The 144,179-nt window shown below is 40.1% G+C and overlaps 1 pseudogene; it reads right to left on the bottom strand.

Annotated features, from left to right (window-relative positions):
• Window positions 1-80,638: 80,638 nt before the first annotated feature.
• On the bottom strand, window positions 80,639-81,741 carry LOC148020451 (uncharacterized; annotated as a pseudogene).
• Between the last annotated feature and the right edge of the window lie 62,438 nt (window positions 81,742-144,179).

Here is a 144,179-nt window from a genome sequence, read left to right as displayed (position 1 = left end):
TTCGTAAGCCCGAATGACATAACTAGGAACTCAAAGTGTCCATATATTGTGTTGAAGGCCGTCTTTGGGATATCTTATTCCTTGATCCTTATTTGATAGTAACCAGACTTGAGATCAATCTTGGAGAAGACCTTCGCACCCTGAAGACGATCAAGAAGCTCATCTATTCTAGGAATAGGGTACTTGTTCTTGACAGTTGATTGATTTAACCCTCTGTAATCAATACATAGTCGAAGCGTTCCATCTTTATTTTTTTGGAACAGTATTGGAGCTCCCCATGGTAAACTGCTAGGATGAATGTAGCCTTGATCTAGTAGTTGCTTAAGTTATTCCTTCAGCTCAATTGCTTTTCGAGATGGACATTCTATCTTCGCAATTGGCGCAGCTCTTGGCACTAGCTTGATCTCATGATCCACTTCTCTTTGAGATGGGAGTTCTGTTAACTCTTCAGGAAATACGTCCGTGTATTCCTTTAGCCAAGAAGGTCCTTCACTAGACTCCTGTTTCTGATCTAACTTGTTGAGCTTAATCAAGTAGACAGGTAGTCCTTGTCTGACTCCTTTATAATCTGAGATCCGAGATGCTTTGGCCAATTGAATTTTTGGCTTCCCAGCTTCCCCTTGAGTTTAATCAAGTAGACAGGTAGTCCCTGTCTGACTCCTTTATAATCCGAGATGCTTTGGCCAATTGAATTTTTGGCTTCCCAGCTTCCCCTTGAGTTGTGACCAATTCCCCTTCAGATTTTCGAAATAAAATTTGGCCCTTTCCACAATGAATGTGGGCATCATTAGGTTTAATCCAATCCATTCCGAGTAGGCACTCATGGATGCCTAAGTTCATGACTCTAAATTTGACCGAAATCGCCTTTCCTCCTAGAAAGAATTCCACCTTAGCAGTTTGCCTGGTACAAGTGACTTCACGACCATTTGCTAGTTCCACAAGTAAGGTAGGTGCTTCTACTGTGGCTATTCCTAATCTTTTTGCACAAGCTGGTGAGATAAAAGAATGTGTACTGCCACAATCAATCAAGGTCTTGAAACCTTTATCTTGATAGTTCAACGGTGTCTGAGTCACCGAGAACTAGCGATTCGGCCCTTTCTTGTGAAGACCGGCATGGACTGTCGCCCTTTCAAACTTTGCTTCCATGGTCGGATGTTCTTCTTCACACAGTTTCCTGTTGGCAACATAGGCAGTTCTTCCTTTGCCTCAGGTAGCGGCTCCCTGACCATGGCCAGTTCCTTGGAAAGGTGCTTGGCGATGTCCTCCTCCAAGCTTGGGACGTTGCCTCTTGAAATGACCGGGCTCGTTGCAGTGGAAACATTGGAAGTTTTGGCCATTGCTTTGAGTACGAACAAAGTTGTTGATATTATTAGTCCTTGCTTTCTTTCTTTGTCCCTGATTCTGACCTTGAGCTCTCTTCATTTGAGGCCTAAATGCTCCTCTGTTCGGGTCATTATAAGACCAAGTTTTGTTACCTCTTGGTCTAGCCTGCACCTCCTGAATTATAGGGGTAGCTCGAATGAGTGCGTCCTGAAGATCTAATGGGCGCATAGATTCGAGACGGGTATTCACAGGTGGGTTTAAACCAGCGCAAAATTTTGACACCTACTGTGTCATGTCCATCTGTGGCGCATACTTAAGAAGTGAGACAAATTTAGAATAGTATGCGTCAAGAGTGAGTCCTAGTTGTTTTAGCTCGTACAACTCATTCATTTTCTACGTGTGATATGTAGGTGGTAAGTATCTTCCCTGCATGGCTTTCTTCAGCTTCTCCTAGGTAACAGATCCTTCCGCTATCCCTTGATCTCTGCACCATTGTTTCCACCAAAGCTTAGTTTCGCCAGTGAGTTTTAGCTTGGTGAGCATAGCCTTGTTGGCGGGTGCAGTACCGGCTGCTTCAAAGTAATCCTCCATGGATTCAATCCAAATTTCAGCATCTGCTTGGACGGACCTACCTCTCCCGTCAAATTCGGGCGGCTTAATCTACTTAAGAAGAAACTTCTTCTCCTGGATTACAACAGTACTTGATGTAGGAGGCGAACTGGGACTCTGTACCTGGGGTTGTGCTTGGATAATGGTTTTTTAACGTTATTATATGATAAACGTTGTGATTTATATTTCATCTCCAATTCAGCTATCAACCAAGAATCCTAACCACTTAACTTTTTATCAATTCACATCGACAAAACAGACATTAATAAAAAGAAGTCTTATTACATTTATATGGGCATAGCCCTTTTTGGAGTACAACATTTCTTTGGATGATAGGGCAACTCTTTACATTTAGTTTGGAAAGAATAATGTTGTATTACATTTATCTACGGGAACTAGATAATAGTATGGTTTTCGGGTCATGGATCTTCACGAATCGGTAAGTCATTGGAAGATTAGGGTATCCTTTTCTTTGGAACCCATTCTTCTCGTAGCGCCCCAACATTTTGATCCTGTCGGTGGGAATTACGTGGGTCACTTCCTCATATACATATGAGTTCAACTCAACCCTCCAACCTCGAATATGTAAAGTTGAGTTTACATGAGCCTCCACAAAAATGAACAGCTTCACAACTTTCAAGTCTTCCAACCACTTGATCCTCTTTAGGTTGGTTTGAAGGTATGCAAACCCGTGGGCGGCTATATAGTAGATTCCTAAGGCACCCGTCCATCTTCATTCCATGTACAAAGGCGATGGATTATAGATACATTCTAGGATGTTCATCATCTCAAGCCTTTGTCGATAATCCAAGGAATGCATCGTAGTCATAAACATGACCCGGAACACTAAGAACCTGTTCCATGCTTCATAATTCTACAAGACAACATCGAAAGTAAGGAAATCTTCGGAACAGTAACATTTACTTTACTTTATCTTATTAAGATTTCTTAAAACAAATCCTTTGTTGATTCGCTCTAATACCAACTGTAACGTGCCGACTTGTTTTCTTCAGGACACGTCTTAGTAGTCCATTGAAAAGGATGTCTAGAAAGCTCTGCCCGGCACTCCCATGGAATGTTAGGGGGTTTACGATCTAGGACTTTCCACGTCTGCAATGTAGCAGAAGTATTCTGGCTATTCCCACTTAGGACCGACCTAAATCAGGGTTTTTCCTAATGGTCATTTCCTAAACGGCAACTAGCGTCGAACCCGAGCGAACTACCTTATGCAGAAATGCCAGGTCCGAAGCGGATTCAAGCTGCACTTGGTTCAAGGAGAATGGGAAATGAGAGGGATGCAAGGCTCGACCTCTTTGCCATAAGGCATAGTCCCGTTCCGTTCCCCTAAAACAACGTAAATCGGGATTATTATAACTTAGACTCTAGGTCAGCGCCCTTACTGTTCGTGTCCTTTGAAAATGATCTTCTTGCTGTTCATCGTGATTGAGAAAAGTTCCTGGCTAACCAGGACCACCCATCCGTAGGACGGACCCATGGCCTCGTCCACCGCACTTTGCTCAAGTTGTTTTAGTTATCTAATTACCTATCACATTTAGTTGGACATGCATCAAACAGCTTCCTTAATTAGTCCGTTAGGCATCGGTTCCTTCACGTAATCATAACACTTGACATAGAAAAACAATGTCAAACAAGTTCCTTTTCAACAGCTTATCATATTATCTTTGAAATACATTTATAAAGTCCAGCCCGTAGGCTTATCCATAATCCGCCCGAAGGCTATCCAGCAATCCGTAGGAATTACTAATCCAAGATTCCGCGCGTAGACTAGTATGCGGGCCTCGATATCCAATCCCGAGTCACGTTGGCCTCTTGTGCAAGGCCTGAAAGGAAAGGGATTTACGGCGAGAGCACCCTCGGGCACCCAAGCATCCTCCTGCTCCAAGTAGCGCTCAACGGAGCGATCAATTGCGACTTGGCAAGATCCCCAAGGGTTTGTTTGTTAACCCTTATATCCTTGGGTTAGGGCCGTACCCTATTAACCCAACTTAATCAAAACCTTAAGTTCTATTAGCATTAAATATGTTATTCCAATTTACTGATTGGTCTTTTGCTTCCAAGAAAATATCTAATCCCCGTATCTTGGTCACTTTACCCAAGAAAGGTACTATATCAAGACGATTATTTATCCTCTTGGAAAATAAACTTGCATAAGAATCTGTCAATCTCATTCCGAGGAATTGGTCATTCCCTTCTGATCAAATCACAAGGTCATGTGACTCTGCAGCTTGTTGCATGAGTGTCGCATCTAATGCATGGGACTATTTTACCCATCGAATGGCATCTTCTAATCATGAAATCATGATTAGATAGGAAAGAGGGTTAGGGTGTCTTTATAACAATCCATTTCTGATTGCATTAGGCCGATATTGTCGGTCCTAAGGTTCCAAATTCAAATCGAGTTTCATCTTTTTAGCGAGCGATCCTTAGGGTAGAAACCCTAGATCGTCTCTCGCAAGTACGTCCTATTGTCCCTACATTCCATGAATGAGGGCAAGTCTTTAGGGTATAAGTATTTCAACTTGACAATAAGAGCGATTAGGTCATGTCCTCAACGTGTTAAATCCTAGTTAGCTCTTTGGGATATGTTGCATTGAATTAACGAGTCCCTCGTGGTTTTTAGGTGTTTAGGTTTAAACCATTTTACTTGTCTATTCTTGAATATATTTACGAAACCATTTGCGTAACCACATGATTCATTGCCTACGTATTGAGTTGATTTTATAAACCCTAACTTTTTTGACTAAGATCAAAGCGTAAGTTAAGTTATGGCATAATTCCTAGTGATCCTTCTATAACATGCAATCAAGTTTCATGCTACTAAGCTTTAGGGTTTTATGTTTGAACCATGCAGCCTTTTCCAACAATTATGTAGTTGAAACGATATTTATACCAATTGACTAGAGTTATGCAGCTCAAGAACCATTTCATGCCTTGCAAATTTCCTACGGATTATTAGCAACTTTCTATAACGAATCATTGCGAAGAAGATATGTCTAATAATACGACATGCGATTTATACTCCCATGCCTAATCAAAGTGCACGATAATAATTTCGACTTTATAAAGATGATCTTTAATTTTTCTAAATTCGTAACTTGTAATGCATATAACAAATTGCTAAGAATGCATAGATGTCTTATGCCCTTTCATTCGTTCCATTGGAAAAATACAAATGACCAATTCCTTGACCGTAAGCTATTTCCTTTTAAATTATCCAAAGTATTTCAATCGAAAAAGTGCATCCTTATTTCATAAATGATCCCTACACAATCGAAATATTACGACATTAATCAAATTTAGGAAGAAAAACCTAGACTTGTGGTGAAATTTCCACATGGATGTTAGGAGATGATCCTCCTATGTTTGCGCCTTGTACCTTCTTAGGAGCCACCGAGACTTCGATCTTCTCGCCTTGGTCGTGGACTTATGATCTTGGCCCGTCTCCTTCGAACACAAACTCCCTTTTGACCGCTTGCATTGTCTTTCAGAATCGGCTTTAGAAGGCTTTATAGGTTTTCTCTCAATTTTCGAAAATGCAAGGTGAAAGGATGCTTCAGGCCCTCGTTTGTAAAAACTGCTTTGTAAGGGTAAAGGAAAAAGGGTCCACAGAAAGGGGGTTTAATACCCAGCTATGGAATGAAAAGGGGGAAAAAGGGGCTTACTTCTCGGGGGGTTATATAAATAAGCTTGGAAAGGCTTTAATCTCGGGGGGTTTTGGGGTTATAAAAACCTACCTCAAAGGCAATAGGAAAGGGGTTTAAAGGTGGCAAGGACTTATATATCACCGCATGTGAGGGGTTAAATCGCGGGGGGGGGGGGGGGGGTGGAAAAGGGATAAAAAAAAATCTTCAAGAGGAAGGCTTAAAAGAAACCCACAGGAAGGGGGGCTCAGATCCTCCCCTTAGAAGATTGTCAAGAAGCTTTTTTGAAAATCTTCTATGGGCTCAAAAATCCACGTGGAGGGAAGGGAATGACTTAACGGCGACGGATGGCGATTCCCAGGTGGCAGATGGGGATTCCCAGGTGACCGATATTGGCAACTGATGGCAGCACGGCTCTAAATGACTACTTCAATGGTGGCGTCCCAGCTCCCCCAGGTTACTCCCTTAGCGTGACAGTTCTTCTTAGTGTTCCATCCTATCTCCCTCCCTCATCCCCATGGCACAAGGCTTATATAGGTGAGGGGAGGGGAACCTCCCTCCCCCACGCGGCCTTACGCATGGCCATAGCCTTCCCATGAGCTCCAGCAAGGATGCTCGGTCATCCCGCCTCCTCTCCTTCTCCTCCAGCACGACCGTCGGCTGGGGGAGAGAGGGATAGTTAAAAAGAATTTGCCATTATTTCTAAAATTTATCCTTTTGGCCTCCTAAGAGGAGGTTCATATGAGGAATGCAATTTTTAGGAATCGGAATTATTACAACATGGGTTACATTTCAAAGCTTAGGTCAACCCCAAACATCCTTCTTGGAGTTTCAAATCCCATGACGTGTATTTCGAACACATAGCAAGACCAATCTTTTGGCCTTATTCGATTTGAGCAGGCAGAGCAATGTGATACATGTACAAAACATAGATAGGGACACCACAAATCCAAAAGATAAGTATAAAGATGCTCTCTCCAAACTCAAAATTCAACATAAGTAGCTTTCTTAGTTCTAGTCCATCCTTTTAAGATTAACTAGAACATCATCTTCTAAGACATCATAAAATTTAGCAATCAAACTCTAGAAGAAAAAAAACTTAAAGATCCCTCTTATATCAAACTTCGAGGAAAGCCTGATGGATTGCTTTATGGGTTCGCGTATATAGAGAATTTAGTAAAAAAGGTAAGGATCTCACTTTGCATATGGATGAGATTATGATGCCATGTGAATCCAAGTATTTGATGCGAGCTGCTTGGAATTATAGCATCTTCATCAACCTTTTTTTGCATCTTTACTAATTCATAGCCAGTTTCTGAGCACATCTTCCTTCTGCCACCTACCAATGCTGATTTAGGAGCATAATATGTCCACCACCTCACTGTTTTAGTAGCTTTCGTAGGGCAAGCTTCACTAGCAGTTGCTTTTATTTTAAAAATGACTTCTTCATTAATCCAAAGAAAGACTTCAAAAGTACCACCACCGAGATCAAAGATGAGCACGTTCTTCTTCTAGCAGAGTTTTCCTTGTCAAGTCTGTAGGCAATAGGTGCCGCAACCAGCTCATTAATAATTCTCATTACATTCAAGCCAAGCATCCAATTTATCCATCATTTTGTAGAACTCTACATTTTGAGAAGCTCTCTTAGAATCCATTTGGTCCTTTCCTTGAAGCTCAATTCAATGCATACATGATAGTATAGAACTATCCTACGAAGTATTTCCCTAAGTGCTATCCATAATTACCTATAGCCACAAATTCACCTCACAACTTGAGAAGTACTTATCCAAATGAGGTGTTTGTTGACTCCACTCAAATAATATGAAGCCTTCTTCAACTTAGATGCATTCATTTGATGTTAGAATGCAAATATCCAATTCCATAATAGATTTACCAAAACTTTACACAATAAAGCATCACCTTGTTTTGCCTTGTTATGAGCATGTTTAGACATGTAAATCCCACCCCTTACAAATGGGAACTTAGGAAACACTTAGGATAAGTGCAAAAACTACTCAAGCACTTGTAGAACCATAGCCAAAGCTTAGCGGCTAAGTGTAAATGAAAATACTTGAGGTTTGAGGAACATGCCTAGAGCTTAGTGGAGTAAAAGCCCCATGAAATTCTTCAAGAAATTTGTAAATACTCACTATTGTCCATGACTGTGATCATGAGCCAAGGGTTTTGAAAGCTCATAAGCCCTTGAAGGAAGACGAAACCTTTGATAGCACACTAAAATAAAGAAATATCTCATGCCAAGAAATATAAGAAATCATTGCTAAAGCCATAGCCTTAACATGAATATTGCTAAGTAAAAGACACCGTGAATACAAGACAAGAAACCATAGCCAAAGCTTGAGAATTAGTGAATCAGGGGCTATAGCATCAAAACATCCTCATGTTAAGGATGGAAAGGTATCCACCCCTTGGTCATGGTGGGGCATGTAGCTCACCACCCCTTGATCAATGAGAGCTCAAACAGGTTTCATAGGAGTTTCATCAAATATGGGAAGAGGGATATCGGCCCATGATTTGTCAAACTCATGTGATGCTTGGGTAGTGCTTGGTGAATGATTGTTGGCCCATTGGGATTCTTTGTTTTTTTGTTTATATGCTTTCAAGAGTATTTTCCAAAGCCGCCACTTGCTTTTGATCAAGAAATGATAACAATATGAATTGTTTGGGTTCACATGTCATTTGTAGTAGAGTGGATACAACCTTTCCAAACTTTATAGAGTCCCATTTCATTCCCTTGACCCCATGTGCTGGCATGTAGAACAACAACCCCGATGGTAATTGGATCTCTGTAAAAATTATGTATAAGATCAAAGGTTTCTAGATTTCATCCGACAACATATACATGCCAAGGGGAACTAGTGGAGGATTGAAGAGGATTTTACTTTTTTCCTATTAGGAAGTTCACCATATCTTTTGCTCCATTTGGTAGGGACCTTGCATCAGCTCCACGTGTGAGCTTCTTTGATACCCAATCATTGAAAATGCCTAAAATCTTTGTGTAGACTTCATCATTGATATCATAATCATCAATAAGCTCTTTCCAAGTCTTCATCACAATGCTACTTTTTGGAATTGAGGCATTGAAAAGAGTAACTAATTCCTCCTTTAGGACCCTATCTTGCTTAGCCCTTGTTTCCATGTCAATCATATCTTCCTTATCCCATTTGTTTCTAAGAAAAAGGATATGACCTTCATTGATCTCCTCTTGTAGTGTAAGGATGTCTCCATCCTTTAAACCCATAAGGCAATGAAATGCAGTAGGAGAAGGTTGCATTTCCTTTTTTCACACCAATCTTCACAAAAAGAAAAGGTAAGCTTATATGTGATTACTTGCCATGGTACTCTTTGAGAGCTTGTCTTAGAAAGCCCTTTATTGGGGTTTTGGTGGAGAACCAAATGCTAGCCACTGATCTCTTACTTGTTGAAGTTTCTCAACATAAGGGGCATTCTTCTTAATATTATGTGATTCCATATTTGTCATTTGTGAAAGCTCAATGCCCATTTCCACAGGACAATCAACTAATATTCTAGCTTTTCTCGTGATGTATAAATGCATGGTTGCTAGAAAACGTGCAGTATTACTCTGAATATATATCTTTACTACATGAATTGAGTGAAGCCGTGATATAATCCAGTAACTATAAGTATCCAACTTATTAGCATCCACCTCATCTCATTGTTGTCTTGCAAAAAAGGCATAAGATATGTTGTTGTTGCTGGATTCATGGGATTCTTTATGAAATACGTGGTTAGCTTCTCTACATAATCCCAACATAGTGACCTATAAGCATACAAAGGAGGTGCCTCATAGCACCTATCAACAATAATAAGAAATTGTGTTGTTGGACCAAATGGAAAAAAAATTTCATACATGTGAAATCTTGATTCTTCCTTCTTTCGCTTCTTCTTAACTATCAAAGATCGAATGTTCTTTCCACTCCCTTGACCTCAAGATAAATTATTGGCTTTGCAGGCGTAACTTCTAGCATGGAAGGTAAAGTGGCATCATTCTCAGTAGTGTTAGTAGCCATACTAACAACAAGAGCTTGTGAGAAGGAACTTTGTTGAGGTGATTTTGACTTTGAGCTTGTGGGATTCAATGGATTACTTACTTCTTGAGGAGCAGGTGAAGATCTTAAGTCTATTTGTTTATCTTGGAGCTTCATTCTTTTGTTGGGGCGATCACCCTTTCTTGATAGGAAAAGTAGCTTACTATTTTGGACAGCTTGGAATGCTGATATAATGTCTTCTGTGTCCTTCACCTCCTCAAATAAGGTCCATCCCATTGTTTTCAAAGAGTATTCTTCATCCTCTTTAATACATGCAAAGTGAAATGACAAAGGATCAAGTTTGTATACTATATTTTCTCCCTTGAGCTTAACAAGATTACATGGTATTCCCTCTTTCCCAACACATCCATCTGTTATTTTCTCTATGACACCATCTTGTTGAAAAAATACAATATTACTCTTTAAAGTAAATAAGAGAACATTGTCAGTCATTTTTCCTTGACTATCATAAACATCCACATACCATGGATATACAAAATCACCACTAACTCCATCAATGGTTTGGATCTCCTTTTTGAATCTGCTATCCTTCTTTGCCATTGAATAGTTCTACAAAGAGAAAAAGTTGTCAAAGAAAAGTGGATTAAAAAATAGTCAAAATTCACAAAACCCAAGTAAATGTATAAGATTTCTAGGTTGAAAATTGAAAACACAACAAGACAAGATTTTACGAAATACAAGACAAACGTACTCCAAAGGGACTCTTCCATAAAATGACATATTGAAATTTGAGATTGAGTGTGGTATGAGATCTAATCATAAATATATGTCCTTATGTATCAAATCTCATGGATTATTCTGACCATAAGTTAGGATTAATTATGTTTCTCTTGCAAGAACTATATAATAAAAACTTTTCCACAGACTTCGATGAGAAGATCAAAGTCTTTTAATAGTGAGACTTAACCATGGGCTTAGCCAAATGGTCAAGTGATAATAAAATGTTGTTCTGTGAGTGTGGTATGATATATAGTGAAAAATCATTGTGGTTATGTAGAAAATGTCATGGATGATTTGTCCCTAAGTTTACATTGGATTTCTTTTCCATGTAAGTTTCGTATGCAAGGATCATACTCTAGGAGCTTTGCTAAGTTTTTTGGCCATATATGAGATCCACCCATATATCAATGTGGTTATGTAGAAATCTCACGATTCCATAATTTGGCCGAAAGTTAACATTTTAATTAGTGCACCTGTAAGTTTTCCTTGAAAGACCTATATTGTAGAAACATTGTCATTAGTTTTAGCCATGTGGTCAAGCCCTAAATTGTCATAAGACTTATCTATAAGATTAGAAACTTTGCCATGGGTTTTTACCATATAGTTTTTAAAGGCTAGCTAAAGTGATGCCACGAGGCATATTCCACAGTGGATTCCATGAGGTTTTGCGGTGGATTCCGTAAAATTTTATTACCGGGGGCTCATACACAAGGTGGATTCTTTGTGTGAAAAGTCGATGGGGACGCCTATCCTTTTCGGGCTTGTCGAAGGGGTTTCGAAAGCAAAGTCGCAACCACAGAGGACCTTGACTAATTTCAAGATGGAAGATCAATCAAGTAAATGAATACAAATCTGCAACAGCAACTCCATCATAATGTGCGATGTTGATCAGTTGGAAAGATCAATAGTGTTCATGGTCATGTTCAACCTTTTGTATTGAGTAAATCAGCAGTCCTTCATAAACGAGGAAGAAGCGCACACAGCAGAAAAAAGAAGTTGATAGTTATCAATATTTGTATCACCCTCAAGCCATCACTACATCTATTCTCCAAGATGTGTCAGCAGTCATCTTTGAATATCTTCTTATACAGGTTTAACAGATTGTTATTGTTGAAAGGTAGGTAGCCAGTGAAACCTCAATTTAGTAAATAAGTTCAAAGGCATTCAGTAATATTGGTTTCTTCTCTGTCACATTCTATTCATCAGAATCATTGAATACTGCTTATACATCATCAACATGAATGTTTTGGAAATCTGCAACAAGTGTCTCTGGTTAGTAGCTTTTCCTAAGCTATGAATCCTGAAGAATCAGAAGATATTCAGTGCAGCGACTGTTTTGTTTTAGGCTTTAAATGACTTCCTTTCACTTTCCACAGACAAAGATCTATTCTGCCATGGTGAACGGTAAAAATTCGTGTGACAGCTGAAGGTAGAAGAATCTTCCACAGCCAGGAGTTTCACTGTTTAGGAAGGAGCTAAAATTAAAACCATTGGCAGAAGCATCTGTCACACGCTCATAATGGGCACGCTGTCCTGAAAGTCAATAAATTTATTGAAAGTAGAACGGCAACAATATGAAGGTATTGGGAAAACTGAGATTGACATTGTTAAGGTAACAGTGGTTGCGACAGATTGTTACTGTGGTTGAGCCTGGGCTGAGCCTCATCATTTTTTCCCACAATCTGCAAAAACTTTTCTAATGTCTTTGGTTGCGAATAAAGGAGGAACACTCTTTAATATGATCGAAGTTCCTGTGCTGAAAGGGTGTCTTTATCACTGCTCTACACCATCCTCTGCTCTATTAGATTGCAGAGACTGCTCCCGACATCACAGTCAGATGAGCTAGTGGAGAAACCCATCTCCGACGGCTTGATGTCCCACTGCTAGCAATCGATCCACTCTGTGGAAATCCTGGAATATCTTGGCATTGGCATCTGGTATAACATCCGTTTTATCCTTTGTTCTTCCTCGTTGTTGTCTTGTAGAGCTTCGCTAATCCATCTTCCAGCAGCCTCCTCGTTGAAGCACAAAGTCGGCTTCCCACTTCATCTTCCTCATGACAGGGTAGCACTCATGATCCATGGTAGTAAGTAGCATAGAGAAAGAGAAAAAAAAAACGTAGGAGCAGAGAGAGAAGCTGCCATCAATCATCACAAGCGTCTTCGTCGCCTAGCCCTCGATTATTGTCATCATGTCTGTCCTGTCATCGGAAACAGCTTTACTCTTATTGCTGTCTTGACAATTGACTCCCCTAGATCTGTGACCTTTGTCTTCACCAGATGTTGCAGCAACGAAGCAACTAATTGCTTCCTCTTCCCTTCTCAGAATTCCTCCAGTACCCGATTAACCTGTAAACTTCTCTCCTGTTGCACACTCTATTGCAGTCGTTAAAGCAAACATTGTTCCACTCCATCCTCCCTCACGGAAAATGTAGCCATAGGCGACAACAAGAATACAGCTGAGGCATTGGTGATGGTGTCTTAATCCCTCCTCTCATCGCAGCGCAGAAGCAGCACAGCTCCTCCTTGAGGCTTGCATACATGGATGACTGCATCCCTTCTTCTGTCTTCCACTCATCATTCCCCTTCAATTGTCTCCTCATGCCTTCGTTTTTTCTCCGTCGGGCCTCTCCAATGCTTTTTTTGTATGTTCCCCCAAATTAGATTCCCTTTCCCCCCAGTCCGGATTTTTTCCCAATCATTTTGGGTACTTTTCGCCATAATCCATCCTATAAAAAACCACCTTTGTTTTTAGCATACTCTATATAGAGAGTATTAACCGCAGCATACTCTATACAAAGAGTTTTACCAATACTTTGCATGTGGTGTTTCGCACCCAACTGAAAAGGAGTAGGCTTAATGTTGTTCCCACTTGCCAAGCCAAAATCCTAGTAAGTCCACCATAGCAACATAGTGCTTCTCAGTAGAAATAGTGCCATATACCCTCGTCATGGACACAAATAGTTGAATTCCCTTATCAACATAGCCAAGGATCAGGAAACTTCAAAAAATACTCATTACGTTGTGGCATGCAGTCAAACATGTGCTGAACATCAAGCAAGCTCCCACATTTGGCATATTTATCCTTCAATGTACTTCGATTTGCATCTCTTGGAAATAGTTTAGTACTTCCTTTCAAAACCCATAATCGGCATATCTTGAAATAAGTGTAGCCCATGAGATTGCATCTCAAGTTACCAGTCTACCAAAAACTCCCTGTTCTTCTCCGTCTTCAGCATAGAATGAAAGAGCAAACATAACAACTAAGTATGTACAAAGTATCAAATCACACGCACAACTTTTGGGTGGTTTTCACACCTTGAATGTGCAGCAATACGACAGCGTTTTGTTAATTTACTGTGTAAGTGGGTGATTCCATAACGGGTAATTCCGAAAAAACATATTTAAATTAATAAACGTTTATGAGTTTAGAGTGCGCACTCGTAATAAATTACGGTTAGGATTGATTTCTAACCAATTTATTTTTGTAGCTGAAGACTGCTAAGTATTCACTTTTTTTGGTTTAATTGTATTATTTTTCTAACAATTGTGAATGCTTCAGTTGATGTGTAGAGCAACCAGCGATGGCATTGGGAAGCATTGGAGGATAGCGTGTATTCAAATTATCATCAATTTTTGATGGGCGTGTATCTTAGGCGTGGCGTCCATATTTTGTCATGCTTATTTACTAAAGCGCTTGATATTTATTTATTTTTTATGTATGCGCATGGGCGCACGATTTAAATATTTATATTGGACATTGTATTTGGGTGCCGCCTGACTTCTTAGGTGCCCAATAGCTTTAATTCTTTAGTGGCACAAAAGAAAACACAAAAGCTAAAGCGTGCTAATTGTAAATTGGGCTATTTTTTTGAGCTTGAAGGTGAATAATATATAAAATACACGCTTTGTGGAGTGGTCACACAAGGCATGGGGGGAGATTGCACCCAATTAGTCTCTTGCTTCTTGTCATGCAAGCTTCTTCATTGTTTTTGGTGCAAAAAGTAGAGTTCTTTTGTTCTTGGGGACCTTCTGACGCTCACTACGCGCGCATACGGCGTTCGATCCATGGAGCAGTGGTGGTATCAGAGCGAAACTGAGATCGAGAGCTTCCAATCACTTACCATCTCGCGCGAAGGCGGAGATCCTGGAATGATCGAGCTCTACAGTCAGTCTCGTGGCAAATGGTTGATACGAGTGTGTTCTTGGCAGTCAAGAACCCCCTGTTGTACACTCAGATCACGAGGGACCGGCCTCTGCAGGCAGAGGATCACGCGGGAAGATAAGCAATAAGGCTTTCAAAGCTTTAAATATAGCTTTCAAAGCTTTAAAGATAAGCAATAAGGCTTTAAAAGAAGCTTAACTACAAGCTTCATTATTCCAATTCATCCGTCTACGGTGGCAGCACGAACTGGCCATCGCCGAATCGGGCAAGGACATACTCAGGTCCTCAAAATCCAAGCTAAGTCATAAAAGCTTAAAACTCCAAACCCTCTAAGTTACCCAAGTCAATAAGGTCCTACAAGTCATCTTCAACAACTATCATAAAGGCAGTTCGTATTCAACAACTCACGAATCAGTCTACTACCCTCTGAAAGCCCCTATTCACACCTATGAACTGATAGAAGCAGATTACAATAATCAATCATCAATACACAGTCTATACACAAAACTATTTTCTTGGAAGACAATTGTGACATCGAATTTCGCAATCGTAAAGGAGAAATACTACAAGAGACAAACTAAAAAAAAAAATACAAGCCTTGTAAACCCGCCTTTGAGCTACGCTCATCTCGCTAACAAGGTTTCGAGTGTGTGAGGTCTTTTGGAATTTTGCAGGATGACTAATCAAAACATGGACGATCTTATGGCTGAAGGTGATTTACACGAACCAACAATGGAGCAAAAGTTGGATTTGATTATAATGCAGCTGCAAGAGGAACGAAGAGCACGACAAGCTTTGCAAGCTCAATTGGTCAATCTGCAATGATCTACCACCGACCAAGATGGATCACAACCTGAAGATCTTATACGACGTACCATCGATGCAACACTTGAAGCCCAATCTATTCGGAAAGAAACAAAGATAAGTAAAAGAAACTTCAAATTTTGTACTTTCAATGGATCACGCGATGGAAAGACTATCCTTGCTTTTATCAATCAATTTGATGATTATTTCCATGAAGAAACATATGCTGAGAAAGACAAAATTAAATGTGTCACTAACCATTTAGTTGACCGAGCATCCTTATGGTGGACTGTGGTGTGCAAAAGCGTTGATTGTCCCACTACTTGGGAGACTTTCCAAAAGAAATTTTTGCAGAATTTCCTTCCTCCCAATTCCACGAAAAAGCAATCAAGCAATGGGATCTTCTACAACAAAGGGACCGCGAACCTATTTCACAATATACTGAACGTTTCTGGAATGCTCTATTGCAACTACGAATGCTCGAAGATGTACCTGAAGCAACTCATAAACACAAGTTTATGTCTGGCTTACTTAGACATTTTTATGCGGAGGTTAATATGCTCAAGCCAACAACCCTTGAAGATGCAATTTCCTTGGCCCGTGACACTGAAGACGAAATTCGCAGACGAGACAAGCAACCACAACAATTCCCAACTAATGGTAACTTTGGTTCCAAACAATTCAATTCAAATTTTCGAAGATTCAATCAAAGTCGTTTTCTTCCATCTTCATTCCGTAAATCTTGGACACGACCACCTGCATTGCCATCAAACACAAATCCGAACCCTAAGCTATCTCTTCAATCAAATCCCAATATTCCTAAACTTCCTACCATTACCAATAATGTATCCAAAGCAAAACCCATAGTTTGTTACAAATGTCATCAACCTGGACATCTAGCAGCCAATTGTCAATCCAAAAAGCCATCCGTTCATATCAATTATCTGGGAGCAATAGAAGATGAAGAACGTGAGGAAATGTTGGACTTTACAGAAGAAGATGACGACATTGGTACTACTTCTGATACTTTGCCAGGTATGCCAACTCCCCATTCCTTATTAACAATGAAATATTTTATGCATGGTAAAGAAAAGACTATTTTACATGATGATGGGAGCACACATGACTTTATTTCTGCAAAATTAGTCAAAGAATTGAATTTACATACTGTTTCTACACATTATCGCATCAAGGTTGCATTCCTAGGTACGAGATATAATGAAACACAAGAGGTGCATAATTTAGAACGAAGAAATTTCTTAGTTGTACCTTTGCAATCTAGTGAAATTATCTTAGGAATGCCTTGGCGTCATCAATACAATCCTGATATAGATTAGTCTACGCATTCAATTAAAATTTATTTTCAAGGAAAACAAATCACACTGCATGGTATGCACACTTCTAATAATTTTCCATTGCTTACTCATACTCAGGCTAAACGTGCATTACGTAAAAGTAGAAAATCTTATTTAATATGGGTGAATGAAATTCAAGCTAAAGAAAAACAGATGCATCCTAGGCATACACAATTTCTTTCCCAAGTCCAAGATTGTTTTGCTACTGATTTACCACCTGGATTACCACCTTCACGTCCTGAAGATCATAAGATAGATTTAATTCCTGGAACACAATCACCATGTAAAGCACCATATAGACATAACCAAATTGAACAAAAAGAAATTCAAAACCAAATAGAAGAATTGCTTAACAGAGGATTAATTAGACCTAGTAGTTCTCCATTTGGTGCACCTGTTCTATTAGTGAAAAAGAAAAATAATACCTATCGCATGTGCATTGATTGTCGTGCCCTAAATAAAATTACTATTAAGAAAAGATACACGATTCCTAGGGTAGATGATCTTATGGATAAGCTACAAGGATCTGCCATATTCAGTAAGATAGATCTTAAATTTGGATATCATCAAATAAGATTGGACAAATTTGATATATTCAAAATCGCATTTAGAACACAATTTGGACACTATGAATTTCTAGTTATGCCTTTCGGTTTAACTAATGCACCAACCACATTTAGTTGTATGATGAATCACATATTTTTGAAACATCAGCATTGTGTCATTGTTTTCTTTGATGACATATTAGTTTTCAATAAAAATGAAAATGAGCATTATGAACATTTATCTTTAGTTTTTAAGTTATTAAAAGACAATCAATTATATGCTAATCCAGAAAAGAGTGAATTCTTCCAAACAGAAATTGAATATCTAGGACATATTATCTCATCAGAAGGTATTAAAGTCGATCCTAAAAAGATAGAAGCAATTTTAAATTGGCCCATACCCAAAAATGTGCATGAATTACGTTTTTTTCTCGGTCTTGCTAGCTTTTACAAAAAAATTGTGAGGAATTTCTCATTACTTGCATTACCTTTGACAAAACTCTTAAAGAAGGGTATCGTGTATAATTGGTTTGACAATCAACAAAAATCCTTTGATTTGCTGAAACATGCTTTAACTCATGCTCTTGTATTACAATTACGTGACTTCAATAGACCATTCTTCTTAGTAGTTACTGACGTAAGTGGATCTGGCATAGGAGTAGTCCTTATGCAAGATTCTCATCCCATATCTTACTCTAGCTGCAAACTCAAACCATCTGAACTTAAATATTCTACCTATGACAAGGAATTGCTAGCTGTAGTACAAGCTTTACGTCAATGGAAACATTATTTAATGGGATCTGAATTCATGATCAAAACTGACCAACAAAGCATTAGACATCTTCTTAGTCAACCACAAATATCTGACCGACACATTAAATGGGCTGCTTTCATTCAAAGTTTTCATCCCCTTATACAATATCAACCTGGAAAAGAGAATGTTGTTGCTGATGCTTTGAGTAGAAGGCCGACAATTCAAAATATTTCTGTGATATCATTTGATTCTCTTATCCCTATGAAAGATAGTTATCATTAAGATCCTACTTTTCAAGCTGATTGGAATAAACTAGTTGCAAATAATTGGATTCCTATTGATTCATTGTCTTACATTAATGGATTTATGTTTTATGAAAAAAGATTATGTGTGACTATTCCATTTCAATAATTTGTTTTGCATGAAACTCATTGTCCCCCATATCAAGGTCATAGAGGAATTATATCTACTTTATGTACATTGATTGAATATTTTTATTGGCCACATATGGACACTGATGTATCTAAGTTTGTATCTGAATGCTTAATTTGTCAACGAGTAAAAAGACACCATGGTAAAAAATATGGTTTATTAATGCCATTATCCATTCCATCACAACCATGGGAACAGATTTCAATGGATTTTATCACTGGTCTACCTAACACTAAAGCTAACCATGATATAATTTGGACTATTGTAGACAGGTTCAACAAACAAGCATATTTTATTCCATGCAAGAAAACTTTAACTGCATCTCAAGATGCTCAATTGTTTTTGAAAACTCTTTTCACTAACCATGGTTTACCAAAAGTAATTATTTCTGATCGTGATTCTAGATTCTGCAAAAAAAATTGGATTACTTTGTTTGCTAACTTAAGAACAAAGATTGATTTTTCATCTGCATTTCATCCTGAAACAAATGGTCAAACAGAAGCTACTAACAATACTATTTTAGATCTTTTGCGTGCTTACACCATTTCAAAACCACACACATGGGATACATATCTACATTTACTTTAGTTTGCATATAATAACACACCACATACAGCTACAAAGAAAGCATCATTTGAAGTTATTTATGGATATCGATTGCCTACACCTATTACATCATTATCAAACAAAATTTAAACTGCTAATGATATTGCTAACATGCATGCTACTATTTTTGATGAAGTTAAAGATATGATTGCTAAAGCCCAGCAATCATACACAAAACAAGCAAACAAGAAAAGACAGGCTATGAATTTTAAAGTTAATGATTATGTTTGGTTACGAATTGAAAAACACAGATTACAAAGTGTAGATAAACACCCCGTTGTCAAATTAGCACCTAGATTTTATGGCCCATTCAAGATCATACACAAAATCAATGACAATGCATTTAAACTAGAATTACCACAACATTGGAAAATCCACAACACCTTCCATATTAGTTTATTACGACCTTTTAGAGGACAACTACCTGTATACCCTGTCTATGAAAACCCTCCTTTGCTAGATGATGAAATTCAAATCCTTGAGCCTGAAACTATTATAGATATTGATTTTATGACCACTAGAACTGGCCGTAGATATTCTAGATATTTGGTCAAGTTTAAAAATCATCCTGTTTGAAGAGGCCCAATGGATGCATGCTAGAGACCTAAGTACTTTCTCCACACTGTTAGCTCCACATTGAGCTAATAGCAATTGAGGACAATTGCTATCCCACCCCGGGGATATGATGCTAGGAGGCATATTCCACGGTGGATTCCGTGAGGTTTTGCGGTGGATTACGTAAAATTTTATTACCGGGGGCTCATACACAAGGTGGATTCTTTGTGCAAAAAGTCGATGGGGTCACCTATCATTTTCGGGTGTTTTGTTAATTTAATGTGTAAGTGGGTGATTCCATAGCGGATGATTCCGCAAAATACATATTTAAATTAATAAACATTTATGAGTTTAGAGTGCACACTCGTAATAAATTACGGTTAGGATTGATTTCTAACCAATTTATTTTTGTAGCTGAAGATTGCTAGGTATTCACTTTTGTCGGTTTAATTGTATTATTTTTCTAACAATTGTGAATGCTTCAGTTGATGTGTAGAGCAACCAACGGTGGCATTGGGAAGCATTGGAGGATAGCGTGTATTCAAATTATCATCAATTTTTTATGGGCACGTATCTTAGGCATGGCGTCCATATTTTGTCGCGCTTATTTACTAAAGCGCTTGATATTTATTTATTATTTTTGTATACACATGGGCGCACGATTTAAATATTTGTATTGGACATTGTATTTGGGTACCGCTTGACTTCTTGGGCGTCCAATAGCTTTAATTCTTTAGTGGCACAAAAGCAAACACAAAAGCTAAAGCGTGCTAATTGTAAATTGGGCTATTTTTTTGAGCTTGAAGATGAATATTATATAAAATACATGCTTTGTGGAAGTGCTCACACAAGGCATGGGGAGAGATTGCACCCAATTAGTCTCTTGCTTCATGTCGTGCAAGCTTCTTCATTGTTTTTTGTGCAAAAAGTAGAGTTCTTTTGTTCTTGGGGACTTTCTGACGCTCACTACGCGCGCATACGGCGTCTGATCTGTGCACCATAAAGAGAGGATGTAGTTTATTGTGATATGAGATTCACATATAAACAAATATGGCTATGTAGCAAATCCCATAGATATCAATATAAGGTAATGTGAAAAATACTTGAAAGGTGGAGATTTGACCTCATGGTGAAACCTACAAGATATCTATATTTTTATAAACTATTTTTAACCATATGGCCAAATTTGGTTTCATAACCATATGAAGAAAGTGATTCATGTGCTGCAACATGTTGTGAAATTGGATTTGACTATATAGCCAAGTATTGTTTTATAGTGGAATGAAAAAAGTTGTCTCATGGTTTGCAAGATGTATGAGATTAGATTTTATCATATGGCCGAACAAAACAAGAATGGGGGATTCTTGGATGCTAGCATTGATAAAAAATTGAAAGATTTGACCATATGACCAATTTTTTATTTTGTAGTGGAATGAAAAATTTGGCTAATTTTTGGTAAAATGATATGATATTTATATATGAACATATAAATAGGAATTTATAAAAAATTAAAATGAAAGGAATGGTTTAAGGATATTTATAAATAGGCTTCCATAAACCATTTCTTTATAAATAGGTCAATTTAAAAATTAAATGCAACCTTTATTTCTGTAGCAATGAGATTAGGCACTCACTCTTGAGAATTCAATGTCTTCTTCTTCTTCTTGATTGCTTGATTGATCTCATGGAATGCCTATATTTTTTGTTGCCCACTACCTTGCAAATGATAGCTTCTTTGCTATGAATATAAAAAACATGATTTCTTGCACTATTGAAAATACTCTCTTTGCTGTGAATATGAAATATATGATTTGTGTAATGTTAAAAAAACTCTCTTGGATGTGAATATGGAATAAATGATTTATACAATTATAGAAATTAAAGAATTCTAAGTAGAAACTAGTCTTTCCTTTTGAAAGCAAGGGTTGATAATGTAAGAAAGCATTTGGCCAAATGGTGAAACGTCATTCTTGTAGTAAAATGAACCCTAAACCCTAAATCCTAAACCCAAAACCCTAAATGTTGAAACATCAAATCTCAAATTGTATTGAATTAAATAACAAAAAGTACTTCTTATATTGTAAGAAAATTTTTGACCATATGGTCTAATGTATAGATTGATGAAAGATCATGATATGTGTTGTTAGAAGATCAAATTACATCCTATGGAAAAATCACATTGAGTATTGGTAAGTATTGTATAGCCATGTGCTACAAGAATGACGTTTTGCCATTTGATCAAATGCTTTCTTATATTAACAACCCTTACTTCCAAAATGAAAGACTAGTTTCTACTTAGAATTCCTTACTTTCTATAATTGCATAAACCATTTATTCCACATTCACATCCAAGAGAGTTTTTTGAACATTACACAAATCATATATTTCATATTCACATCAAAGAGAGTATTTTCAACAATGCAAGAAATCATGTTTTTCATATTCACAACAAAGAAGCTATCATTTGCAAAGTAGTGGGCAGCAAAAAACACAGGCATTCCAGGAGATCAATCAAGCAATCAAGAAGAAGAAGAAGAAGATGCTGAATTCTCAAGTGTTATTGCCTAATCTCATTGCTACAGAAATAAATATTGCATTTAATTTTTGAATTGGCCTATTCATAAAGAAATGGTTTATGGAAGCCTATTTATAAATATCCTTAAGGTATATAGCATCATAGAATAGAAAGAAAGGTTAGTATTTTGAAAGTACTCATTGATGAAAGCATTGCATAAACCATTTATTCCATATTCACATCGAAGAGAGTTTTTTGAACATTACACAAATCATATATTTCATACTCACAGCAAAGAGAGTATTTTTAATAGTGTAAGAAATCATGTTTTTCATATTCACAGCAAAGAAGCTATCATTTACAAGGTAGTGGTAGGAAAAAACACAAGCATTCCAAGAGATCAATCAAGCAATCGAGAAGAAGAAGAAGACATTGAATTCTCAAGAGTGAGTACCTAATCTCATTGCTACAGAAATAAAGATTGCATTTAATTTTCATACATGATTCTTATTTAGAAAATGCTTATGGTGTTTGATCTTAATATTATTCAATACTAATCATACAAAAAAGTACTAGTGTGACTTGTAGTAATTGTATGGATTGAAATGATCAAAATCAATGTAGTTTAACTCAAAATCAGAAATGAAGTGGAAAGGAGTTGAAAACCTGTTGTGTAGTAGAGGTTAACAATATATGCCAACGTAATAAAAATCACCCGTGAAGTAGAATAGACATGTGGTGGAGTAGCAATCATTCATAACCTTGTTGAATTGTTGAACCCTTGGAACAAGATTTCTTATTTGAAGACGTAGGTAGTTTTGGTTATAATACCCTGATTCGAAGCAGAATTTGCACAGTACAATTTATTTCAGTTTGAGAAAATGAAAGTAGTCAGAGAAGAGCAGGGGGATAGAATCGCCAAAGATTAAGGCTGAAAAACGTGTATTAAGAGAGGGGCGATAGGAGTAGGGATAAAAACGCAAGGGATTAGAGATGCAAAACCTGCAACTGTAAAAACACAACAGAGAAAACACTCAAGTTAGAGACTTATGTGGAAGAGAGAGGGAGGAAAAGGAAAACTCGTTTTGAAAAACATCATGATTAGGTGTAAAGACTGATCTCCTGAAAGGGACCATTTAATGTACCACGCTATTTGAATTACCATAACTTGTTATGGAATATGAGTAGATTTAGATCTTATTTTTGAAACTATTTTTTAATTTTATTAAATATTTCAAGTTGCAATTTTTTCAAAATCACATAATGGCTATACCTCCAACCCTGTCGTTGGGAGCGTTGCCCCCAAACTTCCACCAGGGGCGCTGCCCCGAACCCCCACTAGGGGCATTGCCCCCAGACCCCCACTAGGGGGCGCTGCCCCCTGGACCCCCACTAGGGGATGCTACCCCTCGGACACCCCATTGAGGGCGTTGCCTCCAAATCCCCACCAAGGGCGTTGCCCCCAAACCCCCACCAAGGGGCGCTGCCCCTGGGACCCCATTGGGGGCAACGAAACCCCCACCAGTAGGGATGCTACCCCAAGACCCCACCAGCGGGCACTGCCCCTAGGACCCCTTGTTGGGGGCGTTCCCCCAAACCCCTATCAGGGGCACTACCCCCAAACCCCCACTAGGGGTGTTTCCCCTAGACCCCTATGAGGGGGCGCTACCTCTTGAACGCCCCGTTGGGAGCATTGCCTCGAGGTCCCTACAAGAGACACTATCCCCAAACCCCGACTAGGGGCATTGCTCCCAAACCTCCACTAAGGAGAACCTTGCCCTAAAACTCTCACTTGGGGCATTTCTCCCACACCCGCTCCTTCCCCTTCGCCCCTCCTTAAGAACCTACTATTCCGATATTGCCCCTATTTCCACATCTAGAGATTTTTCCTACATACTCTCTATCCTACCCTATAAGAGATTCTACTCTCAACCTACCACTAAGGTGGCTTCAAATCCTCAATGATATTACACATTACATATTAGATACATTAAATATACACAATCTTACAAAATATGATTTAATATATTTTAAATATATTTATTAATTATTACTAAATTAAATTAATATATATTTTTTAAAATATATTTTGATACTATATTCCATAATATGCACATAGTACAATATACTAATATAACATGATTTAGACTAAAATAGTATAACTTAAAAATAAAATGTAATATGATAGATTTTACTATAATCAAGAAGTAGGTAGTATAAGATTTATAAATATTTAACCATGATAAAAATCATATTTCCTTCTCAAATAACTTCTAATTGGTGCGGAAATTTCCTCAATCTTTATAGCTTCATGTCATAGTGAATGGAATCTCCTATTCTTTAGAGGTCCTTGTGGTTTCAACATTTAAACACGAGGTCAAAGTTTCTCAAAATATCTTTATCCTTGTTGTCATGTGGAATACATGAAATAAAGGTTTTGATCCTTTGATCAAACATTTTCTAATGGAGATCATAGAGATTATTTATCCTTGTTGACATACAATAAAGGCTTTGACCATTTGGCTAAATCTTGTTCTATGGACATCACAAACAATTATTATCCTTGCTATCATCTAGGTTATATACAATACATGTTTTGACCATATGGCTAAATCTTTTCTTTTGGACATTACAAAGAATTTTAATCCTAAGTCTTGTGAAATATAGTTGCAATGGAGGTTTTGACCATCTGGCTAAATCGTTTTCCATAAAGATCATACACAATGAAGTAGATTGATCGACACGGCCACAGACTTGTCGACTGACTGGACGTTGGCGTCCCCACACTTAAGACATCACATACACTTGCAAACTCGAAAGTAGGGTTAGGAACACTTGGCCCATTTTGCGTATGGTCGAATGAACCGTCACTGCTACTACAGAAGGGTTGGAGTCGCCTACAGGAGAGGTACCATGGCTCACTCCAGTGTTTAGCCAGCATGGCAGGGACCATGCAGCAACACCCAGGGAGGTAGCTGGTTGATGAAGTCCATCAGAGGAGGTGTCGTTGACGAAGACAGATTCATGCCTGCCAAAAAACCAACCCACTATTTGTCCAAGGAGCTCTTCATAGCTTCCAGGATGGTGTTAAAAGGGATTGCCACCATTGACTGGAGTACTTACCTTCTTACAAAGATGGACCAACATTTTGTCAAAGTGACCAGAGAGAATGTTACCAATGTAACCTATGGTTCATATTTAAATGCTTTCTTGACATATTTAGGCCCTAAGAAGGGTGTGCTTCCCCCTCCTCCATCTGATCCACTACCTCCCCCTCCACCTTCAGAAGATTCAAAACCCATTGACATAGAGGATCTTGATTCCCCTCCTCCATTGGTCATTCAACAGAAGTGCTTGAAGCGTGTAGCAGAGAAAATTACAGCAGACATTCCTTCAATACCAGTTCCTGCTACCTCTAGAAGTGACATCCTTGTCTACCTCACATGTAATAATTTATTCAAGGCACATCGAGAGGGTTCTTTGGAAATATTAGTTCCTTCATTGAACAGTTTAGTGCCAGGGGATGCCATTTCTTTTCTTTGTAATGACATCCAGATTTCTATTCAACTCTCAATGATAGCTTGTGTTCAATAGTTATATGCTTCTTTCTATGAAGAATTGATGCAATCCAAAGACCAGATGCATAAGGCAACCATAGAGTTAGCCTCTGCTAAAGACACTCTTGCCGATCTATTCAAGCAGATGGAGTAGCAGACACAAATGATTGAGACCCAGAGAGAAAAAATATATTCTTTGAAAATTCAATTAGCAGTAGCTCAGTCAGAGGTCACTAGAGTTTCGGAAGAGAAAGAGAAAATGTCTAAAGAATATCAAGAGTTTAAGACTCTTTTGGGTACAAAACTGTCAACTTTGCAGACTGCTAACAATGCATTGGAATCCTAAGCTTCCCAGATTAAGCAGTTGTTGCAGGACCAATTGGTGCAGTCACGGTCCATTCCTCCAAGCCCCAATGTTCCTATGATTCCTTCTATATCTAAGCAGAACTTGGCAATTCTCCAGAGACAAGCCACATTATGTCTGTTGTTTCAAGATAAAGTGGAAAGATTATAGTCGAGGATGGATTTGTTATGGTCTACATTTGAGCACTTTCAGGAGTATGTTCCTTAGGACCATTCCTTATTTGTCCACTATCATTGCAGAAGTTGGCCTTCTATATTAAGCTCTCAACAATGGATCTCCCTCTTCTAGAGGATGGTTGGAGTGGGGCTTGGTCTTTTGATTTGCTGATAGAAGTTGTCCGTATGGTCTTTGAGGATTCCGTAACGACAAAAACCATGTTGCTGTCTTATATGTATCTACGAGGTGATCTGTTAATTTCACATGACGTAGATCTAGCTTGGTATGTGGGGGGATGTGGTCTTACAAATTGCCTTATTTGTCAACTATTTGGAGTTGAGGATAGATGACATGTTCCAGTGCTATTATTCTAAAGTGCTACTTGCCTTGACACTTCATGGCATTCAATGATTGATTCTGTAGTCCTGAACCAATGTCAGAATATAGCTTCTACTTATGTGCAGAGCACTAACCAACTAAGGGTGGATCTCCTAGCTTATCTTTCCAAGAACCATCCATTTGATTCATCCTTCTTTGATGCCTACCATTGACGATTTGTTTTAGGTCCCTCTCTTCCTAGCTTATTGTACTATCAACAAATGGCCCATCGCTATGATGCTTATTTTTCCATTTATCAATCCAACTCAGCAGCTATCTTACCTCTCCTTTTCCAACCTCAGGGTTTTCCTCAAATTTCAATCTTTACCTATTGTTCTTTCATTGAAGATCGAGTCTTTTCCCCTTCTCCGCCATGTCCTTCTCCATCTATCCATATACCTTCTACTTTTCCTGCTTATCAATTGACACCTTTCCGAACTGATTTGTTTAAATTTTTAGCCACTCCTTCTTTAGCTTATTACTCATTTTATGATTTTTCCTACCCATCTCTTCATCCTCTGTTACTTATTCCACTTCCATCTCCTACCACTTCTATTTCTCAACCCCCTCAGTTGGTTAGTGGGTACGAAGGATTTGATCAGTAGATTCCAAGAAGAAGAGGATGGAGCTCAATTGATTCTCTCACGGGACCACAGATTAATTGGCCCTTAATTCCAGGGGACTGGACAATTGTTAGTCAAGTATACCAAAATTACGTCCATTTTTCTCAACAATATTCACAATCTTGAGATCCTTCAGTGAGATTGACAGCCCATTTTGCTTGGTACTTAGCATATATACATAGGCATTCCCATCACGATCAAAAGGCGTTCCAAAGCTTTGTATGAATATCAATGTGAACATTGATTCCCCACAGTAGGATGTCCTATATTTTCATGCTCTTTGTCTACCTAGTAGATACCTTGTTTTGCTAGAATGGATGTGTTGCCTTCAATTCTCTCAGAATCCTCCAAAATCTTTTGTAGATGAGTCTTTATCCCTGGATCACTTTCGAAATCATCAAGTTTTCAAGAGGGATCATCTTCATTGATACCCCTGAATGTATCTTCTGAGCTTCTTAATGGGACATTTTTTAGAGGTGCCATTCAAATGGTTGTGTTTGTGTGTGTGTGTTGTAATAATTTGTATGTGATGAGTTCATGTTGGTTGAATAATTTGTTCGAGAGCTCTCTTTTCAACTATTGATGGTGATGGTGGATGACAAGTCTACGATGGCAAGCTAAAGAACCTCTTATATCATTTATAAATTTTTTATGACTTTCTATTGTTTATCAGATGTGATACCATATTGGGAAATATGGAAATTTCCCATAAGTTTGGGACACGTGGTCAAATCCTTGGATTTATCATAAGTTGAACATTATAACTCCAAATCACGTGCTTTGTAGCTCAATAGGTTCCATTTTTCAAGCTCTTTCCAATGATAGGTCACATCATATGGTTTTGAGAAACTTATAGGCATGTTATCTGGTTGCCACATTTTTAGCATTCAAAAAATGGGACTTGGGAGATTCCCAAACTCACTAATATTGTATTATGTATGAATGAATAACAAAGTTTTCCTTTAGCAGTATTCTTTTCTAGAGATATAGGTGATAAGTTGGGATCGTGGTTTGGAGTGATTATTGAAGATACTGAAGAAGATCAACTTGAGCTCTTTACTAAACTTATTTTTTTCTTTTCCTTAGGTCACGAGGATGCTTCCTTTCAAAGTGTGGGGATATGTTGAGAGTGGAAAGAGACTGAATTTTTGACTGATTTTTGTTGTTTTTTAGGTCTGAATATTAATTTTTGATGGATTTAGAGTGATGTATGGTTGTTAATGGAAGTGTTTGAGAGTGTTTTGGATGATATTGATTATTTTTTAAAATCTCATGATGATTTTCAGTGGAAATATGAAGCTCTGTGATGTTCTGATAGGTTTTGTTGAGGTTCTGATTGGTTCTAATACCTTCTCTATAGCTTCTACTTTGTTCTAATTTTCTTATGTATGAAGTATGGATTGATGATTGATGAAGGTTGAAATATTTTGAAAGCTTATTGAATAGTTTTTGATAGTTTGGAATGGTTTTAGTATGAGTTATGAGGATTTGATGTTCTCTGATGACCTTCTGTAACCCTCTGTAAACCTTCTGTAGAGCCTCTATCTCTGCTCTCTCTCTGTTCTATATATGCTCCCTTCCTATTCTGTTCTGTTCTATAGATATTCTGTAAGTGTTCTGTAGAATATATGTGTAACTTTGGAATAGTTTTTCTAAGTTCAAAAGAGCTAAAACAAATGGAAGAAGTAGCTGCTGAAGACTCAAGAAAAGACTGAAGTGACAATGACAGTAGTGAGCTATGAAGAGACACTGTAGTGGCGCTGTTGCCTCTTCGCATCTAACATACCTCTTGGGATGTACATCCACGACCTAAGAAGGATTATTGAGAGACATTATTGAGTATTGTAGTGAGAAGATCCAATTCTATCAAAACAGTGTATCTACATATGAGAGATTAAGAGAGAAAACTATGAAGACATTGAAGATGAATACTGTGTGATTGATTTCCATTCAAAAATGGTGTATTCTTTTATGTTTCTTGTTCTATTGAAGGATTCTATGAAGATGTTGAAGATTATGGTTTATTTTATCAAATCCGTGGGAGATATCTACTATGATGTTGCGTGAAGAATTGCTGTTTTCTTTGTTTTGGTCATCAAATGAATGAAATAAAAGCTTGTTGATGTTACAAGATAGATTTTATTGCAGTAGAATCCCCTTTTCCTTGGTGTTCCTCTTGGGGCTCCATGTTTTTATTCTAGCAAGTTGAATCTTGCATTTTCATATTTTTGTCTTTGTTCGTGCATCTCTTTCAGAGAGCAAATATCCTCCGTATGGTTCTTCCGAAAATAGTAGAAACAAAAGGCTCTAGGAATGGTTGGTTTTCAGGTACATTCAGTGGCTAAATTTCCCGCTTGATGACACTTTCCGCACCATGTATTACAGCGCATCACATCTCTCCCCACTCCCGTAGGGGTGGATATATTGGTGGTATTCATGTTCAACGTCTGTAGCTACTCTATAATCACATCCATAAGCTCTTTATTGATACTTGCAAGTGAGTTGGATAAGTAGTCCTTCAGATTTTCACCTCCTAAAGTACTTGTAGTAGAGTTTTGTGAAGCTTCTGTAATTATTGCATACACTACTTAGGTCGATCCAGAGGGTCCTCTGTTCTGGTTCTGATTCAGAACAGTCCTTTCTGAATGCCTTCATCCAAATGATGGTTAGTCCATCTCTTCAGGATGGATTCCATTCGCGAGACATAAGCTTCTACTCTTTCTCCAGAGGACTGACTTAGGCTCATGAACTCCTCTCGCATCTGCTCTTCAAAACCTTTACGCTTGAATTTAGTGAGGAAGGCCAACTTCAGGTCATCCCAAGTGCCAAAAGTTCCTGCTTCTTGTCTCTCATACCACTAAAACGCTGCGCCCTTGAAAGTGGCAAGGAATATTGCTAACCAATTCTCAGGGGTTCTCGCATTGTTAGCCACACATGATACCTTAAATTCTGGTACATGAAGATCAGGGTCTTCATTATACTCTCCCTTAAAAATTTGCAATGGGACTACATTTGCTAGTCTATCATTAGTATATCCAGGATGAATCTGACTAGGAAGGGGACCTTGAGTCGCCATGGGGACTTCTATAAAGAGTGTTTTTAGGGCGTCAAAGGAGGCTTCTGCTGTGCAAGCTCATTCTCAGCCTTGATTCTTGCTTTCTCTCTTCTCACGTACCTTTGGACTCGTTCTAATGCTTGCCTCTTGATTCCCTCATTCATCAGGTGCTTGGCTCCAACTAGTTTTGGTAAGTACTCAACAGACTAAAATCAGAGAGGGGCTTCAGTCTCTGAGGGATTCTCTGGCCAACATATCCTCTACTTCCTTCTTTTCAGCATCTTTGAATTCGGCTTTCAAACCACTACAGAGGGGGAGATATTCCATTCTGAAAGTATCAAAACTCATTCTTCTTAGGATCGTTGTTGTGGCAACATTATAATAATGCAAGTTTGTAATGGTTTTAGCAGTATATGTTGTGAAAAACACTCTGTCCACCAACTTCTAGTGGGTTGCTAATTGGACAAACAGAAGATTGTCAGAACACCAAGCATCCCACGTATCTTATTGTTAAGCATCCACGAACAAATTCCAACTATTTCCCTTCTTGTTTTTGTGAACCTCCACAGACCACGACTCCTGAAGCTTCTTCATGATCTCCCACTTGATGATGTCTGAAAACTTCTCAATGAATACCAAATCTTACATGGATAGTCATTCTCTCTGCTTCTGCTCTTCAGTTTATTCCCAAACAATTTGCCACAAAGATGCATGTTTCTATTGCCTCAACAGGAAGAGGAAACAGTCCACCGCATAGAGCTTGCATCATGATAGTAATATGTTTTCGCCATTGTGGGATGAACTTCTTGTGAAAAGTGGCTTTGGCAATGAGAATATCCAAGTTTTCAGTGGAAGCAGGAACTTTGCAAACATCAATTGAATTCTCCTCTTCTTGGCAATGCCATTTTCCTCAATTTTAGCCTCTTTTGATGCTTGTTGATGGCTAGTTTTCCCCGATTGCGCATCAAAAACATGGAGCCCCAAGAGAAAAACCAAGGAAAAGGGGATTCTACTGCAAGAAAATCTATCTTGTAACATCAAAAAGCTTTTATTTCATTCTTTTGATGACCAAAACAAAGAAAAAAACAATTCTTCATGCAGCATCATAGTAGATATCCCCCACAGATTTGATAAAATCAACTATAATCTTTAACTTCATAGAATCCTTAAATAGAACAAGAAACATAAAAGAATACACAGTTTTTGAATGGAAATCAATCACATAGTATTCATCTTAAATGTCTTCATAGTTTTCTCTCTTAATCTCTCATATATAGATACACTGTTTTGATAGAATTGGCTATCTCTGGCTCTCTCTCTCTCTCTCTCTCTCTCAATAGTACATCATCTCCTCACTACAATACTAAATAATGACTCTCAATAATCCTTCTTAGGTTATAGATACACCTCCCAAGAGGTATGTTAGATGCAAAGAGGCACCAGAGCCACTACAGTGTCTCTTCATCGCTCACAACTATCACCGTCACTTCAGTCTTCTCTTCAGTCTTCAGCAGCTGCTTCTTCCATTTGTTTTAGCACTTTTGAAATTAAGATTCATCCTTTCCAAAAGTTAGAAAAAAATTTCCAAAGTCACACATACATTCTACAGAACACTTAAAGAAGATCACAAAACAAAACAGAACAGGAATAGAGCAGATATAGAACAGAGACAGAGCAGAGGCAGAGGCTCTATAGAAGGTTTACAGAGGGTTACAGAAGGTCATCAGAGAACATCAAATCCTCATAACTCATACTAAAACCATTCCAAACTATCAAAAACTATTCAATAAGCTTTCAAAATATTTCAACCTTCATCAATCATCAATCCATGCTTCATACAGAAGAAAATTAGAACAAAATAGAAGCTATATAGAAGGTATCAGAACCAATCAGAACCTCAACAGAACCTATCAGAACATCACAAAGCTTCATATTTCCACTGAAAATCATCATGAGCTTCCAAAACATAATCAATATCATCCAAAACACTCTCAAACACTTCCATTAACAACCATACATCACTCTAAATCCATAAAAAATTAATCATTTAGACCTAAAAAACAACAAAAATCAGTCAAAAATCAGTCTTTTTCCACTCTCAATACCTAGAGGCTACCTCGGCACAAGAAGAGCAGAAAAAGCTAAGGGGAGAAATGGAAGATCAAGAACAAAGGCTAACACTGCTAGCTTAGAGGCAGGGTAAAAGCCCCGAAGACATGAAAAGGAGAGTAGAAGAATGGGTCAACCAGAATAGAAAAAGAGTTAAAACCTTGGCACACTGTCTCGCTCAAGTAGAGAAAGAAAAAATACTTGTTGCTGAAAGCAAAGCATGGGCCGTCCAAGTGAGCTTCCAAACGTAGCAATGCACCTTCGTGAATACCGTATTAGACGTCACCCAGGCAGAGGAGGGAGATTCCATAGAGGCCATGAAAATGAAACTGGGAATGGCTCGCGTAGAGCCTTGCGAGCGGGACTACAGATGTCGGCACAACTAGGGGAGTTGGCCCAAGCCTGGAAGAGCAATGCCAATACCTCCTATTGGTAGGCCTAACCCCGTAGGAAGTGGATGCACTTGGATTCACTGAGGAAGAGCAACAAGAGAGCCAAGGCAAGAGAGGGAGGTAGATATAAGCTTTGAAATGGGGCTACATGAGGAAGAGCTTGTCCCACCACCTCCTTCCCTATGGCATGAAGAGTAGCAACACATAGATACCTCTGCAAAAAGAAAGGCGACACTGAGGGAAAGAGAAAGACAAATGGTGGAGAAAACAAGAAGGAAATGGAATACCAAGAGAGGGAGGGCACCCCAGGCACCTCTCGCACCATGTGAGGAGGATACCCCAGCAAGCTTCTATGCCGACCTTGTAATCTGGGAGAGGCAAGAAATGGCCAAGAGCCCTTTCGACTTGAACTTGCGATTCCCTACCACCATGCGTAGGTTTTTTCCCATCAAGGTGGTGGAGGAGGTGATTAACATCAAAGGTAGGCTCGAATAGAAATGGCTGGAGGAGAGAGAGCAAAACCCCACATTATGGGCCACTGGAGATGCCAAATTTTGACAAAATAAAGTTTTTGAAGTGCGAAGGTTTGTGTTTGGCTATAAATGCCAACGTACATGGAGAAGAAGGGTCTGCAACACCAACATGGACACTTGGATGGCCTTTTGCAATACTCAACCCTTCGAGCGGAATGACCCAACCTTTATGCCCTACCCTCGGAGGGTGGGAGTGGATTTTGATTCTAATGTCCACGACCATTATGATTTCCCAATAATTTATAATCCTCATTGTACTACATATGAAGATGCCCTTGTCTTCACATCAAAAAATTTGTATAATACCCTAATCCACTTCACCAACAAATTCTCTTCATGCCCTCACCCTACCTTTATTACTATTTGTAATTACCTTAGACTGCTTAGGATACTCGTTAGGCAAGACTCCACTCTGCAGGAGCGTGGCCTCCTAGTCCTCCATTTTGATCCTAATGCTATAGATACTTACACGATGGCTTGACTAATGATGCGAGCCACTCTAGTACCTTCATTTTGCTTAGCTCTTCTAGAGGATATGAATGATAGCCGCTTTACCTGCTGCAACCATCCATTTCTCTCTAACCACCATCCTTCAAGTCTGCCTAAACCTCAAGGGGTATCTCTAAAGCTACCAATTCCTTAACAAATCTATTAAGACCCCTTCTCCACCTCACTCCAATAATAAAGACTAACTTCTATCATGACTATGTAACTTAGCAAAGAAGAAGAACAAGAAGAAGAAGGAGACGAGAGATAAGGAAAAAAGAAACAAAAGACAAGAAGGCACAAAGAGAAAAGGCAATCACAGAGAATGGAAATGGAAAGAGAAATCACACATAGACACATCAACTACACATAGCTCAAAGTCACTGCACCTAGGGGTTCTCAAGTTAGGTGTGTCCGGGGCCTCGGCCGGCCAACTCTGTGTCTAGCCCCCTAGCCTTTTTAATCCCCCATCACACATGCTTAGGGCACATCAAGGGTAGGACATACCTAGGAAGGTAACTCTTGCCTATGGTTAGACCTGTCACCCTAAGCTCCCTGCATCACACCTCCCTTATGCACAAACTGGGTCCTCAAGTGTGGGACACCATCGAGGGTGAGATCCGTCTCCCAGTTTCACAATCACGTGCACCATGCACTCCATGATAAGACAAAGATACCCTATGGTGGTGCATCTTCTCTTCTTTCCAGGTACAAACAAAGCCCTCAACCATCAACTTCGGCGGCCTCATCATCCATGCAATACACCCCCGGCCCCCACCACCTTAACCGAGTGATCCATTTCTTCCCAAGTTCAATTCCTCTGTAGCCCCGTCATCATCGACTCACATGTCTGCCCTTTCTCATCGAACCCTCATCAGTTCAAAACTGCAATGTCTCCAGACTAGCACCTACCTAAGAGAGGGGCCATGTTATGCGATAACGTTTCCATGAAGACAAACTAAGGCAGTGGCATACCGAGGTAGCCCTAGTCAAAAAATGAATGAAGAAGCTCATTTGGAACAATGCAAGAGAAGGTAGCCACGAAGGGCCAAAAGATGGATCCATCTAACACCATCTTAAATTCAAGGTGTATCTGCACATCTGTCTCTCTCCACGCACGGATCCATCCAACTTTATCTTCAATTTCAAAGGACAAATCCCCTCAACACTAGCAACAGAAAAGGACCCACCCCAACTACATCTTGAATTTCAAGGGCCGGTCAATCCAACACCATCCCTCGCAAGGGCTTGTATACAAACTCAAAAAAGCCATCTGGCTACACCCATTACCCCTTTCAAACACTTTGCATCAGTGCCATGGAACTAGCACTATACTAAGAGGGGGTAATGTTAACCCCTCCTCGAGACGGAATAAAAAGAAGTAGAAATGGAGATAATGGAAGGAGTAGGACAGAGAACAAGCGAAGGTTCAAGGATGGCCTCTAAAATCAAGCTAAAGGCAAAAGCACATTTTTAAGTGGAAGGCACCCCACAATTATTGAAAAGGAGCACTAGGCTCTCTCTTGTGCAAATTGTAAAAGGTAGACCAAGTAGAAGGGAATGGGAAAAATGACTTTGCCACGATGGTCAGTCATGTAAAAAAGGGGATAAGGGGATGACCATCCAAAAGGGATTTAGGGTTTTGTATATAAAGTTCAAAAAGTGAATGAGAGATCATTCTTTGGTGTGTGGCAAAGTGGACTCTTCTTCTTCTCTCCTTTTCTTATCTTGCTTAATTGTTTGTGAGTGCTTGGTGGAGGGAGTGTGTGAGGGTGAGAGATCTTGGAGGTATAGCCCTCCACCATCTCCTATCTTCTTATTCTCTTCTATTCTCTTCTCTCATCTCCCGCGTGGCTATGGAGGATGGAGCAAGGAGGAAGTGGTTTGAGGATGCTTGAGCTTGCATCACAAATCATGGATCTATCAAAGTGCTTGAGAGAGGAAGAAACTCAATCTGGCATCAAGGTAAGCTCACTATATTCATAGAGAGTGATAGCGTATTGGCTATGTGAGAGGTAGCCATTAGTGCTTACTTGAAACGCTTGAAGGAATAAGAAGTCCATGGGTCTTGGCGGTTGAGCGTGATCTCCCAACAACTTTGGATGCAACTATTCTTGAGCTAAAAGTTGCAATGTTTGTTAATGATGATGTAAGTGTCAAAGACATAGATATTTAGCATAAACGCATTGGACACATAAATATACAGACTAAAAAATGTGTGGCAAAATGATATTTTTTTGGGATTACTAAAGTTCAAATATGTTGATTTGGGGCAAGTATGTTCAGCTTATCAATTTGGAAAACAAGCCCATCGTTAGACATAACATGGAATAGGAATAGACGTTTAGAACTTGTTCACTTAGATGTATGGGGAATTTCTCATAATGTGTCTCTTGGGTCTAGGTACTATGTGACTTTTATGGATGATTTCAGTAAGGATACTTGGATATACATTCCGAAACATAAAGATGAGGTTCTTGACAACTTTATGGATTTTAAATGTCATGTAGAGAAAGAGTTCAACTATTATATCTCATGACTATGGTTTGATGGTGGTAGTGAATATGTGTCAAAAGAGTTTGCTAGATACTTAACTAAGCATGGGATCAGAAGACAATTCACATGTAGCCACACTCCTCAGCAAAAGGGAGTGGCTGAAAGGAAAAACAGGGTCATTAGTTGAAGCACCCAAGGCAATGCTGAATGAGAAAGATATGGAACTTTCTTATTGGACTAAAGATTTTCTTATTGTTGTTTATATCATGAATCAACACTCACAGTTGACATACATGAGAAGACACTATATGAGTAGCTTTATGGCTATAAGCCTGACATTAGACACTTGAAAGTATTTGAAAATATTGCATGTATGCATGTACCTCATGAGAAATGGAAAATCAAGATTCAAAAGTAGTAAATTCTATGTTTATTACTTGCTCACATGAATGAAAATCTTATGGGATTGGTCTACTCATGAGATTTTGATCAGCTCTATAATGTGGTTTTTGATCAGCTAGCATAATGGTATGGTTCTATGTAGGTAACAGTTCATGAAGATACTTCAAAAGATACATATGCTGAAAATGGGGAGTAGGACACTACTGCTGCTAGTGGACCTACATATGATGTATCTGCTAGTGTGTGTCCTTGGACATGACTATTATGTACTCATGGTTCTCATTTCACTAATATGGATATGTCAATGAGGGAGAGATTGGATAGGGATGAAGGGAACGAGAAGGTATTTGATGATGTAAAAAATCCATTGACATTAGGATATGATTCCCTTGATAGCTTGGTTTAGTGAATTTGGAATACCTACAATCATTACACCTAGCATTAAGCAAAGGTATGTACTAATCATGAGAGAGTAGAATCTCATAGTACACTAGAGATACAAAGATCACAGAGAGACAAAAAACCTATCGATAGATTTACTTATAGTGGATACTTAACTAAATAATATGTATGCATGACAAAAGTGCTAAGCTACAAAGAATCCACATCATTTGGAGAAGCAATCAAAGATAAGAACTGGTGTATAACAATCGATGAAGAGTATGATGCTTTGCTAAAAAATGGAATTTGGAAGTTAGTTAAGCTACCTGAAGGCCAGATGTCTACTGGATGCAAGTGGGTCTATAAATTCAAATGTTAAATAGATGGCTCACTTGAGAGATATAAGACTAGGTTAGTATGAAGGGTTATACTCAATAGTGTGGACTGGACTATGAAGAGACATATAGTCCTATTGCAAAGATGGCAATTGTATGGACAATCAAAGCATTGACTCCATCCAAAGGTTGGAATTTATATCAAATGGGTGTAAAGAATGCATTTTTGAATGATAAATTGATTGAAGAAGTCTACATGGATTAGTTGGAAGGATATGTACAACTTGAATATTGATCTTGTATTTGTAGATTGAAGAAATCACTGTATAGATTGAAACAAGCATGACGGGCACGGAATGCAAAAATCAAGTCCTACTTACAAAGACCTAGCTTTTAAATGGGTAAAGCTTATCATAGCTTGTTTACCAATAAGTCAAAGAAAGGATATGTGATTTTGGTGGTTTATATAGATGACTTGGTCATTACAGATGATGATACATATGGGATTGATGAGATCAAATCAAATCTATGTTGTAGAAAGAGTTTCAAATAAATGATCTAGGAGAGCTGAAATTTTTCCTTAGTATTGAAGTCATACACACACCTCAAGGAATCTAGATGTAACAAAAGCAATATGCATATAATATGCTGAAAAACTATGGTATGTTGGAATGCAAGCCCATGGATACTCCATTATAAAAAAATGTCAAGTTGAAAATTGATATAGAAATGAGATTGAAAATATAACCATGTACAAAAAAATTGTTGGTAGCTTGATTTATCTTGGTACCATCACTAGACCTAATCTCAGTTATTAAATTGGGTTGTTCAGTCTCAGTTCATGAAAATTCCAATGAAACCTCATTTAAATGCAGTGAGAAGGATTAAAAGGTATGTGAAGGCTACACTGCACTATGGACTATTTTATGAGTGTGGCAAACCCCTTCAGTCTCAGGTTACAATGATGCGAATTGGGCTAGATGTGCATATGACAGAAGATTGAAAAGTGGATATACATTTATTCTTGACAGCAACATGATTAGCTGGAGTAGTAAAAAGAAACCTATTGTGGCTCTCTCCAGTATTGAAGTAGAATACTGACAGATGATTTTTGACATCGAGAAGTGCTTAAAAATAGCCAAAAATTTTGAATTTCAGGGAAAAAATAGACTTCATCAAAGGCGATAAGTGCAATCTGTACGATTTTAAGCAGCAATGCCCAAAAGTGCTTTAAAGACCCACCGAGCAGTGGTTGATGAATTTTCATAATTTTTTGACATGTCAGACATGACTTCTAGAGATGACCCACAGTGCGGGACTTCAAGAAAAATGCCCAGAATTTTTCAATGGCCAAATCCAAGGCGGAACACGGGAGATAGGCCGGACGGGAGGCCAAGGACCAAAAGGGCCAAGTGTAAAAGAGCTTTAGGAAATCCCAAAGGGTGTGACCTTTGGGGCCTCCCTTTGGGGGCCCCTAATTTTTTATTTTTGTGGCAGGGGGGCCCGATTTTTTCGAGCGCTGGTCAAAAAATGGCGCCATGGTTGGAGGGCACGACGATTTGGTGGAGGGGGTTGGAGAGCTTCAATGCACCCCCCAATTGATTGCATACCTGATCTCCCTCCTGTCTACGCTTCCTATCGCTGGTCTTTGAGCATGAGATGGCTGCATGAAGATAGAGGAAAAAAATCAGTCTTTCTCTCTCCTTCCTCTCTCTCTTCCAAGAGGCAATTCATGTGGGAAGAATCAAGAAGAGAACCGATTGAAGGATGCTTGTCCGACATGGTATCACTCCCAGATTGATGGAGGGCTAGAGTTGGCTACTTGAAGGTGGGCTAAGCATTGAAGGAGAGATGATTTGTAGTCCCGCATCAGATTTCAAAACCCCGCAAAGAAGGAAAAAATTGGTAACTCTATTTTACAAAGGAAAATTGCTTGTTTTTTATATTTGATTGAGTCAATGTTGTTCTTATGGAGTGAAAATTGGTAGACATGCTGCTTACTATTTGTTCTATGCTTGCGTACTGAAAAAATTAGAAAATATAAAGTCAAAATGTTGAAAATAATTTTTAGAAACCCGTAAAACACGGTTTTTATGAGAAAAATGGAATTTTTGGTGTTTTTGGGTGGGATAAACCAATACACATGGGATAAAATACCAATATAATCTATATTTCTGCTGTTCTAAGAATCAAGAGCCACATCTTTGAAAATATATTAATTTTTTATTGAAAAATAAGAAAAAAATAGAGGAAACTAAGAGAAAAACAAGAGTACGCCTTAGAAAAATACAAAAAAATATAATAAGTGGTTGTGAAGGTGTAGTAATGGCAAAGCATGATGTTTGGCCTCACTTTAAAACCCTATAATTTTGTCACAATGTGTGATTTATTACTTTTTCTACAATAAACCATGATAAAATAACCTCTATGCAACGAAGCAAAACTTAAACGATGAGGGGGAGGAGGATTTTGTGCAACAGTTTGAGGGCTGAAATTATACAAATTCGGATTGCTTTTTCTATGCATAGCATTTAGGAAACGGCCTATTTGGAAATAAGGGATCTAGTAGCACAAGGTTCACCTTGGTGCTAGATTCTTGCAACAAAGCATATACGTATTAGTTGGAATTCATGAAAAGACTGTTTGCATACTAGCACATAGGCTGATTTCGAAACATTATTTATGCACAGTGAGACAACCACTATTGCATTGATCATACATGTGGTATAAACTATTGGAAATGCATAGCAATTGTTTGAATTATAGTTGACCCACGCTTGAGAGGTTGAGATTCCCCTTGCCATAGGTTAGCCATTCATTTCTTGGGGGAAATTCTTGGTGAGGGAACATGGTATCTCTTGGATCTCACTGAAAAAGAAGAGGTCTTGTGCCAATGTGTTTATATGTAAAAGTAGTGCATCAAGGGGCCAATCCCCAAGACGTAGGAGAGCTACAGTGGGGACAGGGCAATCAACCGATGGGGTGCCTCTTGGTCTGTGATATGTGGCACTTATTGCAAATGTGTATGGGAAACCCCCTTCGAGGGGTTTTGGGGAAGGTGTCGTTGGACTCTTATCCAGCTATAAATGCAATATTAGATGTATCTAGTGTGCATCTAGTTATTACAAACACTCCTAGCCTACGAGGCCATGTGATGGTGGAGGTATATGTTGTGTGCATGAGGTCTGGCTAGTGCCATAGCTAGTGCCAGCCCATTTCTGGTACCATAAGTGATGCGTTTTCCGAGAGCCACCTCAAAGTGGTGGTTTCCTTTGAAGAGATCCATCAAGCCAAAATCCAAAAACACGAGAGAGCCAATACGGCTAGACAGAGGGCTGAAATCAATAAGCGTTATTCTCCTAAAAGGAGTAATCCTGAACCTATTCAAGGGCGGGGTCTTAGTAACCTTAGCCTAAATCAAAGTCCGTGAGGAGATGGAAGTTCTAGTACTTCCCGCCTCCCAAATGAATCTGCCCACTTTGAGTGGTGTGATAGTGAATAAGGTTAAGTCACACTGACTTAACCATGGTTAGATCTAGGTCATTTTGATCCTTAGTGTGTATGGTACAAAGTTGACTTTGGAGACTGTGTGTTGATGGAATGGAATGAACTGACAGGGAGCATGTCTGCTACCTTGGTGCCTGCACCTTTGTCTCCATCTCTTTCTCTTTGAACTTCAATATGGTATCAGAGCTGGCTGTTGAGGTTTAGAGCCTGCTCTGCTCCAAGAATTCAATGGATTGCAATAGAGCTCAACAAATGAGATATGTGACCAACATATTCTAAAGAGCAACAAACACATCGAGATATTCCAAGTTCATGGCAAGAGTGTTGAGTCTATTTGGAACTGCCTGATACTTTTGGGTCCAGAGACTAAAATTGATAATCTTTCATGTCATCCAACTGTTAAAAAAATCAGCACGACATTGGAGACAATGAAAAGGCCAACTCCACCTAGCATTCCTAGATCACTGTGTAGGCAAGTGGTCAACCCTTTGAGAAATTTTGGATTCGGTAAGCACAGCGTGTGGGAAGGTGGAGTTTTCTGCAAATCCTTGTGCTCCTTTAGGATTCGCTTGGAAGCCATAGCATGTGTGATAGGAGGAAGAAAGTATCAGCGCGAGACAGACTAGAAACAAGGTTGTGGCTGCGGATTTGTTGCTCTCGAGATAAGGATTTGAATGTGGCGACGCTGCAGCTGGTTGTCAGATGTGGTAGTTTGGAAGGAAGTGGAAAAGGAAGACTATAGGCCACTTGATGCCTGTACATGTGTAAAAGTCCCTCCGAGAGCACTTTCTTTGCATCAAAAGCTTACAGCAGTAAACAACCATCTGTGCACCCTGAAACATTTCATATGGTCCATCTAGTAGATCAATTCAACTAGGTGGTTTAGTGGACAAGTTGCTTCACATTCACCAATTCAACTGAGTGGTGCAAGGAACGAGTGACATCACCCTCGGCAACACAAAAGATCTTAGCGATGGCCTTCTCATACATGATATGCTGAGGCATTGTAAGATAGCTTATGCACTACTTTTCTATCTTTTTGAGGGTGTAGATATCCTTGCAAATAAGAGGGTCTCTAGCAACCATGGTCTGATGTTTGGATAGTTCCCTTGCAGTGTTTTACAGCACTAAGAGGGTCTCTAGCCATGGTCTGATGTTTGGATAGTTCCCTTGCAGTGTTTCATAGCACTAATCAAAAAAGAGATGAATATATCTTTTCTCATACTTCTGAAGTAAAGACTTTGACAAGTATACACAGACCTTCAAAAGCATCATTTGAATGATCATATTGCAATTGAAAGTGTGCAATAGTCTGTTGATCAAGAAGAGCTGCATGATTTACAGCTATTTGAGCATGTATGGTTGTGTACTTTGGATAATAACCATCCGTATTCAATATGGACAGCAATAAAGAAATGTGCCAGTTTTTTTCTGTGGACTATGAAAATGATTCAGCAAGTTATGTTTACCTTGTGCAGCAGGTCACGAGCAGTAAATTCAAGGGTACAATTGGTATCAAAATTTGAAGCTTGTACTTGCGTCATGTTTGTAGCAGCAATCAGTTGAAGGAATACTGAGTATCTAGTTCCTGCATGTATTGGATCGTATGCAGTCATATAAGCTAAAATTTGTGCAATTTTTTGGAATTGAATGTATTTGTGGAGTTCAAGGGTGCTCATCACAGATGTCGGTAGTGTGGCACTAAATGATCAGTGATAGACGTGTGCATACTCAAGAGCATTATATGCTCAAGCTTGACTTCTATGATGCTGATTTGACAGACTATTGATTGTAGTAAAAATTGGTTATACTACACATCACTAAAGTGTACTGCATGCTGGCATTTTGAAAAATTGACTCATTTTGAAAAGCTTAAGGCTTTAAAATGGCAAACACAGGAGAGAAGGACTCAAATAGTTGGTGAAAAGCTAGACTACAACAATTTCATTCTATGGAAATTTAGGATGTGTAATTTCTTAATTGGAAGAGGCTATTGGGACCTAGTTATAGAGATCTTGAAGATGAGCCCAAGCTACCAAAGGATAGACCTTCAACACAGGATCAGTTAAAGGCACACATGACTTGGTTGGAAAAGGCTAGCAAGGTCTTGCATTGGTTGTCATTATGTGTGTCAGACACAAAGGCTATGCAAATTGCAAACTGTACTTCCCCAAAAGCTACTTGGGACTTATTGATGAAGAATTATGGGCATGTCACTCATGCGAGAAAGACAGAACTGAAGCAAAAATTCAGCCACATATCCAAGAATGGAAGGTGTATTGAAGACTATGTCAATGAGATCAGATCCATTGCAAAACAACTAGACTCAATTGGAGTTGAAGTTGACGATGATGATTTGGTGGCTACTACCCTCGACTTGGACATGAATATAAGAAGTTTGATACTTCCATTTCAATGCATAAGGAGCAGCCTAATTTTAATAAACTTGTGGCACTTCTATTCCATGAAGAAGTAAAACTTGTACTTAATACAAGTTCCAGTGGATCTAAAAACAGTAGGGAAAGTGTCTTCTACTCCAATCAAAGGGGTAGAGGTGGAAGAGGAAGATCAAATTTTAGAGGAAGAGGTGTTGGAAATGCATATGCAGCCTGTGGACAGCAAGCTACTAGATGGCAAAATAGGCAGACTCAAGCAAATAGATGTGCCTCAAATGCTCGTGGAAGAGGAGGTTATTCACCTAGAGGAAGAGGCACTTGGCACTAGCCTCAAATGACTCATGGACAACAATCAGATGCAAATAAGGATTGCCATTATTGTGGCAAATACGGCCATGTAGCTAAGGATTGCTACAAGAAGCATAACGATTAGAAAGCAAGAGGGAAGCAACATGGTAATTATGCTTCTTCTAGTGATATGCAGGAGGATGACAAGTTGTTTGCTATGCAACATGTGACGAAAGGGTTTCCTACACAATGCAAAGTAGATTATGTATGGTATATAGACTCAGGGGCATCTAACCACATGACTCCTCATGGAGAGTGGTTTGAAACATTGGTACAAGGTGCTCATGGATATGTTTGCACAGGGGATGATATGCAACATGACATTATGCATACATGTATTGTTCCCTTAATGATGCATGGTGACAGGAAAAAGAGTCTCTATGATGTGCTACATGTATCCTCCATAACCAAAAATTTGCTTTCTATGGGACAAATGGCTGAATAGAATCTACAAGTTAGATTCAATAGAGATGGTTGCTACATAGTAGAGTATGGTCAAGGTTGCAAACTCATTGGTAAGGGCAAAAGAAATGGTAGGATATTTACATTGGATACAAAAATTCCAGCATTGAAATTTGCTATGTACTCACATGACAATGTTGCAATAAGGGACATTAAGATATGGCATAAAAGGATCAGTCATGTAAATGTTCAAAAGTTGAAGAATATGTAGCATAAGCAAGTTGTACTTCGACTTCCTAAGTTCAAGCATGCAGAATTGGGACATGTATGTCAGTCTTGTCAATTTGGGAAGCAATCAAGGCTTCCATTTATGAGGCATGTAAGCAGCACTACTAGACGATTATAGCTTGTACATTCTGATGTATGGGGACCCTCACAGAATGCATCTCTTGAGGGATCACATTACTATGTTTCATTCATAGATGACTACAGTAGGTACACATGGTTGTATGTGTTGAAGCACAAGAGTGATGTCATGGATGCTTTTCAGGATTTTAAGAGACATGTGGAGAAATAATTGGCTTGCTACACCTCATGCTTGAGATTTGATAGGGAGGAGAATATGTTTCTAAATACTTTGATCACTTCTTGGCAGCTCATGGGATTAAAAGGCAATTGACATGCATGTATACACCACAACAAAATGGTGTGGCAGAAAGAAAAAACAAGGTGATCATGGAATCCGCAAGAGCCATGTTGAATGAGAAGAGCAGCATGTATACATGAGGTGACTTGTCATGAGAGGATTTATGGGATAAAGCCGCACATAAGCCATCTTAAGGTTTTTGGATGCTTGGCATATGTACATGTTCTAGATGAAAAGAGAAGGAAGCTTGATCCAAAGGCAGAGAATGCCATCTTTATTGGATATGCATAAGATAGGAAAGCATAAAAATGCTACAATCCTTCTACTCATGAGACATTAATCTCAAGAGATGTGGTATTTGATGAGCTGAAATAATGGCATGAGAAGAAGATCACCTTGCTGAATGATAATGATGTGTGCCAGGAGACTCATGTGCATGCAGGTACAAATGAAAGTGCATAAATTTATAGGCCTTCTAAAGATGCTACTTCATCGGTTGGTCCTTGGATAGGTAGATTGAGGACTTCAGCATCTTTATCCACTAATACAAGTATGCTAGTGAGGGGGAGAAATGTGGATAAAGGCAAAGGCAAACTCGATGATGTTACAAGGCCACTCACTAGTGGTTATGATTCAGCTAGCATTGACAGCTTGGATAGTGAGTTTGATATTCCATAAGTTGTGACTCCTGGTGTGAGACATAGATATGTACCTCCTCATGAAAGAGGAGAGTCTCATACTACACCTCATTTGAGGAGATCATAAAGTGTTAGGAAGCCTATGGATAGGCTTACATACAGTGGTTATACAGTGAGGCACTATGCATATATGGCAAAAGTCACTAGTTTCAAGGAACCCACAAAGTTTTCTAAAGCTATCTTGGATGATCATTGGTGCAAGGCAATGGATGAGAAATATTCAGCATTGGCTTAAAATGAAACTTGGGATTTGGTTGATTTGTGTAAATGAAAAATGGCTATTGGTTGCAAATGGATATACAAAGTGAAATGCAAATTAGATGGCACATTGGAAAGGTACAAGGCAAGACTTGTGGCAAAAGGGTATGCACAACAATATGGTCTTGATTATGAGGAAACATTGAGCTTTGTTGCTAAAATGGCAACCATGAGGACAGTGATTGCTTTGGTAGCATCTAAAGGATGTAGTATGTATCAGATGGATGTGAAAAATGCTTTTCTCAATGGTGATTTGGTTGAGGAAGTATACATGGATCAGTGTGAGGGCTATGAACATCCAAATTTTCCTACATATGTGTATAGATTGAAGAAAGCATTATAAGGGCTTAAGCAAGCACCTAGATCTTAGAATGCTAAGATAAGTGCATGCTTACAGAAACTTGGTTTTACTATGGGGGGCAAGGCTGATCATAGTCTATTCATAAAGAAGACAAGGGCTAGTTATGTGATATTAGTCATCTATGTTGATGACTTGATCATTACAGGTGATGATGTCATAGGAATCGGAGAGATCAAGGAAATGTTACACGCTAAATTTCAGGTCAAAGATTTGGGAGAATTGAAGTATTTCCTTCGGATTGAGATTGTCTCTACACCTCATGGTACTTGGTTGTTGCAGAAGCAGTATGCACAAGACATGTTGAACAACTATGGTATGTTGGATTGCAAGTCTTTGAGCACTCCATTGGAGCAAAATGTTAAGCTACTTGCAGATGTTGGACATGAGATGTTTGAGCACTCCATTGGAGCAAAATGTTAAGCTACTTGCAGATGTTGGACATAAGATTGAGAATGTCACTATATATAGACAAATGGTGGGTAGCCTGATTTATCTTACCATTACTAGACCAGATCTTAGCTATTCAGTTGGATTGATTAGCCAGTTCATGCAAAAGCCTATGAAGCCGTGCTTGGATGCAGTGAGGAGGATTTTGAGGTATGTGAAGGCTACATCAGATTATGGTATATTCTATGAGCATGGTAAGCCTTTGGAGCTTACAGGATATACAGATGCTGACTAGGCATGAAGTACCTATGACGACAAGAGATCTACTACTGGGTATGCATTTTCCCTTAGTAGTAGTATGGTCAACTGGAGCAGTAAGAAGCAACCTACAATTGCACTCTCTAATACTGAGGTAGAGTATAGAGGTGCTGCATTAGTTGCATGTGAGGCAGTATGGCTCATGAAGCTTATTGATGATTTGGACATGCAGGAAGTTAGGCCTTTCACACTTTATTGTGACAACATGAGTAGTGTGCTCCTAGCCAGTAATCCTGTCTATCATGCTAGGACTAAGAACATTGAAGTACACTATCACTTTATCAGAGAAAAAGTGATTGTAGGTGACATTGATTTGGTCCATGTGAGGACAGAGGACCAAGTTGCAGATATCTTTACCAAGTCATTGGGTAAAGATAAGTTTGTGCACTCTAGAGAGCTACTTGGAGTGAAGTACCCCACTTGAGCTTGAGGGGGAGTGTTGAGATTCAAGCTCACTAGTCTTGTATCAGTTTTTTACCTTAGTGAATAAGGTTAAGTCACACTGACTTAACCATGGTTAGATCTAGGTCATTTTGATCCTTAGTGTGTATGGTACACAGTTGACTTTGGAGACTATGTGTTGATGGAATGGAATGAACTAACAAGGAGTATGTCTGCTACCATGGTGCCTGTGCCTTTGTCTCCATCTCTTTCTCTTTAGACTTTAATATAACCACTGTGGACTTATTTTATGAAGCCCTCCGAAGGGAGTTCGCCCCTGAGAGGGGTGGCCAATATTGGCTACGCGTATTGAATTTGACACGCCAAGAACCGCATGAAGATATACAAGTGTATGCCAAGAAGATCAAATAGGTTTTTCATAAATTTGATGCCTCTATCCCTATCCCACCTGCTGCCCAGTTACAATACTTCTTGCATGGTCTTGATTTTAACATCCAAGTGCAGTTGAGTAGTGTCACCTTAGTGGATATAGACACTGCCATTAGACAAGTGCAAGAAATAGAATCCCGTCTGCAAGCGGCCTATGCTTCTCGAGTCAATCCTAATATGGGTCTAGCATTGGGAAATAAGTTGCAACTAATCAATGGCAGTGGAAGCGAAGGGATAGGGATGGCCAATCCTAACTGGAGAGGGAACGTGGTGCTGAATGTGCCTTTATTGCTAGCTCCACCTAGTGTGACTATGCCTATGGCTACTCAGATGCCTCCAAACGTGGGAGGCCAACAACGAATCCTAACATCGTTCCTATGGGTCAGCAACCAATGCAACCAATGCCTAATCAAATTGTGTGGCCAAGGGACCGACAGGTAGACAATCAGGGCTATGAGTCAAGTTCATCAAACGTCCTTAGCGAAGTCAATGACATGAAGAAGCGCTACATGGATATGATCTCAGAAAAATATCAAAAAATAGCCATTGACAATGTCTTAAAGAAACAATAGAATGTGATAGGGAGTCAATGCCCCGAAGAGGATGCACCCTCTAGATTCAGCTACAAATGGTGTGGTGGGCAACATTATCCATGTAATTGCCCAAGTCAAGTGCAACATTTGCGAAATGTCCGGCCATTTAGCAGCCACCTGTTAGAGTAAGATTAGTTCCCTCTAGCAAGGCAGTTGGCAACCAGGGCATGTTAATCATCGTGCAAGGAAACAATTTTCAGTAGGATGATGGGTTGAAACAAATACTCCAAAGGGGTAAGGCTATTGTCGAAGAACTGCCAAATGGCAGTGGGGTGAGCCTCATCGAGGCTTTGCAGGTTAATGGCACTGAAGCTTCTAGCCTACGTGCCGTAATAAGAGGCCAAAAACATAGAGAAGGTGACAAAGATAATGTAAAACCTGTAGATGGAAACCCTAGGCAACAGGATGATAGAGGAACACAAGTTCTAAATCTTGACAAGGAAGGGGGACCTCTAAAGCCCGTAGAGAGTAAGGCTAATGCCAAGAGAGATAAAAAGGTGTCGAGAAAGAAGGTGAGAGTTCAAAAAGAGGCAATAAAGCCAGTGCAACGTCCTAAAGAGTGGATGGTTTGGTGCAACAAGCGAGCTTTAGCGAATTATCATGAATTTGATTTAGCTAGCTCCCTTGGCGATGTTAAACTAGACGTGAATCTCTTGCAGCTAATCAAGTTGTTACCATGAGTATACAAAGAATTTAAAAAGATCTTGCATACAGGTTATATCGTAAAACCCTTGGGAATAGCGCTGGGTAGGGGATGACTAGTTTGAATACGCCAAAAAGCACTACCTAAGGGTTGTAGCCTATGTTGATGGGATTATAGTGGATAATGCTATCGTCGACATAGGATCCTAAGCTAATATCATGAGTTCTGAATTGATGGAGAGGTTGGGTCTTGTGATTCAGAAAGATGCCTCCACAATCCTTAGAATGGCTGATGATAGTCTAAGACAATCGGAGGGCTGCATTACTAAAGTCCATGTGACAGTTGTCAATGTAGAATGTTTGTTGGACTTTAGGGTAATCCAATTTGCAAGGCATTCGAGTCACCACGTATTTCTTGGTTAACCTTGGATTTTGCAAGCAGATTGTCAAGTAGATATACCTGCTGGTAGATTGATATTTGGCAGAGGTGCTAGACGTGTGGTAGTCGATGCATATCCTGAATCACCTCAAAGTGAGCAAGTTTCCCTGTCTTCTACAGAGTTAGAGACAATGGAAGATGTGTCTGCAAGTGAGATGGCATCGACTAATGAATCCAAAGAGGGATCGACCACAAAATACGTATATCAAGTAACGTTGGACGAGCCATTAGAAGCTCAAGATAGAATAAGGGACGCAGATGTTATTGAGCTAGACCATGGTATGCCAGACGATGAGTGGCCAATAAAGCTAGGGTCCATGCTTAGTGCGGAGGAATGGGAGGATTATTTCAATCTGATCCAAGAGTTATGCCATATTTTCACTTGGAGTTACGATGAACTTAGGGACATTTCTCCTAGCCTCACTGACCATACAATTCCGGTGAAGGAAAGAAGCCATCCTGTGTGACAAAAAGTTAGGCATATGTAGTTTGAGTTGCGGGATGGGCTGTTTGAGGAGTTACAGAAATTACGAAAAGTGGGTTTGATCTTCCCTGTGCAGCACACTGAATGGTGTTCACTAGTTGTGATTAGGAAGAAGAAAAATAATCAAATCTGACTGTGTGTGGACTTTGGAGAGTTGAACAAGAAAACCATTAAGGATTACTACCCACTTCCCTTTATCGACCAGATTCTAGATCAATTGGTAGGTAGGGAGATATATTCATTCATGGACTATTTTGTAGGCTATAATCAAATGGTGACTGCAAAAGAGGATAAGCTGAAAACAACGTTCATAACAGTCTTCGAGACCTTTGCGTATCATGTGATGCCATTTGGTCTATGCAATACGCCTGGTTCTTGGCAAGGAACTACCGATAAGACCTTTGGTGACATTTCCCCTAAGGAGCGGAAGGTATTTATTGATGGTTTAGGGGCAGCCACAATGAGAGAAAGGCAGTTGATTATTTTACGAAAATGTTTTGAGCAATGTAGACAATTTTGCATAGCTCTCAATCAAAGAAAGTGCATTTTTGGCGTACCTTATGGGCTCCTGCTAGGCCATGTCGTTAGCTCAGTAGAGATTGCGACAGATCCTGAAAAAATCAAAGCTATCGTCACTATGAGTTCGCCATGCACCCCCAAATAAGTTCATAGCATCAGTTGGATATTATCAACGGCTCATTAACGCTTTGGTAGAAAGAATGTTGCCATTGACAAATTTGTTATCCTTCAACTATTTGTTTATGTGGAGTGACCCTTGTAAGGTGGCTTTCAAGGATGTAAAGCAAGAACTCGTAAGAGAACTTGTGCTGAAAGCACTGAAGAGGAGCAATATTTTTTATATCTTTTTAGCAGCTATCATGCATAGCATTAGTTACTGTTTAGCACAGATGTGGAAAGAGAAAGTGGTATCACCTAATTTCTTTTGCCAGTCAGAAGCTGGGTCTGTCCAAAATTAATTATAATTATATGGAAAAGTTATGCCTTGCGATGGTCTTTGCGACTAAAAAGTTCTGGCACTACATTCTTTATGAGAAGGTTGTCCTTTATACTAAGGCCAAAGGGCTACGACTGTTGATGAATACGCTACAACCGCTCGACTGTTTGGCAAAGTGGTTAATCACTTTGAACGAGTTTAACTATGAGGTTAAGAGCAAGCCACCCAGGTTGCAAGGTATCGTAGAGTGCCTTGTGGACTTTGGGGAGCCAAAGGAAGCTCTAGCTGAAGGCAGTGACTACGACTCATTGTTCAAGATTGACATGGCATCTATTCCCTTTTGGTATGCGGTGATAACGCATTATTTGTTAACAGGAGAGACTGGAGCTGGTTTATCGAAGCCAGAAAAGTGAAAGATCAAGCAACAGGTTTTAAAATTCATAGTAATCACATCCACATTGTATCAGCAAGGGGTAGACAATATCTACTGTTGATGCGTAATGCCTTACGAGGTCCCTTTCGTCTTAGAAGAGTGCCATGACTCTACTTGCGGAGGTCATTTTTCTGGGTGGCTAACTGCACAAAAAGACTTGAGAGCAAGATATTGGTGGCCGTCCATCTTCTAGGATGCATTCAAGTACATTAAAAGATGCGACATCTGTCAACGACGGAAAGACAATGCAAGGGAAACCACTAGTTTATTATTAGAGCAAATAGTATGTCCATTTGGTCTGCCAAAAGAAATAGTATTGGACAGGGAGACACATTTTCTGAACAAAGTGATAAAAATCCTGACTGGGGCTTGACACATCAAGCACAATAAAACAGCCCCCTATAACCCACAAGACAATGGGTAGGTTGAGAGTACCAATAAGCAGCTTGTGGGCATTCTGTCTAAGCTAGTATCGGAAAAGAAACGAGATTGGGACAAAAAGTTATATGTGGCAGTGTGGGCATAGAATACAATGTTCAAATGAGCTACTGGTCACACCTCGTTCAAGTTAGTATATGGAGAGGAGTGTGTCCTATCTCTAGAGATCGAGTTGCTGATGATGATATTCGTGATCAATCATTCTTTGGGTGATATGGATGCCCTCTTAGATCACTTTTTGACTCTGGCACACCTCGATGAGATTAAATTGCAAAGCTTGCTACATCAGGAGGTGATCAAGCATCGAATGAAGCAACTCCATGACCTAAAAGCAAAGAAATACACATTTAAGAAAGGACAACTAGTGTTGTACTATGATATGCGTAGAGAATTATTTCCAGGAAAGCTGGAGCCCAAATGGGACGGTCCTTATAGGATTGTTAGGATCATGAAGAATAAATCCAGAGCATTATTGGCACATCTTAATAAGGTTAAACCTTATTATTTGTGATTAAGCTAATGACATAAGAGCCTTGTAGGTCTATGTGCATTTGATCAAACATCTGCAAGGAAATAATGATAGAGGTTGATGGGTGGACTGATCCCTTATTTGGAGCACCCATACTTAGAGCATCGATATCATCAAGGAAAGCTCATCTGGTGGAGTAAAGGCTATAAAGTGACTAAGCAAGATGACGAGACATTCGTTTGGGAGATTAAGGTCTTCTATCATCACTGTTTGCAGATTTTGACAAGTGTCCTTGTAGTTTTTAATGAAGAAGGTGGGATGGAGCCATCAATTCATCCTCTCAGTATGTTGAATTTTGACTATCATAATTATGAATAGGGGAGGTTTGGATGGCTGGCTGTGTAAACCCATTGTGGATGTACACATGATATTTTGATGGGGCATCCAGGGGCCCTAATATAAAAGCGAGTGTTGGAGTAGTTAACCGAGATCCCCAACGTAGCGTTACAATGAGACTAGCTACTTATCTCGGGGTAGGATTCACTAACAACATGGCGGAGTATAAAGCCTTGATATGGGACTAAATATTGCCAAGAAAGGTGGTATTCAACAGTTGTTAGTAAGAGGGGATTCCCAGCTGATCTTAAATCAACTCAATGAGACATATACAGTCCGGAATCCTATCCTTCGTATGTATCATCGAACTGCTATAACCCTACTTGATGAATTTGAGAGTGTATCTCTTCAGCTGATTCCACGTTCTTGGAATCACTTTGCAGATTCACTAGCCAATTTTGCTTATGAAGAGGATCTCTTCTTCAGCTGTGGTCCTAGTTCCGATGTTACTCTTGATAATGAGATAGGACCTCGTCATTTAGAATGTTTTTAGACCACACCTTATATGGCAGGCGATGGTTGATATGGGTAATGCGAAGAGTAGCCGAGACCCATCTACCACTATTATCCTGGACCCATAGGTTGGTCAGATGACATATTATGCATACAAATCTTTCTATATATGCAAGACATATGGGTCACAACTTGATGCATTTAGTTTAGGGCTGAGAGCCCTATTTTTTCCCTTGGAATAGGGCATTTAGTTTAGGACTAAGAGCCCTATTTTTCCCCTTGGAATAGAGCATATTTTCATATATCTGCCTATATGAGCTAGTTTGTTTGATTTCTTCAGGCCAAGAGGGCCAGTTAGTTTGCAGTACAAATGTGTTATTTCTTTAGTCTAAGAGGACCCTATGAGTGTTTGGTGTAGGTACGTTTAATGGTTTGTTTTTTTAGTGATTGCATCATACAGGTTGATGAAGTCATTGGAGGGAGCCTTTGCTGCGGTGGAGGAGCTTCTTGTGGCCATTCTTGGTGGTTTCGTCCCCTTTCCGAGTCTTTTTTCCCTTAAGCAAATAGCAATACATGTGTAAGGGGGTACTTTCTTTTTGTTTGTTGGGGACCGGCAATCAAGGCATGAAGTCCCAGGTTTAGGTTATGTATGTCTGTGGGAGGTTTAAGTAGTCATTGCCTCCTTTAAAGGCATTGTCAAGCATTGAAAGACTTGTTTTTGAAGGGAGTTCTAGTGACCCTGTTCTGCTGACCTGCTAGATGGCCGTTCTAGGAGTTTCTGTTAGTTGTGAGGTAGTTAGAGAAGCTTGCACTTAAATATCAAGAGAAGAACAAGTTTTGAATCTAGCTAAAAATACATATACAGGGGTGTGTAAAAAGGGTTCTAACCCCTATAAAAAATATATATAGAAAAGAGAAGACAGAAAAATCCTTGAGCAGTTGTTTATCACCTTGTGAGGGCCTGGTAGGTTCCTGGGGACGAGTCAGATAGGGGCTGATGCCTTGTCTTCCTAGAGGTGGCATATAGCTGGAAAAGTAAGAATAAAAGAAGGTTGGAACGAAAATAAAAGTGAGCATTAGAAAAGGATTAAGTGTCGCCTTGCGAGGGCTTGGTAGGTTATTGGGTAACAAGATAGGACCTGAGGCCGATGCCTTGTTTTCCCTGGGTCAGTATGCTCAACTCCCTCCTTTTTACATGCCCAAGTATGGAAAATAAGAGGCTAAAAGACCAATGCAATATTTTTTAATTAGGTTATAGGAGTCCTCGCCTAGTAGGAGCTCCTAGTTGAGTTTTCCTTAAGTAGATAGTTCAGACCACCTCTTAGGATGCCCTTTTTCATAGTTCTTTTTAGCTTGGCTATGTTGGAATAGTTGGTTAGTGACTGGCTTTTGGCTTTTTATCAAATTATGCTAGGCCAACTCCTCTTGGATTTCATGCCTTGGTTTTGTCAGGGGGTAGGGTGAGAGCTCTGATGTGTTTTGATACATATCTATTTTGTATCAGCTTGATGCTTCCTTTGGCTCTTTTTGTGCAGATCTGTTTGTGGGATTCGACAAGCTAAGTCTCCCTATCGCGTGGTCGCCAATGACATATGATTTTTTACACCGAGAAGTAATTCAAAACAGCAAAAATATTTAAATTTTAGGAAAAAAATAGACTTCGTTGAAGGCGGCAACTGCAATCAGTACAATTTTAAGCGGCAATGCCCAAAAGTGCTTTAAAGACCCACCGAGCGGCGGTTGTTGAATTTTCATAATTTTGTGGCATGTCAGACGGGACTTTTGGAGATGCCTAGTAGTGTGGGAGTTCAAGATGAATGCCCAAAATTTCTCAATGGCCAAATCTGAGGCCAGACGTGGGAGATAGGCAGGACGGGAGGCCAAGGGCCAAAAGGGCCAAGTGTAAAAGAGCTTTAGGAAATCCCAAAGTGTGTGACCTTTGGGGACTCCCTTTGGGGGCCCCTAATTTTTTATTTTCGTGGGGGGTGGGGGCGAATTTTTCGGGTGTTGATCAGAAAACGATGCCATGGTTGGAGGGCACGATGATTTGGTGGAGGGGGGTTGGAGAGCTTCAATGCACTCCCCCATTGATTGTATACCTGATCTCCCTCCTGTCTATGCTTCCCATCACCGGTCTCCACGCGTGAGACGGTTGCCTGAAGATGGAGGACAAAAATCAGTCTTTCTTTATCCTCCCTCTCTCTCTTCCAAGAGGCAATTCATATGGGAAGAATCAAGAAGAGAACCAGTTGAAGGATGCTTGTCTGGCATGGTACCAGATCACTCCCGGATCGATGGAGGGCCAGAGTTGGCTTTTCAGAGGTGAGATGAGCCTTGAATGAGGACTAATTTGTAATCCCGCATCAGATTTTAAAACCCGCAAAGAAGGAAAAACTAGTAACTCTATTTTACAAAGGAAAATTGCTTGTTTTTTATATTTGATTGAGCCAATGTTGTTCTTATGCAGTGAAAATTGGTAGACATGCTGTTTACTATTTGTTCTATGCTTGTATAGTGAAAAAATCATAAAAAATAAAGTAAAAATGCTGGAAATAATTTTTAGAAACCCGTAAAACACGATTTTTATGAGAAAAATGGAATTTTTGGTGTTTTCGGGTGGGATAAACCAATACACATAGGATAAAATGCCAACAAAATTTATATTTTTGTTGTTCTAAGAATCAAGAGCCACATTTCTGAAAATATATTAAATTTTTATTGAAAAAATAGAGAAAAATAAGAATATGCCTTAGAAAAATATGAAAAAATATAGTAAGTGGTTGTGAATGTATGGTAGTGGCAAAGCATGAGGTTTGGCCTCAGTTTAAAACCCTATCTTTCTATCACAGTGTGTGATTTATTGCTTTTTATACATTAAACCATGACAAAACAACCTCTATATACCTATGCAATGAAGGAAAACTTAAATGGTAAGAGGGAGGAGGATTTTGTGCAACAGTTTGAGGGCTGAAATAATAAAAATTCGGATTGTTTTTTCTATGCATAGCATTTAGGAAATTGCCTATTTGGAAATAAGGGATCTAGTAGCACAAGGTTCACCTTGGTGCTAGATTCTTGCAACAAAGCATATACATATTAGTTGGAATTCATGAAAAGACTGTTTGTGTACTGGCACATAGGTTGATTTCAAAACATAACTGTTTGTGCACAATGAGACATCCACTATTGCATTGATCATACATGTGGTATCAACTCCTTGAAATGCATAGCAATTGTTTGAATTATAGTTGATCTAGGCTTGAGAGGGTGAGATTCCCCTTGTCGTAGGTTAGCCGTTTGTTTCTTGGGGAAAATTATTGGTGAGAGAACATGGTATCTTCTGGATCTTGCTAAAAAAGAAGAGGAGTCTTGTGCGAATGTGTTGATATGTAAAAGCAATGCATCAAGGGGCCAATCCTCAAGATGTAGGAGAGCCACAGTGGGGCCATGGAAATCAACCAATGGGTTGCCTCCTGTGTCTATAATACGTGGCACTTATTGCCAATGTGTGTGGCCCGTAATACCATGTGGTGGTGGAGGTGTCTGTTATGTGCATGAGGTCCAGATAGTGCCATAGCCAGTGCCTTCTGGTCCCATCAAATACATAGGTATAGCCTTAGCTATATATGAAGCTAGTTGGCTAGTTAAGATGTTAAATGAATTGGGAGTACATGTGGATAAACCAGTGAAGTTCTAATATGAAAATATGATGAGTAATGTACTTCTGGCAAGTAATCCTATTTATCATGCTAGATTGAAGCACATAGAAGTGCATAATCATTCATCAAAGAAATGGTAATTGGAGGGCAAGGTAGACCTTATCCATGTGAAGATAGAAGACCAAATAGTGGACATATTTACCAAATCACTTAGTAAAGATAAGTTTACTTATGTGAGATTACCACTTGGGATACAACAAATCACTTCAGCTTGAGGGAAATATGAAGCATGAAGCTCATATGTTCGACTCCTTGTCCAACTGTAGGTTATCTAAATGTCATGTATGCCTCAATAAATGAGTCAAGATCTAACTTTGGTTAGGAGTGTGGCTAGGTTGCATTACAGTTTGCACTCTATTATAGCTATGAGCAGTTATGTGTGTTACTAAATGAATAAAAAATGAGACTATGAGAGTACTTGCTCTTTCACTTCATCTCTCTCTCTGTCTCTCTCTCTCTCTCTCTCTCTCTCTCTCTCTCTCTCTACATCTTGAATAGTTAAGTTAGTTGGTACACATTGTTGAAAATGGGGTTGGAGATAGCTTTGTTAGATATGCTCAATGCCCCACCCTCATAAGGTGCCACCAATGATCCATGGTGCTCAAAGTTGTAAGGCCCCCATTATGAGGAGAAGCCATATGTGAGCCCGTATATTGGTTGAGTCTTGACTTGTATGTCAGATGAGCTCTATGTGACCCAATGGCAAAAAGGTGACCATTATCGGTCTAATCTTTGGGTTTGATGGAGTAGTCAAGATGGTAGCAACTCGAGACACATTGCATTGAGTTGTGGTGGGGGTCTGGGGGCAGCACCCTTGGTCTGACAATAATGGAAATATTCACTGGAATATTCCTTGGTCGACTAGTGGAGGCTCATATGGTAGGTCGGTCAGGCCAACCTAACCACCTTCACGAGCTATAAAATCTAAACCCCTTCACAGCCATCCATCATCTATCTTTCACCCACTTGGAGTTGTTCCAGCTAGCCTCAACCTCTTCACCTATCTTCTATATAGATTGACATCTAAGCTTCATATGGAAGCGCATGAGTGGACAAAGCCATCTTTTTATCAATTGTTTGTAGCTAAATAAGTTTTTAAAAAATCTTCTTATCTATTGTGTACTCTCTATCTCTTTCTTAGGTTCTGTTCACTGCGCTATGTAATTTTTACATGATATCAAAGCCCAGGGGGCTCTAGGGATTGAAGAGTGCATAAGAAGCAAAGGTTTCAATAGCAAAGAGAAATGATATCATCATTTGGAAGCAGTTCTGGCGCATCAAGAAGCGCTGTAGGAGGTGGTACTGTTGTACTGGCTATTCAAACACTGAGGATTCATCCACCAACCTTCAACGAAGGCAAGTTAGATGGTACAAACTACACCTTGTGGAAGTTCAAAATTACAACTATCCTTGATTTTTATGAGATTTTGGAGATCTGTACTAGGGACTGACGACGCAGAACCACAATCTATCCCCAAACCCATCAAATTCTAGTATGATGATTGCAAATCTTCTACAAGCTTGGAAACGAAAGAATGTAGATCCATTGTGTGCCTTAGTTATAAGCTGATTTGATAGTGTTTTGACTTTGATACCAACATACAACCAAATTGGTATGTATTGAGGAGTCTGTATGAAACACAAAACCAAACAAGTCTTCGAAACTTGGAGAATCAACTAGCAGCAGAGAAGTTTGCTGAAGGAGAGACGACTGAAGCATTCATCACTTGGATTAAGAATCTTTGCGGCTAGCACTGGGATACAAAAGACTAGCGACGAGGAGCTAGCTCAGAGATGTCTTTAGATTTATCCAAAAAAAATTGATGGACTAGTAACTGCCCCTAATAATCAAGTGAGACCTCAAGCTTTGACTTTTGAAAATTTTTGTGCATTATTGATGGAGGAGGAGTTGAGACTGAAAGCTCGAGAAGGAAGCAACAATGGAGTTGTTGCATTCTCTACCAATGCAAAAGGCAAAGATGGTTCCTCCATAAAAATGATGGTGACAAAATGAAGAAGGGCGGTAAGAAGAAGTTTCAAGGAGAGTGCATCTACTACAAGAAGAAAGGACATGCAATCGCTAGATTGTCGTGTCAAGAAGGCAAATAAAAAGAATGGTACCCTTAAAAGTAAAGGGAAAGAGACAACCAATATGGCTGAAGTAGAGTTGAAGTTATTCATGGGGGTGACCATTGAGGAAGTGTGCTCCTCAACGCAATAATAATCTACCATTGACTCATGGGTGTTGGATAGTGGGGTCTCCCGTCACATGACCAATAAGAAAGGTCTATACCGTTCTATGTAGCTTTTATAAGAATCCATCACTGTGACGATTAGAAATGATGCAAAATGCCTTGTTGTGGGCATAGGTACTATTTCTTTTGTTGCTGCAAATGGTGAAGTGAAAAGCTAAATGTTTTTTATGTTTCCAAAATTAGGGAAAATCTGTTATTAGTTGCTACCATAATTGATCTTGGTAATCATGAAGTGAGGTTCAAGAAGACATGTGCAGAAATTCTCAATAGTGCTAGCAAAGTTGTTGGCAAGGAGAAAGAGGGAACAACTTGTATGAGCTAAATGCTCTTACATCCACCACTAGAGTGGGCACAAGTAAGATTTTTCATGAAAGGTTTGGACACATCATATTTGCAGTGTTGAAGGAGATGCATAAGCAAGGTATGGTTGATCACCTACCTGCAGTGTGACTAAATTGAAGGAACCAATTGAAGCTTGTATGATGGGCAAGAAATAGAGAAAGGTATTTCCACATGAAAGAAAGAATAGAGAACAAGCTCCTATAGAGTTAGTGCATGTTGACTTGTGCAGTAAGATGCCTACATAGGCCTTGGGGGGATCTTCTTATTTTATGTTGATTGTCGACAACTATAGTAGAAAGATGTGGGTGTACTTCATTCGTGATAAGGCTCAAGCTTTTGATAAGTTTAAAAAATGGCTAAAACTTGTTGAGAATGAAACATAGAAAAATGTGAAGAAATTTAGAACAGATGGTGGTGGTGAGTTCAACTCAAAGGATTTTGAAGACTTTTGCAAGAGAAAAGGGATCAAGTGTCAATTGACAACGCCTCACACACTTGAGAGGAACGGTGTTGTGGAACGTAGGAATTGTACCATTGTGGATATGGAAAGATGTATGCTAAAGGGCAAGGGATTGCCTAACCATTTCTTGGCTGAAGTTGTTAATACTACAGTTTATATCCTTAATCGGAGCTACACAAAGGCTCTCAAGGGAAAAACACCTCATGAGGCTTACATTTGTAAGAAACCATCTCTCTCACATTTTAGAATTTTTGGATGTGAATGTTATGCACATATTCTAGATGAGAAGAGAAACAAGTTAAAACCAAAAAGCAAAAAATGTAACTTCTTGGATTATAGTGATGAGTAGAAGGCTTACAAATTGTATGACCAAGAGGCAAAGAAGATCATCGTGTGAGCCATGATGTGGTATTCAAGGAGCAACCACATATAGTGGAGGAGGACAAGGCAAGTTCTTCCACTTTATCATCAAGTGAAGAAGTAGTCCACTATGAACCTATTGTCCCGAGAGCTGTCCCTATCCTTAAAGGAGGAGGAAGCATCATCTTTAGATGTTGAGGAAAAAGTTCACCAACGTGACATCACCCCATCGAAAAAGCCATTTCCGCGTTGAGGGAAGTAGCTCTATAACCACAATAATCCTATGCCTACATCTATTGAGGAGAAGGCAGAAACTAAGGAGGTCCTAGAGAATAGAGGAGCATAGGAGCCCTTTTGCTCATATAGTCAATATGGTCTTGATGGCTGAGATTACGAGAGAAGTAAAGAAGCCAACTGACTTAGAAGAAGCACTTGCAGATCCAGCATGGAAGGTAGCTATGCAAGCCGAGTATGACAACATAATGAAGAATGACACTTGGGAGCTAGTGGATCCCCGGCCAGTAAAGTGGAAGGTTATTGGCACCAAATGGATCTGGAAGGTAAAGTACAAGGATGATGGTGGCATAGAAAAGTACAAAGCCAGATTAGTCTCCCAAGGATTTTCACAAGTTGAAGGGTTTGATTTTTAAGAGTTATTTGCCCGAACTGCCAAAATGACCACTATTCACATAGACTTGCAATGGCCACCCACAAGCAGTGGCCAGTTTACCAAATGAATGTTAAGCTAACATTCTTATATGGTGAGCTCAAGGAGGAAGTGTCACCTGGCTTAGCCACCAAGGTTTGAGGACCCCATTGTGATAACAAAGTGTGTAAGCTGAATAAGACATTGTATGGTCTGTGAAACAAGCCCCCAAAGCATGGTATCAACAGTAGTAAGTTCTTTTTAAGCTTTAACTTCAAAATATGTGCCTCAGATTCTAATTTGTATGTTTAAGGGATGGTGAAAAGTGTGTAGTGATAGTCCTATATGTGGATGACATTCTTATTATATGTGACTATGAAAATATGATCAACCAAACTCGAAAGACTTTGAGTTCTAACTTTGAATGGATAGACTTGGGCTTGCTGCACTATTGTTTGGGGATTGAAGTCTAACAAGAGCCAAGAAAGATCTTCATCTCTCAAAAGAAGTATGTATGGGAGATCTTGAAGGCATTTGGCATGACCGAGTGCAAGGAGATAGCTACACCTATGGAGGTGAGTGAAAAGTTATCCATTGAGGATACATCAGCACTAACAGACATTGGGAGGTCTAGGAGGTTGTCTGATCTACTTGTGTAACACTAGACTAGATATTAGTTTTAATATTGGTGTTTTGAGCAAGTTCTCAAACAAACCTCATGAGAGTCATTGGAAACCTGGGATGCAGGTGCTTAGATACTTGAAGGAAACTCTTGACTATGGTATCACATATAGTTCTAGAACTTCTCTTGTGGGGAATTATGACTTAGATTGGATAGGAGACAGTGATTCCAAGAAGTCAATTTTTGGTTATTGTTTCTCTTTGGGTTCAGGAATTTTCTCTTGGATTAGTAAGAAGAAGACAACAGTGGCATTGTCTTCTACCAAAGCAGAGTACAAGGCAAATTTTTTCACTACATTTGAAGTAGTATGGTTGAGAAGGATCCTATGGCATATGGGAGTGCGAGATGAAGAACCCACTATGTTGAGATGTGACAATCAGAGTTGCATCGCCATTGCCAAAAATCCAATGTTTCATGCACTCACCAAACATATAGAGATCCAATATCACTATGTGTGTGATTTGATTGAGGATGGGATAGTGGAACTCGTCTATTGTCCAATAGAGGAGAACGGAGCAGATATCTTCACCAAAGCACTTACAAAGGATCTCCTTCAACTTCATCTTCAGAGACTCGACATTGGGCCAAGGAGATAGTTCACCTGCGGGTGGACATTGAGGGGGGTGTTAGATATGCTCAATGTCCCACCCTCATAAGGTACCACCAATGATCCATGGTGCTCAAATTTGTAAGGCCCTCATTATGAGGAGAAGCCATATGTGAGCCTAGATATTGGTTGAGTCCTAACTTATATGTCAGATGAGGTCTATGTGACTAGATGGCAAAAAGGTGACCGTTGTGGGTCTAATATTTGGGTTAGACAGAGGAGTTAAGTTAGTAGCGAATTGAGGCACATTATCTTGAGTTGTGGGGTAAGGGAGTTATCAAGGGCACCTATTCCTTAGAATATTCCCAGGCCGACTAATGGAGTCTCATATGGTACATCTGTTAGGCTAACCTAACCGCCTTCGTAGGCTAGACAAGGATAGACAAGGTATACAAGGATAGAGATCCAAGGGAGGTTGAAGAATTGGGTGATCTGCAAGGATTTGATCCATGCTTGAGCATCGATAAGCTTTGTAACATTGATTGGTGTAACATCCTTAATAGGAAGATAGAAGGCCAGCATGGCAAAGGGGAAAGAGTACAAGAGGGAGAGGGTGACAAGAGGAAAATATGAGATATCCACAAGTGTTGGGCACAAAATAAGGGTGGAGAAAAAGATTCTTTACTAAAGGATGGTGTGATTAATGCAACAGGAGAGTGGCCAATGCATAAGTGCCACGATAGCAAAATAGACCATAACCAAATATGATTGGAATGGGTTTTTTAAGATGCCAAGGTGCCATCGGCTACTTTTGCAAATGATTGGGTTAGCAATTTGATTTGTAGATGGACAACTAGTGGGGACAGAATGCCAAAATTTAATGGTGAAAGGGAAACAAGGGAATCCAAGTTGATAAAGAATAGGCAATAGAGGCCTTTAGTATGATATTGATGGAGTTAGACTCTTTAACAAGCTTTGGCAACAACTTACTCTATAAATCTATCAGCCATAATAAATTGGTATTGGAATCATAAAAGACCTAGAAAGGACCCTACTCTACTAGAACTTAAGCTTGCTAGGAAGTTATTGTTGGGGTAAAGGTGCCTTCGCCTAACAGCTCGTGTATTACTATACTAATAGTCACCGCTATTGCACACTGTAGGTGGCGGGCGCTTGTCACCGTCACTTTATTCTTTATTCTTTTAGTGACAGTTTGAATAAAGGAAAGCCTAATCACACATTGTGACTGTTGGAGTTTCCATTTCTTGTCTCTCTCTTTCTTGCTCTTGCTGCTCTCCCACAATAGATCTCGAGTGCAAGCTTAGATACTTCTCACCTTTCAACTGGTATTAGAGCACGGCTTCCCGACTCTTGAGCTTGGCTCATGGCATTCTCAGCTTCCTGTCGACTCCCCACTCGCACTGGGTTTCCTTCCCGGTAGCCATAGCTCATTCTCTTGAGTTCGCATCACTCCCCGACTTCCCGAGCTTCTTCCCGGCCTATTGAGGCACCATCAAGGCATTGAAATTGAGGTATTACTTCATTATTTCAGAGTTTTACTTCAGTCCACAGGTCTAGGTAAACAGGGTTTTCACAGGTTGTGAGCAGCCATAGCTCACACCTCTTGGAGCTTCCTTCACCTGGATCTTCCAGCCTATCAAGGCTTGCTGAGGCTTGGTGTAGGCCTTCTTTGGCCCCCATTTGTTCCCCCTTTGGGCCCCATTGTTGACACGTGGAACAACAGACCCCCCCAATGAGCTCACGTTTTTTTGCGCCTATTTTAAAATCTGGCCCAAAAATTACTATTTTTGTCATATCTCAAGCATCCGGAACCCGATTCAGGCAATGTAAGAGTCTAAGTTGGGGTTTTGGCATGCTCCGGATGCGACGGTGATGTCGAAATCGCCAAATTCTGATGAGAGAATATTCTGCAACAGATTTCAGATCTAAGACAGCATGTATTTGTATGCCTATGGCTTATGTGATGCCTCTACTAATGTCTATTGATATTGGATCACTTGTGGATGTTATGCCTTTTATGTGAGATAAATTTGGAGCTGATTTAGCTCAACCATTGACTTTTTTGAACAATCCCAAAATTTTCCAAAATAGGGCAGCCACCTGTTACTTCAATTTTATGCTTACAGGTCTTGGCATTTCAATGCCCGATTGGTGCCTATACATACGGGAATGTATGCCTATGGTTCGCCTATGGATTTGAGCTTAGATTCAGCATTGATTTGCTCAGTTTACAGAGGTTATATGCTGTTGGAAACTTCAGGGCTGAAGCTATTTATGCTATAGTTGGGTTATGCCTATTGGTCATGGGGTGCTCCGGCTACTCAGTATGATGTCATGATGTATTTGAACTATGCCACATATCTTGTTTATGCTCTGGAATGCTTTTAAGCTGAGATTAGAGCTCGATTTAGATTTTACTGTCACTTCTTTGCAGCTGGCATTTCATCTATGATATGGTTTAGGCCTAGGCTACCCAGTACAGGTTATGATGTCTTGGTGAATACTTTATGCTTTGGCTGTGGATGGTAGTTGTTTGAGATCATCTCGACATTCATTTGAGTATTCCCTTGAGAAGTTAGTTGGATTTTTCCCTTACGACTTGGCTTTTTCCATTACGACCTTGGATGCTATTGAGGCATTGTCTTGGTTATCTGTCTTTGGTACTCTGGCTTGGTTTGATTAAGCCGTTGAGCTGGTTTATCCGTCTTTTGTGCCAATGGGAGCATCTTGTATGCTTGACCGACATTGAGCAAGAGGTTTATGCTATTTTGAGCATTTGGCAGATACTTGAGACTTTGGGGTCTCTTACACTTAAATGTTAAATGGTTCACGCACTGATATCTTGGAGTTGCTTTTGACCAGAGCTTGGGCTTTCCACTCTTGTGAGCATACACCTACTTCTGTCAAGTCTTGCCAGTGTTATGTATACTTTGCCCTATTGTCTAGGGGGTATGCCTACTCACTACCGGATGCTTTGGTGATATGTTTGGGTGTTTTCTCAGGGTCTTGATGACTGCTTGGTGTAGATTTATGCCCGTTTATGGTTGATCATGTCTTGGCTATCATTTCTTGACTTGGTGAAGTGATTTGGTCAGCAATTTCTTCTCACATTACCTTACTGTCATTTATTACAGCAACATATAACTCCGGACTGGCATGGATTATATGGGTAATGCAAAGAGTGGCCGAGACCCATCTACCACTATTATCTTGGATCCATGGGTTGATCAAATGACATGTTATGCGTATGCCTCTTACTATATATGCAGGAGGTATGGGTCACAACTTGATGCATTTTGTTTAGGGATAAGCGCCATATTTCTCCCCTTGGAATAAAGCATATTTCCATATATCTGCCTTCTTCCAAGGAGGGATCTATATGAGTTGGTTTGTTTGATTTCTTTAGGCCAAGAGGGCTAGTTGTTTTGAGGTTTTCTTGTTTGATTTCTTTAGGCCAAGAAGGCTAGTTAAGTTGCAGTACAAATGTGCTATTTCTTTAGGCCAAGAGGGCCCTATATCTGTGTGGTACATGTACGTTTAACAGTTTGATATTTTAGTGATTGCATCATACAGGTTGATGAAGTGCCTAAAGGGAGTCTTTGTTGCGATAGAGCTTCTAGTGGCCATTCCAAGTGGTTGTCCCCTTTCCGAGTCTTTTTCCCTTAAGCAAATAATGATATACGTGTGTGTAAGGGTGCTTTATTTTTATTTATTAGGGATCGAAAATCGAGGCATGAAGTCCTAGGTATAGGTTAGCATGTCTAGGGAAAGTCTGAGCAGTCATTGCCTCATGTAAAGGAATTGTCAAGCACTGAAAGAACTATTTCAAAAGGCACTTCTAGTGACCTTGTTCTGCTGACTTGCTAGGCGGCCCTTCTAGGAGTTTCTATTAGTTGTGAAGTAGTTAGAAAAGCTTTCCAGACAAAGTGATGATACAAAGGAAAAAGCCTTAAATATCTGAAAGAAAATATATGAATATACGGAGGTGTGTAAAAAGGGGTTCTAACCCCTCTATAAAAATAGAAAAGGAAAGAAAGGAAAATCCATGAGCACTTGTTTATCGACTTGCAAGGTCTTGGTAGGTTCCTAGGGATGAGACAAGACCCAAGGTCGATACCTTGTCTTCCTAGGGGTAGCAACTAGTTGATAAGAAAAGAATAAAAGAAGGTTGGAGCGAAAATAAAAGTGAGCGTTAGAAGAGAATTAAGTGTCGCCTTGCGAGGGCTTGGTAGGTTCTTGGGTATCGAGACCGGACATGAGACCGATGCCATGTTCTCCTTGGGTCACTACGCTCAGCTCCCTCCTTTTTACACTCCCGAGTATGAAAAATCAAAGGCTAAAAGAGTAATGTGCTAAAAGACAATATTTTTTTATCAGGCTATACAAGTCCTCGCCTAGTGGGAGTTCCTAGTTGAGTTATCCTTAGTTAGGTAGGTAGCTCAGCCCACCACTTAAGATGACCTCTCTGATGGTTCTTTTTAGCTTGGCTGTGTTGGAGCAACAGGTCAGTGACTGTCTATCAGAATCTGCTAGGCCTACTCCTTGTGGATTTCATGCCTTGGTTTTGAAAGCGGGTAGGGTGAGAGCTCTGATATGTTTTGTTGCCTATATTTTGTATTAGCTTGATACTCTTTGTGGTTGTGGTTTTGTGTAGATCTGTTCGTGGGATTCGATGGGCTGAGTCGCCCTATCTTGTGGTCACCAATGACAGATAAATTTTGATGCCGAGACGTGCTTAAAAATAACCAAAATTTCTGAATTTCAAGGGAAAAATAACCTTCATTGAAGGCGGCAGTGGCAATCAATATGATTTTAAGCGGTAATGCCCGAAAAGTGCTTTTAAAAGAGCCACTTTTCTCATGTACCACTGAACTCGTTATAGCGCTTGCCTCTTGATTGTGTCATTCATCAGGGAGTTGGCTCCACCAAGTTGGTCTGTACTCAACAAAACACAATCAAAGGGGGCTTTAGTCTCTGGAGAGGACTCTTTACCCAACATCTCTTCTACTTCCATTTTTCTATGTCTCTGAATTTAGCTTTCAAACCACTACAGAGAGGAAGGTATTTTGTTCTAAAGATATCAAATCTAATTCTTCTAAGGATCGTTATTGTGTCATCATCATAATAATGAAAACTTCTAATGGTTTCAATAGTGTATATTGTGAAGAATACTCTATCCACTAACTTCCAATGGGTTGCTAATTGGATAAATAGGAGATTATCAGTGCACCATGTGTCCCATGTGTCTTGCTATTGAGCATCCACGAAAAAATGCCAACTCCTTTCTTTCTTGTTTTCGTGAACCTTCACCATTGACCATGATTCCTGAAGCTTCTTCACAATCTCCCACTCAATGATGTCTGGAAACTTCTCAATGAATGCTAGATCTTCCATGGATGGTCATTATCTTTGTTTTTGCACTTCATTTTGTTCCTAAAATTTTTTCCACCAAGATGCATGTTGCTGAAGGGGTTTTTGTTGAAAGGTCAAATCCACCAGGGATTAGAGGTAGAATGAAGTAGAGATAGGAGATGGAAGAGAAGAAAGAGAATAGACAAAAGGTAAACACAACAAAGACAAAGCTTAATGAACTGAATCAATATGTAATAAAAGAACGTGGAATCTTTGCACTACTCAGAAGCAATCTCCAGGCATTAGATCTCCTGGAGCTTCTTCATAGAACAAAACGTGCATCAAAATTATAGTTCCTTCTCTGCTGCTTGAAACCCAAATTTGATGGCTCCGTTGGCTCTGAAAGGGGGGTAAAACTGTAGGACACCTGCTCATGGATTTCCTAGATCACTCCTTCTTCTTCTTTCAGCTCAAATTGCGGTTTTCAGCCTGCCAAGTCTTCCAATAACTTCTGCATACCTCCCTTTCCAAAATTCAAAGCAAGAGGCAATCCCGTTTCTTATGCATGGATCTTTCCATCTTTCCAAAAGATGAGCTGCCATGCCAAGGCCTCTTGATAGGCAGCACAATCCTTTCTCTCATGCTGCAAACTATCACACCACATACATCTTTTTCCTGGCTTAGGGATTGATGCCCGTCCCCTATCCTTTTGTCCTTTTTCATTCAATTTTGCAACCTTTAATTGAAGTTCCCACATGCCTTTAACCAATTTATTTAGGACATCTTCCCTAACAGAGGGAAAAATAGCAGGTACAGCCATAAGGTTAGCCACAGAAGTAGGTGGTTGATGGGACCTAAAATGGGCCGGCACTGGCTAAGGTACTAGCCGAACCTCATGCATACGACAGACAACCCCACCACATGGCCTCACGGGCCAGGAGAGTCTAAAACTCACTTTGCACTAAATGCTTATGAGGATTTTGTGTTTGTATCCAATATGTAGTCCAACATTCACCTTCCCTTCTCCTCAGAGGGAGATTCCATAACATATAGACATAATGCCTCATAATACACACATAGGGAAGCACCTCTCGGCTGATTGCCGTAGCTCCACTGCGACTCTCCTACACCTTGAGGATTGGCCCCTTGATGCGTCGCTCCAACATATAAAAACATAATGCACAAACTCCACTCTTTCATAATTCGGTGTTCCAGGAGATTTTGATTTGCCTCACAAAACTTTCCCCAACGAAAGCACCTGTCTAAACCTATAGCTTGGATTTCCTGTCCTCTCAGTCTTGGTCAAAGTTTATCAATCAATTGCAATGCATTTCAAGATATACCACGTGGCATGCTTGATGCAAGGTGTATGAAGATTGTGCACAACCACTTTATGATTAAAAAACCCAGTAATGTGAGGTGTGAAAAATAGCCCTTTTATGAATTTTAACTAAGCGTTATGTGTTGCGTTGCTTTAGAGACTAGCATCGGAACTTTTGTGCTACTAGTCACCTATATTTAATTATGAAACAATCCCTAAATGCTATGCACAAAGAGGGAAATCAGAATTGTTATCTTTTCAGCAATTAGATCATCGCACAAACTCCCCCCCCCACCATTTAGGTGTTGCTACGGTGCATAGGTGTAAATGGTTGTTTTGTATCATTTTTGTATTTCAAAAACAATAAACACGTACTATAACACAAAGGATGAGGCCAAAATGAGGCTTGACCTCATTCTTTAACCTTGCCAAACATTTATGCACATAAATCTTATTTTTTCACATTTTTTGAGCGCGAAAATCCCAATTTCCTCTATTTTTACTATTTTTTCCTATTTATTATTCATAAAAAATAGATATTTTCTGATTTATTTATATTGGCTTATTATTTTGACTAAAACTTCACATTTTCTCTAATTTTATCCCATTTCCACTCCTTTCTCTCAACTCAAAATCGAACAAAACCACTAATTTTTATTAAAATTGACATTTTACGGGTTTTAAAGAATTAATAACGGCTTTGAATCATTACGAGTTCTACATTTCTATAGTTAGAGCCCTCAAACATGATCCAAACAAGGTTCAAACAAAAATTCATTGCATATGAATAACATTTGGACCATGGAACAACAAAAACAATTAAATTTCTTTGTAAAATTGGAGTATACCGCGTGTCTTGTGTGTTGCGGGTTTTTTAATAATTATTCAAGGCAGCCCACAGACTGACCTATAACCATTCTTCAGTGCTGAACCTCTTTCCTCAGCCTCCTCTTCATCTTGAAGCAATCTGATCACAACCGGACAAGCATTCTTCAGTTCCTCTTCTTCTTGATTTCTTGCACATGAATTGCCTCTATGCAGGAGAGGGAGGGAGCAGAGCGAAAGACTGGTTTTTTATCTCCACAACCAGGCAATCAATGGAGGAGCAAAGATTGGTGATTGGAAGCGTAGATAGAGTTTAGATCATGTATCTGGTTAGTTGGGGGGGTTGTTTATAGCCCCCATCTTCCATCTCTCCCTCATTTCATGGCATGGCGCCTTCTCTCAGCCTGCGTGAAAAAAACACAATCCCCCCCGCCCACATTTTTTGATTTTGGGCTCCCCAAAGGGAGCCCCAAAGGGTCACACCCTTTAGGCTCTCCTAAAGTCCATTCTCACACTTGCCATTTTGGCCTTTTGTCCTTCCGGGCACTTCCTTTTCCATGTCCGGTGTCCGATTCTTGGTCTGAAAAATCCTGGGCGTCCATCTTGAAGTCTTCCACTACCGGGCATCTCTTAGGGTCTCATCTGTCATGCCAAAAAAATTATGAAAATTCTCTGACTGCTGTCCAATGGCTCTTTTAAGCACTTTCTAGGCATTGTCGCTTAAAATCGTATTGATTGCCACCGCTGCCTTTGACGAAGTTTATTTTTCCCTTGATATTCGTAATTTTTGGCTATTTTTAAGCACTTCTTGGCATCAAAAATCATATGTTAATGGCTTACTGGATACATCAACTGTCTTGCCCGTAACAGTGGGCAAGCTAGAGACATGCAATCTTTCTCTTCTTCTATGCTTCTTCACAAGTGCAGTAACAGCTTCCTTGACATGTCTCCACTCTGTCCTTTCTCTGTAGTCTGATCCTCTAGCAAATCATCAAGCTTCTCTTGAAGCTCGAGATCAGCTGCATGTAGAAACAATTCAATTTTTTGACTTGCAAGAGCTTGTTGTTCTGCAAGATCCAACTACTCAAATCGACTTTCAAATTCTCTTAACAATTCTGTAGTCACAAGACCCTTATTGGGTTGTCAAACCCACTCCTGAAAAGTCTTGCGCGTAATCAAACTGGTGTCCTCAATGTAAAATTCTTCCGGTAGTGTCTTGAAGGCTACCCAGTCAACATCCTGCAACTATAATTTAGTAATCTGTGCTTTCAATTCATGAACAGTAACACGTACAAAATACGGGCTCCATCCAGATTGAGCCACCCCAAAGAATTCCATCTTTTGAACATAGTTATGTACATATACAGATACATTCTTGCCATTGAATAACTTCACCTCATGCTCAATTGCTTGCAAAGCATTCATCACAGGACTTTCTGTTTGAGCAGAAGCTTCCATCACCTGTTGTTGTTGTTGTACATGCATAAGCATATTCATATTTTGCACCAACTGTTGCAAAGCATCACTGGAGATTGTATTCGAAGATTCTCCCATCTTGTCTTTCCTTCTTTGGATGATCTTTCACATCGGGTTCACCAATGTCGGAGGGGTTTTTGTCGAAAGGTCGAATCCACAGGGGATCAGAGGTAGAAGGAAGTAGAGATAGGAGATGGAAGAGAAGAAAGAGAATAGAAAAGAGGTAAACACGACAAAGACAAAGCACAATAAACTGAATCGATATGTAATGAAAGAACCTCGAATCTTTGGGGCTGCACTACTTTAAAAGGAGGTTATGGTAGAGTCATGTAAAAAGATTAAGCCTCCTCATGCAACAGAAACTATGTCTCTAGCAAATTTGTATGTATATACAGCCAATAGTATGTATATACAAGATTAAGCCTCCTCATGCAACAGAAACTATGTCTCTAGCAAATTTGTATGTATATACAACCAATAGTATGGGATGTTATAAGTCTCTTCCGGCCATGACTAAGGCTGAAAGAAAATATTTATGTCATGTAAAAAGGGAGCTGAAAACTTATGATATGATGGCTGAAAATGAAGATATTTCGGGCATTTTTTTGGGACTGATTACTACTGACACATTGGCTGAAATATATGCAGCTGCTCATGTAGAAAATCAGTGCATAGAAGTATTGACGAGGAAAATTCGGTATGGCAGCCTCTATACTATGCCAAACTCCCTTCTGCCACAAAGTGAATGAGGTAAGGGCACCATCTAGTCATGGAAGAGCGAACAAGGATGCTATGCAAGAGGGAGAGGAGATTGTGAGGGAGAAGAGAGGAAAACTAAGAGACGGAGAGAGAGAGAGAGAGAGAGAAAGAAAGAAAGAAAGAAAGTTATATTAACGTCTTCTAAAGACCAAAACTGGCCTATGAGACAAACTGTGATACAACTGATGAGGTCCAGCTATCCAAAATAAAAGTGCTGAATGAAAAGCTAAAAACTGGAAACTAAAAATACGGTGCTGTGAGTGTGATAGGTGTCGTGTATGTGTATGTGCGTATGTAGCTCTGGTACTCCAGATAATGGCTACAAAAGGGGAACAAATGTCGGCTGTGATAGGGGAACAACTGTCAGCTGTGATAAAGTGGTGCGATGTGTATATGTAACAGATGCAGGGAGATATACTATCCTGGGATGTAGTAGCAGTCGTCGAAGTCGCTAATAGCAGGTGATCCCTCCTGGATGCAGGATGTGGTACATCGGCGGTGGAGAAAGAGCAAACTGGAGGTCTGAGATCCAATGTGTCGAGTGTCGTGGGATCTCAGTCTGCTGTCAATGTAGATGAATCAATAAACTTAAAAGATGGAGAACCCTCGGGACATAACCAACATACACAATATGGACACTAATAGCATGGGCTTATTACATTGTAGAGCATGCATAAGCTATAGTAGGGGAATGAATTGCATAAGCTCATGAGGGAGAATGGGGAAGGCTCAATAGGGCTGAAGAAGGCCTCTTGGCTCTCTCTCTTCTTGCAAATTACAAAGGAGAAGGCCTCTTTATATAGGCCTTGAGGGTGTTTAGGGAGGAGGTTAAGATATAATAGGAATTATCAGCTGCATTAAGGTGGTTTCACCAATGTGAAAGCTCCATCTAGATGTTTTGTTGACCAATTTGTACTTAATCAGGCTCCATCATAGGTGAGTTGTCTCCATTCTCCCCCCCCATAGCTTGATTCCAAAACCTCTCCTATAAAAAAATATAGAGAATCTTCATAAAATAAGATCATATCTAGCAATAATGGAGAGAGAGTAGTGAGAATTCATACATTACTACTACAACTAAGGATGGTTTGAGGGTAATTTAGGAGGGTAATTCTAATGGTTTATTAGCTTGAGAGAGAGGATAAGAGAGGGGAAAGGGTTGGGAGTCTAATGAAAGATGTTTTATGGAAGTGTTAAGTGTGGGAAAGAAAGTGTGGGTGTGTATAAAATTAGGAGGTGGTCTCCACCGCAGTTGGAAAAAGTTGGCATCCACCATTTTGGCCATATCTCCCAACTCGTAGCTTTAAAAAAGTATAAAAAAATACTAGCCAAAACTTTAGCTCACGCGCTACAACTTTCATGTCAAAAAGTTTTTTGGGATCGGAGTGGAAGTATTTTTAAAAAATCTTACAAAATCATGTACTTGATTTTTCTTCCACTAATGCTTCCAAGAAGGGTCCCATTTGGTTGAATTATCATAAGGCTCCAAATTCATGACATTATGAGCCTTACATGCCCTTTGGATGGCTCCAAATCCATTTTATATCTTTTCTTTTCACATTATATATTTTTCCTTCACCTTCCTCCATTGATCTTTACTCTTCACCCCCCCTTGGTAAACCGGTCCATGAAATATTTTCATCCAGTGATTTCTTGGATTTCCCAAGAGGTTGTTCCCACCCTCTTTTTTATTTCAAAGCTCCAAATGTACAAAAAATCAACAAAGTGTTCGACAAATATTTTTTTGTGATTGAGACAAAGTGGACGAAGTTAGAGAAGGAGAACTAGAAGTCCTGTAGACAAAGTGAAGACGACGGAGAAGAAGACAAAAACAAAGCTACAGACGAAGTGGACTCAATGAACAAAGTGGAAGATGGCAAGCTCTTCTAAAGGACTCTCTGGTTGTTTGGATATGTTGACTTTTGAAAAACTCTTTGTTTTTGCAAATGGATTTATCTCATGGCATCAAAGTATCTCTCTTACCCATCCTTTCCGAGACGTGCCTCAAATTGGACTTATAAACAAGCCTCTCTAAGACGAGAAGATTTGCCAACATTTCATCATCATCATCATTATCAACATAATATCTTTGCCCTGTATTCATGAAGCCGCCATGAAGAGAACCTAATTTTTCTATGGTTCAAAGAAGATTAGAATTTTGACGTGAGCATATAGAGTTGCCTTTGACTTAACGTCCATGAAAAATGTTGTTACTCTCGTGCTTCAACTCTGTATGCATCAAATACTACTTTGAGCAAGGGAGGATAAGGCTGAATTACGACGCTAAAGAGCTTCCAATAAGTTTGACGTCTCAAGTCTCTCTTTGAATTATATGATATAGATTCTAGAGCTTGTGGGCTATCTACAATGTTACCTTGGACGGATGATATGTATCGGATTATGTATAAAGATTGAAGGCTTCTATTTGAGGATAATATGGTCCCTGATACCATATATAAGTTTGAAAGATGGATCTATCTCAAATATTTTAGGTTATATTGATAAGGAAAAGGCCTTCTTCAACCTTTGGAAGTACCATATCTACTCTGTCAAAAACACATTCTAATCACTTCTCTTCTCATGTATTTCCATGACATATGTAACCAATCGAATGAAAATCCTATTTATTATTTCACTCCATGTATACACCTTGAATTGATTAAACTTCATCATCCCTTGCTCCCATCTTGCTAAGATCCCTATGGCAAGCAACATTCACAGACCCCCCCTCCGCGCAAATTCTGTGCGACAGCTGGTGAACCCAACGTGAAAGCATCGCTTCTGATTGATGAGATGGGAGATTCTTAAAATACTCCACCCACTTCATCATCGAGTGCTTCTTCCTTTCAACCAAAAATATGAAGAATTTATTACAAAATCTCTTTGGCTATTATGATGCAGAATCAACAGATGCATTTATCTGTGCAGCAACAACAACAACTACATCAACAACAATTGGATCAACAACGAATGCTACATCAAGAACAAGAGCATACACATGGAGCAACCAAAGCGATCAAGGCCATGGTAAGTGAACCTAAATTATTTGAAGGCCGGAATGTCTCAGCTTATCTTAAAACTTTTAAAATCCAGATGCACGTTTCTGGAGTCCTTACCAACTCGAGCAATTATTTCTTATGACTTGTCACACCTACTTTGTGGGTTAGAGTGACTGATTTATTTGTGCAAGATTCAAATTGGAATGTCTTCAAGAAGGTGCTCAAAGATGAATATTTCCTGGAGGATTATGGTATTGCTACTCAGAAGAGATTCAGAGAGTGGGTCTATCAGCCCAACAAAGGACTTGTTGTCCTTTGTTGCTTCCCAGTTATTGCGCGAGTTTGAAGAACGCTACAACCAGTTGGATACACTTGAACAAAGTGCCCTAAACTTGAAGAAAGTGGAGTTATTCTTGTAGGCAGTTGGATCCTGCACTTCAAGACAATTTGGGTGAGCTTCTTGAAGACCGTACCCAGCCTATGGGATTGAAGACTCATTGGTAAGATGTTGTTGATACTGTTTCCACATTGACGAAGAGGCAGAGATGGAAGGCTCGCTTACAAAATGGTATGCAAACACCTCTAACGATGTCATCTCCTACCTCCACTTCTCCCACTTCTCCTATTGCTCCTTCCACTTCTTCTCCTACCTCTCATTCCATGTCTATGCCTACCTCTATGCCTATGCCTATGCCTATTCCTACGGTAGTTGTCAGGCCATCAGCCAAACCAACTGTAGAAGACATGGTGGAAGAAATTTCAAAGAACTTGAAGGATCTTCATATAAAGATTTCCACAAGAGTCAACAACCACTTAACCTAGCTCCAATTTATGTTCCTTCTTCTTCTACTACTATGAATTCTTCTAGAAATAATCATGTTCACCGCTGCATATGGTGCGATAGTCCAGACCATGAGCGTAAGGACTGTTAAGACTTTGAAGAGGCGATAGGATTAAAGTTGGTGGTATGGAAGGATAGGATGATATGTTTCGGAGACTCAAAGCAACCACTCAAAACGAATTTTGGCAAAGGAGATATGAAGAAATGATTAGAGGAAACTCTTTTAGGTTCTTCTTATGTAAAGCAAGAGGTGGCAAGAGAAGCTATTGCCTATGGTCTTCAATTGGAGTAGTTATCGAAAGATAAATCTCCTTTATGGTCCTATGCACTGCATGCGAAAAAGAAAGGTAAAGATTCTTCATCTGAACTTTCATTCATAGGAGATGCAATTAGAAAAGGAACCGGATGGAATGATCACATAGATGTCTTCTCTATCTATGCTTATATTGCAAAATCTCAAGGATTTGAAGCACTTGTTGAAGAAAAGTGCAAAAGAGATAATGATCAACCTGAAGGATCAAAGAAGGCAACTAGTAGGAGTGAGCCAGTTCTTCAGCCTTCTTCTTCACGATTTGAGCAGAGTATGGCTGACATGAAAAAGACAAAAGTGTAAGAAGACCAAAAGGCCCCAAAGTTAAAGGATTCGAAGCCGAAGAAGCAACCTGGATTCAAGCCGCTATCTGACATCAAGACTTCCAAAGACTTGAAAAAGGTACTTGAAGATTGAATTCTTAATTGCAAAATTAAATTTACACTTGGATTAGTTTTGGGGATTGCCAAGAGAGAATTCCATGATGTTATCATTGACATCATAAAAAGAAAGCACCAAATTATTGAAGAACAATCACAAGATATGATCCATTGAGAGGCTTTAGCTGTTGCCGATGCTATTCTCTATGGATTATAGATTGAAGAGGTTGATTTTGAAGAAGAAATCATCGAGGAATCTACAGATGGAGCTCTATGTATGCAGTCCAAGAAGTCTCTTCATCCTTTACTTCAGCCCGTGCAGTATAATGAGAGCGAAGATGCACCTACATTGGTGCCTCGAAGCCATTTTTCTCAAAGTCACTGGGCTCGTGCGACTACAGAAACTATCGTCAAGCTTGGTGAGACTGAGACTCCTTGCGTTGCACTTTTGGATCATGGTTTCAAGAATAATGTAATTGTGTGAGGTTTATATGATACTGGTAGATGGCTAGTTGATGTTGATCATGGTTGGTGCATACGGGCAGCCAACAATACTCCAGGGGGATTTATATGCTACTTGTCCAAATCTAAAGATTTCTATTGGAGATGTGGGTGAGTCCTATCATTTCTTTGTACAAAAATCTTGTTCTTATCCTATTATTTTGGGGCAACCATTTATTGCTGAGTCTCAAATGGAGACTAAGGTTCTGGATGATAGATCTGCCTATGCTCGAATCCAAAGCAAGGATGGGAAGAAAGTTATTGAGTTCATGATTGTTTCTATTAATCATCAGCGGAATAAAGATTCCTTGAGGGATTCCCTCTTCCAGCAAGAGAGCTAGGTTTTTGTTGTGGGTACCACTGTCTTGTGAGACGATGGTGGTACAAGTCCGGGAAAGCTCTTGCCTCTCCTGGCAGTGGTAGTTTTTTGTCATGTGTTTATGGTGTATCCACTGAAAGTACTTTGTGTTTTCAGCATATTTCTTATATGCCTAGAGCCGCCAAGTACTATGTAAAAAGAAAAGAAAAAGAATTAATGGTTGCAGGTGTTTTGCAGGAAGAAGACGGAATAGATGGTCTCTATGATGGCCTTTCATGCTCACATACCATGGAATAACTTTTGGTTTTGCTAAATGCTAACAATCAAGAGATGTCATATGTCTTAGAAGTTCATTCTCTGGCGATGTATTGTGAGATTTCTAATTTCATGCTTCATAAGGAATTGGGTGCTGAGGATTCTCAGCAAAAAGAATTCCTTACTGACATATTTCAGCAAAGAGATTCAGGTGTTGCTGTTTATAGATAGCAAAATTTATGCTTACCAAGGTTTTTTCATCACGAGGTGAAATGTGCAGGTTGTAGTAATAATGAAGCCAAAGTTTGAAAAAAATATAAGATAGTTGACAACAAGGTTCGACCAATTGCAAGATTGCTACCTTTGGACAATGATGAGATGATTAGAAGAGGTGCCATGCAACCTCCTTTGCGATATCTTGTAGGTATTGGACATAAGTTTTCAACTGAGACATTGAAAGAGATGAAGATTGGGACCAAAGATTTTCTACTTCCTGAAGAGGTAAGATGTTTTGAAGAGATGATATGCAGACATGGAAAAGCTTTTGCTTTCTTTACACATGAGATTGGATGTGTGGATCCTAGGGTTGTGATGCCCATGGTTATTTTTACCATTTCTCATGTTCCTTAGAATCTACCGCCAATTCTTGTACCGGGAGCTCACTTGCCCAAACTAGTAGAGCTCTTGAATGAGTGGATCGGGATGGGAATTATAGAACCATCTTTGGCTCCATATTCCAAAAGATGGTTCATAGTTCCTAAAAAGAATGGGACACTCAGATTCATACAGGACCTACAGCCACTAAATAAGGTCACTATTTGAAATGTTGGTACAGAATTTATTGTGGATGAGTTTGCTGAGGCTTTTGCTGGGTCTGCTATCTATTCTCTTGGTGATGTTTATTCAGGATATGATCAGTTCTAGCTTGCCCTTGAAAGTAGAGATTTGAATACAATGAAGACACCTCTAGGCCTTGTTCGAATATGTACGCTTTCACAAGGAGCTACTAATTCTGTTGCTCATATGATGAATGGGATGAACAAGGTTCTACGAGATTTTATCCCTAAGCTTACTATGCCTTTCATTGATGACTTACCTATCAAGGGTTGTTTGGAAGAAAGTAAAGATGATTCTTTAGATGATCATGGATGCAGATTCTTTGTGACTTCACATATTAGAGATGTTGAGAAGATTCTTTGCAGATTGGAAGTAGTGAATTTGACCTTGTCAGGGTTGAAGTCTATTTTTGGTACCAGAGAAGTTTTGATTGTTGGTTATATGTGTGGATATTATGGTACGAAGTCTTCTCCTGTGAAGGTTGATGCCATAGAAAATTTTTTGGAGACTTGTTCCTCTACTTATAAGGTTCGCAAGTTTCTTGGAGCTTGTATGTTTTATCTTATTTGGATTCCTCACTTTTCTCATATTGCACATGATCTTTATCAACTCTTGAGAAAAGGGCAATGTTTTTCTTGGGAGATAAAACATACTAAAGCTATGCAGAAACTCAAGAAATTATTGAGAACTGCTCCGACTCTTCGAAAGGCAGATTATGAGTGTGGAAGACCTATTGTGCTTACTGTTGATACTAGTCCTATTGGCATTGGATGGGCTGTTGGCCAAAATGATGCAGATGGGAATAGGTATGCTATTCGGTTTGGGGCGAAAGTCCTAAACGAGTGACAATGAAGGTATCCACAAATTAAAAGAGAGCTCTTGGGAGTTGTCACGGCTCTCAAGAATGATAAAGAGTACTTCATTGGAGCTACTATGGTGGTTGAGACTGATTGTTGGCCTCTTCTAGGTATGATCATGAGTTGTTCTACTCTAGATATTGCCATTCTTAGGTGGATTGGATACATAAATTCCATAAATCTTGAGTTCATGCACATAGTATGTAAAGACAACCCAGTATAGCTTATATGCTTTGACGAGTGAGGTATAATGATATGAATTTTTCTTGCATTGATGATGCTGATGATGGGGTTGATCTTGCAGCCATGCACGCTGATCATGTTTGTCATGTGACTGCTTTGGAAAGCTTTGATGAGTCTTTGTATAAATGAGAGTATTTGCAGATTGGTCATTATTTGAGTACAATGTTTAGACAAGATGGATGGACTCATGCAGACTTCAAGAAAATTAGAAGAAAATCTTATGGTTTCTTCTTGCGAAGTGGGCTACTTTGGAAGCATCCACGAAAGCAAGGAGGATAGCCATTGAGAGTTGTTTGTGATAGAGATCTACAGGTGCGTATCATGAAACAATTCCATGAAAGTCTTTGGGCTAGACATCGAGTTGTTTGTGTTGAACAGTGCACGAGGGAGACGAGGAATGGAGGATGAGAGAGAAGAAGAGAAATACGAGACACCGGAAGTGGAACCCCAAAAGTGTGTCAACTGAGCACACATGGTAGGAATATATAGAGGGGACATGGGGCACTATATATAGACAGACTATATATAGCTAACACCCCCACTCAAATAAAGGTCCCTTACTATGGATGAAAAAACCCTTGGGGGCTCAAGGGAAAAACCCACAGCTCTATATAGGCCTACCGTTATATTAATATTCAAAATATAAAATTACAAAGTTGAACTTACAAGAGCCTATTCATAGGCATCAAAGGAGCTACATCACTCGTGAATTACAACATCAATGAAGAAGGAGCTACATCACTCATGAGCTACATCACTCCTGAATTACAATAGCCTATTCAGAGGCATCAAAAGAGCTTTATCACTCCTAATGTTGTAAAATAAGGATAAGTGACATCACTGCAAAAGATAAAATCTCCAAGAAATTCCTTCAACTGAACTTGGGATGTAAGCAATATATCTATCACATCAAAACTTAAAGAAAAACGTTACAGTGACATTAGAACAATACAAGAACTATAGAGACGGTTCGCGACGCCGCTCTATAGACAACATAACACATGTGGGGCCCCATGAACAGAATATAAATAAAACAATTTGTCATCAGCTGGAATATAGACGCTCATCAGCCGGAAAGAATATAAACAAAATAATGTGTCATCAGCTGGAATATAGACCCTCATCAGCTGGAAAGAATATAAACGAAACAATGTATCATCAGCTAGAATATAGACGCTCATCAATGAAATAACGAACGAGGACGATCATCATGCGAGGGAACCGAAGGTATTAGCACTCTCTTGGGCTTATGACATCTGCCTCTTTTGATTCCCAAAACTTGAATGAAGTTGCAACCTCACTGATGAAAGCTGCTTGGTTTGGACAGGACTGATCTCTTGAAAGCTTCAAGGTACACTCTGCAGCTAACTTTCCGTCCTTCACTGCAACCGCCTTAAAAAACTCTAGAAGATTGACACGATCATTATGCGACAGCTCTGCTGTCAAGCCTGCTGAGATGTGTTGCTTCTCGAGCAAGATCAGCCTATGTCAACATGAAAACTGCAAATTATCGAAGAGACAAAATAGCTCCTATGAACATGAAAAGAAGCTCCTGCATAAGTAGCCTGGACTGTGTCACCAGCATGATAGCTGATAAAAATATCCTCATGTCCTAAATATTTTCTTCCTGCTTCCAAGTCCAAATATGCCCTTAAAGGTTCTCCTTGCCGCCTCGTTAAAGGAGGAGTCGCAGACTCAAAAAGCAACGCATCTGGATCATCACCTAGCACCTCAGACTTCATCAACATGCAAGTGAGGCCGCATTGGCAAGAGTAGAGATTCTAAAGGTTGTCTGGAAGCCATGACCACTGCTTGATATGGACCGATACATGCTTCATGTTCAAAGAACTGCAAAAAATTGCATTCGGATCTTGCAGGCTCGGACTTTTCGAATAACCTTGTCGTGTGTTTTTTTTTTTTTTAACGCACCACATCTCCATCTTACATCCCACCGCTTGTATGCATCAAGAATATCAGTGAAATTGAAGCCTGCTGCTGAGCTATCCTGATCTAGACCTGGTGCAATTATCACCGGTGGTGTGGTCCACACATCACCAAGTGTAAACAGGCAGACGAAAAGCACAGAGGCTAAGCCAACACAGTGCAGCCAGGACCTTCTGGAAAATAGTTTCCATGCAAGGGCTGTTTTGTATACAGGCAGATGAAAAGCACAGAGGCTAACCATCGAGCATCCGTAGGGCAAGCCCAGATTGCCAACACTAGGGTCTGATGCAAAAGCATCTGGGCCGAAACCATCCAGGCTTGGTCCATAGCCATCAGCCGAGGACTAAGAGGCACCGCTTCTGCGTGGTGCAGGGTCGCTAAGAAGGGCCCTGAGGAGTCAACAAAAAAGCACAGAGGCTAACCATCGAGCATCCGTAGGGCAAGCCCAGATTGCCAACACCAGGGTCTGATGCAAAAGCATCTGGGCCGAAACCATCCGGGCTTGGTCCATAGCCATCAGCCGAGGACTAAGAGGCGCCGCTTCTGCGTGGTGCAGGGTCGCTGAGAAGGGCCCTGAGGAGTCAGCAGGGTCATTGAGAAGGGCCCTAAGGAGTCGTGGGGCGACGGAAGGCGCCATGCTAGCAGGGTGTACAAAAAGGCGGGCAGAATTGCTAGCTAGGAGTGTCTAAGGAACGTCTCTGCTTGGACGTTGATGCCATCTCGCCGGGATGGAGAGCACCTATCGATCTCCTCTCTGGAGAAATACATCTCGGTGCTGCTGGATGTCCCGGCCCTAGAGTTTCCCTAGAGCTATTGCTACTGCCGGGGGGATCATCTGATTGGCACAGTACGGCAGGGACCTCGGAAGCTGCGACTGCTGGGGAAAGCCAGCAGCATCTGTCCTGCTGCTGATGCTGAGGCTGCCGCCTGTGGACTCGGAAGCGAGAAAGAAAACGCTTAAAAAGCGCTCTTCAGGAAGCTTTCTTGATCCACGATAGTGCTTTCAATTCCAGCAGATGAGGATTACAGCCACTATACTTGTTAGCCATAGCCGTGCATGGAAAGGAAGGAAGGAGAGGTCAATCGATGCACACTGCACAAACGATGCTCTGATACCATGTTGAACAGTGCGCGAGGGAGACGAGGAATGGAGGATGAGAGAGAAGAAGAGAAATACGAGACACCGGAAGTGGAACCCCAAAAGTGTGTCAACTGAGCACACATGGTAGGAATATATAGAGGGGACATGGGGCACTATATATAGACAGACTATATATAGCTAACAGTTTGGATGACCTATGAGAAGATCAAAGAGCATTATTGGTGGAAAGCAATGTTTAAAGATATCTTATAGTTTGTTGAGACATGCCCTGATTGTCAGTTGTTCTCTTCAGTGAGGCATAGAGATGAGCTTCATCCAACCTACCCTCTATGTATTCATTACAAGTGGGTTCTTGATTTGATTACTATGCCTGTTGATTTATGGCAAATGTGCTATATAGTTTTGGCACGAGAAGATCTCACAAATCAAGTGGAAGGAAGAGCATTACGAACAAAGTCTACTTCAGTGGTTTGTAAGTTTCTATTGGAGGATTTTTTTGTAGGTATGGATGTATTGGGAAAGTAACTGCAGATAGAGGTGAGTTGGATGGTGATGAGGCTAGAGAGTTTTTCTCCTGCCTTGGCATTAAACTTGCTTTGACTTCAGCATATAATCTAGAAGGAAACGGGAAGAGCGAAAGAGGCCATCTGCCAATTGTGAAAGCCTTGGCCAAAGCATGTGGTGGATGGGTTCGAGAGTGGCCTAGGTTGTTACCTTATGCCTTATGGGCGGATCGCACTACTCACAGTGTAACTAGAGGGTATATGCCAGCTAAGTTGATGTATGGACAGAAGCTAGTCATGGCTAAAGAGATTTGCATGCTTACTTGGAGTGCTTTACCATGGCAGTAAGAAGACATGTCTACAGAAGATCTTTTTACTCTTCGTATTCTTTAGTTGGAGAGAAGACCCGAAGATATTGAAAGAGCAATTCAAAGGCTCAAAAAGGCCAGAATTTGCAACAAAGACTATTTTGCTAGCAAACAAAGATTGAGGCCTAGAGAGATTAACGAAGGAGATTGGGTCTTAGTCTATGACAGTAGTCTAGACAATCATATAGTGCCATCCGCAAGGTTTCCAGACGATGGTTTGGACCCTACTTAGTGCAGCATGTTCATGACAATGCTACATATTCCTTAGCATAACTTAATGGTACGGCCTTGCGGATTCTGATTGCTGGGAGAAGAAAATTAGCTCTTCAAGAGAAGAGATGCTACAGCCTATTCAGTCGAAGAAATGGAAGACACTACAAGATATAGGCCTTATATCGACGCTTAAAGACACGAAAATGCAAATAACAAAATTTTCCCCCGTCGTCACAAAAAGTGTCGTTATTGGTGACGCCATAGAACAGTCGGTATCACCGTCGGTATCAGCGACGCTGATACCGATGTTGATAGCGATGGTTTGTGACGTACATAATGACGCCAATAACAACGAGAGCAGTAAAATTTGTGACGTTAATAGCAACGATAACAGAAAAAAAAAAATTTTGGCAGGGCAGCTTAATAGTTTCTGCACTACTGTGTACAATGCGCTTGCAAACAAAAACAATGTATACTGAAATCATAAAACTGATACATGAAATAAATACATGATCGCATAAAAAGTGATTGGTACAATCATGACATGGTATCATTAATACATAGAAAATGTCTACATAGATAAGGCGACTCAAAAATAGAGGTGTGTGAGCTCCAAGGATCCAAGGGCGAGCTACAAATCCTCGTCCCCCAAAAGCTCGTCCCGCCCCGCAAAGGAGCATCGAACGGACTTTGCAGAAAAAGAAACAATACATCAATCCACCATACAATAATGTATTCAAATATCTCATGGTAACTACGGACAAGAAAGATGAGTGACTTACAGGGCCGCCGCGTCTATACAATCAGTCGATCAATGCAGTGAGACTGTGCCTCTCTGCATATCGAGTCTCAAGGCCAGTTAGATCAAGATTTGTAATGGAGTGCTGCAAAGAAAACAAAATGCTAACTTTTAGAAACATGATTGTCAGTACAAATAATATTTCAAAAAAATAAACAAGAAAAAAAAAGAAAAACTTACAAAGTCCTCCAAATATGTCCTTGGCCGCCACTCCCAAGATGATGGACCACTCCGGCCTCGAGTCGTGCCCTCGCCGCCTTGTGCTGTTGACTCCAACGTCCTGGAGAATCTGTAGCCTCCTCCCTCAGTCGGTGCCAGTCGTCTGCATCTAACCACTTGGGCTTTGTAGTCCCACTCTTAATTGCCTTGCATGCATCGGATCATCTATGTGACATGTATGCATGCATGCAATCCATCATCCAGCCCGTAGAGAATCTATCTATTGCGGCTGGCACCAGAAAGTCCTCGTGCAAGGATGTTACTATGTAGTCCTTGCTCCCCTTCAGTATGTTCTTCCAATGATCCAAGACGTTGTGCCGAAAAATTTGTTGACATAACTCTCTCATGCGAACCATCACCCTCCTCCCCTCATCATTCATGATGATGGCTCCTGACCTACTATCGACTAGATATCAATAACCCTTTGGAGTCTGTCTAAGATGGGTCCTCTCCCATCTGCGTCCACGCTCCTGGGTATATCCAGGAGACCCCTGTGCATCTGTGTATCGACGGGGGTAATATCTCTCGGAGTCGCATCCACAGGGGTGCCACCTGCTCACGGCTGCGCAAAAGTCGGAGTAACTGGAGTAGATATCCCCACAGGTGTAACAAATCCTGGAGGTGACGTAGCTCCAGTTGAGCAACGAGACGGAGACACCGCGTCTGTGTCTCCACAGCATCCACCTGAGCCTGAGGCACGCTCCCTAGAAGGGCCAGGAGAGCGAGGAGTCGCACCTGTATCCCGTGTTGACCACGAGCTCACTACCTCTATATCTCTACAGCATCCCCCTGATCCCGATACACTCCCTCCCTCTGGCCCAAGTCGTGAGCATCGAGTTCGTCTGCTCAAAGCCGAAGCATCCGATCGCGCTGAAGCAGATCTAGCAGAGCGCCTTGAGGAAGATCGAGACAGCTCCTGGTCTGCCATCTCTCTGAATCTGGTGATTTGGTTTGGAGACATGCATGCGAAGATGTCCTGTAACTCCTCATCGCTCATCCCTCGACTCATCCTGAAAATGTCACTTGTACAGACAAAAAATCATGTTAGAATAATTAATTTAAATCATACAAAGCACTGTAATATAAATCATTTTAAAAAAATCTCACTTAAAATGCATATCTTATGTACCCTTATAAGCGATTGGTCAATGAATTGAGTAAGTGGATGCTCCAAGTATGAAGTATCCTATGGTCCCATGTTAATCTCTTGACACAACTCCGCATACACTGGAAGGTTGATAGACATGTCACCACAAAAGAATGAGTCTGCCTCGTTCTCAAAGAATTCTTGGACTCATGTATTTCCATCATTGTTAGTCGATGCTGGCCTCCACCCCTTGCAATATCGACCCCTCTATTTGCATATTATCTTCATCTATGCTCGGAACATCGCTTTGATCATATACTCTTGCACTTTGGGAAGTTAAAGGTATAACATACCACCATCGAGGTTATCAGGGGTTTGGATAGAAGATTACATATTCACAAACACGTACAAGAGAGTTCAAACCATTGTGACATAAACCATGTCGTAATACAATTAGCAAGCAAATGAGTCCATGCACCTGTTCACAATGGGCCGACAACACAAAGGTGTCGTGCAAATCTGTCCATTTTTTTTTTTAAATCTATTTCGAGAAATCCAGATGGACGGGTCAGGGTGAAGAAGGGACAGTGAGAGAGGGAGAGAAAGAGAGAAAGGTAAATGAGAGAGGGAGAGGAGAGAGAAGAAAAAATGAGAGAGAGAGAGAGAGGAGAGAGAAAAATAGTTAAAAATCATTAAACCTAATAGGGAAAGAGAGATAGAAAGAGAGGGTGGGGGCGACAGAGGGAGAGGAAGAGTGAAAATGAAATGAGAGAGGGAGAGGAAGAGAGAAAACGAAATGAGAGAGGGAGAGGAGAGAGAAAAAAAATGAGAGAGAGAGAGGAGAGACAAAAAGAGAGAAAAACCATTTAACCTAATAGGAAAAGAGAGGGTGAGGGCAAGGGAGGGAGAGGAGAGAGAAAAGGAATGAGAAAGGGAGAGGAGAGAGAAAAAGGAATGAGAGAGAGGAGAGAGAAAAAGGAATGGAGACGTGGCTCGCCAAGTACTAGATCGCTAGGCAAGATCGAGAGGAAGCGTGAGCTGAATTCTGATGTAGTACACGTCATTGACCGATTCAATATCCCGAAGGCATGGAGGAGATGCCGCGGTTTATGTCAACACGATAGTTGCATGGAGCCTTGACCGTAGCGTCTCACGAAGGGACAGAGGTCTCAATGGAGGAGTGGGAATTCTCGAGGGGATGTAGTCCAAAGCTGGAGGGGTTTAGAATCTGTTGTATCTAAATTTTATATGCGACATTTAATTTGAGTGTTTCAATGTACAATACAAAATATATAGTGCAGTGTGATCGCGCAGACGGCATTTTCGCATGGAGCGTATTGACAAATGCACTCCACAATGGAGTGTGGTGTCATGGTAAGGTTCGAGCAAGAGAGCCGGCAACGAGCAACGGATTCAAACATGGTTGTGGATGAGATGGAGTATTTTGGGAACTTGCAAAGTATTGTTACGGTGGATTACCGTAGCTTCTCCATGATACTATTCGATGTGTAGTGGTTCAAAGTGGTACTTGGAGGAGCTGGAGCAAGAGTTTAATCTCTCAAACATATTCTCATGAGTAATAGTAACATCACCAAAGCATTTTACTTTTATGATCCTAGAAAAAGAAGTATTTCTACATCTAGAAATATCTTTGTGGATTAATATGTAGTTTAGAAAGATCTTGCAAAAGATACAATCCAAACAAAACAAGCATCTCATTTCTCTTTCTCTACATCTCTATCTCTCTTACTCTCTCTCTCTCTCTAAAATTATAATCAAGAAAAACAAGCATCCCCCTTCACACTCCTTTCCATTTCTCTTTCTTTCAACACTTTGTCTCTTTTTTTCTTTCTTTATTATTTTTAATAATTTTTTCTCTTTTTCTCTCTCCTCTCCCTCTCTCATTTTTTTCTCTCTTCCTCTCCCTCTCTCATTTCCTCTCCCTCCCTCACCCTCACCCTCACCCATACCCTCTCTTGCTCTATTTGCCTATTATGTTTAACATCTTATCTCTTTTCCTCTCTCCTCTCATTCTCTCTTTTTTTTCTTTCTCCTCTCCCTCTCTCATTTCCTTTTGCTCTCTTCCTCTCCTTCTCTCATTTCTTCTCCCTCCCTCTCCCTCTCTCATTTCCCTCTATTATGCTTTCGTCTCTCCCCCCTCTCCGTCTCCCTCTCTCATTCCCTCTCCCTCTCCCTCTCTCATTTTCTCTCTCTTCCTCCCCCTCCCTCTCTCATTTCCTCTCCCCCTCCCTCTCCATCTCTTTAATTTCCCTCTCTTTTTCCCTCTCCCTCTTCCTCATTTCTTCTCCCTTTCTCATTACATATATATTATACAAAAAATAAATAAAAAAGAGAGAGAATACACTCTCCCTCTCTCATTCCCTCTCCCTCTCTCCCTCTCTCATTCCCTCTCTCTCTTCCTCTCTTTCTCTCTCATTTCCTCCCCCTCCCTCTCCCATTTCCTCCCTCTCCCTCTCTTTAATTTCACTCTCTTTCTCCCTCTTCCTCTCTCTCATTTCTTCTCCCTCTCACATTATATACAAATTATATAAAAATTAAATAAATAAGAGAGAGAATACACTCTCCCTCTCTCTTGTTCTCTCATTTCACCCCCCTCCCTCTTCCATTTCTTCCCTCTCAGTCTCCCTTCCTCCGCCTCTCCCTCCCTCCCCCATTTCCTCCCTCTCCCTCTCTCAATATATATACACAAATTATGAAAGCAAAAGGGAGAGGGAGAGAGAGAATGCACTCTCCCTCCCTCTCCCTCTCTCATTTCCTCCCCATCCCTCTCCCTCTGTTTCTCTTTCTCTCCCTCTCTCGTTTCCTCCCCCCTCTCTCTCTCTTTCTCTTTTTCTTTCTCTTTCTCTTTCTCTTTCTCTCCCTCTCTCTCCCTCTCTCTCGTTCTCTCATTTCATCCCCCTCCCTCTTCCATTTCCTCCCTCTCCCTCCCTCTCCCTCTCCCTCTCTTTCTCTCTTATTTCCTCTCCCTCTCTCAATATATATACACAAATTATAAAAGCAAAAGGGAGAGGGAGAGAGAGAATGCACTCTCCCTCCCTCTCCCTCTCTCATTTCGTCCCTCTCCCTCTCCCTCTCTTTCTCTTTCTCTTTCTCTTTCTCTCCCTCTCTCATTTCCTCCCCCTCCCTCTCCCTCTCTTTCTCTTTCTCTCTCTTTCTCTTTCTCTTTCTCTTTCTCTCCCTCTCTCTTTCTCTTTCTCTCCCTCCCTCTCCCTCTCCCTCTCTTTCTCTCTCATTTCGTCTCCTAAACAAGCAAAAGAGAAAGAGAATTAAACCCTAAACAAGCAAAAGAAGGAGAGAATGGACTCACCGATGAGATATGGCGAGGGTTTGGCGGCTCCTCTTCGCGATGAAGGCTCATCCTCTCCTTTACGAACGACGGCGGCGGCGGCGGCGGCGGCGACAAGCCTTCTTTCTCTCCCTCTCTCACGACGGTCGCTCTCTCTCTCGCTCTCCCTTTCAAAACGATCGACGAAAATGCGCGAAATGAACCGGTGCTCAGTTTCTGCCTGTTTTTTTTCCCTGTGGGGCATCGCTATTTGCATCGCAAATGCGACGCAGATAGCAACGCAAATAGCGACGCCGCTACCTGCGTCGCTACTCGTCGTCGCTATGGGTTTAAATCCTTGTAGTGAGATGCAAATTACGATGGACTTGAGCCAGAACGGGATGGAGATGAAGAAGTGGACGTTGAAGATGCTTTTAAAGATGAAGAGATTGCATTGACCGTCAAGCTGGGCGGTGATGAGGATGGGTAGTTGTGTTCCATTTGGAGGATGTGCACATTTGGAGGGGGTGGATGTCGTGATGCTGCACGTCTACCACTACAAACCTGAGGGAAAAATTTTCTACCAAGATTTTGGACTCTTAAGTTAGCATCATTGTTTTCCGTAGTGTATCTTTTGTGTTTGCATTTGCACGACGCACGAGCACATCTAGTTAGGATAGGCACAAATTCCTCAATGCATTCATAATTTTTTCGTGGAGCATTGGTCGATTGATTCCATATCATGGATCGAAATTTTTGTATTTCCTTAAAACGAGTGATTGAACATGAAGTTTTTTTCCAAAAGCATATTTTTGATAGGATGTAATGCATGGGAAGACTATAATTGAAGTGATTCTCTACTTCAGGAAATCATCATCCATGGTAATGGAAACAAAGTCACTTCTTTCTGTTGAAAAAAATTGAATCATGAAAGATCTTATCCTTGGAATCAAAATGGAGTATAATTACTTGAATATGATGACATTTCAGGTACTTGTCATGGAAAAAATTGAGGATCTTGGCTTGTGAAAATAATAAAATATGATGACGGCAGAACATTAATAGTATGATGACATTGACATCTTCGAACACTGCAAAATGTCATTATTAACGCATAAAGGATTGTGGTTGGATCAAGAAAAGGACGGCTTCAACAAACGGGACCCTCAAAGATGGTCGCCATCAACTTAGCTTTGCTTTTTCCATGATGATCTCAAAAGCAAGCTCGGTATCATCTATCTCTTCAGCAGGTATGATCTAATCAATGATGTTATTCCAAAGTAAATTGAGATAGTGTGCTTTTTTTCTGGAGTAGGTTTTTTGGAGGATAGACAATTATAAAAGGCCACGATTGCAGGATTGAGAGAAAGGGGGGAACGAAGGATGCCGTAGCAAAAGGGAGATCCAGGAGAGCTTGGGTTGAAGACGGCTAACAGAAGAAGAGGAGTCAAGATGGCGGATCGAGTTGCAACTACGACGAAGGGAGAGGAAACCAAATTGTCAATGTGTGATGAAGGACAAGCCGACGAAAATTTGTGAAGCTGCAGAGAGGGAAGACACAGACGTTGCAGAACTAAGGTGGTGGTGAAACTCGCTGAGGTGACGACAAAGTATCTGGAGCCACGGCAGAAAGATGTCAATGAGAAGATTGATCGACATACAATTCCGTGCTACATAGAAGATGAATACAAAGTGGACGAAGACAAAGAATGAGAACGAGAAGTCTTGCAGAGACGAAGTGAAGACGATGAAGAAGAAGACAAAAACAAAGCTGCAGACGAAAATGAGTCAACGAAGAAGGTGGAAGATGACGAGCTCTTCTGAAGGACTCTCTGGTTGTTTGGATATTTTGACTTCTGGAGACTCTTCGATTTTGCAAATGGCTTTATCTCATGGCATCAAAGCATCTCTCTTACCCATCCTTTCCGAGACGTGCCTCGAATTGAACTTATAAACAAGCCTGTCTAAGACGAGAAGATCTACCAACATTCCATCATCAGCATCATTATCAACATAAAATCTTTGCCATGTATTCATGAAGCCACCATGTAGAGAACCTAATTCTTCTATGGTCCAAAGAAGATTAGAATTTTGAAGTGAGCATATAGAGCTGCCTTTCACTTAACATACTCTGTCACAAGGCCATGAAAGCTGTTGTTACTCTCGTGCTTCAACTCTGTATGCATCAAATACTACGCTGGGAAAGGGAGGATAAGGCTGAATTACAACGCTAAAGAGCTTCCGATAAGTTTGACGTCTCAAGTCTATCTTTGAATTATAAGATTCTAGAGCTTGTGGGGTATCTGCAATGTCACCTTTGGACGAATGATATGTATACTGGATTCTGTTTGAAGATTGAAGGCTTCTGTTTGAGGATAACACAGTCCCTGATACCATATATAAGTTTGAAAGATGGATCTATCTCAAATATTTTAGGTCATATTGATAAGGAAAAGGCCTTCTTCAGCCTTTGGAAGTACCATATCTACTCTGTCAAAAACACTTTCTAATCACTTCTCTTCTCATGTATTTCCATGACATATGTAACCAATTGAATGAAAATCCTATTTATTCTTTCACTCCATGTATACACCTTGAATTGATTAAACTTCATCATCCCTTGCTCCCATCTTGCTAAGCGTCCATGTGGTGAGTGACATCCACAACCCCCCCTCTCCCCCCCCCCGCCCCCCCTCCCCCCCTCGTCGGGCGCGAATTCTGTGTGACAACATTGGTGAGTGAAAATTAGTGACTAGGAACATGATGCTTCATGAAGTCAAGTGGGGTAATACATACAAATATCATTTTTTTGTCTTTCTAACACTTACCCATAGTGGAAGTCGGGCTGATAAATGGAAATTCCAAGTGGTATCATGCATGCTTGTCGACACATGGTTGAGATATTTCAGTTTTGAGACACACGCTTCATGCAAGAAGACAAGAAAATGTATTTGCACTTCTAATTTTGAGTCCTCGATTGGAATTTTACGTGGCAAGGGGCATGTTTGCCATCTAGCAATTAAGGGGAAGCAAGGGACAACTTGAAAAATTCACGAAAAAAGTAAAAACGTGAGTAGTTCTTTTGGGGGGAAAAGAGAAGAGAAGTGTTCGACACAAAAAAATGAGAGAGAGAGACACTACAATAGAAACGAGGCATAGACGCGCACGTTAGACGCACAAAGTCGGGCGCGTCTATCAGAGCATCTATAAATGCGTGTAAACGTGCGTCTAAATAGACACGAATTTTGCGTCTATATATCCGTGCAAATAGACACAAATATAGATGCGCTATCAGACACACAATTATTTAACCACCTAAAATTAGCAATTCACATAATTGAAAAACCAAAGTTAATAATTATTTAACCACCTGAAATTGATTCTTGAGCATGCACATGTGCGCATGATAAAAACCATAGAATTGAGAATACACATTGAATCATTGAATTAAAAAACTAGAGTTAATAATTACTTTTTTATTGCTCTCTAATGAATGGCAGTTCCTCCAGTTGACAAGCCTGATATAAGTAATTAGCAGCAAGCGACACAAACCTTACAAATAGTAGCAAGCATTGCAATATGTATCTCGTAATTTCTCTATGTAATTGAAGATGATAAAAGATACTTCCTTTTTATTATGGAAAATTCAATGCTTGCTTTAAAATTGACTATTGATTCTTGAATATGCACGTGTGCACATGATAAAAAGCATAGAATTAGGAATACACATATAATGAATCAATAAGCAAATTAAGTATGTTACAGTGAATGATCCATCTCATCTTCAATGAGATCAGCCCTTGTTAAACTATCTACTTTTAGGTCTATGTTACCAAGAGGTAACGAAACAAATAAGTCTATCCCACTATCAGATGTGTTGCTATATTGTTCAATAACTTCATCAATATCATCGACAATCACATTATTGTCTTCTTCTGCGTTTCCTTGAACATCATCGCAAGGTTCATCTTGTACTATATCATGCATATCATCCATTATGGTGTCATCATGCACATCATCATTATTTGTTGGATTGTCATCTGCTATCTCCATGTCGGTAATATTACCATATATTGGTTTTGAACGATTAGATATAGGGATGACATACCACCATCGGTTATTGTTTACCATTGGATGATACACAACCTGTATTTGAAAAACAAAAGAAAAAAACTTAAGTACTTATTATATTGTGTATATGTATCACATGTATACATATAAAAAAATTAGCCTTTGCATATATACCTGCTCGCATTGTTGAGGTAGTACTAATGTGTCATTCTTGTTTTGGTGAAATTTTATAGAGTCAATGATTACAAAACCACTTGGATGACGTCTGATTGTGCAATGCTCACCATTTGTTACCACTTCTTTAAACCACTTCACATCCAGTACATATATAAAGAATCATCTGAAGTCAAGCTTCAGAATATCTTAGATCAAGCCACAATAACCTTCCATGGTATCATTGGCAGTCTCGAAGTGAGCAAGGACACCACAATCTTGGGTATTTCTCTTTTCATCTATACGTTGAGTTCGAAGATGTTTACCCTCACACCAAAGTGCATTGAATAATGTGCACTAGTAGTAAAAGATAAAAGATCAAACATGTCAATTATTTATATAAAATAAAACTTATAGAAACAAATTAATTGATAGTATGTCTCACCTTTGATAAGCAACCTCGTGTGTATTCCCACTCTTCTTGAGATATATTAATTTCCTCCTCTTTTTCCATTCTCTCAATTTCCTCATGTAACCAATCTATGTCAATATGACGTGGGAGCGCATTTAGATGATCTGGAAATGAGACATTACGTCCATATCTAGTGCAAAATTCTTGTCTTTCGCTTTTCTTCTTGCCCTTGCTTCATTATATAGTGTCACCCATTTGCTCATAACATCACTATTGAGCACACAAAAACTATTTAACTTACGAAGTTCTTCTTTTGTTAGCACTTTACTCATTCCTTTTCCTTGAGGTGCTATAGAGGTCATCCTCAAGTCTTCATCATCTTTCCATAGTCGTGGTTGAGAGGGATCCACTTCAGCAAGATATTCAAAGATATAAACAAGGGATGATTGCACTAACCAACCCTCAACCATGCTTCCCTTAGGCCGTGCTTTTTGCCTCACAAAATCTTTCAAGGTTTTCATGAAGCGCTCAAGAAAAAACATCCACCTTACATGAACTGCCCCACAAAGTGCAATCTCATCAATCAAATGTACGAGTAAATGTAATTGAGTAGTCAAAATGGATCGAGGAAAAATTTCCTCCACCAAACAAACCACCTCAGTAGATAATACTCGAGCATCTTGCAATGTGTTTGGATCAATTTCCTTCGAGCTCACGTATCTGTCAAGATGTATTTGAGAATTGTTTATTTTTGTGTAGAAATTCAAAGATATATAATGAAAAAATACAATGTATACACACCTCACAAGCTCTCCCATCTTGTAAATGATATCACGTACATCTTTGGAAGCACAATGGGATATGCTAGTAGGAAGTACGAACTGAATGTAAACAATATTCATAGATGCAAATTGTCAGTAGAGGAAAAATTCATCATACCCCAAAGTTTACACATAGTTACGCCACTAATTACTATATTCATGGTTAGAGATACCCTTACTTGAATCATTTTGTGCCAATTGTGGGACTTCAAACCAGATAGTTGCTCCACACCTCTTTTCTTTTTCTTTATGAAGGCTCCCTTGAGACATCTCATACATCCTGTGGGTGTTCGAAAGCTATATATTTGTTCCTTCACTATTTTTTCCTCGTTCTTTGACAATATCCAAGGTGCATGCGGTAGCTCAATCTTTCCTCTAGGTCCAATTCGTGGCCAGGCTCATCTCATGCGACCAATGTTACGTAAATCCTCCCTTACATTAACTGAATCGCGAGCCCCTATCAAGTGATCCCATAATGTAGATACGACATTTTTGAATATGTGCATGGGGTCCAACAGGTGATTGATCTTGAGTTCAGTCCAGTACGGAAGACAAAAGAATGTAGAGAACCTAACAAACAAACAATATATTATGTAAACATTTCATCATGCTAAATACTTTAAAGTCAATCGAGAGAAATGCACTTCTTACCGACTCATGCCATGTGGAGGGTGGCTGTCGGCATTAATCCATATCTCCTTCCAATCTCGAATGGTTAGAGATTGGGGAGTCATTCCATTAGTAGGGAGAACATATTTGGGATGGTCAATAGGAAGAAATCGATGATGATTGTTGTAGATAATCTTCTTTAAACCTACCGGCCTAGAGGAAACTAGAGACGGACCGCAAATAGGACATGCATGATATCCTGACGTGGTTAAACCTGAAAAAACAAGTGAATTAATAAAATGCAATTGATTCAAGTCTTGAATTTCAAATATAGAGTTATATACATGTACCTGAACACTCTCCGTATCCTAGAAAGTCGTGCATGGTCCACAACAACATGGCCTTCAATGTGAAATCTCTAGAGGATGCAGATGCACTTGTATCTTGCACCTCAATACCTTCCCATAACATTTCTAACTCTTCAATCAAAGGCTCTAAGTAAATGTCCATGTTTTTTACCTTGTGCTTTCCAGGAATCAGAAGGGACAACATCACATGTCCCTTTTTAATTGCCATGGATGGAGGAATATTATAGTTCACCAATACCACTGGCCATACACTGTATGATGTGCTTTTGATGCCAAATGGATTGATTCCATCCATACCTAAACCAAATCTCAAATTTCTTGGCTCTTCTTTGAAAACGTGCCACAAATTATCTATATGTTGCCATGCGGGTGTGTCTGTAGGGATCCTCCATTTTCCATCACTTGAACGATGACTAGCATGCCATGACATGAGCTTTCCGGCAGACTTACACTTGAACATAAGTTTTATACGTGGAACAATCGGAAAATATCGCAAAACCTTACGAGGCACATCCATTGACTTCATCTCCACTTCGTATCTTGATTCGCCACAAACAGGACACTCTTGTGCGAACTCATGAATCCCACGTAATAAGACACAATCATTGACACATGCATGGATCTTGACATAATTGAGGCCTCCCAGAGATGTCAAGTAATGTCTTGCTTGCTCTCTCTTAGCTGGCAATTTGTTTCCTTTTGGAAGCATTTGTGATAATAACCTACATATATTTTAAAAGTGAGTTAAAAAACCACCAACATATATTTCTGTTTGATTTCAAAATAAAGAGGTTAACAATTAATATTATGATTCATATATAAGCCAAATTGAATTGATACCTACTTCAATAACGCATCCAAACTGACATTACTCCATCCATAAATTGTTTGCAAGTTAAGTATCTCAAGGGACGCACGAAGAACGGAGTACATACAACCTTCATACAACGGAATAGATGATGCTACATATAGTGGATCATCTGGCTTCGTAGAGTGACCTTCTCCCTGAACTGGTTGTGAAATAGATGGTGTACCATGTTGTCCAAAATCTCATCCTCTACGACTTGATGGGGCATTTCATGAGGGCTACTATCATGGTCGTCAGTCTCTACTCTTCTTGAAGACTCTGCCTCCTCGCGTCGATGTTTTGCAGCCTCTCAACGCCCGGGAGGGAGTATCTAAGGATGTGGCACCGCATCCTGCTCAACCACAAAAGGGAGTTTCATGTACGTTGACATATAATTCCCGTAACATAGACTAGCAATCTTAGTGGTAAAAAAAAACAATGAATACCGGTGATTTTTCTTGGTCCCATTCTCCATACAAGCTGAGGTGTGACATTGCAATTCGACGTGCTCGAAAAATACACCCTCGACAACGATTACACATGCATCTAATTTTTCGTCGTAGCCATGCATCTTGATTATGAAGATGCAATGTTTCATCCTCACTTGAGGATGTGCTCATTGACTCACCAGCTTGCACCGCACTAGGTGATGACGACGTCGACATGATTAAACCTAATTCATGACAACATCAAAATATTTGTCATTCATATGTTTACATAAGATCTTAATTTTAAATACACAAAAATCAATTTCCTTCGAGCTCACGTATCTGTGAAGATGTATTTGAGAATTGTTTATTTTTGTGTAGAAATTCAAAGATATATAAATCCCAAATGCGCGTCTACATCCGCGTCTACCTACGCGTCTATACTCGCATCTACATTTGCGTCTATGCTTGCGTCTATCTGAACAACATACGCACATATACACACGAAAATAGACGCAAACGTCAAAATTCAAACCATATTTAAATCATTTCTTTTCAAACTGCGCCTTTCCTTTCCTGCGTTTTTTGCGGTTCTGAAGCTTGAGTTTAGCCGACATGCAGTCTCTTCATGCCTCACCTAGTCTCTTCATGCCTCACCTCCTCATGACTCACCTCTTCTTTCATTTCAAACACACAAGAAGGGAAAAAGGAAAGCCAAGGAGAGGAAGAAAGAGAGAACAAGAAAGAGGAGAACAAGAAGAAGCAGCAAGCAAGCAAACAAGCATCACGGGAGGGTAACTTACCAAGGAGAGGAAGAAGAAGAAGGAGAAGCACCACCACCCACCACACCAAATACCCAAGGTGAGTCTCTCTCTCTCTCTCTCTCTCTCTCTCTTTGTTTCTCTCTTCCTCTCTCTGCTCTGTCTGTGTATTGCTCATTTGTGATTCCATTATAATGTATTGCATTATATAAATCATCAATGGCTGTCGTCGGTCTAAAAATCGGCCGACCCAGCGCGTCTGCTAGCGCATCTACATCTCAGTGTAGACGCGGACATAGACACGCAAAAATTGTCTCCTCTTAGTGCGTCTGAGAGAGCGTCTTATAGCGCGTGTGCTCTGCAATGCACATGCGATGATACACGCGCTGCACAGAAGTTTGACCTATAGTGTACACGCGATTTTAGACACACATTGACCTGGGATACGCGTCTGGCAGCGCGTCTGTGCTGCATGTTAGATGCGTAAATAGACGCACATTGACCTGCGATATGCGTCTGGCAGTGCGTCTGTGCTGCAGGTTATATGCGCAAATAGACACACATTGACCTGGGATGCGCGTCTGACAGCGCGTCTGTGCTGCACGTTAGATGCACAAATAGACGCACTGGACAGAAGATGAACATCAATGTTATGTCAAAGGCTTAAAAACTGCAATGTTATGTCAAAGGCTTAAAAACTGCAATGTTATACTTTTATACACATTAAAAATTGCAAGGTCCTATTGTGTGACATCACCTAGAGCAGAATCTTGTTGCGTGGTATTGATTAACTCCTAAATAGAAGTCTAGTTAGATCTAAAAGTGACAAATTAGGAAATGGTATACTTTTATATACATTTATACAAACATTACATTCTTTACATAAAGTGAGATTGAAACTTGTGTATTCTACATGTGGATCTCGTGAATTAGAGCCCTCACCTAGGTATATAGGCCTCAATGTGCCCTCTAATCTATGGATAGTCACCTCCACCCCTCATCCATGAGTTGCTTGTACTGCACAATATCCTCCTATGTTTTTTGTATGTAAATAAATTTGTCTTTTTCGTGTGTGTTTTTTGCAGATGTCGTATCCTGGTTCATCTAGCAATGACCCAGATGTGGATCGTATGAATGATACATTGGCCTCCTTTGGTAGGGGGTCAATGCATTTTTTAGAGGTTTTCCTAGTAGGGAAGACTTCATGGGAGAGATGACCAGACACCTTGGCCGCTCTCCCACAGCGGACGAGGTGTTCAGTGTCATGTCTGGGATGCCTCTAGCATCTTTGCCTGGCACTACTTCCCAGACTCTACATGCAGGTACTCCATATGCAGGTACTCCATATGCAGGTACTCCATATGCAGGTACTTCATTTGCAGGTACTCCACATGCTCCACGTGCATCGGCTGAAGCACAAGCATCTGCAGAAGCACGTGCATCTACAGAAGCTCGTGCATCTAGCGAGGCAGAGGGCAGTCAACAGAGAGGAAGGAGGGAGAGTCGAGGGGGAGGACGAGGGTTGTGTGGGGGTTGCCTAGGAGGTGGCGAGCGATCACCCGCGCTAGTAGATCATGTAGAGGAGGTTGTATGCCATTACTATAGAGTTACAGATGCCGGTGGCATCTTTCATGATGATGAGGGAAGGGATGTAATGGCGTACATGAGGAGCGTCGTGCATGCGACGTATAAAGATTGTTTCATTGTCTTCAAAAATCAGAAAAGCGGCTTGTGGCAGGAGGTGTTGAGGGCAGTCCATAGGAGGTACCCAAATCCTGAGGGTCAGCGATTCTCGGATGATTGGGGACGTACAAAAGTGAGGGATATGCTTCACAACAAAAGATCCCACCTCATGACACCGGCCAGGGACTCACTGCGGAGGCTGGAGGAGGGGCGTGGAGCCTACAGCCAACCACCTATGTGCCACCGCGTAGAGTGGAAGAAAGCCAAGAAGAAAGCAGCTGAGAAAGTGAAGAGTTGCCAGCACGCAGAGGCGCGACGGATCCAAATGGAAACCATGGGATCGTCGCATTACGGATCGGGCAGCAGAGAGTCGTGGGAGGCAGAGTTTGTAAGTATATTTTGATTTTTAGTTTTTTTAAATGTATATTTCTTTAAATTCTTTATATATTTTAGTCTAATATATTGTGATGTCTAATTGTTTCTATATCTCTAAATGTTTTGCAGACTACCATCGTTGGTAGGACACCTACCCCTAGAGAGGTAGGTTACCATCGAGGCCATAACCGCGCAGCGATATGGCTTCACTTTTATGAGGAGGGTCTCATCACTGAGGACCAATACAATCGGGCCATGAGGATTCGACATCCAGAGGAGGTATGTTTTTCTTACTTTCATATTAAAAGTATAACTAATTATAACTTTTTCTCCACCTTGTCTATGTAAGAAACCCTGATATTTTGTGTGTGTAGGCGAACCCGGATGTGGAGCACAGCGAGGAGGGGGATAGCGACGCTAGTAGCCATGGTGGTACTAGCGAGGATGTTTCCTCTTCAGATTCATAGAGGAGCACCATATCTCCTCATGAGGCCTTCTTTTCTTGTATATGTATGATATCTCTTTGAGCCTACTGCTTGCGGCCACGCTTTAGGTCGCAAGCACTCAAAACTTCCCTTGTAAATGCTTTGATATATAATGAATACATGGACTTTCACTTTCAATTCTCGTGCCCGTAAGATACATTGTCTTTTTCCCAAATACACAATATGATGTATGGGAGGGGGGAAAAAAAAAACCAGAGAGCAAGCTTTGCAACCACATGCTCTCTGGTTTTTTTTTTCCAGTTCTGTTTTGCGCGTCTATCAGCGCATCTAAATTGCAGGTAATTCGCGTTTATTCACGCGTCTATAATGCAGACTACACGCGCTCATACACGCGCTACATAATTCAAATTAAAAAAGGAAATTAAATATCTTTTTAAAAAAAAGACATTTTTTGTTTTCCATTCGCGTCTATCAGTGCTTGTAAAAGGGCGTCTAAAAGCGTGTCTATATGCGCGTGTATATGTGCATCTATTGCGCGTCTATTTGTGCGTGTAAATTCGTCGATACATGCGATTATAGACGCGAAATGATAGACGCGCAAATAGACGGGCAGATAGATGCGCCCGTAAGTTTTTCTCTATGTTCAAAAATCGCGTCTAAATGTGTGTGTATGAGGCCTTTTTGTTGTAGTGAGAGAGAGAGAAGAAGAAGAAGAAGAAGAAGAAAAAGAAGAAGAAGAAGAAGAAGAAGAAGAATCTTGCAAGCTGAAGAAGGGAGAAATTTGAAGCTCAGAAGAAGAACAACAAATTGTCAGAAGAAAGAGACGGTGAAGTTGAAGTTATTGAAGCTGTGGAGTAGGATGACAGGGATGCTGAAGTAAATGGGCTGATGTGAGTTCTCAATTTTGAGATGATGGTAATAGGAGACTTTTTTGTCTTGTTTTCTTCTACTGCTTTGTGGGATAGAGAGTTTGTAGATCAGTTCTGGTGTGTGGATATGAGTGAAAGACAACAGAGGGATATTCTTATTCACAATGAGAGTGATATTTGTTAGTTGTTGAGTGAGGCTCCCCATCAGCAGAGAAGAATGCAAGTGAAGAGTCTCTACATCTGAAACTAGCAGGGAATATGTATTATGGACAGATGGTGAATGCATGGGTTCAAGTTAGTGGAAATCTGAAAGGATTTGTAGCTAAGAAAATAATAGATGAGAGTTTGTAAAGTTCAAAGCTCCTGCAACTCTTCATAAATGCAAGATTTTACTTTTGGAACATAGTAGTTGTGTTTGCTGTATAAAGCATGCATGAATTTATGACTACAGACTCTGCAGAGCTGTTTCAGGGCAGTAGATCAAGGAATTTGACTTTGACTTATTCTGAAGAATTATAAATTGGAAAGAGAGCTACAACTTTCATTTTTGAAGCTTAGAGATCCAAGGTCTAGTTAGAAAGTTACAAACTGTTCTGTCTATGCTCCATGAAGCAATTTTTGTGCTCTATGAGGAAATAGGTGAATTCAATAGCATCTATGTCACCAACTTGGTTTCCCATGAAATTCATAAGATTATCCATTTCTATATGAGTGTAAATTCTGTTTTGATGCAGTATTGGAATGTCTACAGCTGTGAAATGCTTGTAGCCGTTGAATGAGCATGAAAATTTGTCGTATAAAGCTTTGATTACCCATGTATTTGGTTTGTATTTATGTGTGCTCTGAGAAAAGAAGAATAGAGAGGGTCTACAACCAATTTTGTACTGTTTAAAACAATCATGCTTTGTGGAGAAGCTTTCCGTGTAGGGTTGTCATCCCTAAAAAATACGAGTTGTGTGAATCTGAAAGCTCGTGTTGTCAAAGTCTATGTCATGGTTGTTTCAGCGTTAGATTCTCTCTAAAAGTGGTAAAATCTGAGCTTGAAGGTTTGACCTGTTTAAGTGTTGAGTTGAAGTCTCAGTGAGGAGTGGGTGATCAAAAGTTTTTGATCATATGCTCAATGGTTCCGTCTCGTTGGTTTTGTTGAGGTGAGATCCTCGGTCTTTATCCTATGGTGTTGTCTTGGGGGTTGCTAGAGGCTGACTACCTAATTCACGTACTATAGATTGGTGCCCCCACTGAGGATCTGTCGGATTTGAAGATCTCTTGCTGATCTAATCAGTTGGGAAGTGAAAGGTCTGGAGATCAACCTGTACACAAACTCAAGCACGGTGGCTTTTGGATATGAATCCTTCTTTGGTACTGAAAATAAGAATGCTAATTAGTTTATCAAGAGATTGGAGTGGATGGCTTACCAAGATCGAAGAGACATTGATGCAGATAAGTTTTGAATGATCAGCATGTTGCTTGAAGGCTCTGCAAGATTATGGTGGATCTTACTGAATGAAGAGACAAGGGCAAATTGGAATGAAGTTAAAAATGAGTTCATTACAAGGTTTACAACTAAGCAAACTCCTAAGAGTTTATGGAAATATTTGGAAAAGATGTGTCAAGGAGAAAATGAGGCAGTGTCTAAATTTGTAGCGAGATTTGAAGCAAAATGGATAGAAATTGCACAGAGTATGGAGCAACTTCCCATGATGTTTTTGAAAAAGGACCAGTTTCTTTCATTGCTTAAACCTAAAATTAAAGAAAAGATTCTGATTAAAGACCCTGATACATATGAATATGCAGTCAAAATAGCCAAAGAAAAGCAAAAAAAAATGCAAGTGAGGTTGGATCAATCAAGAGGTATTGCTATGCATGCATTTTTACGGCCTAATCAAGTTGACAATGTTGAAGGAAATGCTAGACAGCAAGCTGTAAATCTTCATGGGGAATTTGAAAGAGTAGAGAACTCGGGTAAGTTACTCATGAATATATGTGTGCATCACATGGGTTCAAAATAAGGTATTTTTAAAATTATAATTTTTTACATTTTTTACATATAGAATGGTGTAATATAAATGGATTATTTACAGATTGAATAGAAAAGGGTTATGTTTTATTCAGGAAAAATTCACAAATAAGGATATTTATAAATAGGCCTTGAACGCACGTGATGTAGATGATATAGATATAGTAACTTCCCCGAGGCAGAGAATAGGACTCAACAAGGTCATAAGCTGATGATGATTGATTAATAAACTGTAGGAACAGTTGGCAAATCTGAATTTGAATATGAGTCTTTTGCAGGCAAGGCAACCTGAAAGGCAACCTAGATTTAGAGGACCTCCAAGAAATAGATGGGAAATTTTTGAATGCTTTAATTGCAGAGAGAGAGGCCATATTGCTCCCGATTGCCCTTATCCAAGAAGAATAGGAGGGGAGATGTATCCCATGCCACAAGGGAATGCTTTTCTAGACCTCAACAAAAACAAAGGCCACTTGAACCAGCTAGGCAACAATTGGAAAGAAGACCTAATGAAGGCACATTGGGTATGAATCTGATCAAAACTAGCATGTCTGATGATGAGGAAAATGCAGATGTTCTAGCTAATAAGAGAGTCATAGAGAGGGATACTGAAACTAAAACTCAAAGGGTAGCAAGGATTTAAAAGGGAAAATAGGTTGCAGATGATCCAGAAACTAGTAGGAAAGCTAGACAAGGAAGTAAGATTCAAATGGGAGACTTTGCTTTGGGAGTCAATAAAGTTCCTTACAACCTGCTTGAGGATTTAAAAGGTAAAAAGGATGATGTTACATATGGTAAGATACTGGGACGAACTCATCTTTGAGGAGGCAATGGCATGGTTTGGTTAGCATCAGGAAAGAAAAAACCCAAATTGGGCATGTTGGAGTGGTATACCTATCAGATGTGAAAGAAATTATACATGTCATGGACACATGGATACATGGAAGGAAAATTGATCAAGTTTATGTTGATGGTGGTGCGCAAGTTTGTGTAACCACTGAAGAAGCAATGTTGTAAATGCATCTTAAAATGATAGGAAAGTCACTGTTTAAGGTTAAAATGGCAAATAGCTCAAAAGTGAAATGTTTGTGAGTCATTGAGAACTTGGAGATCAACATTGGAGGCCAAAGAGCATGTTTAGATTTTCATGTTATGCCTGCAAAACTTGGGGCATATCCTTTCATTTTGGGATGACCATGGTTGATTGGTATGAGATCTAGACAAGATTGGTACAGAGGTCAATTTGAACTTTATCTAGAGAAGCCAGTTCATAAGAAGGTGATCTTTGACATGAAAACAAGGTTTGTCATTCAAAGTAGACATGAAAGTGATGTTGGAGGTGATGAAAGTAGTGATTCAAGAAATTTCAGCCTTGATGAGGAAGATAGAGAATGGGAAGCTAGCCTACTCTCTAGGGATGTTGACCTCTTTGGGTTGTCAATCTAGGGTTCAAAAAGAGAGAAAAATGTTGTAAATATTGCTCCACAAAGTACAGTCTTCATGCAGGAAATTTGTGATTACCAACTTGAAATGAATGTTGGACTGCCTAAGCTTATGAATATGTTGGGAAATGACTTGACTAATGATGAAAGAGATGAATATTCAGCCATTTTTCAGAAATACTCAAAAAATTTTGCTACAGAATATCACCAACTGAGGGATACTAATAGCATTATGCACCATATCAAATTGGAAGAAGGGTATAAACCAGTGGCTCAAAAACTTAGGAGACTTTGTACAATTTAGGAAAATGTACTTAAAGCTGAAATTTAGAAGTTGCTTGATGCTGAATTCATCTAACTTGTTGATGATGCAGAGTTGGTGTCTCTTGTTGTAATCAGACCAAAGAAGAATGGAAACTTGAGAGTATGTGTTGATTTCAAGCCTCTTAATGCCGCTACTAAGAGGGACTACTATCCTCTTCCGTTTTAGGATGAGATCTTTGATCAAGTGGCTGGTCATGAATTTTATAATGTGTGTGATGGATATTCTAGATATTTCCAAATTAGAATAGCGGAAGAAGATCAAAAGAAAACAACGTTCATTACCCCATGTGGATACTTCTCTTATAAAGTGATGCCTTTTGGTCTGATGAATGCATACGCCATCTTTTCAAGATGGGTTAGTTGGGTAGTTTCCCCTTTCATTGGGAAAACTTTGCAGGTATTTATGGATGACTTTTGTGTGTATAACTCAAGGGCATTACACTCTCAAAAACTTGATGAAGGTTTTTACAAACTTGATGAGGATGGTGGTCAGTTGAACCTTGATAAATGTAAAATAGCAAGAACTGGAATGATACTCTTGGGTCATGAAATGTCTGCTAATGGTATTTCACTTGAGCCTAGCAAAGTTGAGGCTTTACTTCTTATGGATTCTCCAAAAACTGTAAAAGAACTGATGAGCTTTTTTCAAAAGTTGAGGTATCTATCAAGTTCATTCCATATGTTGGTTGAATATGTATATCCTTTATAGAAAGCAACTCAAAGGGATCCTTTAGTTTAGACACAAGTTGAAGAAGATGCATTCTTGCACATTAAAGAAAAGTTAAGAACTTTGCTAGTGCTTATGTCTCCAAACTGGGATGAACCTTTCTTCATTAGTATCAGTGTTGGGAAAAATGCAGTGGGAGCCATTTTATTGCAGAAGGGAAAAGGGATGTCTTATATGAGGCCTCTGTTTTACATGAGCATATCCAATGCGATTGAAAAATCTTGGATGGAAGAATAATTATTGGTATGGGGCCTAGTATATGCAATTAAAAGATGAAAATCATACTTGATTCAAAAAAAATTTATAGTACTTACTGGTTCCCAGTTGCTTCCACAGGTTTTGGGATATGCTGAAAATGCTCCAAGAGTTACAAAGCGGGTGTTGGCTTTGCAAGAATTTGAATGTACATGTTTGAAGGAGGATACTGTAAGAACTAGCTTGGCTGATATCTTGAATTATGAAGAACCTTTTGAAAGTGCAGTCGTTATAAGACGCAAACTGATTCCGCATCCACAAATTCATGAGGAGATGAAGAATAGAGATGCTACCTTGTTTTTTTATGGTAGTTACAGAAGAGTCCTAAAAAAGGGAGGACTGGGTTTTGTCATTATGGATGTTGAAAATAGAGAAGTCATTTCTAGAAGTCAAGAGAGTAAAGAGATACAAAGTAACAATGAAGCTCAATATGCAAGTTTACATATTGGTCTAAAACAGTGTATTTAGTTGGGATACAAAAAGACAGTTGCAAAAGGAGATGTTGTGTTGGTGGTTAGACAGGTTCAAAATGTTTGGAAAGCCAATAAAGATATTTTCAAGGACTGGCTGTTTAAGATAAAAGGCCTCATGAGGAAGCTGCAAAAATTTGAAATTTGGCATATTGGTAGGGAGAACAATCGTAGAGCTCATGAATTGGCTAAAATTTCTCTTTCCCAGTATGTTGCTGCCATGAGGGTGGATAATCCTAGATATGAGGGTAGGGAAAGCCTTCACCTGATTGAAGAGTTTCTAAAAATTGGGGAGTTAAGGTCATTGATGGGCTTATAAATACAAAAGGTATGCAATTGTCAGAAAGGCCAGGGCATATGTGCTCATAAATGATCAGTTGTACATGAAGGGGATTGATGATGTACTAACAAGATTACTAGACAATTCTCTGATTTGTGCTTGTTTATCTTCCTTTCATGAGGAAGCATGTGGTGGTCATTTTGGTTTTGAGCTTATCAAAAGTAAAATTATGCGAAAGTTATGATCTCTGGAAGGTCGATGTCTAAAGTGGATTGCATGCAAGAATTTAAGACTATAGACAATGCAGAGCTATTTCAAGATAGTAGATCTAGAGGGTAGCTCAAGTTCAACAGGAAAAATGGCTTCTGTTCCATACACCAATTGGAAAGGGGTTTGTCGTATAGTAGCCTTATGGAAGGTTCTGTACACCTAGAGGGCCTGTGTAAGTCGATCATCCCAATCACGATGATGTGCGGCTATTGTCCATGTCAGAATTGATCAAAGGATGCGATTGGTAACTTCAACTTGGCTATGGGATGATGGATCTTATATAGTTCTGTCAACTCTTCCATGATCTTTTTAATTAAGGGAGTACCTCGGTCACTGACAAGCTCTAGGGGACTGCCAAATGGGTGATGAGGTTCTCATATAAGAACAACGCTATGCTATTGCCATCATCCTACTTCAAAACTTTAGCTTCACACCACTTGGTCACGTGTCTGTACAGAACAAGATGTATCTATTTTTCTTCCTTCTGGTTGGCGGATCAATGGGACCCATGAAGTCAATTCCCCACTTCTCGATTGACTTTAGAGGAAGAATAAGTTGTAGGGGCATATTGCTAGATTTTGTAGGTTTTGCCATTCACTGATAGGCATCACAACGTTTGCATTAGTCATAGGTATCTTTGTGGAGGGTTGGCCACCAATATTCAACAAAGTAAGGCCTTTCTAGCTATCGCTTCTCCTATGAAGTGTCCGCCACAAGGCTCGTCATGGCATGCTTTCAACACGATTTGAATCTCATCTCCTGAAACACATCTTTATAAGACCTCATCTTTTCCTTTCTTGTATAGAGTACCACTTAACAAGATGTACAAGGATGATTCTAATAGAAGATTCTTCTTCTCATGGCTTGAGATGTCTGAGGGATATTGTTACGTTCCAAGGAGGTTGGCTATGTCTATGTACCATGGGATAACTGTTTTGACTAAAAACAAGGAATCATCAGGAAGGTCTGGATCATCTTGCTCTTTTTCATCATCATTTTTTGAGGAGTTTACAAAAGATGATCAAGGAGAACATGAGAGCAACCGGGTTTAGTAACTACTTCAAAGTCAAACTCCTGAAACAGAAGGAGCCATCTCATCATTCTTCCCTTCACATCGGCCTTGTTCATCAAGGATAGGGCCTCATGATCCACATAAAATTTGAAGTGCATCGACAAGAGATAGTGTCGGAATTTCTCCAAGGCAAACACCATTGCTAAACACTTAAGCTCTGTCACTATATAGTTTCACTCTCTCTTAGTTACTTTTCGGGGGTTGCATAATAGATAGTTTGATATAACTTAGAGGGGCCATTTTGGCATAAGACTGCACTTAGGCCTTCAATTGATGCATTAATGTTCACATGGAACTCCTTCGTCTAATCAGGAGGTTGCAAGATGGGTGCTTCAATCAAAAACTGCTTCAGGGTGTTGAATGCCTCATCACAATCAGTGGTGCATGTGAACTTCACATCTTTTCATAGGCATTTATGCAAAGGGGCTACAATAGGCCACATGGCCAAGGAATCCCCTCAATTGTTTAAGGTTGGTTGGGGCTATTAAGGCAGAAATCTTCTCAATATTAGCATAATATATTGCTATCCCTTATGCAGAGACAATGTGGCCTAGAAGAACTCCTAATGACGAGACTCCAAAGACACATTTTTTGGGGTTGAGAGAAATCCCATACTCTCGACACCTATCAAAGCACTGCTCTAGGTGTCCCCAATGCTTAGGGATTAGGCTATAGACATAGAATTCATCTAGGTATACCTCAATGAAGTCATGCAGATGATTCTGAAATGTAGTCATCATCACTCTCATTGGAAGCTAGCAGGGGCGTTACTTACCGAGCCCAAACGGCATCACTCTGTAAGCATAGGTTCCCCATTTTGTTTGTAAAGGTTGTTTTGGATTCACCTTCCTCTGCGATTTGGACTTGATTGTATTTGTTGAATCTATCCAAGAGGAAATAGAGCTCATGGCCTCCAATAGTGGGTTTGTGAAAGGGATAGGGAAATGATCCTTCTTTGCCTTAGAATTTAGCTTTTTAAAGTCCACACATATTCGTGGCTTTCCGTTCTTCTTGGGTACTACTACAATGGGAAAAATCCATTCACTGTTAGCCACTAGATAGATAAACTCAACTTCAAGGAGCTTTAGTAATTTGGCCTTCACTAGGGCAAAGCAATTTGGATTCATACGTCTTTGTCTCTACCTCACAGGTTTGGCATCAAGCTCTAGGTCGATGTGATGTTGGCATAGTGTGGGATCAATCCCATTTAGATCTTTATAGAACCATGCAAACATGTCTAAGTTCTCTTTCAATAGGTCACGTAGGACCAATGGTTCTTCTTCTAGAAGATTTAGACCCACCTTTGGGTCACATTTAATCCCTCCAGCATCTACAAACATTAGTTGCTTTTCACCTTTCACTTCATGGATGAATGTCCCACGGATTGCTTTTGGGTAGAGGTCCAGACTCTTTCAAAGGAGTAGTCTCTTCTTCTAATGAGTCACTAGAGCTGACATCCTCTTTTAATGGAGGCTTAGCTTGCTCTTTGGGAAGATGAAAGGATATCATTGCGGTTTCAGGTTTGGGTTTTGGATGAGTTACTTCTTGGCTCGAGGACTCGACTTTTGAGGATGCATCCAAGAATGTCACATAATAGGAACCTTTTGTGTTTTGTTTGAGCTGCCAAAGAACTGGGGATTGTTGGCAAGGTGCATTGTTATCATCTTCTCTTAGGAGAACTCTTAGGAGAAGGCTAACTTTGGGTGACAAGAGCTGCTACTGAAGGAAAGCCTATTCTTTGCAATCCCTTTCTTATAGAGGATTTGCTTATGACATGACTCATTAATCAATCTAAAGGATACCATAATCATTGTGTTGAACAACCAGGGATCTTTTGCTTTTGAGGCTTTAGGAACCACTGGAGCTTCTTCTTCATCTCTGCCCTTTGTGAGTAGGATAGACTCTTCTAGCTCGCTTCCATAATCTTCTTTTGCATTATCACTTTTGTCCTCTTCAGCATCTGTTTCTGCCTCTGTGGGGGCTTTGTAAGAGAAGAACAAGCTCTCTATTATGTCTTCTACTTCTACTTCTGCTTCTATCTCTACTCTTGTCTTTGTCTCTATCTTTGCTCTTATCTCTGTCTCTGGCTCTGTCTCTGCAACTACCATGTAACAGGGAGAACAGCACATCCATGCTTCTATCTCATTGTCAAAGGTGATTTTAGGAGTCAATTTGGATTCATGCAGGAGGTATTCACCCATTGACAAAGACTTTTCTTCTTTTGGCAGCTAGCTTACAGTGCCCATTGTTAGGGAATGTGCCTCTGTTTTCTTGGGAAAGATCTGTTTGATGGCCTTCTCGTCTCTTGATGTACCATCTGTTACTTCATTGGAGGAGTCTATTATAACTTCGATGGATGTATATCCATTGCCTTTTTGCGATCCATACAACTTCCGCACTACCTTGTTGAGTCCTTTGCCTACGGTTAAGGTTCCTTTGAACCAGTTTGTCCTTGCTCTTGCTTCAAAAAGCCAAGGTCTTCCCAACAACAGAGGGTATGAGGTCCTGTAAGAATTTGGTTTGACCACCAGATATGTCACAATCCCTTCTTGCAAGGGTTGTCTTTACATACGGGAGAATGCCCAATGGTTTGATTTTACTTTGGTCTACCAATCTAATAAGCCACTGCATAGCCTACATTCCTTGCAAGCCTAGATCCTTCATTTTCACATCTACCATTAAATTTACTGATGAGCCTCCATGAATCAATGTGTTTGCTATAAAGTATCCTTTGATCCATACACCAATCTTTATGGTTCCTGGATCCAAGAAGGCATTAGCCACATCCACTTCCTTCACAAGCTCTGAGGCTCTGTTGGACTTGGTTGTTGTAGAGGGAGCAATTTTTAGGCCTCTTCTTCTTATCAGTATGCTTTTGAAATTTTTCTGACAGCTAGGAGACAACATCGGAATGTTAGGTTTGGTTTAAAAGTGTCTAGGTCTCTGACCAAGTCATATTCTTTGATAGGATCCACAGGCTTTTCCAATCGATTGTTAAATGGGGCAATACACACTTCTATCTTCCCTTTTCCTTCTAGGAGCAGTAACATTTGCGCAACTTTTCCATGAGGAGGTACTTCAACATATTCTATCTCTTGGACCTCTGGTCTTGTCTCTGCAACTGTCTCAGTGTCTCTCTGTAGCTCTATAGTGCTATGCACTACTTGTTCTGTAATGCACTGTTTTGTTTCTCCCTAGGAAGGTTGAATTTCATGGTCTTAGCAGAGGGAATGTTCTCTTTTGGAACTACGGGTTCTCCTTTCTTTGCACACGTTATTGCGGCCACTTCCAATTCCACCAAATTGGAAGCAGGTTCTTGGGTTTTTGGTTGGGTCTCGGAGGTAGCTTTTCACAAGAGCTGGACTTGGACAATCTTTTGTAGTGTGGCCTTCTCCCTTGCATCAATTTCATAAGGGCTTGTAGTCCATAGACCTCTAGGGTTTTGACAATTCAATGAGATATGACCATTTTCTCCACATTTGTAACACTCCACCTCTAATCTCTGGCCACCGCAGACTGTCGTCCTGTGTAACTCTGAGAGGGAAACCTCCTTAGACAAAAATTAGGACCAAACTCCCTAGGCTTTGATCCAATGTCCTATGTTGTCATTTTGAATTCTAGCAAGTTGAATCTTGCATTTTCATCTTTCTTTCTTATTTTGTGCATCTCTTTTAGAGAGCAGATATCCTCTGTATGGTTTATCCTTGAAGATTATGAACACAAACCTCCAAGAATGGTTGGTTTTTTAGTACATTCAATGGCCAAATGTCTCACTTGATGGAACTTCCCACACCATGTATTAGAATGCATCACATCTCTCTCTCCTTCTTGTTACTTGCACTGAATTGGACAAGTAGTCCTTCAAATTTTCACCTCCTGGAGTACTTGTAGTAGGGTTATGGGAAGCTTTTCTGATCACTACATATACTGGTTGGATTGAACCACTAGAGGGTCCTCTATTTTGGTTCTAATTCTTCAGAGCTCTTGTTGAGACTTGGGGTTGTTGATTCCAGTGGGTAGGATTTCATTGTTGTTGAGTAACCATTGGAGGAACTATTTGGGGACACTGTTGTTGTGTTTGAACCATCATTTGAGGCATTGTTGTCTGCGGCCACTGTGGAGTAGGTGCATTGTACTACGGCATTGTTTGCATCTAGAGGTAAGGGTAGGTATTTGTCCCTAGGATTGCATTTGGTGGGTATACCATTCTTGGCATGGGAGGAGGTAAGACTCCTCTTCCTGAGGTCATTGACAACCTTGCTTCAACTTCGTCATACAGTCTTGTACCTTCCACTGTAACTTGTAGATTGACTAGTCTTCTTGATTCCACGAACTTGCAAACTTTTGGTTATAGGCCTCTGAGGAAAAATCCATTCTAGATGCCTTCATCCAAATGATGGTGGTCCATCTCTTCAGTATGGATTTCATTTGCAAAAAACAAGCTTCTATTCTTTCTCCAGAGGACTATGACTTAGGTTCATGAACTCCTCTCACATTCGATCTTTGAAATCTTCTTTCCTGAACTTAGTGAGGAAGGAAAACTTCAGGTCGTCCCATATGCCAAAAGTTCATCTTGCTTGTCTCTCATGCCACTGGAACGTCGTTCCTTTGGAAGTGGCAGGGAATATTGCTAACCAATGCTCGGGGGTTCTGGCATTGTTAGCCATACATGCTACCATAAACTCTGCTACATGAAGATCATGATCTTCATTGTACTCTCCCTTAAAAATGGAAAATGAGACTACATTTGTTGGCCTGTCACATCAATATTTCTAGGATGGATTTGACTAAGAAGAGGACCTTGAGCTGCCATAGGGACTTTTGTAAAGAGTGCTTTTAGGGCATCAAAGTAAGCTTGTGATGTGGAGCAAGCTCATTCTCAGCCTTGATTTTTTCCTTCTCTCTTCTCATGTACCACTGAACTCGTTATAGTGTTTGCCTCTTGATTGTGTCATTCATCAGGGAGTTGGCTCCACCAAGTTGGTCTGTACTCAACAAAACACAATCAAAGGGGGCTTTAGTCTCTGGAGAGGACTCTTTACCCAACATCTCTTCTATTTTCATTTTTCTATGTCTCTGAATTTAGCTTTCAAACCACTACAGAGAGGAAGGTATTCTGTTCTAAAGATATCAAATCTAATTCTTCTAAGGATCGTTATTGTGCCATCATCATAATAATGCAAACTTCTAATGGTTTCAATAGTGTATATTGTGAAGAATACTCTATCCACTAACTTCCAATGGGTTGCTAATTGGATAAATAGGAGATTATCAGTGCACCATGTGTCCCATGTGTCTTGCTATTGAGCATCCACGAAAAAATGCCAACTCCTTTCTTTCTTGTTTTCGTGAACCTTCACCATTGACCATGACTCCTGAAGCTTCTTCACAATCTCCCACTCAATGATGTCTGGAAACTTCTCAATGAATGCTAGATCTTCCATGGATGGTCATTATCTTTGTTTTTGCACTTCATTTTGTTCCTAAAATTTTTTCCACCAAGATGCATGTTGCTGAAGGGGTTTTTGTTGAAAGGTCAAATCCACTAGGGATTAGAGGTAGAATGAAGTAGAGATAGGAGATGAAAGAGAAGAAAGAGAATAGACAAAAGGTAAACACAACAAAGACAAAGCTTAATGAACTGAATCAATATGTAATAAAAGAACGTGGAATCTTTGCACTACTCAGAAGCAATCTCCAGGCATTAGATCTCCTGGAGCTTCTTCATAGAACAAAATTTGTATCAAAATTATAGCTCCTTCTCTGCTGCTTGAAACCCAAATTTGATGGCTCCGTTGGCTCTGAAAGGGGGGTAAAACTGTAGGACACCTACTCATGGATTTCCTAGATCACTCCTTCTTCTTCTTTCAGCTCAAATTGTAGTTTTCAGCCTGCCAAGTCTTCCAATAACTTCTGCATACCTCCCTTTCCAAAATTCAAAGCAAGAGGCAATCCCGTTTCTTATGTATGGATCTTTCCATCTTTCCAAAAGATGAGCTGCCATGCCAAGGCCTCCTGATAGGCAGCACAATCCTTTCTCTCATGCTGCAAACTATCACACCACATACATCTTTTTCCTGGCTTAGGGATTGATGCCCGTCCCCTATCCTTTTGTCCTTTTTCATTCAATTTTGCAACCTTCAATTGAAGATTCCACATGCCTTTAATCAATTCATTTAGGACATCTTCCCTAACAGAGGGAAAAATAGCAGGTACAGCCATAGGGTTAGCCACAGAAGTAGGTGGTTGATGGGACCTAAAATGGGCCGGCACTGGCTATGGCACTAGCCGAACCTCATGCATACGACAGACAACCCCACCACATGGCCTCACGGGCCAGGAGAGTCTAAAACTCACTTTGCACTAAATGCTTATGAGGATTTTATGTTTGTATCCAATATGTAGTCCAACATTCACCTTCCCTTCTCCTCAAAGGGAGTTCCCATAACATATAGACATAATGCCTCATAATACACACATAGGGAAGCACCTCTCGACTGATTGCCATAGCTCCACTGCGACTCTCCTACACCTTGAGGATTGGCCCCTTGATGCGTCGCTCCAACATATAAAAACATAATGCACAAACTCCACTCTTTCATAATTCGATGTTCCAGGAGATTTTGATTTGCCTCACAAAACTTTCCCCAACGAAAGCATCCGTCTAAACCTATAGCTTGGATTTCCTGTCCTCTCAGTCTTGGTCAAAGTTTATCAATCAATTGCAATGCATTTCAAGATATACCACGTGGCATGCTTGATGCAAGGTGTATGAAGATTGTGCACAACCACTTTATGATTAAAAAACCCAGTAATGTGAGGTGTGAAAAATAGCCCTTTTATGAATTTTAACTAAGCGTTATGTGCTGCGTTGCTTTAGAGACTAGCATCGGAACTTCTGTGCTACTAGTCACCTATATTTAATTATGAAACAATCCCTAAATGCTATGCACAAAGAGGAAAATCAGAATTGTTATCTTTTCAGCAATTAGATCATCGCACAAAAACCCTCCCCCCACCATTTAGATGTTGCTGCGGTGCATAGGTGTAAATGGTTGTTTTGTATCATTTTTGTATTTCAAAAACAATAAACACGTACTATAACACAAAGGATGAGGCCAAAATGAGGCTTGACCTCATTCTTTAACCTTGCCAAACATTTATGCACATAAATCTTATTTTTCCACATTTTTTGAGCGCGAAAATCCCAATTTCCTCTATTTTTGCTATTTTTTCCTATTTATTATTCATAAAAAATAGATATTTTCTGATTTATTTGTATTGGCTTATTATTTTGACTAAAACTTCACATTTTCTCTAATTTTATCCCATTTCCACTCCTTTCTCTCAACTCAAAATCGAACAAAACCACTAATTTTCATTAAAATTGACATTTTACGGGTTTTAAAGAATTAATAACGGCTCTAAATCATTACGAGTTCTAATTTCTATAGTTAGATCCCTCAAACATGATCCAAACAAGGTTCAAACAAAAATTCATTGTATATGAATAACATTTGGACCATGGAACAACAAAAACAATTAAATTTCTTTGTAAAATTGGAGTATACCGCGTGTCTTGCGTGTTGCGGGTTTTTTAATAATTATTCAAGGCAGCCCACAGACTGACCAATAACCATTCTTCAGTGCTGAACCTCTTTCCTTAGCCTCCTCTTCATCTTGAAGCAATCTGATCATAACCGGACAAGCATTCTTCAGTTCCTCTTCTTCTTGATTTCTTGCACATGAATTGCCTCTATGCAGGAGAGGGAGGGAGGAGAGAGAAAGACTGGTTTTTTATCTCCACAACTAGGCAATCAATGGAGGAGCAAAGATTGGTGATTGGAAGCGTAGATAGAGTTTAGATCATGTATCTGGTTAGTTGGGGGGGTTGTTTATAGCCCCCATCTTCCATCTCTCCCTCATTTCATGGCATGGCGCCTTCTCTCAGCCTGCGTGAAAAAAACACAATCCCCCCCCCCCCCCACATTTTTTGATTTTGGGCTCCCCAAAGGGAGCCCCAAAGGGTCACACCCTTTAGGCTCTCCTAAAGTCCATTCTCACACTTGCCATTTTGGCCTTTTGGCCTTCCGGGCACTTCCTTTTCCACGTCCGGTGTCCGATTCTTGGTCTGAAAAATCCTGGGCGTCCATCTTGAAGTCTTCCACTACCGGGCATCTCTTAGGGTCTCATCTTTCATGCCAAAAAAATTATGAAAATTCTTTGACCGCTGTCCAATGGCTCTTTTAAGCACTTTCTAGGCATTGTCGCTTAAAATCGTATTGATTGCCACCGCTGCCTTTGACGAAGTTTATTTTTCCCTTGATATTCGTAGTTTTTGGCTATTTTTAAGCACTTCTTGGCATCAAAAACTTCTTGGCATAAAAAATCATATGTTAATGGCTTACTGGATACATCAACTGTCTTGCCCGTAACAGTGGGCAAGCTAGAGACATGCAATCTTTCTCTTCTTCTATGCTTCTTCACAAGTGCAGTAACAGCTTCCTTGACATGTCTCCACTCTGTCCTTTCTCTGTAGTCTGATCCTCTAGCAAATCATCAAGCTTCTCTTGAAGCTCGAGATCAGCTGCATGTAGAAACAATTCAATTTTTTGACTTGCAAGAGCTTGTTGTTCTGCAAGATCCAACTACTCAAATCGACTTTCAAATTCTCTTAACAATTCTGTAGTCACAAGACCCTTATTGGGTTGTCAAACCCACTCCTGAAAAGTCTTGCGCGTAATCAAACTGGTGTCCTCAATGTAAAATTCTTCCGTGAGTGTCTTGAAGGCTACCCAGTCAACATCCTGCAACTATAATTTAGTAATCTGTGCTTTCAGTTCATGAACAGTAACACGTACAAAATACGGGCTCCATCCAGATTGAGCCACCCCAAAGAATTCCATCTTTTGAACATAGTTATGTACATATACAGATACATTCTTGCCATTGAATAACTTCATCTCATGTCAATTGCTTGCAAAGCATTCATCACAGGACTTTCTATTTGAGCAGAAGCTTCCATCACCTGTTGTTGTTGTTGTACATGCATAAGCATATTCATATTTTGCACCAACTGTTGCAAAACATCACTGGAGATTGTATTCGAATATTCTCCCATCTTGTCTTTCCTTCTTTGGATGACCTTTCACATCGGGTTCACCAATGTCAGAGGGGTTTTTGTCGAAAGGTCGAATCCACAGGGGATCAGAGGTAGAAGGAAGTAGAGATAGGAGATGGAAGAGAAGAAAGAGAATAGACAAGAGGTAAACACGACAAAGACAAAGCACAATAAACTGAATCGATATGTAATGAAAGAACCTCGAATCTTTGCACTACTCAGAAGCAATCTCCAGGCATTAGAACTCCTGGAGCTTCTTCATAGAACAAAACATGCATCAAAATTTTTGCTCCTTCTCTGCTGCTCGAAACCCAAATCTGATGGCTCTGTTGGCTCTGAAAGGGTGGTAAACCTTAGGACACCTCCTCATGGATTTCCTAGATCACTCCTTCTTCTTCTTTCAGCTCAAATTGCAGTTTTTAGCCTGTTTATAGCGATCGCGATGCGCACGATTTTCATCAATCTGTATTTTTTTTATGAAAAACCCATAATTGGTTGAAGAAGCAACTATCTTTTTGCATGCCATCCTAATCTAGAAGCTTTTCTAACTTTTTTGGATCTTTTACAATAAATAATATAAAAAATAGGCTTAAGTTATCCAAAATTCTAGTATTTTTGGATAATCCATGCAATTCACACTAATACTAATGACTTAGACCACATTAACTCTCTTGATTAATAAGAAGTCGGATGATGATGCATTCCATGTTTTTTCACACTGTATGCGCATAGCATCACGACAACGTCTCTATTGCTTCAACATGAAGAGGAAATAGTTCACCATATAGAGCATGCATCAAGATGGTGATACTGTTTCCGCCATTGTGGAATGAAAATTTTGTAGAAAGTAGATTTTGCAATGAGAATCTCCAATTCTTCAGTGGTAGAAGGAACTTTGCAAGCATCCATTGAATTCTTCTCTTCTTGGCAATGCCATTTCCTTCATTTTCAGCCTCTTCTGAAGCTTGTTGATGGTAGTCTCCCTCGGGATGTGCACAAAAAATATGGAGCCCCAAAAGGAACACTAAGGAAAAAAGGTTTCTATTGCAAGAAAATCTATCTTGTATCATCAAAAACCATCTTTTTCATCTTTTATATGATCTCAAAAAAGATAACAAAACCAGGAACAAGAAATCTTCACGTAACTTCATAGAAATAATTCTTCTATGGCTTGAACTTTAACAAAATCCATCATTCTCTTTATATTCTTCATACAATTCTTTGATAGACATTAAAAACACAAAAAAATACTCCATTTTGAATGGAAAGATATCATATATAATTTATCTTCAAAGATTCCATAGCTTTCTCTCACAATCTCTCATAGATAGATACATTGTTTTGATAGAATAGTGTTATAGAATCCAAGATACATACTAGAATTTCTTATATACTTAAAATATATATGGAAAATATTATGTTGGCACAGAGGGAGAATAGATGAGAGAAAAGAAAGATGTAGAGAGAGAGGTAGAGAAATCGGCAACACACTAGGGACTGGAAGATGGGCCATCCCCCCCTTGTGGAGTTATATTATTGACAAGGAGCAAGCTCCTCACTACAAGTAATTGGGCAATTAGCGATGGCGGATATCGGTGTTGCTATCGGTATCGCTATTGGCGTCGCAACTGGCGTCGCTATTTGCGTCGCATTTGCGACGCAAATAGCGACGCCAATAGCGACGCCGCAGGGAAAAAAAGCGCGGCCGAAACCAGAGCGCCGTTTTCATTTTCTTTTCTTCGCCTTTTGAGAGCGAGAGCGAGGGAGAGAGCCAAGGCTTTGTGAGAGAAGAAGAGGAAGAGACTTGCTGCTGCCGCTGCCACCGCCGCCGCCACCGCCACCGCCGTTGCTTGCGAAGGAGAGGAGGAGCCCTCGTTGCAAAGAGAAGCCGCCCACGCTCGCCATATCTCATTGGTGAGTCTCCCTCTCTCTTTCTTTTACTTGTTGAAGGTTTAAATCGTTCTCTTTTGTTTGTTTAGGAGAGGAAATGAAAGAGAAGGAGAGGGAGAGGGAGAGAGAGGGAGAGAAAGAGAGGGAGAGAAAGAGGGAGAGGGAGAGAAAGAGAGGGAGAGTGCATTCTCTCTCTCTCTCTCCCTTTTACTTGTTTAATGTTTAAATTACTTTCTTTTTTGCTTGTTTAGGAGAGGAAACGAGAGAGTAAGAGAGAAAGAGAGGGAGAGGGAGAGGGAAAGAAAGAGAAAGAGAAAGAGAAAGAGAAATAGAGGGAGAGGGAGAGGGAGGGGGAGGAAATAAGAGAGGGAGAGAAAGAGAAAGAGAGGGAGAATGAGGGAGAGTGCATTCTCTCTCTCCCTCTCCCTTTTGCTTGTTTAATGTTTGAATCACTTTATTTTTTGCTTGTTTAGGAGAGGAAATGAGAGAGAAAGAGAGTGAGAGGGAGAGGAAGGGGAAGGAAATGAGAGAGGGATAGAAAGAGAAAGAGAGGGAGAGTGCATTGTATCTCTCCCTCTCCCTTTTGCTTGGAGGATGTTTAAATCACTTTATTTTTTGCTTGTTTAGGAAATGAGAGAGAAAGAGAGATAGAGAGGGAGAGGGAGAAAAAGAGAAAGAGAAAGAGAAAGAGAGGGAGAGGGAGAGGGAGAGGGAGGGGAAGGAAATGAGAGAGGGAGAGAAAGAGAACGAGAGGGAGAGGGAGAGGATGAGAGAAAGAGAGAAAGAGAGGGAGAGGGAGAGAAAGAGAGGGAGAGGGAGGGGAAGGAAATTTAAGATAATATACTTATTGATAATGGTATGCAATGTGCTTTGCCATGGGCCACGTACTTCATCAAAATGAACCCAAAATTATTGTTATAGAAGAAGAAACCCTTAAATTGAGTATAGGATAATTTCTCTCTGGTCTTATGACTATGAGTAGAATTGATTGAAATAAATTTTATTACTATAGTTATAAAATTTCATAGATGGCGCGCATTAATTTTAAAATGGATTACTTATACTCAAAGCCGAGATATAACAAATAATTATCTACCGAGACAAACAAATCGTTGAGCATGATACAAGGCCGAGATATAACATCGGAAAATCTCTCGACTACTATATACAATGCAAGGTTTATGGTCAACTTGCAACTTGACGTACATCTCCATAAAGCTATCCATTTAAGCCTCGTTTGCTGTAATGTAGATAAGATGGCAAACGAAGAAGGTCTTATTGTTCAAGACCGCGAGACGTATCTTAATCAGTGTGTCCCATGTCCTTGCTCTCAATGCAAGTTGGCAATTAGACGAAAAAGCAGATTGTCTATAGAACACGTACGACGATTTGGCGAGTTTCAATCTGAGATCATTGATCAGTCGATTGCATATTTTCAGCAAACGGTAATTTGAAGTTAGCATTTTTCATGCATTGTACTCTCAAGCTAATTGAAAACCATACACAATAAGATTGGGTCTTGTTGGCAAATTTTGTATCCAGGGGGGTAATGTCTCGACCCAAGGGGGAGTGCACCCTTTGCGGCCAATTAGAAGAGTTTGTGGATGTGCGATGGATGGATTACAGGAGCCAATCGACCACTCGCAAGGCCCATCTATACCGTCAATGCCAGAGGAGACAGACAACCTTCCCGACTTGCCTACAATCTTGGAGCCTGAGATGGAGGCAATGATCGATGCATTGATTCCCATGGATGTTGAGACATCTGACCCGCTTAGAGAGGAAGCATCCATACCATTATATGATGGGTGCCGAGTATCTCGGTTGAAGACATTGCTTGCACTCTTAAGTGTGCAAGCAAAATATGGTTGGAGCGATACGAGTGTGACTAAGTTATTCAGGTATCTTGCACACAGACTTCATTGTTTTTTTTTTTTAACAGTATTATTGCAAGCATGGATGGATTTTTCAAGGTGTTTTATGATTTTTTCAGGTTATTGAAATATCATATATTGCCACCTGCAAACACCATGCCTGAGTCTCGTGATGATGCACGACATGTTTTACGGAAGCTTGGCATGGACTACAATAACATCCATGCATGTATCAACGACTGCATATTGTTTCGAGATGAATACGAGACTATGGAGACATGTCCAAAGTGTGGTGCTCATAGGTATCGAGAGGACTTGCAAGGGCAGACCATCCCTCAAAAAGTTCTCAGACACTTTCCGCTCATCCCCCGCATAAACCACATGTTTCGCACGTCTGCCATGGCAAGCTTGACAACGTGGCATGTGCAGAATAGGTCCACGGATGGAGTGCAACAAATATCAGTAGATTCGCGCACATGGAGCCACATTGACTCTACCTTCCCAGGCTTTGCGTGAGAGCCAAGGAATCTTCGGCTCGGTCTCGCCATGGATGGTGTGAACCCATTCGGTCTGCGCTCGACTTCTTACAGTGTGTGGCCTATAGTGCTTGTCAACTACAACATTCCTCCATGGATTTCTACGAAGAAAGGACATCTCATCCTTAGTTTGCTCGTCCCGGGCCGCTACAAAGTAAAAAATATGGACGTGTATCTTCGTCCATTAGTCGATGAGCTTAAGATTTTGTGGGAGGAGGGGGTCACGGTGCAAGATATGAGCAGGCGCGATGGTCGGTGGTTAGCCAACATTCGAGCCATTCTCATGTGGACGATGCATGACTTTCCGGGATTGGGAGAGTGCTCAGGTGAGCAGACCTTTGTTCTCGCTGGTAATATCTATATTTTATTTCATTCAATCAAGTATTCACTAGGTCGTGGATCGCCTTGCAGGTCTCGTTACCTCAGGTTATCATGCATGTCCATTGTGTGGGCCACAGTTAGACTCCCGAAGGTCACAAACCATGAAGAAGATGGTATATCAAGGACACACCGCTTTCTTGCCGGAGGATCATGAACTCAGGGAAGGTTTTCTTGGACGACCTCCAGCACGTATGAACGCTGCAAGTTGGTACGAGCTGAAAATGGTAAACCCGGAATCACATCCAAATGGAATGCGACGGTTCTCAGTTTTCTACGAGTTGCCATATTGGACCCACTTACAGGTCAACCACTTGTTGGATCCCATGCATATTTTCAAAAATGTGGGCAGCTTGCTATGGGACCACATCACAGGAAAGAGAGACACTATAGGGTCACGAATGGATTTAAAGGAGGTAGGTAAGATGGAGGCGCTTTGGCCGCAGTCGAGTGCTGAAGGGGGAGTGCAGCTTCCTCGCGCTCCCTGGGTTTTGTCTACCAAAGAAGAGCGCATTGTGAAGCAAGTAATCAAGTCTATCCGCACTCCGACGGGTATGATGCGTTCTCTCAGGTCCGCATTTTCTAAAGATGACCAAATGTCTGGGCTAAAATCCCATGATTGGCATAAGATATGTCAGGTTTGTGAACAGAATGGATTTTAATTAGCGTGGACATTTTGAAATTTGAAAAGTGACCATTATTCTTAATGCTTTCTCATTTGTGGCAGTTTGTCCTACCGATCGCGATCGCAGGATGCCTAACCAGAAATTCGCGAGTGATGCAACCTTCTCGTTGTCTTAGACTGTCATCCACCATCCTAAGAAGTGTCGAGTTGTCTTTTTGAATTTCAAGACCTAGCCGCTCCATCAAGTCTGAACTCATGATATTGATGGAGGATCCAGTGTCCATGATAGCGTGCTCTACTAATACTCCATCCACGTATGGTAGAACCCTAGGGCAATGCTTTTCAGCATGATGGCACCAATCTTCTCCCACTCGTGCTATGCCCAAAGGTTCTACCATATACCCAATACACAAGATTTTCTTGAATTCCTTGCGTACTCTTGGAGAACGTTGAATCAATTTCAAGAGATTCACGTCTGGTTTAACTTTTCAAAGAGAACTTTCTAGATCAAAGTCGTGGCCATTTACAAGTTGTCGACTTTGGTGCAATGGATCTCACAGAAAGAGATTAAGACGTCCTCTATTGAATCCGCAAAGCGGGGAGCAGTTGAATTGTAGCTCGCCCTTGGATCCTTAGAGCTCACATACCTTTAGTTTTTAGTCGCCCGATCTATGTAGACATTTTCTATGTATTAGTGATATTGTTTTATGATTGTACCAATCGCATTTTATGCGATATCATGTATTTATTTCATCTATCAGTTTTATGATTTCAGTATACATTCTTTTTGTTTGCAAACGCTTTGTATGCAGCAGTGCAGAAACTATTTTGTATGGCTCTCATACAACACACAGTGCTATATGTGGCAGGGCAGCTTGCTGCCCTACCACAATTTTTTTTTTCTCTGTTACCGTCGCTATTTGCGTCGCAAATTTACTGCACGCGTCGCTATTGTCGTCGCTATGAGGATCGCAAATTCTCTGTAACCGTCGCTATATGCGATGCATATAGCGACGTATATAGTGACGCATATAGCGACGCATATAGCGACGCATATAGCGACGATTCTATGGCGTCGTCAATAACGACGCTTTTTGCGAGGACGGGGGCAAATTTTGTTGTTTGTATTTTCGTCGCTTTAAACGTCGCTATAAGGTCTATATCTTGTAGTGCCTCCATTACACATAAGTCAGTTCTTACTTGTAGATCTTGGAAAAAAGATCACGGTTCCTTGCATGGTATACAACTGGCTAACACTTGCAAAACTTGGAAGTTAGCACCTTTTGATCCTTCTTGAGTCTCCTTCTCTCCTACACAATATGTGTAGAGCTCCCCTCTTGGCGCTTGATTTCAGTAGAGATTCCGCAGCACTTGCACCTTCTCTTCTCCTCTTGGAACTTGATTTCGGTAGGGCATCCGCAACACTTGCACCTTCTCTTCTCCTCTTGGAACTTGATTTCAGCAGAGCTTCCACAACACTTGATTTCAGCAGGGCTTCCGCAACACTTGCACCTTCTCTTCTCCTCTTGGATACATGCAAAATGATGCTTCCTTCACCTCTCCCTTGCACCCAATGAGAGCCTTCTCTTTTATAGGATTTCAAGAGGTTATCTTCTTGGAGAGAGAATTGAGTTGATCTTCATGTAAGATGTGGTTGTTCCACTCTGTAGCACTAATTTCAAGATATCTCTTTGTGCATTGTTTGGATGAAAAAACGTTAAACATGAAAGTTGTAGATCTCGCTGTTTTCGATAACTTTAGCAGCCCGTTTTTAGAGATCCTTTTTCTATTGCGAGATATTTCAAAAATGGATTCTTCAAAAGACTCCTTTTTAAACTGTACTCTTAACTTGTGGTCCATGCAACCACCTTGAGTCACAGATAAGGAGAGTTCATTCGATTTCCTTGGCCTTAAGATTGAAATCCACACAAAAGCTTGTGTCATTTTAGACCTTAGAAATAGAAAATCACTTCTCTCCTCACTTCTAGAGAATCACGTCTCTCGTTTTTCTTAGTGAGAGAATTCCCGCTCTCGTATTTCTTAATGAAAGAAAAGACCTTAAACCTTGACTTGTAGGGGAGAGGATGACCCCAAATGAATGCAGTGCTTATTACACACAAGTAAACATTTCCAAACATCCCTGGATGCACACATAAATATATATACACAATGCTAATGCACTTCCTCTTCTTAGAACTCAATCCATCTTCATTTATGTGTAACTCCTTGGTTCTTGTGTACACTCTTACACTTGGCAGACACTTCTTTCCCCCTTCATAACTTGTACTGCATGTACTAGATATCCCCGTCACAGTGCTCTGATCACCCCATTAAGTGATGCACTAGGATACTGGTCTCTAAATGGTCTCATGGCCATGCTAGATCATCATCAACACTTAAAGAAAAGTGAGTCATTAATTTATTGACATGAATTTATTAAATAGGGAATGCGTAATAAGCAATCAATTTAGTGACATCCCTCCGGCTTCTAAACAGTTGACCTCAATTGTAGGGAGGATACATAGTCCTTAAGAAGATTTGGAAAGTCTTGTAGTTCTCTCTCAACCATAAGTTGAGCGTCCAATGGGGGATAATTCTTAAACTTAACCAGATAATTCCGTTGTCATAGAGCTCATGCAAGAGCTACAGAACACGGGGTTCAAGATACAGCAAGGAAAAGGCTAACAAGAATATCTCAATTTTTGATGCCAAAGATCACTATATTGCTTGTCAAGTAAATTACAACAGATCCATGAGTGCTCATTCTGAACATCCAGCTTGTGCAGGAATTTGCATAGGCTAAGCGTCTCTCGACTGCAATGTTTTGATAAAGCTCTTTTCATAGACCAGTGTTGAAGACTTATGGGTATAGAGTCAAAATAAATGACAAAGCATTACAATCTGTCCATTGCTTTACAATAAAGCGTAAGAGCTTGCTTTACAGGGCACCAAGTAATTCATCCAGATTCAGGACTTAGTTATAGACAGCTTGATCAATCTACAGGTTCAATGGATAAAACATCCGATAAGTGCTTGCATAGGCTCCCTTTCTTCAAGCACTTTCCAGTCTTTTGTCAAATATGCATCCCACTCATCACGAAAGTTGTCTGCAGCTTTGCAAGCAGTATGATGGCATCTCCAGACACGCTGAATAAGCAGAGTAGCGGATGCGGTTCACAGAAACTGATCTTTCACAATGCCATTAGAAGTCATTCACAGTCAGTTGTCTATCCAATTGGGCAAGGACATCATCCCTGTAATCATGGTTCTCCAAAAGTGCTGCCTTGTCAAGACACCGTAATCCTGCAGTATGCTCAAGTTTCCGTCTCCCTATTCGCAGTGATTCTGTGTCATGTACTTCATGCAGAAGTGTGTCATCAACAAGTGCTGCTATGTTCCACCTCCAAACAGCTGCAACAAACACTTGAAGTACATGAGTTAGAGGGCTTCCACCTGAAACCTTGTTCCAACACAAGGGAGTCCCTGCTAGAAAAAAAACCAGATGCGAGAGTGATCAAAATTGCCAGTATGCCAAAGCCAAGTCCCCAATATGCATCAGCTAAGAAGGCTCCCAGGATTTGAGCTCTGAAAAATGCTTCTCTTCCTCAGGAGCTTTCTCTGGAGAATCTAAAACCTTTGATGTCGGTGCAGAAAGCTGATAATGTATTTTTTTTTCTCCACATGATAGTTTGCCGTTTGCTCTACCATTAAGAGTTTGGCAATCAGTTCTTCACCATTCATGACATATCTCAAGAGCATAAGGAGGCTTAGACCATCCAGACAACCATAAAGTTCGATACAAAATGTATCTTGTTGCAACTGATCATCAACCTGAAGGTTAATTGTTTCAGGATGTCCCTCCACAGCCACATGTTCAGAAATTCCACCTTTCCAGCACCTATTTGGCGTAGCTCCTCTGCTGTTTTGCTCTGTAAAGGAAACACACAGTTGTCCTCCTCTGTGAAAACTACAATCTGCCACTGTCTGCTTGCATTGAAATTTGCTAGGATAAGTGTCTCCTTGTTTAGGACTTGTGACGTGAAAGTTAGCTGTTGTTGATTGGCTGGGATGTTGTGTTTGACCTTGATTTGCTGTTTCCAGTCTTCAATACATGCAAGAGGATCATAGAGCACTGTAGAAGATGATTTGATTGAATTCTTCGATCTTCTAGAGCGGCCAGTCTCTAGACCCATTAGACCATCCTCACCATTCATAAATCAATGACTGTGTGGACCTCTGAGAAGCTGAGATCGCCACTGCTGGTTGTAAATAGAGACCCTGGTAGAGAGGACTACGAGCTGGCAGTTTGGCGCATAGATTTCATTCATAGACCCAGAGACAGCTCGAGAGAGAAACCTCCATGTTCAGTTCATTCCCTGTGGTTGCAAAGACCTTGCAAATCCAAAATCTGCTATTTTCAGGACTGCATCTCCATCATTCGACGATAGACGAAGATTCTGAGGCTTCAGATCTCTATGTTTCAGATTGTTTGCACGTAAGATCTGTAAGCCAGCACCTAGTTGGCGCATGAAATGACTCGCAGTCATCTCAGACACTCTCCCATATCGATGAATATAGGCAGCTTGATCACCCCCTGCACAATACTCTAGAACTAGAAGAATGTGATTTCAGGTGCCATGTACAGGGAAGATCCGCAGAGTGTCTCTGCCATTCCCAATTAAGCTTCCCCCCTTTTCCTCCCTGGTAGAGAGCGAAAAAGCTCCTCTTTGACCAGAATAGGCTAGCCCCCAAAAAGGCCCAACAAATTTAGTTGCTCATATTAGCAAGGGCCTATCCTTTGGCTCAGACCAGGTTTTATTAATGATTGAGGAAGCCATTGAGCCTGAGTTTCTGCACCCTGTCAGAATGATATCACTAATATGTACCTTCGCTCGCTCACGCAGCTTTTGAGAGACTTCCTTCAACTCTATTTCATGGGAACTATTGAACTTAGATAATCGGCTGAATGATCTAAGGTTATATGAGGTCAAATGATGGTTAGAACCTTTTCTTTCTTGAATTTTGTCGATCTGCTTATCCTCCAGAATGCCAACAGCATACCCTCCTCCTTATGTATCTACAGCTGCTTGGTAACCTTTTCCTAAATGGATGAACTAAAGAGTTGTATTGTCTTTGACCCTCAAGTAGGTCTCAAGGACCCCTCTCCATCATAATCTCCATTGCATGTAGTGCCAATGTATCTTCTCTAAAAATGCTTTATCCCACATGTTACGTTGGCCTTGTTCACGTGCAACCTTTATCTTCATAGCTTAAATGTAAGCTTCCTTTGATTCCACGGTATCCTACACTTTTCTTGGAGTTCATCATTGAAATTAACAGCTTGATAATATTCTTTGGCATCAGTTTTTCATATTTTTCTGACACACATACAACATGCACACAAATAGAAACACACACAAACACAAACACACAAGTGGAGTATGTACATTGGATGTGGGTACTGAAAAGGACGGAAAGATAATGCAGCAATCAAACACAATGAAACACACATGAAAAGATAACAGAGATGCACAACAAAAATGGAGGTGTTTACGGCTCGGATGCACAGCAGCACGACATCCACCCCCTCTAAACCTACGCATCCTCCGGATGAGCCAACTATCCAGGATCATCCAAGTCCACAAATAGGTCCAGTCCTTCATTAGTTTTCGGTAGACCTGTTTCTCCATCAGCTTCATCATCCATATTCTCTGCTTCTTCTGCTAGAATTTCTTCTTACTGCTCTTCTTCTGCCAATGCTTCAAGTGCATACTCTTCATCTTCTCTTCTCTTGAAAATCTTAACTCGTTTTCCAGCAATGGGCACCCTCAATACCGTCCCATCCAATTCAGCCAACTCATAGGTAGCATTGTCAAAAACCTGTTTCACCTCATATGGTCCAAACCATCTTTGAACCATTTTTCTCATGCTACTATGCTGATTCTCTAGGCTACTGTCGTAGACTAGAACCCAATCTCCCTCTTTTATGGCTCTAGGCCGCAAGCGATGCCTTAAATCAAACCTGTCCTTGTTTCTGAGTCGGGATGCCTTCAAACGATCAACTGCTAGCTGCACATCTTCTGCCTTCTCTCTAGTTGACGAATCCGAAGAGCTAGAAGCTCCTCTCTTGATAAATTCGCATGCCAAGGAAGAGCACTCCACGTGAGAGCACAAATTTCAGTAGGCATGACAGGTTTTTGCCCATACATCAACTCTGCAGGCATATATCCAGTAGTCACGCTATGTGTAGAGCGGTCTGCCCACAATGCAAAAGGTAGTAATCTCGGCCAATCTCCAATCCGACCTCTACAAGCTTTTTCCAATGCCTTAACTATCGGCGGATTTCCTCTTTTGCTCTTGCCATTCCCCTCTGGATTATAGGCAGTAGTAAGATCCAACTTAATCCCAAGCCGTGAGAAAAATTCTCTAGCTTCATCTGCATCTAGCTCTCCACGATCAATTGTCATCTTGCCTATACATCCATACCTACAAAATATTTCTTCCAACAAGAATTTACATATTGTAGTGGTGGTCTTCATTCACAAAGATCTACCTTCAACATAGTTTGTAAGATCCTCCCTGGCCAAGACAAGATATCTCATCTGCCAAAGTCCCACTGGCAAACTAACCAAGTCTACCACCCACTTATAATGCATACATAGCGGATAGGTGGGATGCAACTCATCACGATGCCGCACTAAAGAGTAAAGCTGACAGTCCCTGCAAGTCTCCACAAAGTGGGAAACATCTTTATACATCCCTTTCCACAGTATCTTTCTTTGATTTTCTCATAGGTAGCCCACACACCTCTATGTCCAGCCCAAGAACTCTCATGAAACTCTCACATAATTTGTATCTGCATCGTTGCCTCACAAACTACTCTCAAGGGTAGGCCGCCTCTCTTCTTTGGGTGCTTCCAAAGAAAACCATATTTCAAGAAATACCCATAAGCCTTTCTTCTGATTTTCTTGAATACATCATCTGTCCAATCAGCTCTTCGAGTCAATGAACTCAGATACTGACCAATTTGTAGCCACTCGTCAACATAGAGTTCTTCAGTAAAGGCTTCAACAGTAGATACATGACAATCATGAACAAGGACAGAAGCTGCAAACCCTGTCTCATCATCTTCTGCAAGCATTGACTCCTCATCCTCATATCTCGCTCTAGACAGCATGTCAGCAAACAACTGGATTATCTTTTCCTGCTATGTGTCGAAATTCTGGATTCAATGATTTGATGTAGGCAATCCACTGAAGCATCGCTATATCTGGAGTCGAACAGCTAGTAATCATGCCAAGCAAAGGCAAACAATCTGTTTCCACAACAACTGAAGCACCAATAAAATACCCTTTATCACACTTCAGTGCAGTGACTACTCCCCATAACTCTCTTTTAATCTACGGATATCTCCTCTGCCGCTCATTAAAAACTTTAGCTCCAAAGCGGATTACATATCTGTTTCCATCAGCATCATCCTGTCCCACTGCCCATCCTATGCCAATAGGGATGGTATCAACTGTCAACATGATTGCCCATCCACACTGATAATCCGCCTTGCAAAGAGTAGGAGCTGACTGCAACAACTTCTTGAGTTTACGCATGGCTTTCGAATGCTTCTCATCCCAATGAAATTTCTGCCCCATTCGAAGCAGCTGATAGAGAACATCTGCTATGTGAGCAAAATGAGGAATCCAAATCATGTAAAATACACAAGCTCCCACAAATCTCCGCACCTCTGAAGTAGTCGAGCAATACTCTGCAATCCTGCTTATGGTATCCACCTTTGCAGGTGAAGGCTTCCTGCCATAATAACCAACCATATGCCCAACTATGATGACTTCATTAACACCAAAGACAGATTTCAGCCCTGAAAGAGTCAAATTCACCTCCTCTAATTGTGTCAATATTTGCTCACAAGCAACCAAGCGTTCAGGCACAAACTGTCTACATCCTCGCAAATCAAGACTCTCATTCTTTTCTTCTTCTGCACAACCCTTAATAGGCACATCATCTAAGAAAGGCATGGTATACTACGGAATATAGTGGTGCGCAGATCGGTCGCAGATAGCTCACGTAGTGAATCCCTGAAGGTCCCCAAGAACAATGAACTCTACCTTTTTGCACAAAAAACCATGTAAATGCATGCACGACAAGAGGCAAGAGACAAATTGGGTTCAATTTCCCCCATGCCTTGTGTGAGCGCTTCACAAAGCATGTATTTAATGTATATTTCCAATCTTCATGCTCAATAATAGCCCAATTACAAAAATATGACAAGCTTTTAGCTTTTGAGTTTGCTTTCTACAAAAATAGGAAAATAAAGATAATGGACGGTGCCCATAGAGTCTGGCACGCCCAATCTCAATCTCCAAATAGAAATAACATATCCGGGCACATAAGCACATACAAAATAATAATCAGTAATCAATGTCTCAATAGACATAACAAAATATAGGCGTGGCGCCTATCAAAATATAGTCCAAAGGTCGAATACTCGCTAGACTCCAATGCTTTCCTCCGCCACTGCTGCTATCTCTACACATCAACTGAAGCATTCACAATCGTTAGTAAAATAATACAATTAAACCGACAAAAGTGAATACCTAGCAGTCTTCAGCTACATAAATAAATCAACTGGTTAGAAATAAATCCTAACCTTAATTTATTACGAGTGCGCACTCTAAACTCATAAACGTTTATTAATTTAATATGCATTTTGCGGAATCACCCGCTATGGAATCACCCATGTACACACTAAATTAATGAAACGCCCGAAAAGGACAGGCGTCCCCATCAACTTCTCGCACAAAGAATCCTCTTTGTGTATGAGCCCCGGTCATCTAAGTTTACGGAATCCACCGTAAAACCTCACGGAATCCACCGTGGCACGGAATATGCCTCCTGGCATCATACCCCCGGGGTGGGATAGCAATTGACCTCAATTGCTATTAGCTCAATGTGAAGCTAACAGAGTGGGGAAAGCATTTAAGTCTCTAGCATGCATCCATTGTGCTTCCTCTACAGGATGGTTCTTAAATTTTACTAGATATCTAGAATACCTTCGGCCAGTTCTAGTGGTCATGTAGTCAGTGTCTATGATGGCTTCTGGTTCAAGTATTTCAGTCTCTTCCTGTAATAAAGGTGGGTTTTCATAAACAGGGTGGATAGGTAATTGGCCTCTAAATGGTCTCAATAAACTAATATGAAATGTATTATGAATTTTCCAATGAGATGGCAATTCTAACTTGAATGCATTATCATTAATCTTATGAATGATTCTAAATGGTCCATAGAATCTAGGAGCTAATTTGACAACTGGATGTCTATCTACACTTTGCAGTCTACGCTTTTCTATTCTAAGCCAAACATAATCATCAACTTTGAAATTCATAGCTTGTCTTTTCTTGTTGGCTTGTTTGGTATATGATTGTTGGGCTTTAGCAATCATATCCTTAACCTCATCAAAAATATTGTTATGCATAGTAGCAATATCATCAGCACTCTGAATTCTATTAGACAAAGATGCAACAGGTGTAGATAATCTATATCCATAAATAACTTCAAAAGGTGCTTTCTTTGTAGATGTGTGCGGTGTATTGTTATATGCAAACTGTAATAAATGCAAATGAGTATCCCATGTCTGAGGTTTAGAGATAGTATATGCACGTAAAAGATCTAAAATAGTGCTATTTGTGGCTTCTGTTTGTCCATTTGTTTCTGGATGAAATGCAGATGAGAAATCAATCTTTGTGCCTAGATTTGCAAACAGTGTAATCCAAAAATTATTACAAAATCTAGAATCTCAATCTGAAATAATCACTTTTGGCAATCCATGGTTAGTAAAAACAGTTTTCAAAAATAATTGTGCTGCTTGTGATGCTGTTAAAGTTTTCTTACATGCAATGAAATATGCTTGCTTACTAAATCTATCTACAATTGTCCAAATCATGTCATGGTTAGATTTAGTATTTGGTAAACCAGTAATGAAATCCATAGATATATGTTTCCAAGGTTTAGATGGAATAGATAAAGGCATTAATAATCCATACTGTTTACCATGATGTCTCTTTATTCTTTGACAAATCAAACATTCAGAAACGAAATTAGATACATCTGCATCCATATGCGACCAATAAAAATCTTCAGTTAACATGTGTAATGTAGAAATGATACCTCTATGACCTTGATATGGGGGACAATGAATTTCATTTAAAACAAAAGATCGGAATGGAATAGTAACACACAGTCTCTTTTCAAAGAACATAAATCCATCATTATATGACAATGAATCAACAGGAATGAAATTATTTTGAAATAATTTTTGCCAATCAGAATGAAAAGTAATATCCTGGTGATATGTGTCTTTCATAGCAATCAAAGAATCAAAAGATATGATAGAAATATTATGAATTGCAGGTCTTCTACTCAATGCATCAGCAACTACATTTTCTTTTCCAGGTTGGTATTGAATGATAGGATGAAAACTTTGAATGAAGGAAGCCCATTTGATATGACGGTCAGAAATTTGGGGTTGGCTAAGTAGATGTCTAATGCTTTGCTGGTCGGTCTTTATCATGAATTCTGAACCCATTAAATAGTGCTTCCATTGTTTTAATGCTTGTACAACTGCTAATAGTTCCTTATCATAAGTGGAATATTTGAGCTCAGAGGGTTTCAGCTTAGAACTAGAATATGCTATTGGATGATTATCTTGCATTAGTACGGCTCCTATTTCTGATCCGCTAGCATCGGTCACAACTAGAAAGAATGGTCTGTTAAAGTCAGGCAATTGTAGAACAGGGGCATTAGTTAATGCACGTTTCAGTAAATCAAAGGATTTCTACTGAGTTTCAGTCCATTGATAAACAATTCCTTTCTTAAGAAGTTTGGTTAATGGTAAAGCAAGTAATGAAAAATTATGTACAAACTTCCTATAGAAACTAGCAAGACCAAGGAATGAGCGTAATTCATGTACATTTTTAGGTACAGGCCAATACAATATTGCATCAATTTTCTTAGGATCAACTTTAATTCCTTCTTTTGATAAAATATGACCTAAATATTCTATTTCTGTCTTAAAGAATTCACTCTTGTCAGGATTTGCAAACAATTGATTTTCTTTCAATAATTGAAAAACTAATGATAAATGCTCATAATGCTCTTTTTCACTTTGACTGAACACCAAAATATCATCAAAGAAAACAATCACACAATACTGATATTTCAGAAAGATACGGTTCATCATTCTACTGAAAGTAGCAGGTGCATTAGTCAATCCGAATGGCATGACTAAGAATTCGTAATGGCCAAACTGTGTTCTGAATGCAGTCTTAAATATGTCAGTTCTATCTAGCCTCACCTGATGATATCCAAATTTAAGGTCAATTTTACTAAATATAGAAGATCCTTGCAGTTTGTCCATAAGGTCATCAACTCTAGGTATAGGATACCTATTCTTTACAGTGATTTTATTTAATGCTCGGTAGTCAATACACATACGATAAGTATTATTCTTTTTCTTGACTAAGAGTACAGGTGCACCGAATGGAGAACTGCTAGGTCGAATTAAGCCTCTATTTAGTAATTCTTCAACTTGGCTCTGGATTTCTTTTTGCTCTATTTGATTGTGCCTATATGGTGCTTTGCAAGGTGGTTGTGTGCCAGGAATTAAATCAATCTTATGGTCTTCTGGACGTGAAGGAGGTAAACCTGGTGGTAGGTCTTCTGCAAAACAGTCCTTAAAATATGCAAGAAATTCCTTATGCCTAGGGTGCATATGATTTTCCTTTGCGTGCAATTCATTCACCCAAATGAGATATGATTTAGTATTCTTGCGTAGTGCACGTTTTGCTTGAGTATGCGAAAGCAGTGGAAAAATATGAGATGCATGCATACCATATAATGTAATAGATTTTCCTTGAAAATTAATATTCATTGTGTGTGTGGAATAATCTATATTTGGATTATGCTGGTGTCTCCATGGCATTCCTAAAATAATGTCGCTTGATTGTAATGGGACAACTAAGAAATTTCTTCTTTCAATATATGAACCAATTTGAATTTCTAAATCTTGTACTTCTTGTGTGCCATTGTACCTAGTGCCTAAAAATGCAGCTTTTATGCGATAATGCGTAGGTACAGTATGCAATTTTAATTCCTTTACCAATTTTGCTGAAATAAAGTCATGGGTACTACCGTCATCATGCAAGATAGTTCTTTCCTTTCCATGCACCATACATTTCATAGTCAATAATGAATGTGGAGTAGGCATACTTGGTAAAGTGTCGGAAGTAGTAGTAGGATCATCCTCATCTTCAGTGAAATCTGGCATATCCTCATGTTCGTCTTCATCCATGGCTCCAAGATAGTTGATATGTGCTGGTGGCTTCTTTGAATGACAATTTGCTGCGAGATGCCCTGGTTGGTGACACTTGTAGCATACTATTGGCTTGGCTTTGGTTACATTATTTGCAATGGCTGGAAGTCTGGGTACATTTGGATTTGCTTGTGGAATAGGCTTAGAATTTGGATTGACAGTGGATGGTAATGCAGGTGGTTTAGGCCAATTCTTGCGGAAAGATGGTGATGTGAAACGACCTGGATTAAACCTTCTAAAATTGGAATTGAATTGTTTAGATCCATAATTACCGTTGGCTTGGAATTGCTGTGGTCGTCTGTCTCTTCCGCGTAACTTATCTTCAGTGTCGTGAGCTAAGGAGATGGCATCTTCAAGGGTAGCAGGCTTGAACATGTTCACTTCAGCGTAGTAATGTCCAAGAAGTCCAGACATATACTTCCGCTTATGCGTCGTCTCTGGTACGCCTTCAAGCATGCGTAGCTGTAGGAGTGCATTCCAAAAACGCTCTGTATACTGTGGAATAGGCTCACGATCCCGTTGTTGAAGTAAATTCCATTGCTTGATAGCCTTCTCATGAAATTGCGGTGGAAGGAAATTTTGCATGAACTTCTTCTTGAAATCTTCCCAAGTAGCAGGACATTCTATGCTCTTGCGGACTACAGTCCACCATAGTGATGCTCTGTCTATCAGATGATTAGTAACACACTTGATTTTATCTTTTTCGGGATAAGTTTCCTCATGGAAATAGTCATCAAACTGGCTAATGAATGATAAAACAGTCTTTCCTTCTCGTATGCCATTGAAAGTGCGAAACTTGAAACTTCGTTTACTTATCTTGGATTCCTTGCGAATGGTTTGTGCTTCAAGAGTGGCGTCGATGGTACGTCGAATCAAATCTTCAGCTTGAGGTTCTTCTTTGTCGGTGGACGCTCTTTGAAGTTTTGTCAATTGCGCTTGCAATGCTTGCCTAGCCCTTCGCTCTTCTTCTAGTTGTAGCATGATTAGATCCAGCTTTTGTTCCATGGTAGGCTCAGGTAGGTCGTCTTCAGCCATAGGATCATCCATATGTGGGGTAGTCATCCTGTAAAACTCAATAAACCTTTCTCACTCAAAATCAGGTTAGCGGGATGAGCGTAGCTCAAATTCGGGATTACAAGGCTATGTATTTTTGGGTATTTCTTTCTCAATTTTCAGAAAATCTGCAATATTTCTGTATCCATTTGCTGAAAGTACTTCAACGAACTTGTAGATAGGTAGAACAGCTTGCTGCGAACAACTTTCCAGTTCAGAGTTTTTGCATAGGAACAAGTCTTCTAGGAGTTTTAAGCACTAGTCAGTTCTGATTTAGTCTGACTTGCAGAGTTGCAGACTTAGCAGACTTGCAGAGTTGTTGACTTGCTGAACTTAGGCCGACTTGCAGAACTTATAGAACTTGATTCCAATTGACTTGCTGAACTTGACTTCAGAAGTGCGGGACCTGGAGTATATCAACTTGTGTGTCTTGTCAGACTTGCAGAGAGCTTAATAACTTAAGCTTAAGTGATTAAGCTTAAGCTTTAATAAGCTTAATGGAGGACTAGCAGGCGGCGTCAAATTTTCGTGGGGGGGGTCCGTTTTTTTTTTTCGCGCGAAAAATTCGGAGCCACACTCTGATACGCCGATGTGAATTTGAGAAGCCTTAAGCTTCCTTTAAGCTTATTAAGCTTTAATTTTAAGCTTGATAGATATGAAGATTTGAAACTTATCTCTGTAACTCCATGACTTCTATGTGAGGATGTAGGAGTGGTCCTCCGCCTGCAGAGCCTGGTCCTTCGCGATCTGACAGTGGAAACAGGGGTTCTTGATCGCCAGAAGTCTGCCTGTATCGACGGTTCGCGATGAGATTGACTGTAGAGCCCGTTTGTTCCTGGAGCTCCGCCTTCGCCCGAGATTGGTAGCGATTGGAAGCTCTTGATCTCTGCTCCGCTCTGATACCACTGGTGCGCAGATCGGTCGCAGATAGCTCACGTAGTGAATCCCTGAAGGTCCCCAAGAACAATGAACTCTACCTTTTTGCACAAAAAACCATGTAAAAGCATGCACGACAAGAGGCAAGAGACAAATTGGGTTCAATTTCCCCCATGCCTTGTGTGAGCGCTTCACAAAGCATGTATTTAATGTATATTTCCAATCTTCATGCTCAATAATAGCCCAATTACAAAAATATGACAAGCTTTTAGCTTTTGAGTTTGCTTTCTACAAAAATAGGAAAATAAAGCTAATGGACGGTGCCCATAGAGTCTGGCACGCCCAATCTCAATGTCCAAATAGAAATAACATATCCGGGCGTATAAGCGCATACAAAATAATAATCAGTAATCAATGTCTCAATAGACATAACAAAATATAGGCGTGGCGCCTATCAAAATATAGTCCAAAGGTCGAATACTCGCTAGACTCCAATGCTTTCCTCCGCCACTGCTGCTATCTCTACACATCAACTGAAGCATTTACAATCGTTAGTAAAATAATACAATTAAACCGACAAAAGTGAATACCTAGCAGTCTTCAGCTACATAAATAAATCAACTGGTTAGAAATAAATCCTAACCTTAATTTATTACGAGTGCGCACTCTAAACTCATAAACGTTTATTAATTTAATATGCATTTTGCGGAATCACCCGCTATGGAATCACCCATGTACACACTAAATTAATGAAACGCCCGAAAAGGACAGGCGTCCCCATCAACTTCTCGCACAAAGAATCCTCTTTGTGTATGAGCCCCGGTCATCTAAGTTTACGTAATCCACTGTAAAACCTCACGGAATCCACCGTGGCACGGAATATGCCTCCTGGCATCATATAGTCTTGTAGAACTCTATGCATAGCATTCATCATATGAGCAACTGAGTTGGTGGCACCTTGAGGCAAGGTACACATCCTTACAAGACCAATAGGTGTCCACATAGTGGTAATATCCCTTCTTTCCAAGGCAAGCTGAAACTGGTCATAACCAGAATACAAGTCACCTAGGGAATAGATGGCTTGTCCTGCAAAAGCCTCGGCAAACTCATCCACAACTGGACCTGTTCCCACATTCCTGATTGTCACTTTATTCACGGGCTGCATATCCTGAATAAATCTCAAGGTTCCATTCTTCTTTGGTACAGTAAACCACCTGTTAGAATAGGGCGCAGAAGAGGGTTCCAAAATCCCCATCTTAATCTTCTCATTCAGCAAGTCTATTAGCTTTGGCAAGTGTGCTCTAGGCACAGGTATAGGACGTATATTCCATGGCACATGAGGAACAGTGAAGATGACCATAGGCGCAACCAATTCGGGACTAATGCAGCCAATTTCATGAGGAAAGAAAGCAAATGCCTTACCATGTCGTCCAAGCATCTCTCTAAAACATTCTTTTTCCACTGGAAGCAAGAAATCATCATTTCCAATCTTCAATTCTGCAAGAGTTTCAGCTATAAATTTATGTCCAATATTTGCAGGATCTCTCAACATAGGCTGCTTCATAGCATTTTCTATCTGCTCATCACTATCAGGAGGAAGCGGCCCTGCAACCGGTTTAACCTTCTTTTCATCTGTTTTATACTTCGTGTCAACCTTGGCATCAGTCAGTCACTCTTTACTTTGCTGCAATTTTTGCAATTTTTTAGCAACTCTCAACTCTGTTGGCTGAAAGATTTCAGCCCTTTGTTCTATGGACTGCATGGGTGCAGCCTGAAACTCTGTATGCTGAAATTTTTCAGCATTAAACTCTGTTGGCTGAAAGGTTTCAGCCCTCTGCTCTGTGGACTGCCATGATGTAGCCTCATACTCTGTATGCTGAATTTTTCCAGCATTTAACTCTACTGGTTGAAAGGTTTCAGCCCTCTGCAACTCTGAAAGCTGATCAAGATCAGCCATAGATTCGATTTGCTGAGTTTTCTCAGCCTCTGACTCTGTTTTCAGTATAAAATCAGAAATTTCCTGATACATATCCAAGGTTTGCATAGGTATGATCCTTGAACCTTTACATACATCAGTTTTCAGTATATTTCCCATCTCAGACAATTGGTGCTCTGTACTATTGCACCAAATACATCATCTCCCTTTTCTTTGGCCAGCTGGAAAAGCAGTCACTGGAGCATGTGCTACAACAGGTACTGACATAAGTTGCTCTTTTAACTTTCCAACTTCAGCTTTGACTGCGTCTATCGTCAAATCCGCCAAGCCTTTAATAACATCATCTACTGATAAGGGCACTGGAGCAGCATGAACTGGTGGATTTACAACAGGAGGAGTAGGCTTAGGCATAGAACTTGCAGCAGGGGTAGAAGTAGAGGTCTCCAAGGATTTTTCAGAAGCAGATCATGTATTACGATGCAATCGTACCCTTCTACGCTGCTTCTTAACAAGCGCATTCACAGCATCAATGACATGTCTCCACTCGGTCTTTAAACCTGAATCGGTAGCTTGATCTTCCAAAAGATCATCCAACTTTTCCTGTAAATTAGCATCAGCAGCTTGTAAAAATAATTCCACTTTCTGCATCTCCAAAGCTTGCTGCTCAGTTCTATCCAACTGATCATAGTGGCTCTCAAACTCTCGCAGAAGGGCGGTAACTGAAAGTCCCTTATTAGGCATAGAAACCCATGCTAAGAAATTCCTGCGGTTCATAAGACCTATATCCTCCAGGAAATATTCATCTTTTAATGCCTTCTTAAACTCTATCCAACCAGCATGTGTTCCTTGAATTTCTGAAATTCGGACTTCAAGCGCGCGAACCACGATCCGCAAGAAGTAGCGGCTCCAAAAGTCTTGAGAAACCCCAAAAAACTTCATCTTTTCTTCATACAAATGCAGGTAAGTTGAAACTTGTTGGCCGTTGAACTGCTTCATCTCCTGTTGGACAGCTTTCAAGGCATCCATGGCATCACTATCGCCTTTCGCGTGAGCTTGCTGCATATAGGATGTAAATGACTGAAACAGATGCTTCATGACATTCTCATCTGTCATCTCTTCTTGCGAGTCTCCCATCTTGCTGAAAATTGATGAAGTGCTTTCACGTCGGGTTCACCAGAAATGTCGTAGAGTTCATGCAAGAGCTGCAGAACATGGGGTTCAAGATACAGCAAGGAAAGAGGCTAACAAGAAGATCTCAATTTTTGATGCCAAAGATCACTACATTGCTTGTCAAGTAAATTACAAGAGATCCATGAGTGCTCATTCTGAACATCCAGCTTGTTCAAGAATTTGCATAGGCTAAGCGTCTCTCGGCTGCAATGTTTTGATAAAGCTCTTTTCATAGACCAGTGTTGAAGACTTATGGGTATAGAGTCAAAATAAATGACAAAGCATTACAATCTGTCCACTGCTTTACAATAAAGCATAAGAGCTTGCTTTACAGGGCACCAAATAATTCATCCAGATTCAGGACTTAGTTATAGACAGCTTGATCAATCTCTAGGTTCAATGGATAAAACATCTGATAAGTGCTTGCATAGGCTCCCTTTCTTCAAGCACTTTCCAGTCTTTTGTCAAATATGCATCCCACTCATCACGAAAGTTGTCTACAGCTTTGCAAGCAGTATGACGGCATCTCTAGACACGCTGAATAAGCAGAGTAGCTGATGCGGTTCACAGAAACTGATCTTTCACAATGCCATTAGAAGTCATTCACAGTCAGTTGTCTATCCAGTTGGGCAAGGACATCACCACTGTAATCATGGTTCTCCAGAAGTGCTACCTTGTCAAGACACCGTAATCCTGCAGTATGCTCAAGTTTCCGTCTCCCTATTCGCAGTGATTCTGTGTCATGTACTTCATGCAGAAGTGTGCCATCAATAGGTGCTGCTATGTTCCACCTCCAAACAGCTGCAACAAACACTTGAAGTATATGAGTTAGAGGGCTTCCACCTGAAACCTTGTTCCAACACAAGGGAGTCCCTGCTAGAAAAAAAAACTAGATGCGAGAGTGATCAAAAATACCAGTATGCCAAAGTCAAGTCCCCAATATGCATCAGCTAAGAAGGCTCCCAGGATTTGAGCTCTGAAAGATGCTTCTCTTCCTCAGGAGCTTTCTCTGAAGAATCTAAAACCTTTGATGTCAGGGCAGAAAGCTGATAATGTATTTTTTTTTCTCCGCACGATAGTTTGCCGTTTGCTCTACCATTAAGAGTTTGGCAATCAGTTCTTCACCATTCATGACATATCTCAAGAGCATAGGGAGGCTTAGACCATCCGGACAACCATAAAGTTCGATACAAAATGTATCTTGTTGCAACTGATCATCAACCTGAAGGTTAATTGTTTCAGGATGTCCCTCCACAGCCACATGTTCAGAAATTCCACCTTTCCAGCACCTATTTGGCGTAGCTCCTCTGCTGTTTTGCTCTGTAAAGGAAACACACAGTTTTCCTCCTCTGTGAAAACTACAATCTTCCACTGTCTGCTTGCATTGAAATTTGCTAGGATAAGTGTCTCCTTGTTTAGGACTTGTGACGTGAAAGTTAGCTGTTGTTGATTGGCTGGGATGTTGTGTTTGACCTTGATTTGCTGTTTCCAGTCTTCAATACATGCAAGAGGATCATAGAGCACTGTAGAAGATGATTTGATTGAATTCTTCGATCTTCTAGAGCGGCCAGTCTCTAGACCCATTAGACCATCCTCACCATTCATAAATCAATGACTATGTGGACCTCTGAGAAGCTGAGATCGCCACCGCTGGTTGTAAATAGAGACCGTGGTAGAGAGGACTACGAGCTAGCAGTTTGGCGCATAGCTTTCATTCATAGACCCAGAGACAGCTTGAGAGAGAAACCTCCATGTTGAGTTCATTCCCTGTGGTTGCAAAGACCTTGCAAATCCAAAATCTACTATTTTCAGGACTGCATCTCCATCATTTGACGATAGACGAAGATTCTGAGGCTTCAGATCTCTATGTTTCAGATTGTTTGCACGTAAGATCTGTAAGCCAGCACCTAGTTGGCGCATGAAATGACTCGCAGTCATCTCAGACACTCTCCCATAGCAATGAATATAGGCAGCTTGATCACCCCCTGCATAATACTCTAGAACTAGAAGAATGTGATTTCAAGTGCCATGTACAGGGAAGATCTGCAGAGTGTCTCCGCCATTCCCAATTAAGCTTCCCCCTTTTCCTCCCTGGTAGAGAGCGAAAAAGCTCCTCTTTGACCAGAATAGGCTAGCCCCCAAAAAGGCCCAACAAATTTAGTTGCTCCTATTAGCAAGGGCCTATCCTTTGGCTCAGACCAGGTTTTATTAATGATTGAAGAAGCCATTGGGCCTGAGTTTCTGCACCCTGTCAGAATGATATCACTAATATGTACCTTCGCTCGCTCACGCAGCTTTTGAGAGACTTCCTTCAACTCTATTTCATGGGAACTATTGAACTTAGATAATCGGCTGAATGATCTAAGGTTATCTGAGGTCAAATGATGGTTAGAACCTTTTCTTTCTTGAATTTTGTCGATCTGCTTATCCTCCAGAATGCCAACAGCATACCCTCCTCCTTATGTATCTACAACTGCTTGGTAACCTTTTCCTCAATGGATGAACTAAAGAGTTGTATCGTCTTTGACCCTCAAGTAGGTCTCAAGGACCCCTCTCCATCATAATCTCCATTGCATGTAGTGCCAATGTATCTTCTTTAAAAATGCTTTATCCCGCATGTTACGTTGGCCTTGTTCACGTGCAACCTTTATCTTCATAGCTTAAATGTAAGCTTCCTTTGATTCCACGGTATCCTGCACTTTTCTTGGAGTTCATCATTGAAATTAACAGCTTGATAATATTCTTTGGCATCAATTTTTCATATTTTTCTGACACACATACAACATGCACACAAACAGAAACACACACAAACACAAACACACAAGTGGAGTATGTACATTGGATGCGGGTACTGAAAAGGACGGAAAGATAATGCAGCAATCAAACACAATGAAACACACACGAAAAGATAACACAAATGCACAATAAAAATGGAGGTGTTTACGGCTCGGATGCGCAGCAGCACGACACTGTAATACCTTACCTGACCTTAGAGTATTGTCCTAATAGTGTAAAATTCTTTTAGGCATAAAGAACTCTTCTTTTTCTTCTATGTCAAGTAAATCTTCCTTGATTGGTTTCACTGGAGGTTCTTCAATATAGGGACATAGCAAATTTATATGGAAAGCATTATGAATGTTCCAATGACTTGGTAGATCCAAACAAAAAGTCACATCGTTTATCTTATCTGTGATCTTGAAAGGGCCATAATAGCGATTAGAAAGCTTAACCACCTTACCCTTTTGACCTTTTTGCTTCTTCAAGCGAGCCTTCTCAAACTTAAGAAGAACATAGTGTCTCAACTTGAGATCTAACTTACGACAATGCTTATCTGCTTCGCGTTTGTGCTTCTCTTGTATCCTTTGGATAGCAACTTTTACTTGAGTGAAAGTTATATCAATGTCTCAATGGTAATGCTATACAAATTACCTGATGATGATACAAATAACCATCTTGAGTTGAGTAAGGTGTAATCGATTGACTTGAGTTAAGCTGATCCCATATGGTTGATAAGTCGGAATCAGTTGCATACATTTTGGGTAAATCCATGAACTCATTATGATAAATAGTTGTGATTGCATTCACTTGAGATCACCATGATAGAGCATTTGCTACCACATTCTTAGTTCTAGATGTGTGAAGGATTTGGAAATGAAACATAGATAAGAAATTTTTCCAAAGCATTTGTTTCTCTGAGAGCTTCTTTTGAGTGAGGAAATATCTTAGACTTTGGTGATCTGTTTTAATAGCACAATCTGCACCAACTAAATAGTGTTTCCATACTTGAAGAGCATGTACCACCACCATAAGTTCTTTCTCATATACTGGAGCATGTAGCTCATGGTCCTTGAGGCGTCGGCTCTCAAATGCTACTGCATGATGCTCTTGGTTAAGCACAGCTCCAATGCAATCCCCAAAAGCATCGCAGTGAACTTCAAAAGGTTTTTGAATATCTGGAACTATGAGAACTGGTTCTTGAGTTACAAGAAACTTAATTTTTTCAAAGGCTTGTAATTGCCTTGATCCCCAGCAAAAAGGCATTTGCTTCTTAGTAAGGTCATGTAGAGGAGATGCAACATATGGAAAAACTCGTGTGAACCTCCTATAATATGAACATAGGCCCAAGAAACTTCTAACTTCATGTACAGAAGTAGGTGTAGGCCATTCAACAATGGCTCGATTCTCACAAAATTGTGAGAAACAATATGGCCTGAGTAATGAATTTCCGAAAGAAAAAATTCATTCTTCTTAGCATTGACCTGTAGTCTATGCTTACGAAGCTCTTGAAAAACAATAGATATATATTTTCTATGCTCTTCTTCAGACCATGAAAATATTAGAATGTCATCAAAGAAGACACATGTGAACTTTGAGTGAGGTTTGAAAATTCTATCCATCATTCGATTGAATTTGGCGGGTGCATTAGTCAAACCAAATGGCATGATTAAGAACTTCTATAGTCCAAATGTCGTACGAAAAGCTGTCTTATGAACGTCTTCAGGTGCTATTCGTATCTAGTGATAGCCGCTCTTGAGATCAATGTGACTAAAGATACTAGCCCCTTGCAGCTTATCCAAGTTATCATCTATCCTTGGGATAGGAAAATGATTCTTGATTGTGATCTTGTTCAAAGATCTATAGTCTATGCACATATAGAAAGAACTGTCTTTCTTTAAACGAGTAAGTCTGGAGAGCAATATGGAGAAGAGCTCGGTTGACCTAACCCTTTTTCCAACAATTTGTTTACTTTTGTTAGGATCTCCTCTTGCTGACTCGCACTTACTCGGTAAGGAGGTTGGTTAGGTTGTGAACTTCCTAGGATAAGATCAATTGTGTGATCTTTCGGGCACTTAGGAGGTAACTCTCCTGGGAGTGAATCACTAAAACAATCTTCATATTTTTTAACAAAATCATGTCTAGCTTGATCAATTAAAGAGAGGGGTTCTTTTAAAGTCTGAGACTT

The sequence above is a fragment of the Lygodium microphyllum genome, chromosome 19 (assembly GCF_053477565.2).
Source record: "Lygodium microphyllum isolate KBCC chromosome 19, Lygodium_microphyllum_v1.1.10, whole genome shotgun sequence".
Classification (NCBI taxonomy): Eukaryota; Viridiplantae; Streptophyta; class Polypodiopsida; order Schizaeales; family Lygodiaceae; genus Lygodium; species Lygodium microphyllum.
The sequence above is the reverse complement of the archived record's forward strand: the minus strand, read 5'-3'. Positions and strand labels throughout refer to the sequence as shown.